This window comes from Lactuca saligna, chromosome 4 (assembly GCF_052625555.1).
Source record: "Lactuca saligna cultivar CGN05327 chromosome 4, ASM5262555v1, whole genome shotgun sequence".
Taxonomy (NCBI): Eukaryota; Viridiplantae; Streptophyta; class Magnoliopsida; order Asterales; family Asteraceae; genus Lactuca; species Lactuca saligna.
The window spans coordinates 79920632-80064810 of NC_136420.1; positions in this window are offsets into that span (position 1 = coordinate 79920632).

Below are 144179 nucleotides of genomic sequence, written 5' to 3' on the forward strand. Positions count from 1 at the left end.
GTTACAAATGTATTTCAAACAAAGGTTTTCTTTATGCTTAAACTGTTTATTCAAACAAAATACTTTCAAACCGTTTTATAAACTGACATCAAGTCGATCTTTTATTAGATATTAATCTTTTTCAAAGGTATACCTTCGTTGATACTTGTACATTTCTAGTAACTATTATAGATATAGTTAGCAGATACTACTTGCTATTCCTATTAAAAGGAAGTACACCAGATTCATTTCATACATGAGTCTATACTAAATGTTATATGAAGAGATACGTTTACTTGGATTAGTTACATGGATACACTTACTTGGATACACTTACAAGGATACACTTACTTGGATACACTTACTTGGATACACTTACATGGATACACTTACATGGATACATTTACATAGATACCTTGTTAAAAGCATGCATGTACATGTATAGTTATATAGGTAATGTTTAAAAGTCTTAGGAAGGCTAATCCGCTTTATTTCCTTTTCCTCATTGGGATGTGGTCTGGTAGGGTATCGGGTGTCCGTCCGAAGGTCATTTAAATCTTTAGTTATATATCATGTGTACATATACAGACATAATAATTCTGAATAGTCAGTACCTTTGGGTAGCAAAGGTATACGTTCATATATCCCTAGTAAACTATTATAGGTGTAGTTTGGGCTTATATATATATGATTTGGTAATTAATATGGATTTCGACCTAGCGATTCGTTACGGAAGTCACCTTTAGTTCCAAATGTAGAATATGGACTACCAGTCATATTATTACTTACTTACAGTGGGTCTCGTGAGAAGACTACTTACTTACTAAGACGGGACTAACCATTCTAGTACCCAACTATTAGCAACAGAGGCAATGAACATCTACGGATGCCTACGGTTAATACTTATATTAGGGTACCATTACGAGACTAACCATTCCTACAACCTGCTGTTAGCTACAGAGGACAATGATCATCTACGGACGGTCAAGGTTAATACTATTACGGTAGTCGCGATGTCGACTTGATCCTAATGTAAAAGGATAACACTTACATGGCTATATTTTCGTATTACTTTTATTTTGTGATACATTCACGTAAACGACGAAGTAGACTATATATATTGTTAATAGTAGTCATACAAGGGAAAAACCAGCTTTGTTACTTTCAAAACAGTCTAGTCTTGGTAGAAGACTACTCATTATACTAATAGAAATCATAATGATTTACTAGGGTATTCAAACACTTTCAACTACTTTCAAACAGTTCATACTTATACAGCCTTTTTTCCAAATGTTTACAAGTCTTTACGTTACAGTTTTAGAAATCAAAGAGACATTAATACTTATGAATTCACCAGCTTTATTGCTGATACTCGCTTTCAAAATACTTGTATTCTTAGGTCACACATAGACAGGTACGACGACCAGGTTTTGTGAAGACGGAGAAATCAACACTCCTATTTTATTTTGATTTTTCATTATGTTGTCTTATACTATGAATGAACACACTTGTAACTAAAATTATACTGTTAATGCAATGGATGATGTTGTTGCGTGTTTACTACTTTGCACTGTTATGATACACTACATGACGTCCTCCGCCCAATAATGTTTCCGCCGTTCTCTGTTTTTGGGTGTGACAATATCCTTGGTTGAAGTTGGGTATTTAAATCGATTATGGATTTTATCTGCTCTGAGCTAACTTTTATTCCCCTCTTAGTGACGATATACATGAGGAAGTTACTTGCCTTCATTCCAAAATGGCATGCATATGGATTCCACGTCATGTTGTATTCATCTAATATATCAAAGGATTTTTAAGATCCCTAAGGTGATCCTTCAACTATTTTTGATTTAACCACCATGTTATCGATGTATTCTTCCATAGTATCCTGCATCTTTTCTTTAAACATCCTATTTACCAATCTTCGGTATGTTTCCCCTTCATTTTTAGGCCAAATGGCATAAAAGTATATCAAAATTTACTTGTCAGGGTTATGAACCCAATATATTCTTGATCGGATGGTTCCATCTGTATTGGTTGGAACCAAGCCGATGCATCCATGAATGTTATTAACTCATGGCGAGTTATGGCATCTACCATATAGTCGATGTGTCACAAAGTGAATGGATCCTTAGGGAAAGCCTTAGTCCACATATACTCACTATTAACTGTTTTTCTTCTATACCACCACTACGTTGGTCAACCACCATGGGAATTTGACTTCTTTAATCATACTAGTCTTTAGAAATTTTTTTACTTCTTGGATGAGTTAGTTCTTTTCAGGTGCAAAATTTCTTCTTTTTTGATGTATAGGTCTGAAAGAAGGATATGTATTAATTTTGTGAGTTATAATTTCTTTTTTTATACCTGTCATATCTTTGTGTTTCGATGTGAAACTTTTTCTTCAATCCTTTAAGAACTTCATGAGGTCTTGCTTGATTTATTTAGATATTGAGGATCGCATAAGTACTTTGGCGTCAAGATCATCAATATTTAGGGCCACTTCTTTTATATCTTGTTTTTTTTTTTTGTTTTTGTTACATCTCTTGATATTTGCTTTATTTACTATGCTTTTCTTGGTATTTTTTAAGGATTGGTCAAAGTTTTATAACATTTGGATTGTTGTTGATCATCGATGATCTTCACATTGTAGGATAGAAAGGGAATCAATAATGCAAAAGTGTTTCATCAAATTTACTCATTCAATGTAGATATGTAGTTTAATTTCTCGAACTATGCGCTTTTTATTTCCGCTAAATCCTACCAACATTGCTGATCTTTTGATGATATCAGATTCTAGGATGTTCACAGGGTTTAAAGCATCTAAGAGTATGATGTTGACCGAGGATCCTCCATCTACCACAATCCTTCGAACAAAGTGACTGGTAATGTGAGAGTTGTCACAAGTCCGTCATGGTGAGGATCTTGGATGTTTTCTCTATCCTGTTCATCAAAGGTGATTTCTTTCTAGCTTGTAATCGATGTGTTCTTGTGTGGTCTTTCCTCTTTCTCTATGTTGGATATCTTAGCCTGTAGTTTTGTTGTAGAACAAGAAGTTACGCAAATGTTAGAAACCCTGGAAATAACAATAATTACCTTAGCATCTGGAGCAGGGACCTTGGTTTTTCCAAGATCTTTGCAGGATCTTGCTCATTTTCCCTCGATCTTTCTTTTCTTTTCCCAAGGATCTCTTTAACATATCGTTTGCTCAGTAGATATCTAATATCCTCTGTGAAGGCTATATAGTCTTTAGCGACATGGCTAAAATCTTCGTGTTACGCACACCATTTGGAGTTGTTCTTCCAGCCACTAGATTTTTCTCCTTTCCTCGGCCATATTGCTTTCTCACCAAGATCATGCATGACAATATATAAACCTAAATAATCCACAGAGAAACAATAGTTAGGGATCCTAAGGAATTCACCCCCCCCCCCCCCCCCCCCCATTGTCAAGGGCATTAAGCCTGTAATGGTCAGGATTGGAGTATGGATTTGCTTTATAGGATCTTTGGGCCGATGATTTGTCTTTCCTATTGGGATTGTTATATGAATTTGAGGTGCTGGTGATCTTTTGAATTTCTTTGTCTTATTCTATTCTGATGAATCTAACCGCTCTACTTTTCACTCCATTTATTCTCCTATAAGGGGACATCATAAAATCTTCATAGAATGGAGAATCCTTCTTCAGGTCCATTATAAAAGATTCTACTGTGGTGGCCATGTCAATGTTGGGTATGTTCAGTGTTTCCCTGCCAAACCTTTTTACAAATTCTGTAAGGGATTCCTTAGGATCCTGTACCAACCGATAAAGATCATTATTTATCCTTTGGAATATCCTACTGCCAGCTAACTAATTATCGAAAAAGTTAACTAAGTGAGGAAAAGAAGTAATCGAGTTTACAACTAGTAAATTTGGGTCAAGAAAAGTCTAAATTCTAACCATGTACAAGTAAATTTATAATACCACCCTATTACAATTGATTCTCGTAAATCAAAAAGGGTATTATTTATATGAGTATGCATCTAAGCATAAATTGAGAATCATGTTTGTAATAAATGTGTAAAAGTCAAGACAGGTCAAATAATTAAAGAATAAATCAAAAGTGGGACATTGCTTTAAGGTTTTCGGCCAGGAAAACCTCTTAACCGAAAATGCTTTTGATGGAAAATCCCTAAGATCGAAAACCACATGAATGAATAAAGTAGGACCGAAATCAAGCCTAGAAATCTCCCTAGACTGAAATCATATATAATTGTTGTCATACTAGGAGTTTCCGTAGGGGTATTCAGTGGATATTAAAGAGAAGTTGTAGGAGTTGACCTGGGTGATAAGATAATTCATCTTTACTTCTAATTACCCAACACATACCCAAGCAACACCTCCCTTTAACCTTAAAATACCCATGAAATAACTCATCTACTTATCCCATAAAAACCACATCCAGAGAGCATTTCTTCATCACTGTCCTTTACTATCTCTACCTCACTACATCCTCATACTTCCATAAGACTTCTCTCAAGAGCATGAGCTAAAACTCTTCAAGATCCTTCAATAGTTGATTTAGCTTCAAGAGGTCTTTAGAACTTTGTAAGATTTTTGTAATACGTTACTGTATTTAAGCATTATTATCTCAGATTCGTCATTTTTACACACATTATCATGTGAGAAACCCTTAGGAAAATCACACCTCCAAAGAATATTATCAACTTCACTCAAGAAGCTAGGCTCAAAATCTACATCTTCTCACTACAAACCATCCAAAAAATACATCCAAGGTGAGTTCATACCCCACATTTTTTAATATTTTCATGTTTTTGGTGGGGGGAGGGGGGAAATACAAGCAAAACTATATTATAGCAAGATGTTGTTATATGTGTTCGTCTATATGTTGTGTATCAAGTTTTATGTGTAAGCAATGTGATTCTACTAGTTATGTCAAGCTTTCATGCACAATATGGTTAAGTTATACTATATAACTATACGATAACAAGTTTAAAAATATTACATGAACAAATGGGAAAATTATGACTTTTATGATAAAATGAAATTTTCTATCAAGAATGACTTTTCATAAATATTCTAAGACAACATTCTCTTGGGTTTTAACCAAATTATGAATATTCTAAACCTATTATTTTGTATTAATGGGTTTACAATTCACTAACTCTATAACTTTTTCTGTTAAACTATAATAGGTAGAGTTTGTGGTTCATTTAAACTAGTTATTAGTTTTCGGGCCTATAACAGATAATTAGTTAAAACTATAATTGCGTCACTCTATAAAACTACTATAGAAGGAAAATGCTATTACATAGAAATAGGATTTTCACTATATTAAACTTAAACCGTTAGTACAGTTTGTGAGACAGACTCTCTTCACATACTTTACATAAAGTACACCTTAAGTCCTGCATTATAACCAGAGTCTCCTGGAGGGGGAGCGAGACCGTTGTGTACAGATCTATAGGGTATTGACAACCCCACACCTAAGTTGGTCATTACAGTTACACCAGAAGTCTAGGATGATAAATGTCTACCAACTTCAATGCCTGAAGAACGTCATACAAGCCACTAGTCGTAGTAAGTATGTTTATAATAATTCACATAGGATATTAACAATCATTTGGTTTACAAGGATAATGCATCTTCATTTAGTTTTATAAAATATATAAAGCTATATGATATTACTTTACAATACAACAATACTTACATTTTCGGTCTTAGGGTTTTAAGACCACAGTTAAATTTAAGAAAATATTTGATTTTCTGGTGAGTTTTACACTATCATTTACAAGGAAACATTACATATTTTATTCATACAAAAACTCTTATGAAATCACCGACTTTAATGTTGACACTTTTCAAAATTACTTGTATTCCTAGGAAACTAGTGAACAGGTATTACGAAAACATTTTGAGGATGAGCATCACAACACCATGATTTCTACTTTTAAATTATTTTTTACTTAACTTTTGAGCAAACGAAGTATGTAAACAAGGTAAACTTGTATTCTGAATGTATGAATGTTTGTGATGATATGATTCATTCATATACAACTATTATGATACTATACATGAAGTCACTCCATCCGCCCCCAGATGTTTCCATTGTTCTGGTCTGGGGGTGTGACAAAGATGAACATTGGGAAACCATTTCAACGTTGATCTTGTAATAGTCGAACAAACTCTTGCATAAACAAGCATATTTTAAGTGTGGTGGAATGGGAAGGATTTCCTTTCTTTCTCAATATTGTGTTATGTTTTCCTTAGGATCTGTGGATTGATCATAAGATTTCATGCTTGGAGTTCGAGAGAATTTTGGAACTTCAATGTTAGCTATAGAAGGAATAAATATTGAGATCCTGTGGCTAGTGGGGGCTACTTCCGGTATAGTTTGAACTACTCCTGGCAAGCTTGAGATTAATTACCGTAGTTGCTAAAGTTCCTTAGCCATGATTGGACTTATTCTTGCATCAAGATTCATAGAGTTAATATTAACGACATTATTTTCGAAGAAGTTACCATTGTGTTTGTTCTTAGGAGTAATGAAGGTTCCATCCAGATCCTGGATCACAGGAGCTTGATTTGTTGGAGCTAGACCTCAAGTTGAAATAGTGGCAAATGTTAGGGCTGTAGTCTCTGGACGTTTCCATAACGATCCTATGCTATGAAAATTTTAGATCTTGGGATGCAAGATCGAGGGTGCCACATATTAATGATTACGGATCACTGGTCTTATCCTTTGCACTTCCTTGAGGATGCCCTATTGTCCTCCAGTTGCTGAGTCACTTGTTGTTTAAACATCTGGATCATCGAGAAGAGTTAGTTGTTGGAGATCAGAACAAGAAGAACTTGGAATCCTAGGGATCCTAATCTCCCATGGCTAGTGATCATAGAGGTGCTCTTTTTAGAAGAATCATAAGTTTGCTTCACACCAGAGGTCCGCTTGGAGGTGGTTGAAGATTTCTTGAATATATTAGAGGAATAGTCTACGAAGAAAATGTTGATTGTGTAGAGATGATTTTTTTTGTTTATGAACACCACGGACCCACATTGGGTGCCAAATTGTTTTGGTCAAAAATCAATTTAGAAGATACCAGCCAACTTGTATGAGAGGCTATAGTGTTGTGGCTAATGTAGATATAACGTTGAGGTTTAAAATGACTTAAGCAATTTACAAGGAAAACCCTTAATTTTTGCTAGGATCTCCGACACAAAACCTTAGAATGTGATAATGATCATCTGTCTTGTTTAATTTTATTAATGTAAAATCAAGTTACAGAAATGACATTAAATGTATGAGTACAAGTGCTTTAGTGAGTCTAAGTTGTGTTGTAGCGTGAATTATACATGTGTATTTATAACCTAGGTCGAATAACTAAGAGTCCGAGATTCCCAGGAGCCTGTTGAACACGTATTTGCACATTGTTTTGACTTGGTATATACGGGTGTTAAGGTTGATTAAAATGATTCTTCAGAGTTGATGAGTCTTTTGTTGACTAATTATGCACACGTGAAGAATAAACAACAAATATATTTGTTAATTTCGTTTGGAAATAATAATGGGGCTAGTCAAGATCCTGATATATGTTTCTAAATCCTAAAACCCTTGTAAGATCCGAGATCCTAAAATATGGCGGTTGATAGAAGTGGCCAAGATGGACTTGTACACAGGGCCCAAAATTTCCAGAGACCCAAAATTTTTGTTTTTATTATATTTAGTTAAACAATTTTAGCACAAAACAAAGATAATCCATTCCCACCTGTTAAGTAGTCCACACGAAGAAGAAAACATTAATTAAACGCAACAAAAAAGATCGATCATCGAGATCGATCGTTGATGCTTTTGCCATCAGCGACAAAACCGACTAGCGAGGGCATTCCGGAATCTATTATTCTGGTATTTTGCTAAGTGCTAATCAGGTAACTAATTTATTAGTTGATCAACGTAATTGAATTCATCAACTCTTACGTAACTATGTTGGAACAATTTTTAATCGATAAGCTTGTAATTAAATGTCTATGCCATTAATTGATTAATTGATAATGCCATTAATTAATCAGTTCGTAATCTACTACCAATGTATATGTCATTAATTGATTAATTGATCAATGTCAAGAAAATATGATACAAAATACTCAATATACAATGAGTGATTGTAATCGAATGTCTAATCGTCTATTATTATTTATAAATTTATAGTTTGTAATTAAATGTTGATTATCTATTTGCTATCAAGAATGCTCAGAGAGTTTGACACATAGTCGGTTAGTTGTTAAAAAAAATAGTTTATGTAGTTTAATTTCTTACATGTTATGACCTAAGAGTCTTTTTTTTCCTAGTTGTTGAATGATCATGACCCTAACAATATATTTACAAGCAATAAAGGATTGGTGAAAAAAATTAAAAAGAAAAAAAACAAAACTTTTTTGGAGATGCTCAATTTGCATACTTTGAATCACAACAAATATAAAAGTTAGACATTGTTTTATGAGTTTAGGTTATTTTTGGTCACTTAACTTTTCGTTTTATGTTAATTTGGTCAATAAGTCGTTTTATGTTTAAGAAGGTTATCGAACTTTTGGTTATATGTTCATTTGGTCACTTAACTTTTGTTTTTGTCACATTTAGTCACCTAATTTTTAAAATTATGTTCATTTAGTTATTAAACTTTAAATATTTTTTTAATATTAATAACTAAATGAGCACAATTTTAAAAGTTAGGGGGCTAAATGTACACAAATCTAAAAATTAGGTGATTAAATGTGACCAAATTAAAAGTTAAGTGACTAAATGAGTATAAAATCAAAAGTTTGATAAGCTTTAAAAAATTAAAAATAATTAAGTGACCATACGAGTAAAAAACTAAAAGTTAAATAATCAAAAATGAACTAAACCCAATTTTATTAGTATAAATATATAACTATGTTTTTCTTATTTATGGAGCCTATGTGTGCATATCGAATGGTGTAAAAGTTGTTAACTAGAAACCGAAAATATTAGCAATAACTGTTTATAACACAAAACTAAAATTTTTTCAAAATATATTTCTTTAGATATGCTACTGTATATTAAAAAATAACAATCGATTATCATCCACTCTAGAGAAGCATTCTCTCGCTAGAACCACAAAAAAGAAAAAAAAAAACATAAGCTACATTGTTACAACTCAGACAATGAAGCATGACTCAATAAGGGTTAGAATTTTGCGAAAAAAACAATATCATAACTAAATAACAAACTATAATCTATCACAAAGATGTAAGAGAAAGAATGCTCTTAAGATATCCTACCTGCAAAATAATAGAAAAAAAAACCTTTCAGACTAATATGAAAAGTATCGATCAGTGTTGAATTCCAGTTTTATGTATACGATAATTGGTAATATATTTCTACTTCATAAATAAACATATATCCTGCATTAAAAAATAATAATTCATTTATTTAATCTTTTTACTTTTCATACGAAATAAGACCTAATAATTCTACGTTTCTTGACAATTACAACTCGAACAGTGTTGCAAAAAAAGAAAAAAAAACTCTAAAGGTTTCTGTTACTAATCGTGTGAAACATGTTTGCAACAATTAAATTCATACACTTGATTAAACACCACCATAAGCATTGCAAATGCCCTTTCATTTTGCTAAGTATGCCTCTTAATTTGCCACATATACATCATCATGAGTTTAATCTTTTATATTTAAATATAAAAGACTTGCAGTGTTTTTAATGGTGTCGACCACTATCCCACTTTTAGTCTCTTTATCTTAAAACATTTGCTTTATAACGGTAGCTAGCTAGAAGTTAATAAACAAAATGATATAAAAATATAAGATTTGATTGGATTTTGAAGCCACACAATCTAATCCCTAGAAGCCTTAGGTGTCTAATACATAACCAATTATACGAATAAAGCATAATGGAATCCACAATCATCTCCTTTCTAAAAATTTGAATTCTAAGCACTACGTGTTTCGATACGTCTACATAACCCACAACAACATCTTGCAAACGGACTCCAAAATGAGACATCTCAACCTTAAGGACGGAAAACCAGCAATCCCGTTGAACATATTAATGATTGAATCGAAGGGACGACTTTGAATATCCATCCACCTAGAAATCGCACTCCAAACACCAACAAAAATGTCACACCCTGAAAAAAATATATGAAAATCATTTTATGTCTTTTTCTCATAGCAAAGACAAAGTAAAAGATTCCGTTAAAATGTCTTTCAAATCCAGATTAAATCTTGCTGGGACACTGTCCGATGTAATACTCCACACCAAGACATTAACCTTAACAGGGATAAACCAATTCCAACGGGTATGAGTTGTAATTGAAGGAAGGGCCGGAGTAGTGATCCAAGTAAGCACTCAATGAGCTAACCATGAAATAACTAGCTTGGTCCAAATCCCGACACCAATACTCTGGGTTATCTTAACATGCCACCCCATGTCATGGTTGATCGATTAAAAGAGGACATCAAGAAGGAGTAGGTGTTGGTGAAGCAGCGGGTTCACTTGGTAGAGGATAATCGAGGACTTCAGACCTTTCAGGGGAGACTTTCGGTCCCTAAGGTGGGTGGTGTCTGTGACACATTGTTGCAATACACACATAGATCAATGTACTTGATTCATGGGGGCACAACAAAGGTCGGTCGAGTGTGTGACTAGCTATCAAGTCAAGTCTAATCATCAAAAACCTGATGAAGAGTTACAACAACCGGGGTTGACTAAAAAGACATCCTATCTTACCATTTAGATAACCTAATTAATGTTTGAAATATTTTTATTGGTTGAAATTGCATTGTTTTCCGAAAAATATGATTACAAAAAATTGATTATAGGTTGACTTTTTATAAAAATGATTATAGGGTGTCTAAGGGGTGTCTTATTAGCAGCACCCCAACAACCAAGGATTCCCATACGGAATTGAGATAGGATAATGATGGACTTTGTCACTAAATTACCTAATACTTAGCTTGGTAATGATATTGGTGATAGTGAATCAGTTGACAAAATGTGCTCACTTTTTGGAAAGTACGGATAATGAGAAATTGGAAAATTTTGCAAAGTTGCATGCAAAGGAGGTTCTCACGAAACATGGGGTACCATTGTCTATCATTTGGGATCATGACAATCAGTTTACTTCGAGGTTTTGAGACAAGCTTCAGGACAAGTTAGGGACAATGATACAATTGAGTACAACCTATTTATAAGATCCATGTTTATCTCTAGACATAGTTAATAATCTCTAGGTATATCATTCGACGATTGAGATCGTCTATGAATAAATAAAACTAAGTTATTCAAATAAATGTATGCGTTTATGTGAATTTTATAGATATTAGCTATATATGATATCCGTTATGATATCTGTGTGAAACCTTACGTCGAAACATAGTAAATAAGGCAAAAATATAAAGTACAATAAAAGATTATTTAGGGTAACTAATTTAAACAAAAGTTATAGTAATCGTAAAAGTGAACTCATGTATATAAATAATGCCTAAATTGACTTCAGAGAGGACGTTATGATTTTTCAAAGTTTAGTGTAGTAGTATATGACTCAGAAACCGAAATTGAAATGGGTCGATTTTTAGGAAAGGTAATCTAAACGATAGTTGAAGATATAGTTAATACATTTCTGTTGATACAAAGACAATCAAGAACAAATATAGTATGACAAAGTTATGATATTTATACAGATTCTAACATTCTAAGACTGTTAAATAAATAGCTACAAAAAGAAAGTGAAAACTTGTCGATGGACTCTAAACGAAAGTTGTAGTACTTGTCAAAAGCTATGCGTTGATATATAGAATGTATAAAACTGAGCTCATATTAAGAAGTTATGAATTTCTGGAAACAACTAAGTTTCCACGCGCGTAAACAGGGTGTGCGGCATGCACGATACCTCGATGCGGCCCACCATATTTTTGCCACATGGCATCCACCTGTAGAAGCCACGTCATCCTTACGCGACCAAGTGTGTGGAAAACATTCTTCACCAGACAATATAAATATGTGTTTGATAGCTCATTTCTCACAAACTTTCATCCAGACACTCTCAAAAACCTATTCCACCCCATAGCCACTATACTCTCTAATTCCTAACCCCTTTAGCGAGGCATGCGACATCAGAGAGCTAAGGAAAATAAGCAGTCGGATCACAGTTATGTCTGCACAGTTATCGATTCTTACTATAAAACTCGGTAAGTTAGGCCACACTTATTTTAATTCAAGTCTAACTTATATTTATAATCATCATCGTTGTTATTAACCAGTAATAATATTTATTAGTGATCTAGGTCATTATACTCGTTGATCTACTTACGAGAGTGATGTCTAAGCTGCATTTAGTAAAGTGTTTAAAGTGAGATTTCAAACAGTATACTTTGTATACCAAACTTACTCTACATTCGATATGACCCTACCTGGTTATTCCTTATTTGACAGATCTAGATGTAGGCAATGGGATTATTGATGACTCTAAACTATCATCATTATAGTCACAAAGAATACGAAAATATATCAAGACTTAATGCCATATACTTCTTGGTTTTTTGAAAGGATAGAGTGTTAAGAAAAAGCGTTGCCCTAACCTCAAATCGCCTACTTTTATAAGGTGAGTGCCTAGTTACATTCAAGAGGATAATTTACTAAAAGTAATTATTAAATGCTAATAGTATTAATTATAGTTTGTGCTATTTGTATACTTTAATAATAATACTTATTAAGAAGTTTGTTGGGATTAGATTGCCATTACTTATAGTTTGAATTAGTATAGACCTATGAAAGTTGCTTAGATCCAAATAAGCTAAAAATTTTATAGGTCTCATTTTGGGATAGAGTTTGAGATTAGAGCAGAGTGTAGTGGTTCTCCTCTTTTTGGATGACCAAAAATGGTGGGTCCAAATCAGAAAATTAGCAAGTATGTCTGGGTCCATCATCCATAGTAGATCACAAACACTTTACTATTCTAAGCGGTCTGGTGAATTACGTTGCCAGTGTGGAGTTACAACCCAAAGAATTAGATAAAATGGGATACCATATGTATTGAATACTCTATACATTAGTTTCCTTGATATCAGCTACACTAGCCAAGGACTCCATAGTTGTGTAGTCAAACAGTTGGATACATAGTTCATCAAGTAAGGTGATTCTTCTAGATAACCCTCGTATTAGTATTTGTTAGAATCGATTGGGCAGGGTAGGTGGACTTACATTAGATTACATAAACATATAATCTTTGTTTGTAGGCATGTTACTATGATCTAGTTATCATTAAATACTTATGGTCTTGAAAACCCTAAGCATCTCATCAGGTTTCCCAAACCTGGCCTACTCAATTTATATGCATCATTGGTAGCGGAACTAAGCTTATTGGAATCTTGTTAGGATGATGACTGCAGCCTATGTTTGAATATTAATGGTGATATCTATTGTATTTTAATAAAATAAAAAAACATATGTTCTCTCATTTTTTTAAACTGTGATTTTCGGCAACACAACAACTTAAAGTGTAAAGAAAAATTTTTAATTGATTATAGAATTGGTCTTTGGTATTTTCCCCAAACTTATGGGTAGAGTGCGAGCACTACTCAGACTCATGAGGATATGCTACGGGTATGCGTCATTTAGTACAACTGTTGTTGGGATACCCACTTTCCATCATTGGAGTTTCCCTACAACAAAATGTACCATGCTAGTATAGATATGGTACCTTATGAGGTGTTGTTGTAAGAACCCAAAATTTAGAGAGATTTGAATTTTAGTTAATGTCACACCCCCAAACCAGAACGGTGGAAACGTTCGGGGGCGGAGGACGTCATATTCAGTATCATAACAGTTCATAGAAAGGAAAGTACACACCACCATATATATATATATATATATATATATATATATATATATATATATATATATATATATATATAAGTTTCCAAGATGTTTACATAATTGTATTCATTACATGTTCAAAAGATAAATACATAAACATCATTCAAAAGAAGTAATTAACGCCAGCGCGTTAATCCCACAAGTTGATTCCCAAACCTGCTTAGTGGTTCCCTGAGAATACCAGTTATTTCAAAGAAAAGTTTCAACAATTAAGTTGGTGAGTTCATAAGTAGTTTAGAAAAATTGGACGCCATTCCAAAATGGGTGTATGTTATCCAGAAAACGCAGCATTTCAAATGTAAAGAGTTGTGATTTGTTGTGTTGAAAGTGAATGTATTAGATCCAGAAAATCTCATATTTTCCCTAATGGTTGAGACACGAATTGTTGTGTTTACCAAGAAAAACCCTTATTTTCTTATAAAAGTATGAAATGCATATGAATGTTCGTGTTATAAGTTGTAAATAATTGCACCAGGAAAACCCCTTATTTTCCCTACATAAATGGCAGTCTCTAAGACCGAAAATCGCATGAAACTGACGTTCAAAAGTTGTGTCATAGTTTTATATAATAAAGCTATACGAAGATCGCATTTGTTAGATGAAGAATAGTTTTAATAGCTACTCGTTCATAAAAGCATAATACCATAATAATTGTATATCCGATGAGTTTTATAACCATACTAAACATAATATGCCTGTAACGACGTTCTTCAGGCGTCGCAGCGTTATGACAACTGTCACTCCAAAAGACAGACTGTAGCTAACAGTCAGGGCGCGGGATCATGACTTCCCGTATAGATCTATACACATTTGACACGTTCTCCGAACGGGAGACTCTGGTTATAGACAGGACTTGCAGCATTACTTTCTAATAAAGAAAAGTAACGTTTGAAGATATACACGTCTCATGGATTCTCAACTAAGCCTGTATTAAAGTGATAGTTTTGTATGCAAAGTTTATCCTTTTTCACAATGTTTGACAAAGCAAAATCATAAGTTTTTAGAATGTATAAACCGACTTAACAATGAAAAGTACTTTGAAATCATTATATACTTTGTATAAGTCTAATGCACGCAAAGTATGAGAAGAGTTTTCCCTAGTAGTAATGAGTTCCAAGTGATTTATTCGATAAAATAAGCGAAGTGAAACTTTATAAAATACACGATAATAACCGTATGTTTACTTGTATTCCCCCCCTAAAAGAGTATAAAAGCATTTAAAATGTATTTAAAGTGTGTTTGAAAGGGGTATGAACTCACCTGAAAGTTTGAAGATAGCAAGATGGAAAACCGGGCAGAGTTTCGTCTCGGGAAATGGATTTTCCTCGGAAATCTCAGGATTCCTCGGGAGTAAAATCGACCTTTGGGATTTGCACAAAATGACCAGGGCTTCGGGTTAGTGCGAGCACGGAAAATGAGGTAAAACGCAAGAAAAAGGAGAGAGAATGGGCCGTTTTCTCGGGAACCCTCGCATGCTATTTATAGGGGGGCCTGAGAGGCCTCGTACGCGGGGCGTACGCTCGTACGCAGCGCGTACGAGTACGTCATGCGTGACCGAAGCCTCGACTGCCTCGGCCTCGGATGGGATGGCTCAGGCTGTCGGGTCGGATGGGACGGCGGGTCGGACGGGCGCGTCGGATGCCTCGCATATGGCGACGTGGACGGTTTGGGGCTAAGTTCCTCGGGTACGCGGGGCGTACAGGGGTACGCAGCGCGTACCTCGGATGAGGACGCTGACTCCTCTTCGGATAATACCACCGAAGTTTTAATAAAAATTATATATAAATTATTTATCAAACTTCGAAAATTCATATCTCCTTCATACGAACTCAGTTTTTGACGTTCTTTATATCCCCGCGAAGGTGAGACTACGATATACAACTATCATTTAGATTCCGTTGGCAAATTCCGGAATTATTTTTATTATTTATTTATTAAAATGACGTGATTAAGGAATTTCTTTAAAAATTCATAACTTATTCATACGATGTCCGATTTGAGCGTTCTTTTTATGCATGTTTGTAGTTTAACGATATCTACGACTTTCATTTAGACACCTAAGGTCGGAAAGTGTTTTATTGAAACTTTGCGTTTTTACGCAACTTCGTATTGCCGGTTTTTGTCGGAAAACTTAGAATGATCATAACTTCTTCGTTATAACTCGGATTTTTGTGTTATTTATATGTTTGGAAACCTTAAGACGATACCTACCACATAGTGTACTCCAAATAGAGTTTTTGAATACTTCATTTTTCGATGATATGCTAATTCCTTTCTCAAAGAGGTTACAGCACTCGATTTTTACTGACTTGAAATAACGGGTTGTTACATCATCCCCCCGTTAGAGGGAATTTCGTCCCGAAATTTTAATACAAAAGAAGAGTCTTAGGGGGTGGGGAAGAGATGTGGATACTTCTGTTGCATTTGATCTTCTCGTTCCCACGTGAACTCAGGTCCCCTCTTAGCATTCCATCGGACCTTTACTATTGGAATGCGACTCTGTTTAGTTCGTTTAACTTCCCTATCCATGATCTCGACGGGTTCTTCCACAAAGTTAAGATTTTCATTTAGTTCGATCTCATCGAGTGGAATTACAAGTGTTTCGTCGGACAAACACTTCTTCAGGTTTGATACATGGAATACTGGATGTACTTTGTTAAGCTCTATTGGAAGTCGGAGTTTGTAGGCTACTGGACCAACCCTTGAAATGATTTCGAAGGGTCCAATGTACCTAGGATTTAGCTTCCCACGCTTTCCAAAGCGTATCATGCCTTTCCAGGGTGAGACCTTCAGTAGTACCCGATCGCCAATCCGAAATTCCAAGGGTTTACATCTTTTGTCGGCATAGCTCTTTTGCCTATCCCTCGAAGATTTCAGTCGTTCTCATATTTGCATGATCTTTTCAGTAGTTTCTCTGATGATCTCTGGACCAGTGAGGGTGCTATCAGGGACTAGACCTTTTGCTAGTTGTGTGTCGCCCACTTCCGTCCAGCATAGAGGTGATCTGCACTTACGGCCGTAAAGGGCTTCAAATGGAGCAGTATTGATACTAGTATGATAATTATTGTTATAAGAGAACTCAACCAAAGGTAAGTGAACATCCTATGCTTTACCAAAGTCGATCACACATGCTCGCAACATGTCTTCCAAGGTTTGGATCGTTCTTTCGCTCTATCCGTTAGTTTGGGGGTGATAGCCTGTACTCATGTCCAATCTTGTTCCCATGGATTTTTGCAATGATTGCCAGAATCTAGACGTGAATCTGCTATCTCTATCCGAGATCATAGACATTGGCACTCCATGGAGTCGTACGATCTCTCGGATGTAGATTCTCGATAGCTTTTCCATTTTATCAGTTTCATTGATCGGTAGGAAATGAGCGGACTTGGTTAATCTATCGACGATTACCCAAATAGTATCTTGGCCACCCTGAGTTTTGGGCAGTTTCGTTATGAAGTCCATGGAAATCTGCTCCCATTTCCACTCAGGAATTTTAGGTTGTTGGAGTAGTCCTGAGGGTTTCTGGTGTTCTATTTTGATCTTGGCGCAAGTCAAACACTTGCTCACATATGTAGCGATCTCTGCTTTCATGTTTGGCCACCAATAGAGTTGTTTGAGATCTTGATACATCTTGTCTGACCCGGGGTCTACAGAGTATGGAGTCTTGTGTGCCTCGCTCATAACTACCTCTCTAAGTCCACCAAACTTGGGCGTCCATATTCGGTTCATGAGGTAGCGTGCTCCGTCACTCTTGATTTCTAAATTCTTGTCCATTCCCCTAAGGGTCTCACCTGTCACATTTTCGGGTTTCAGGGCCTCTATTTGAGCTTCCTTGACCTGTGTCGACAGGTGCGAATGGATTGACATGGCTAATGACTTCACTCTTCGGCCATAGTACTCCTTACGACTAAGGGCATCTGCCACGACGTTAGGCTTTCATGGATGATAGCGAATCTGACATTCGTAGTCATTGAGCAATTCAACCCAACATTGTTGTCTGATGTTCAACTCCTTCTGGTCGAAGATGTGTTGTAGGCTCTTGTGGTTTGTAAAGATAGTGCATTTGGTACCATATAGGTAGTGTCTCCAGATTTTAAGAGCGAAGACCACCGCCCCAAGTTCTAAATCATGAGTGGTGTAATTGACCTCATGCGTTTTCAGTTGTCTTGAGGCATATGCAATAACCTTTCCCCTCTGCATTAGTACACAGCCCAGCCCTTGCTTCGAAGCGTCGCAATACACCACAAAATCTTCGGTCCCTTCTGGGAGAGAAAGGATGGGCGCACTGCAAAGGGCCTGTTTCAAAGTCTGAAATGCAACATCTTGCTTTTCTCCCCAATTGTAGGTCACACCTTTCTGGGTTAAGGCGGTAAGAGGCTTTGCGATGCTAGAGAAATTCTGGATGAACCTTCGGTAATAACCAGCAAGACCTAGAAATTGGTGAATTTCTGTTGGTGTAGTTGGCGCAGACCAGTTTTTGATAGCCTTGATTTTTGATGGATCCACGTGGATTCCTTCCTTGCTGACCACGTGACCGAGGAAGTCCATCTTTCTAATCCAAAATTTACATTTTGAGAATTTTGCACACAGTCTCTCAGTCCGTAACGTCTCTAAAACTTGCCTCAGATGTTGACCATGCTCTTCTTTATTCTTTGAATAAATGAGTATGTCGTCTATGAATACTATCACGAATTTATCCAAGAATGGACGACTTACCCGATTCATTAGATCCATGAATACGGCCGGGGCATTGGTTAGTCCAAACGGCATCACTACGAACTCGTAATGTCCGTATCGTGTTCGGAAGGCCATCTTGGGAATATCACTCTCCAGGACTCGCAGCTGGTGATATCCCGACCTCGGATCGATCTTGGAGAAGTAATTGGCTCCTTGGAGTTGGTCGAATAAGTCATTGATTTGGGGTAGGGGTATCGGTTCTTGATGGTAAGTTTGTTGAGTTCTCGGTAGTCGATGCACATTCTGAATGATCCATCCTTCTTTTTCACGAACAGTACGGGTGCTCCCCATGGCGAGAAGCTCGGCCTGATGAATCCTTTTCCAAGTAGTTCATTCAGTTGGCTGGATAGCTCTTGCATCTCTGCCGGGGCTAATCGATAGGGTTCTTTGGCTACTGGGGTAGCTCCGGGAACCAGATCGATTCTGAACTCAACTTGTCTCACAGGTGGTATTCCCGGAAGATCCTCGGGAAAAACGTCGGGAAAATCGCGTACGTCGGGCACACTCTTGATGTCTTGGATTTCGCGTTTCACATCTACAACATGTGCCAAGAACGCGTGACACTCCTTGCATAGGCATTTCCGAGCTTGGATACTTGAGATGATACGAAGAGTGGTACTTGGTTTGTCGCCCAAGACAATGAAAGTTTCGCCGGTTGGCAGATTAAGGCGAACGGCCTTATCGTAACATAGAATGTCCGCATGATGAGAACTCAGCCAATCCATGCCAACGATGACATCGAAACTCTTAATCGAGACTGGCATGAGGTTGATTGAGAAGGGATTATCGTTTAAAGTTAGGGTGCAGTTTAAGTATATCTCCTTAGTGCCTTCGTTTTTCCCGTTGGCCATTTCTACTATGAATGATTCACTTAATGATTGTGGTATTGATTTTAGCAGGCCTTTAAAGTCGTGACTCACAAAACTCCTTTCCGCTCCACTATCAAACAAAATGCATGCATACGAGTTATCAAGAAGAAACGTACCCGTAACAACAGTAGGGTCCGCAATGACTTCATCTTGTCCCATTGCGAAAACTCGGCCCCTTCCGCCGGTATTCCGGTGGTTTGCCTTTGGGCAGTTCCTGCGGTAGTGCCCCATGTCTCTGCACTCAAAGCAGGCGCGGATTACCCCGGTATTAGTAGTGGGGACGGATGGTTGGGTTGGCTCTTTGCAATAGCGGGCTGTATGTCCCTTCTTATTACACTTGGTGCATTGAAGATTATGGCAAGGACCGTGGTGGTGGAAGCTGCATCGGTTGCACTTAGGAAGTTTCCCATTATATGAGCTTGTGGGGGCAGGGTTCACAGGTACAGTCATAGTGTGGGTCGCTATTACTTGTTGTTTCTTGGGGTTTTACTGGAGAGTTTGTCCCCTCCTTTTGTTCCAAGGCCTACTCTGGCCCTGAGCCTCCCTAGGTGGGTTTGCGGTTGTTGAAATGATACTAGGTTTTACTCCGTGATCGATGAGTCGCTGAGCCAGGCGTTTAGCGCTGTTGTAAGTAACAGGGCCGAAAGCTAGGACATGCCCTTGAATCTGGGGTGACAACCCCCAAATGTACCTTTCAACCTTCTTTGATTCTGGGTTGACCATGGTAGGGCACAGTGCATCGAGGTCGTTGAACCTAGCTGTGTAGGTGACTAGGTCAGACCCAGTCATTTTCAGATTCCAGAGCTCCTGCTCAAGCTTTTGCACTTCGCCCCTTGGGCAGTATGATTCCAGTAGTAGAACCTTTAGATCGTCCCAACTCATGGCATTGGCGACAGTGAGCGTCACTGAATTCACATGGCTTTTCCACCAAGTGAGGGCTCGATCTACAAAAGTGCAAGCAGCGAACTTGACTTTGCTTGCTTCTAGGCATGAGCAGATCTCGAAGACCGTTTCGGTCTTCTCGAACCATTGCATTAGTACAATGACTCCCCCAGTTCCATTAAAAGTTTTTGGCTTAGCGTTAGAGAACTCCTTGTAAGTACATTCTCTTCCTTGGCCATGACCAGTGCCATGATTTGGATGATTCGTGCTGCTTCCCGCCCCTCCATTTCCGTGAGAGTTTATTTGCGAGAGGGCTGCAGTTACTGCTGCTGTGATAGCAGCCTGGACCATGGCTGGATCATAAGCTGGTGGTAGAGGTGGTGGTGGTGCCATGCCCGGCCTAGGCCTTAGGTTTGGACGAGGAGGCATCGTGCTGCCAAAAAAAATGGAAAAATTTATAAGTTTTGGCAGTTCAGAGTTGAATGATATTGAGTTAACTTCTAATAGTTATAAGAAGTTGGGTTTGACCGACACAATGTTTTGAGCTTGAAAGTAAAGTTTGAATAGATGTACCAATGAATTGAACGAATTGCGCATGATTAACAACAACAAGAAAACGGGTATACCCTTATATATATTAAACATATAGTTGTGTTACAGCGGTGTCTAGACAAAAGTTCTTGGCCTTTCTAAAGGCCTCCGATTACAGAACAATTTAAAGAAAATAATACTTTTATCCGAAGTCCTAATTTATAACAAAATTTGAGAGTCGGGCAAGTACTACTTGCGGTGCGCTTTGCGTTTGGAGCTCGACTCCGTGTCGGACTGCTTCGACTCCATGAGGCGTCTATCAAACGCAGCTTGTTGTTCTCTTATTTCTGCGAAGGCCGCATTTGCTTGTGCTTGAAATGCTTTGGCGCGAATGTGGATGCCGTTCTGCAGCAAATCTAGGCGGTTGATATCGGCCGTGTGGATTTGTACTTCCACATTGACCTCTCGGATTCGGTTGGCTTGCACTCCGGATTGATAGCACTGGTTGGCGAGTTTGCCAACCATGACCGGAAGTGCTCGGTCGGCTGATCCCCCACCTCTCACATCATAGAAGTCTCGGCACATGCCGTAGGGAGGGCATAAGATTTGTTGTTGGCTCCAATGATGGAGGTGACTTCCCCACACTGGAGTGGGTCCTTGGAAATTCCTCACGTGGACGGGAGATTGTGGGATTGGTGGATTTATAATTTCTGGTTCCGAATCCATGCCAGAGTCATCCCCTCCCTCCAACTCTATAGGCTCTTCGTCTTCTTCAGGATCTTCTTCAATCCACCCTCCATTACCTTGGTTGGGGTAGTAGGGGTCATTGGGGTGATGGAATCCCGCCATTTAGACTGTACGAGAATAGAGTTAAAAGTTTACTATAAACTACAGCACATGAAACTTACCCTTAAGTTTAATGGTTGACGGCACTCGAATACTCCCTCAGTATTCTTTAGCGATATGCTTTTGGTAAGTTTTAAATTTGTTGTCCATTGCAGACACTCCTTGGCATACGTTAGTCGGCTCTTGGACAAATATAGTTGACCAGGCTATATTCTTCCCAGTTCCGATTACATGTCCCAAGGCGTACCTGTACTGCACAACTTATTTATAATACCTCTAAAGTTATTTACTATGAAACTGTTATTAGTATAAAATGAGTGCATGCTTACCTTAAAACTAATTACATTTACTTTCAAAAGTATGAATTTTTCTCAGAGTGTTTTTGCCCAGTTGAGTTTATAGTTGTATATCAAAAAGGAATGGTTTTGATATACTTAATTCCCTATAAACAATGCTCTGATACCAATCTGTCACACCCCCAAACCAGAACGGCGGAAACGTTCGGGGGCGGAGGACGTCATATTCAGTATCATAACAGTTCATAGAAAGGAAAGTACACACCACCATATATATATATATATAAGTTTCCAAGATGTTTACATAATTGTATTCATTACATGTTCAAAAGATAAATACATAAACATCATTCAAAAGAAGTAATTAACGCCAGCGCGTTAATCCCACAAGTTGATTCCCAAACCTACTTAGCGGTTCCTTGAGAATACAAGTTATTTCAAAGAAAAGTTTCAACAATTAAGTTGGTGAGTTCATAAGTAGTTTAGAAAAATCGGACGCCATTCCAAAATGGGTGTATGTTTTCCAGAAAACGCAGCATTTCAAATGTAAAGAGTTGTGACTTGCTGTGTTGAAAGTGAATGTATTAGATCCAGAAAATCCCATATTTTCCCTAATGATTGAGACACGAATTGTTGTGTTTACCAAGAAAAACCCTTATTTTCTTATAAAAGTATGAAATGCATATGAATGTTCGTGTTATAAGTTGTAAATAATTGCACCAGGAAAACCCCTTATTTTCCCTACATAAATGGCAGTCTCTAAGACCGAAAATCGCATGAAACCGACGTTCAAAAGTTGTGTCATAGTTTTATATAATAAAGCTATACGAAGATCGCATTTGTTAGATGAAGAATAGTTTTAATAGCTACTCGTTCATAAAAGCATAATACCATAATAATTGTATATCTGATGAGTTTTATAACCATACTAAACATAATATGCCTGTAACGACGTTCTTCAGGCGTCGCAGCGTTATGACAACTGTCACCCCAAAAGATGGACTGTAGCTAATAGTCAGGGCGCGGGATCATGACTTCCCGTATAGATCTATACACATTTGACACGTTCTCCGAACGGGAGACTCTGGTTATAGACAGGACTTGCAGCATTACTTTCTAATAAAGAAAAGTAACGTTTGAAGATATACACGTCTCATGGATTCTCAACTAAGCCTGTATTAAAGTTATAGTTTTGTATGCAAAGTTTATCCTTTTTCACAATGTTTGACAAAGCAAAATCATAAGTTTTTAGAATGTATAAACCGACTTAACAATGAAAAGTACTTTGAAATCATTATATACTTTGTATAAGTCTAATGCACGCAAAGTATGAGAAGAGTTTTCCCTAGTAGTAATGAGTTCCAAGTGATTTATTCGATAAAACAAGCGAAGTGAAACTTTATAAAATACACGATAATAACCGTATGTTTACTTGTATTCCCCCCCTAAAAGAGTATAAAAGCATTTAAAATGTATTTAAAGTGTGTTTGAAAGGGGTATGAACTCACCTGAAAGTTTGAAGATAGCAAGATGGAAAACCGGGCAGAGTTTCGTCTCGGGAAATGGATTTTCCTCGGAAATCTCAGGATTCCTCGGGAGTAAAATCGACCTTCGGGATTTGCACAAAATGACCAGGGCTTCGGGTTAGTGCGAGCACGGAAAACGAGGTAAAACGAAAGAAAAAGGAGAGAGAATGGGCCATTTTCTCGGGAACCCTCGCATGCTATTTATAGGGGGCCTGAGAGGCCTCGTACGCGGGGCGTACGCTCGTACGCAGCGGGTACGCGTACGTCATGCGTGACCGAAGCCTCGACTGCCTCGGCCTCGGATGGGACGGCTCAGGCTGTCGGGTCGGATGGGACGGCGGGTCGGATGGGCGCGTCGGATGCCTCGCATAGGGCGACGTGGACGGTTTGAGGCCATGTTCCTCGGGTACGCGGGGCGTACAGGGGTACGCAGCGCGTACCTCGGATGAGGACGCTGACTCCTCTTCGGATAATACCGAAGTTTTAATAAAAATTATATATAAATTATTTATCAAACTTCGAAAATTCATATCTCCTTCATACGAACTCCGTTTTTGACGTTCTTTATATCCCCGCGAAGGTGAGACTATGATCTACAACTTTCATTTAGATTCCGTTGGCAAATTCCGGAATTATTTTTATTATTTATTTATTAAAATGACGTGATTAAGGAATTTCTTTAAAAATTCATAACTTATTCATACGATGTCCGATTTGAGCGTTCTTTTTATGCATGTTTGTAGTTTAACGATATCTATGACTTTCATTTAGACACCTAAGGTCGGAAAGTGTTTTATTGAAACTTTGCGTTTTTACACAATTTCGTATTGCCGGTTTTTGTCGGAAAACTTAGAATGATCATAACTTCTTCGTTATAACTCGGATTTTTGTGTTATTTATATGTTTGGAAACCTTAAGATGATACCTACCACATAGTGTACTCCAAATAGAGTTTTTGAATACTTCATTTTTCGATGATATGCTAATTCCTTTCTCAAAGAGGTTACAGGACTCGATTTTTACTGATTTGAAATAACGGGTTGTTACAGTTAAATATTGACAAAAATTGAAAAATGGTAATTTGTGAGACTTTAGTAAGTTTATGAAGTCATGACTTCATGAAAATGTCTAAGATGATTTTTATTCTTTCAGATGAGATTAGATTGGTGAGTTTAAGAGAAAAAATGCATGAGAAGATGTATTTTGGTGAAAAGGGTAAAGTGGAAAACTTTGTGCTTTTTTGGCTAACTTTGTGACTTCATAGATTATAATTCATGTTAAGTCAGTGAGAAGCGACTTAATAGAGTTATAGAGTATATTCCTACTTTCATGTGGATATAAAGATCATAAAAAACGGGTTAACGACGAAGGAGATATGCACGTTAGAAGTTGTCAGAAAAACCATTTGAAGCTGGAATTGAATTAGCCATGAAGGAAAATGATCTATAACCACCACGATGTTGTAAGATGCTCACTATGAAATGGTGATACTAAATGGTGATTTAGACGAAGTCCTTCATTGTAACTTGTAGGCAACATACTTTTCACTAAGGGATGGTGTATGGGTACCAGTGTGTAGTGGGAAAATATGTTGCTAGGGGAATGGTCGCCAAGATGTGTAGAAGAGATGATTACGGGGTAGTATTTGGTGTTTATGAATTAATAGATAAAAGGTGTTTATTCTCATCATAAGCAACCCCAAAACCCCTATCAACAAGCTCCGATGAGTTGGAGAATAAAGACATATTAAGTGGTAGTATTTGGTGTTTATGAATTAGATTCAACATCAAAACCTCATGTGGTAATCATCTTTTCCAATATCACATTATTTAGGCCTTCAGGATATTTTGATTAAATGAGCTAACTATGTAAGATGATCTTAAGAAAGCTTGATAGTAATTATTAATAAAGTGTTTAGAAGCTTTAAACAAGCCTTATGTGGGATTTCCAATGTGAAATCCATATTTGTGAAGATAGGGTGTAAAACCCTAACTAACGAGAGTGGTAATTACTATATTGGATTATATTATAACGAATTACGTAATATAATATGCTTAAATTTGTTGGAGTAAACTAAGAGGTAGAAATAAAGAAGTTAGAATATTGATCCGTTAACACTCATTAATCTCTTAATAGGCTAAGGCATTTTTTAAGAACTTGATTATTTTGTATAAATAGGCCTCAGAGAAAATAAGATGGATCAATATTTATCAATGTAAGAATTGAAGGAAAGGGATAGTTAGTCTTCACTAACTAACAAGGAGAGTTATATCACTCTCACTCTCTAAATTATGATTATATGTTTACATATATATATATATATATATATATATATATATATATATATATATATATATAAGATAATAACATATAACTATAATTTAGAGAGTGAGAGTGATATAAATCACAATTGTTAGATGAAGATAGAGTATGAATATATGTTCTAAATCTTGTAACAGAGCATGTATTTATATATAGCGTATGCATGATGTATACATTTAGAAACACATATCATAGCATGTATGTATACCTAGAGTATGTATGGTTGTAGAGACCCATTTTTATAACGAACGGTTGATGTGCAAGAAAGATATCTGGAGATTAATCATGTTTTTGTAAGTATGAACACGAAAAACATATTATGAGTTCATGAAAAAGACTAAGAACAAGAGAGAATAATAATATTAATGAAACATGAAGAACATGGTGGGAGAGAAACTCTCCCTAGGTGGGAGAAACCACCACTTTCCCTCTCTCGATTACATTGTGTGAAGTAAAGTGATATCTAAGAAAAGTAAAGTGACCTAGCTTAAAGAAGAAATTACCAACTCTCCCTTTATATAGAAGGGATAGTATTTATACCATAAATACAATAAAGGGAAAATACAACCTAATACACACTCATTATTTGTGGAGCATTTCCAAGCACCAACATTCTCTCCCTAAATGCTTACAATTGATGAGAGATCCAATAAGTGATTTAAGGCTATAATAGAGTAATCCGACTAGCAAGTGTGGTAATAAAATGAAATCAAGTGCTGAAATATCTCTGAAACTCTGAAGTGTCTGTGAAGTCTAAAATTGGCCATGAATCTCTAACAATGAATGTCTTCGGCTTCAAAGCACAACCAATGAAGCAGAAAAAATAAGATCCAAATCTTCAAACCAGTCATAATCACCCCAAGAAGGAGGTCACCATGAGCAAGTAGAAGATCCAATAAAAGAAACACTTTGGCTTCAAAAGTCTGAAAAAACATCTCAAGTTCTCGAATCATAATACACCAAAATTCTTCAAAGAATAACCTGCTAAAAATGTAAAGCATACATAAAATGAAGTTTGGATAAAAATAATGTGAGTCCAAAAACATGGTCCAGCAATGCCGAAAATTTGATCCAGGGACCAAAAATAAGTGCCACGTCACACTGACAAAATAATATTCGTCTTCAACATATCACAAATCCAAACTCGTGAAACCTTAAGATCTAAACCGGATGCGAACACAAAATCATCCTGTGGTAGAGTCCGAATAATTGTGCTAGAGTCCGAATAATGAATAATCTGAATTGGAAAACATCGAGTAATGCCAAAAATTTGATCCATGAAGACAAAAAATAAGTGCCACATCTCATCACTAAATAAATAATGGTCTTCAAAAATCCAAACTCAAAAAATCATAATAACCAAATCCGGATGATATTCTTTCCCTATTTTTGATAACTGATGACCGGATATAAAAAATCAACAAATTATCGGATGGAGAGCGTCAGATACCAAGACCTAAGAGAAGCTCTCCCTAGATGTATAAAAAATCAACAAATTATCGGATGGAGAATGTCGATAAAAAATGAGAAAGAGTAAAATAAATACTCTTGCGGTCATGAGAAGGAGGGTGACATAGTTGCTGAAGCTATGCTAAGAAAATCATTTGTTGTGCCAAAAATAATAACCAAATATCGAAACTGTGGTGCCGGAACACTTAAAGTGCTCTTCGATCGAGAATAAAGTCCACATGCTCAAGATACATGATTCGTCAACCAAAAATCAAGAGCGACAAGTCATAAAATCTCATAATGCGATGAATGTGAAACAACTTTGTTGATCAATCGCTATTGTGGTGCAAGCGTCACAAAAATAATATGAAGTTCGACTGCGGTAGGAATATTCTTCCGATAATAACCGGCATGAAATGAACCAATGTGACAATCCAAGGTTCGGTTGTGGCAAAACTTGGTGTTAAAAATAATAATTGGTTTTAATAAAAAAAATTGTTATAATAAAAAAATAATTGGCTAAATAAAGAAATTTGTGTTAAGAAAAATTGGCTAAAAAAATTAATTAATTAAAAAAATAATGTAGAAAAAAAATGAATTAAAAAAAAATAAAGTTCTAAAAAAAGGGTTTTTGAATGAAAAAGAAGGGAAAAAGGAAGGGAGGGGAGGAAAAAAGAAGAAAGAAAGGAGGGGGAGGAGGAAGAAGGGAGGGCCGAAGGAAGAAGGAGAAGAAGGAGGGGGAGAGAAGGCTAGTCGAAGGAAGTTGGAAGGGAAATGAGGTGGAGGTTGCTGATGGCTGAAGATCCGAAGTTTGTTGGGTGGGTTGCGGATCAGAATGATTGAGGGTCTAGGAGTTGGCTTCAGATGGATGGCGGGTGCGGATGAAGGCTAGGCTGACTGTGGATGCGAGTTGCAGTGCAAAGGAGCAAAGCCATTGCGGTGCGAGGAAGCTGAGCAACTGCGGTGCGAGATTTTGGTCCACGGCTGCTGTCTGAGGGGAGTCCGCAACAGGTAGACTTCGGTCAGCAGGAATGCAAGGCTTCAGTGGGGTCTTGGCTGCGGATAGGGGCTGAGAAGACTTCGGATCAACGACAAAGAGGGGTTGCGGGGAGGCTTCTTAGGAGACTCCAGTAGGCAGTTTTTGGCTGTGGTTCTGTACTCCGAGAAGGGCTGAATGGGTGATGAAAAGTGCTATTTTTCCATGAAAAATGGTACCGTAAAGGCCATTTATTCATATTTTAATGAGAGAATCCTTTATAACGCATTCTAAGTCAAAATTAGGTATTGGGAAGGCAACAAGAAGAGTGTGCATGTGGGTTTTAGGGACAAAAGGTGATGGGATTGGACAATGTCACATGGTGTTTTGTCTGTTTGAGGGAGTAAATAGTGGAGTACTCTTACCCAAAAGAGTAACAAGGACAATATGCTTTTGCGAACAATTTATCACGTCCAAGCAATTCAATTTTTAGATCTACAACTACTAACACATGAGAATCAAAAGTTTCATACCTCAAGATAATGAAAGTTGTTGGGAAAGAAAAATCTTCAAAAAGAAATGGTTTTCTCCACTATCTTCACGAAAAATAAGTCCATAATTTTTGTGTCTTCTCATCCAAGAAAAAGAGAACTCCTAGAGCAAATTCTTCAACAATTTGGAGACCACAAAATTAATTTCTTCTCCCATTTTTCTTCATTTCTTCAACAACAATCATAATAATCTTTTAAGAACATTTTATCAGCAATAAATAGAATGAGCAACAGCAGCAACAATTTATTTTACTAAGATAGAATCACCCCAGAAAATAGAACTAAGAATGAACTCATAAAAAAATTTCGGTTTGAAACCCGAATTTTTTTTTCGTGCAGAAACACGGAAAAATCACAAGATAATCACCGAACGGGAGTCGTTCCCTTGAACTAATCGTGAGATCTTCAAGGTATGGCTCTGATATCAATTGCAGAGACCCATTTTTATAACGAACAATGGATGCGGAAGAAAGATATCTCGAGATCAGTCGTGTTTTTGTAAGTATGAACATGAAGAACATATTATGAGTTCATGAAAAAGACTAAGAACAAGAGAGAATAATAATATTAATGAAACATGAAGAACATGGTCAGAGAGAATCTCTCCCTGGGTGGGAGAACCCACCACTTTCTCTCTCAAGATTACATTGTGAGAAGTAAAGTAATATCTAAGAAATGTAAAGTGGGATAGCTTAAAGAGTAAATGACCAACTCTCCCTTTATTAGGAGGGAGAGTATTTATACCATAAATACAATAAAGGGAAAATACAACCTAATAAACACTCATTATTTGTGGACCACTTCCATGCACCAACAATGATTAGATTATAAATGTGTCACAACTCCAAATTTTAGATCTAGCATGGTCTAAACCCTAACCAAGTACTAGTGTAAACCACATTGCAATCCTTGTTGCATGGTGTCCTCTATGTAGCCTTAGGGCTTGTTTATACAGCTAACAAAGAAGTAATAAAGAAACTTAAGCTAAGTTAGGAATGTATAATCCAACACTTGGCAAAAGATGAGGGCTTAAACAATAAAATAACACCTAATAGAAGTGTTTGCGGCGAAGAACTCATGAAGAAGGAGTTCATGGCCTAAAGTAAACAAGGGAATTCATGTTCACGGTCCAAAGAGCGAATCAAGAAAAGATTTCACGGCCATGGAAGTTTCCAAACATGTTTTTATGGCCAAGTAAAAAGGAAACATGTGTTCATGGCCAAGCTCAACCGTGAACACCTTCTTATTGGGCTAAAAATCCAAGAATAGTCCATCAATGAACCGTAAACCCAAGCCATGGACCAATTTCAATCGGTAAAGAACCCCTATATATGTTTTTAGACAATGAATTCATTGATTTCTCATTTCTCAACCGTAAACTACCCCCTCCCCCAAAACTCTCTATATCTTCAACAGTTTATGGGCATATTCCTTCAAAACTTCATAATTTCCAGCAAGAACATTCAACCTCATCTTCAAATCTTCAACTGGCCTTCAAATCTTCATAAGAATACATGATCTAACTATTAATTCCCAAAAATTTCCAACCGTAAACACCATTGTCAACCGTAAGCCCCATTTTCAACATTTTCCAATTAAACTCCAATTTAATTGGAAGTCTCCTTCTATAATTAAATTACTATTTAACACACTATTAAAATTAATAATCTTATTAACTTAAATACGACGTCGAATATAATTATTTTAGGGCAACATTATTAGCGTTTACGTTTATCCGGGGGATCATCTCTACAACTCGCTAATTCCGGTTAACGCACATACGAGGTGAGTTCATACCCCTATATTTTTCCAATCTTTTTAACGTTTTGGTGGTGGGGGGGATACAAGTAAAATATAAGTAATATTGTGTTTAAAAATTTAATTTTGTTTAATATATTTTCTTGTCATTAATATGCATTTGAACGTAAAACTTGCTAAACACGATAAACATTGTTGCTACTAGACTTACGAACAATTTACAAAACACGTTAAGACACAACTATTTTATAACCACATATGTTAACACGGAAACAAACTTATAAACCATTTTAAGTGTAGTTTATGGAACAAACGATCTACTTTTACAAGGTTACATGTTATTAACAAAAAGGGTTTTTCATTGTATTATTCAGGAATTCGTTGAGGGAACCAATTTGTGAGACACGTCTCCGAGTACTTATCTAAGTACCAAGGGAAGTCTATCCTTAGGAACCATAGTTTCCTAGAGGGAGAGCGTGAGTTTGTGTATAGATCCATACGGGACTTAAAATCCTGCATCCAGACTATTAGCTATAGTTGTTCTGGGTGACAAATGTCATTTGTGATACTCTACATGAAATCCTCCACCCCCGGACGTTTCCGCCATCCTTGGTTTGGGGGTGTGACATAAACAACTAATGAGATTGATCATGATCTGTACCTGATGTTCAACATCATGTCTATAGCAAAAGGATAACTGATAAACTTACCTTATACACCAATTGTAGCTTTGATCTTTTTGGGAATTGGTCGTTGATAGAATGGCACAAAGTCGTATGTTGATAGGGTAAGTCAATTATTGCTAGACGTTCACCACTGTCTATATCAGTCTAATGCGAATTTTGCACAAGTGGGAGATTGAAAGGTCTAGTATGCTCAAGAGTTATATTAACGTGATATTGCTAATTAACATATGATACTAATGGGCCACACTAACAACAACTTGATATAATTGATTATCTATTAGAAATTGATTTTAGTAAATATTCAATAAAACTATTATAATTAAATTGGAAATTATTTAATTCTTGGAAATACTAATTTTCATTAGCAAGTAACATAATATATTATATGGTATGTTTTATAAGTCATGTACATTATTTTGGACTAGAAAGACTTCTATCTTTTCGCCAAAATCAAAAATTTATAACTTATAAAAGGGCTTTTATATTTTGTAAAAGTTTGACTTCTTTATATATATATATATATATATATATATATATATATATATATATATATATATATATATATATATATTAAAACCGTGACATGCTTCTAGGAAGCATGTTATTGGCTTTTTTTATTTAACAAAAAGGAATTGCATGTCTTGAAAGCATGGAGAAACAAGTAGGCTTTAGGAAAACTTATTGTCTTAAAGTGTTACGGACTTAGGGTCCATAAAATCACTTTATGCATATAAAAGATGAGGATCGCACTCATTCTTTATACTTGATGTAAATGGCCAAAACATCTTCTCTCCCTCTCATTTTCTTTTAATTAGTTAAGAACATTTGCAGTTACTTGCATCTTCTTTCCCTCCTTAATTTCATATTGGTTATGAACTTAGAGCAAAAGTGTTTAAGAGTTTTGGAGTAGCATCTAAATCAGTTTCAGTTATTGTTGGTGTCTTAATGGTTCCACATTCTTCATCAACTTCCAAGCCTCCTAAGAGGTTCCAAACAACAAGAAAGGTTGTTATTTCTTTATCCTTTCTATGGTTGGTGTTTAATCTTTCTATAACTTGCAAGCAGATCCTTGGTGGGTATAAAATGTTGTGTTATGTTCAAAATTTTACATCATCCGGTTCAATATTTTTCTAGTTTATGAAACTATTTTTAAACTAAAACCCAATAGAGGCTAGATTGTAAGAACCTGAAATTTGGAGAGTTGATTTTTAGCTCACTATTGACCAAAAGGGAAAAATGGTCATTAATAAGAATTTATGAACTTTTCAATTCATGATAATGGACAACAAAAGTTTAATTCACTTATAGGAGATTAGATTAGTAATTTGAAGAGAAGAAACACATGAGATGACACATTTTGGCCAAAAGAGTAAAATTGGTATTATAATGATTTTGGGCCAAGTTTGTGACTTAATATATTATCATCCACATTAATTCAGTGAGAAATGATTTAAAAAAGTTTTATATTATGTTTCCATCTTCACGTGGATAAAGCAATAATAAAAATGGGTATAGAACGAAGAAGTTATGAAGGTTAGAAGTTAGAGGAAAAGTTGTCTTGAAAGCTGGAATGGAATCGTAAATGCACTTTGTTGATCTCTAGTTATCACAAAATAGAAAATAGACCACCACAGTGTAGTGATGGATGATGAGAATTCAAAAGAGTCTCTTCGTTGTAGGTAAGGAAATATACTTTGCCCTATGGCTTGCTGAATGGCACCACGACATGGTGGTGAAAGTAAACTTCTATTGTGGAATGTCACTGTGACTCTGTTAGATATTGACCATTGAGTCAAGAAAGATTAGAGGTTCTTAAGCCTTCATTCTCACCAAAACTACCCCCAAATCCCTTGGAGCTAAGCTCCAATGATTTTGCGAATAAAATAGATCAAGAGGGGATCATGGGTATTTATGGATTGGATTGAAGTTCAAAAGCGCTTAAGGTAAACATTTTCTCCATTATCAAGCTTGTTAGAGCTTTAATGGTGTTTTGATTATTTGAGATGGTTATGCAATATTTTGTTATGAAAGCTTGCTAGTAATGTATAATCAAATGTTTACAATCCTAGAACAATCTTTAAGAGGTAAAGATTTACAAGATATGGTAATGATCCATTAAGTGATTCTTTTGACCATAAGAGTCATTAACAAATTAATAGGGTAATACAAATATTAAGATACTTAGATATGTGTATGAGTGGACTAATATCAAAGAAGATGGATCAAGAATAAATTAACAAAAAAACAGTAGTTTGTCCTCACTAACTAACAAGGTGAGTTATAACTATCACTCTCCCTTTAGATATTGTAGGGATGTTTACATTCTTTATATATATATATATATATATATATATATATATGTGTGTGTGTGTGTGTGTGTATGTGTATGTTGACATAAGGTAGTAAGTAAATTCCCTCAAGTGATTAGATGGCGATAGATGATTTTTGTACTTTTAAGAACATGTATCAGGGCATGTACGTATACTTAAAGTATACATGAGGTATATATTTTGGAAACAGGTACTAGAGCATGTATGTATACCTAGAGTATGTATCTAAGCATACATGTTAATGGTATTACGAGTAATACATATCAAATATTGATGACAAAACAATGGGATTATATGTATTATAATCAGATGTGTCATACGTGTATGTATAGTTAGATGAGAATGTTATTGTGTAGAATAGCAAATATATATGAGAATAATAATAAGAGTAAGTACTCAATGAGTTATATATTACATGTGTAGTTCAAGATATCTTGATGAGATAAATAAATAGAATGTCCATGCGAGAAGTATTATATCATGAGTCACATAATAGAGGTGGAGATGCTTACAAAGATGATTCCTTTGGGAATGAGATAGAGAATCCTAGAAGAATAGAGAGTATGAATCATATAGGAATAAAGCGTATGATTTTTTTCGTCAATGAGATTTTCTCTTTGTTGGAAAAGAGATGATGGTCCCTTTAGGGATGTTGATAGATGATTGCCAATCGAATAAATTTTTTAGCATTGAGTAAATAAAAATAAGGTTCCACGAGTGGAAGAAGGAAAGATTTTTCTTTTAAGAACTACGAGGTACTCCATGATGGATTAAGAGTAAAGAATCTGTGAGAGAATAAAGATAAGAGTATGTTTGAATCAATGTACTCAATAATGATAATTATGATGTTTTTTCCTTAGAAAATAAATGATCTTAGAGTAACAGAGGTGACTGTTGGGTCTAGTTAAATGTAGAATGTTGAGGCGTGAGGATATAAGAATAGAGAGATGGGGAGTAAGAATAGTGTAAGTCAGGCATGGTAAAAGTAACAAATGTGTGAAGAGTAGAGTAAGAATATGAGAAGAGCATGCATAGACTATGAGAAAGAAAAGAGATATAGAAAGAAGTGAATGAGAGAGTGATAAAGGAAGAGAAGATTAAGTATGTGTCTATTATGAGATGAGACTAAGAAGAGGTTAAGAAATATAGAAAAAATTAATTGAATGATAAGACATGAGAATAGACAAAAGATACGAGAAAGAAAAGAGAATAAGAGATATACAAGATGAAAAATAAAGAGAATAGAAAGATAAATGTGAAAAGAGAACAAAAAGAGAGAGAATATATGAGAAATACATAAAGAATAGAAGAAGAGTATATAAGCATGAAAACAAATAAGAATATAACTCACCAGACTTGTGGTGAAATGTACTAGATAGTTTCAGGTTTGCAGGTCCACGTAGCAGCTTTGGTATGTGAGAGGACAGGAGCACAAGAACCTAGAATAGATTTCATTTCCTTTTAGTATTATATAGTATGTGGGAATTTATTGTAAACATGTCTTAAACCGTTGTCGTGCACGATTTAAGAAAATAATATTTTAACTTTTTGGTTGCACTAAAGGATAGCACAAGTAAGCAAGATCGAATCCTCGGGGACACAACCTAATGTTAATGCCTCTTTGTGTAAGGCACATTCTAGTTAAAAACATAAAATAAGAAAAAAGGGGGTTTTCATTTAAAACTAAAACTAAAAATTACAATGAAAAAAAACTAAATAAAACTCGGTATTAAAAATGAATTCAGTTCTCCTACAATTTTTCCTAATCATGCAATCAGCTCAGATCAGGTTATTTAGAATGCACTCTATCCAAGCTGGTACTAAGAAAAACTAACAAGCACTGGTATTATCTATTTTACCTAGTTAAATTAACCAAAACAAATTCTTCAGTTAACCATAACTTTTTAGTGTCTAATTAAACAAGCTCTTAATTAAGATCAGAAAAGATGCTTTAAAATATGTGTAAAATTCCTAGCAATACCCAATATTTTCACAAGATTGGAAGTGTAAAAGTATGAAATTTCAGTTTATATTAGAGTAAAATCCCTAACATGGAACCGATCAGATACTTGTTACCTATTAACAGTTGACAAGAACAATTATGGATTTTATTAAGTGATTAACTTGAATGATTAAAACCTAGCTAGGTAATCAGCCTAGCAAGAATTAAAAATCAAATATTCATTAAGTTCAAAAACAGAAACAACTATATAGAAGAACACAATGAAAACCAAATTTGATAACTGATCACATGAAAAGTACTACTCTTATGCAGAACTAAAAACTAGGGTTTTATGCTGACATGGCTAAAATATGATAAAAAAGTAGTACAGAGAAACATGAATTTTTATTAAATATTACTAAAATAATTGATAGACAAGATCCACATCCTTAAGATCTTTAGAAATCAATGAAATCATAGAGAAATCGCCGCAAAAATTATCTTTCTCATCCTGTTGAGCTTCAGAATCGTCCAACTTTAAATCTGATCAGAGAGGCTTCCGATATATACGAAACAGAGTCTTTAGGAGCAAGGAAACCAAATATTTTAATTTTTGGGGCACACAATCGAACTTTTTAGGTTTTGATCGAATTTTATATTTTTTTTATTTTCAGAACTTTCTGAATTGTGAAGTGTTTATTCGATCAAAATTCAAGGCAAAATTCGATCGCACATTTCGCATTTTCTAATTTTTCCTTAAAAAAAAGTCATCCATAATTTTGTCTAGTATCTAGAACATTTTGATCATCTTCAATAGGAGTTACAATTCAAGAGATATGGTCAAAATACTGAAGGGGGCCAAAGCTACCACAACATCCTTTTTGGCTTTAGAATGTAGCAATCTATCTTCATAAGATCAATTCGATCATACTTTTCATGACAAAAATATCTTACAAGAATTCCTCAAAATCCTTTGTAAATTCTATGCTCCATTTAACTCCAATTATCCATCAAACACATCTAAATCTACTCCTAAGTACTGCTCCATCGAATTATCTGAAAATCACATAAAAACACTAGCAGTACGAGAATTCTAAGTAATGACATAAGCTGAACATTATTTAAACTAATGACATTTAAAATTTTAAAATATGATGTTAAATTCTATTAAAAATGACCTAAACGATGCCTAAATTGGCATCTATCAACCTCTGATTAAACATAGGCTAAAAAATGTTTTGATTTTATTAGGATTCTGTAACTTGTAGATAAAATTATAAAAAATCCCTTAGTTAGTTATATGTAAAAACTTATGGGTTATTAAATCATGTCTATAGTGCTGGATTAGTGTCTAAGTCCATAACTATATTTGGTAGGTACTTGACCCGGTTGTGCATCGTCCTTTTAGGTTGCATTCACCAAAGCAACTTGACTGGATTAATAATGGAGAAAGAGGATGTTATTTTTTATTAATATATTATAAGAATAATATATTAGAAGAGAAATAATGTTTATTTTATTAAAATTGGTCAAGAATTAATTTTGTGACCAAAAGATGTTAATTCAATTAAGTGGACTAAGGGCCTTATGGTGGATGAATTCTAAGGATAAGGGCCTTAGGAATTCGTCTAAGGGGATTATAGAATAATCTTTGGGCTGCTTGGTGGCTAAGTAACCAGATAAGGATAACCACTAAAACCCTAATTTCCACACCCTATATAAAGACATCTTGGGCATGGGATTTCGGCTACACTTGAACAGTATGAGTCTTGGAGCCAATTTTTCCCTCTCCTCTCCTCTCTCTCTCCCTCTCTCTCTCTCTCTCTCTTGCCACATCCAATTTTTTTAATGTTTGTAAGTCATTAGAGGCACAACATTTGGGGTTCTAAAGTTCTCAAAGCTTCAAGATCTACAGTCGACAATCAAGGTATTCATCTAACTTGTTTATTTGATATTCAATTAGTTTTGTTGTATGATACACTAGAGTTCACATGCTTTGGATAAATTTGCATGTACAATAGAGAAACCTAGATCCAAAGCTTTAGGGTTTTGCATGTGCAAATGGGTTGTTCTTTTGCTCAAAACCCATCAGTGGTATCAAAGCCTTGCTTGGTTTCTATTGTATTTGATGCATGTTATATTTATTCATTGCATAAAATCGAATTTTATGTTATCTGCTTGACAGACTCGTCGAACCCTATGAGGTACTCGACGAGCAGGATGAACTCGGCGAGTCATGTAAGGGACTCGGCGAGTCGGGATGTCGGACAGGCTGATTTTTAGGATTTTATCTTATTTTGATTTGGCATAATTACCAAACATGTTTTTAATTAATAAAATTTGAATTTTATTGATTCTGTGTGACTATCTTAGTTAAAATAAAATATATTTATCATTTAATTAGGTAATTATTGCCTTATATGATAAATCGTAATTATTTGAATTATTTGATCAATTATCTTGCATATAATTGGACTATGTCAAAATTAGATAACCACCTGTTTAATTGTTTTATTTGAATTTTGATCTAGATTTTTTTGGAATGGTTCAAAACTCGCCCTCAAGTTTTGAAATTTAATTTTTTTTATTAAAAGTTTAATTTTGAAATAATTAAATTCCAAACCCTACAGTTTTACAAGTTTAAAATTCAACCCTATACTATTATAATATTATAAGAATAATTATTATATATTTATAAGATAAATGCTAGTCTTACCGTTAGTAGGCCTCATTCACGAAGGTGGTCTATAAGTGTCACACCCCAAAACCGATAACGGCGGAATACGTTTCGGGGTGGATGACGTAGTGTACGGTATCATCACAATTGCATAATAGTAAAAGCAAGAAACATACAACCATTTCATTTACATAGTAAGTGTATTTACAAGTGTGTTTTGTAATGTTAGACAAACACCAAAAGTAAACAAAAATAAGAGATGGGTCTTGCATGCTCCATCTTCTCCAAAAATGTTGCAGTTGTACCTGTCTATCTTTGACATGAAGATACAAGTTATTTTGAAAAGAATATCAGCATAAAGCTGGTGAGTTCATAAGAGTTTAGTGTGAGTTCTTATATAAAAAGCATTAGAATCATTAGTATGAAAGCTGAAGTTTATAGTCATAAGTAGTGGTAAAACCTAGAAAATCCTATATTTTCCAGAAATGTATAGTAAATGAAAACCTTTAAGAATTATGATATTTCCATCTTTGAAAACCATTTATCGTAGAAGTATAATAGTGACTCACCAATAAGTAAAACAGTATGGTAAGTTATACTTGAAGTAAATAATAGTGGTGCAGCTTCCTTTAGTATTAGATACTTATTTACTTCGGGATATTAACTTTATCTTTTGTTTAGTGTTTTAGTACGATTATAGTGTATTTCTTGTATGTTGCCAATAGAGTGAGTAATAGCGGACCCCCATGACCTTCCCGATCATGTATAGTGTAGTGGAGTAAAGGCATCCCTGGACCTATACGGCTCGGACTGAAATTATCAGTCGGGATGTAATAACGTCTGCCCCGTATAGATCTATACATATAGTGTCGTCTTCCTATCGGAAAACTTCGGGCGTAGTGTGTAGCGAATAGAGTATCTCATAGTGGGTAAATGAGTTATCTTATGATTTGTACTTTCTCTTGTGTTATAGTGGAGTAGTCTTTTGTATAACTTGTATTGTATTCTCTTATTAGTATATATTTTCATAATAGAGAGAATTATAGTAGTGTAGAGTAGTAGTTAAAAACAAGGGATAGAGAACTTAACTATACCTATTATAGTTAACTTAGTGTATGTGGTTCTAGTCAGGTTATTGATTAAGGCATCTAATGAAATAAGAAGTACTCATAATCCGTACTAATATACGAGATATATAACTAAGAAATCAACGACAGTCGGACGGATAACCACTACCCTAAGTCCACAATCAAACAAGAACAGGAAATAAGGCGAGCCATCGGTCCTAAGTCCTTCAAGTCTTACTTATATAATTATATCAGTGTGATTACGTTTTTATAAGGAGATTAAATAAAAGTATTGTACAAAAGAGACATTTAAAACTTATTTGTCTATTCAAAATAGTTTTGAAAACAAATGATTGATTTATATGGCATAGTGATAAATCACATGTGATTTGAACTACAGGTAGTGAATCACATGTGATTAATTCTGTAATATGAAAAATTGTCTTGTATAACTTTTCATAAACATGTATATTCAACTTGTATCTCCCCCCTAAATCATATAAAACATTTGAAAGGTTCATTAAAGGGGTATGAACTCACCTGAATTCGCGTAAATCGGGTGAATCGGGTAAATCGGGTAAAAGTGCCGGTTGAGCGTTTTGTTCCAAACAATGAATTGTACACCTTTTAGGACCCTAATGTCATATGAAAATATGTGTTTTACAAGAAATTAATCATTTTATGCTTCCCGTTTAAGTATTGAGGCATTCTAGCATCAATTCGGGGTTTTAGGGCCTAGAAGGGGTTCCCGGGAGTGGTTTAAGGCTAAGTAAGATTTACAGGAGGGTCCATGAGCTCACTCCCTTGGATTTTATGGCCCAAAGGCAACTCCTTGGGAGTTTACGGCCGTAAGCCCCGTACGCTTGGCCGTAAACTCATGTGGTCTTCCAAAATGCATGTTTAAGGCCTTATTTCACTTCCTTAATTTAATGGTATGTCTGTTAGACTAACATGGAGGGATTAAACCCTCATTTTGTGACATTTTGGGGAGTTTACGGCCAATAATTGTTCTTGGGCCATAAACTCCATTTAATCCCTCAAAATGGATGTTTAAATGGTACAACACACTCTCATTCACCTTAGATAAATTCTAGAAGGCCTTAGATGGAGTTTTGGGACATATTGAAATGAAAATTGGGGAGTTTACGGCCCAAGAATATTCTTCCCCGTAAACTCTTCTTTTGGCCGCAAAATGATAAGTTTAATGGTACAACACACATCCAAGGGCCTTAGCTAAATTCCTTACATGCCTTAGATAAGTTTTAGGACTTGTTTGACATAAAATTTTGGGTGCTTACGGCCCAAGCTTTGACTTGGTCGTAAACTCCTCTTTTTGTCCTAAAATGATGTTGTTTAATGCATATAAACATTCCCTAGTGTCAAAACTAAATTACCAAACACCCTAGATGAGTTTTTGGGTCTTTTAACAAGGGTTTTTGGGGTGTTTACGGCCTAAGCACATGCTTGGGCCGTAAACTCCTTTTTAAGCTTCAAATCCTTGTGTTTTAATGTCTAAACTCTCCTAGGTATATGTCTTAATTAGTCCATAAGCTTAAAGGAAGGAAAAATGAGGTTTTTGGCAAGCTTTTAGGTGTTTACGGCCTAAGGGGCTTCTTAGGCCGTAAACTCCTTTTTGGTCCTTGTTTTCTATGATTTTGGCCTCTAATTACAATGAAGTATGTTTAGACTAAGTTAGGGAATGAATCCTTACGTTTGGAAGCCGGAAATTCGCGGATTTGGGGTCGATTTCGGGTCTAGAGAGAGAAAGTAGTGAGAGAGAGGTGAAGGTGTGGTAAAAGAGTTCAACTGTAGTGCCCATTTGTTTATATATATCTCGGGTATTGCACCCGATACACGGCTACCCGATGCTAAAGTTTAACGGAGTTAAAACTTTTTACCTGGGTGAAGTGGTTGAAAAGTAATATAACCCTATTTAGTTAAATGGGGTTAACATTTACAAGTTATAATTACTTATGATAATATCGGGACATATGAATAACTAGATATTTGTTTATTGGCGACTCCAAACATTACCATAAGTAATATATATAGTGACGCATTCGGTTAGTGAAAGTAGGGTTTGTAACGGCAATATATTTGGGGTTGTCACAATAAGGGGGTATAAGGTTGCTGCCTATAAAATGACAGTTTAATGGGTCTCCACTCTCACCCACCGCTTCCTTGATTTGTGGAGGGTCGTTTGCCGAATGGGTAGGATATGGCAACTAATTTCTCATTAAAAGTATAATGATTAATAAAGTAACTAAATGTTTTTTAAAAATTTCCAATCTTAGTTACTTTAGGCAAAATGTGAAAATGATGCTATTCAATGAAATTACACTTTGTACCCTTGCCTACACGTCAGTGGAGCGTGTGTGGTTAACTGAAACATTAGTTTGGGTCTAAGCAAAGGTGGAAAAGGGGACTCAATGTTTCTCATAGATCAATGGAGCATATGTGGTTAACCAGTACATTGATTAGGTGACTGTAACATTGAGGGCACCATGTACATTTGCGTGGTTACTCACACACTGTTTTTGATCCACGATATCTTAGTCACAAACTTGAGGGGAATATTACGATTTAAACATGCAATTGAAAAGTTAAATGAATATTAAAGAATCTAGGAGTTTCAATACATTTAAAACTAAATTCCTTTTGTTTTTCATTGTGGAAATTAGTGAATCGTTATTCACTTACCTTTGAATTATTTGAAGTTTAGATTACGACATCCCACTTCTAATTTGCAAATAATGTTGTTGGGTCCTAGCCTTAATTTCTCATGTAGGTGTTTAATTAGGGATGCTTATCTAATCATCGTTGTCCCTTTTATTTTCAGATGTCTAACCCAAACAACAACGCTTCCAACTCAAGATCTTCTGGCTCATTCTCACTCATAAACTTGTGTAGGAGGGTGATCTTTAGCGGAAACAATTTTAACGATTGGATCCACAACAAAAGGATGGTCACCCGCTACGAGGACAAGGAGTATGTCCTAGACAAAGAGCTGAAAAAGGTGGATGTAAACACCGCTACTCCCGAGGACATCGTTGCCTTTGAGGCCCATGAGCGTGATGCAACGAAAGTCCATTCCATCATGCTAACTACCATGAATGCTGAACTCCAAAAGTACTATGATGACTTCTATCCTTATGAAATGCATCAGGATTTACTTAACAGATACCACCAGAGTGCCAGGCAGGAGAGGTACGAGATCATCACTTTGATGATCACGACCAAGATGAGGGATGGAGATTTTGTCACTACTCATCTGCAGAAGATGAAAAGGTATGTCGACCATCTACAGAAGTTAAATGTTATCTTTGATGAAGAGCTGGTGATTGATATCATTCTTCACTCCTTGCCTCCTTGCTACAACCAGTTCTACATGACCTACCACATGAACTAAGAGGAGTTCACGTTGAGCAAGATTCAAGGGCTGTTGAGGACTGTTAAGAGAAACCTCAAGGACAAACCCATTCTGGTCCTCGTTTGGCGGTCCACCGAACTTTCACAATTGGGATACGGCTTTGTTTTGTTCGTTTTACTTTCCAATCCATAATCTCCGCAAGCTCTTCCACGAAGTTGAGACTCTCATTGACTTCAATCTCGTCAAGGGGAATTACGAGTGTCTCGTCTGACAGGCATTTCTTCAAGTTCGAGACGTGGAAGGTAGGGTGTATGTTGCTTAGTTCGTGGGGTAAGTTGAGTTTATAAGCTACGGGGCCAATTCTGGCGAGAATCTCAAATGGCCCTATGTACCTTGGGTTCAGCTTTCCATGCTTTCCAAAGCGTATCGTACCCTTCTAGGGTGAGACCTTCAACAGGACTTGATCTCCCACCTGGAATTCCAAGGGTTTTCTTCGTTTGTCGGCGTAGCTTTTCTATCGATCCCTAGCGGCTTTCAGTCGTTCACGTATCTGTACAATTTTCTCGGTCGTCTCTCGAATGATCTCCAGGCCAGTGAGAGAGCTGCTAGGAACTCTTCCTTTAGCTAGCTGAGTGTCACCCACCTTAGTCCAGCACAGAGGGGATCTGCACTTACGGCCGTAGAGGGCTTCGAATGGAGTTGCCTTGATACTTGTATGATAACTATTATTGTAAGAAAACTCCACAAGAGGTAAGTGTGTGTCCCATGATTTGTCGAAGTCAATCACACAAGCTCGCAGCATATCTTCTAAGGTTTGAATCGTCCTCTCACTTTGTCCCTCTGTCTGTGGATGGTAGGCTGTACTCATGTCCAGCCTTGTCCCTAGTGCCTTTTGCAACGATTGCCAAAACCTAGAGGTGAATCTACTATCTCCGTCTGAGATAATAGATATAGGGACGCCGTGTAGTCGTACTATTTCTTTAATGTATGTTCTAGTGAGTTTCTCCATCTTGTCCGTTTCTTTGATGGGTAGGAAGTGTGCGAATTTGGTCAACCTGTCAACAATGACCCAAATGGTATCTAATCCACTCACTGTCTTGGGAAGCTTGGTTATAAAGTCCATTGTGATCCGCTCCCACTTCCAATCTGGTATCTCAGGTTGTTGTTGGAGTCCCGATGGCTTTTATATTCGACCTTGACCTTCGCGCAAGTAAGGCACTTACTCACAAAGGTGGTGATCTCCGCTTTCATATTCAGCCACCAGTATAGCTTTTTGAGATCCAGATACATCTTATATGAACCCGGGTGGATGGAATAACGAGTGTTGTGTGCTTCTCTCATAACCAAGTCTCTAAAGCCTACATGGCTTGGAGTCCAAATTCGATCCATGAAGTATTAGGCTCTGTCACCCTTAACCTCCAGATTTTTATCCATTCCGCGCAGGGATTCTCCCGTCACATTTTCGGGTTTTAAGGCTTCCAACTGAGCCTCTTTGATCTGTGTGGATAGATGTGAATGGATAGTCATCGTCAACGACTTGGTCTTTCGACCAGTATACTCCTTCCTACTCAGTGCGTCTGCTACTACGTTGGCTTTTCCAGGGTGATATCTAATTTCACAGTCGTAATCGTTAAGTAGCTCGACCCATCGATGCTGCCTCATGTTGAGTTCGTTTTGGTTCAGTATGTGTTGAAGACTTTTATGATCAGTGTACACCACACTCTTCGTCCCGTATAAGTAGTGTCTCCAGATTTTTAGTGCAAAGACAACCGCTCCTAATTCGTGGGTCTTTAGCTGTCTTGAGGCATATGCGATAACCTTACCCCGTTGCATCAAGACACAACCGAGCCCCTGATTGGATGCATCACAGTATACAACAAAATCTTCTGTCCCTTCGGGAAAGAATAATACTAGTGCGGTGCATAGGGCTCGCTTGAGGGTTTGGAATGCCTTCTCCTGTTTCTCTTCCCAGTCGAACAATACGCCTTTCTGTGTCAGCATAGTGAGAGGCTTCGCAATCCGAGATAAGTTTTGGATGAATCTACGGTAGTAGCCAGCGAGGCCTAGAAATTGACGAATTTCCGTAGGCGTCTTCGGTGCTGACCAGTTCTCAATAGCTTTAATTTTGGAGGGATCCACATGGATTACTTCTTCACTAACCACGTGACCTAAGAATTCAACTCTTCGGATCCAAAACTCGCACTTAGAGAACTTCGCATATAACTTTTTGGATCGCAACGTTTCCAAGACTCGTCGTAAGTGATCCTTGTGTTCTTCCTCGCTCCGAGAGTAAACGAGGATATCGTCAATGAAGACGATGACGAACTGATCCAGATATGGACGGCACACCCTATTAATCAAGTCCATGAATACTGCGGGGGCGTTAGTCAGTCCAAAGGGCATCACTACGAACTCAAAATGTCCATAGCGGGTTCGGAAAGCTGTCTTCGGAACATCTTCCTCAAGTACCCATAACTGATGATACCCAGACCTAAGATCAATCTTGGAGAAGTAACTTGCTCCTTGTAGTTGGTCGAATAGATCGTCGATACAAGGGAGGGGGTAGCGATTTTTAATCGTGAGTTTATTGAGTTCCCTATAATCGATGCACATCCGAAACGATTCGTCCTTCTTCTTCACAAACAAGACCAGAGCTCCCCAAGGTGAGAAGCTCGGTCTTATAAAGCCCTTGCTGAGCAGTTCGTTGAGTTGACCGGATAGTTCTTGCATTTCGGTGGGCGCTAGGCGGTAGGGCGACTTAGCTACGGGGGTAGCTCCTGGAACTAGGTCGATTCTGAACTCAACCTGACGTTTGGGAGGTAGGCCGGGAAGATCCTCTGGGAAGACATCAGGGAAATCGCATACTACGGGAATGTATTTTGGATCTTTCGATTTCTGGTTAGTGTCGACGACGTGAGCAAGAAAGGTGCGATATTCCTTGCGTAAGTATTTCTGAGCCTAAATACTGGAGATGATACGAAGACTCATACTTGGCTTATCTCCATATATCAATAGGGTTTCGTGATTCGGAAGGTTCAGGCGAATGGCATTGTCGGAACATAGGATATCTGCGCGATGGAGACTCAACCAATCCATACCAACAATGACATCGAAATTTTTGATTGAGACTGGTATAAGATTGATTGGAAATGAGAGATCGTCTAACGTGAGAGTGCAACATATGTAGATTTCGCTAGAGCTTTCTGTTTTTCCATTAGCCATTTCTACGACGAATGTTACTTTTAGTGGTTGAGGGGTTTGTTTGAGTAAATGTTTAAAGTTATGATTTACGAAGCTTCTTTCTGCACCACTATCAAATAAGACACAGGCATAGGAGTTGTTGAGAAGAAACGTACCCGTGACTACGGTGGGATCTGCTACCGCTTCATTGTGACCGATAGCGAGTAGCCTTCCAGTTCCCCCAGCATTTGTGGTCTTTGGACAGTTTCTCTTAAAATGACCCGCCTCTCCGCAGCCATAACAAGTTGGGGTTACTCCCGTACCAGGAACCTGCGTGATAGGTTTGGGAGGGGCCTTACAAAATCGGGCAGTATGGCCCTTTCGACCGCAGTTGGAACACTGCAGTTCTCGGCAGGGGCCGTTGTGGTGGAAAGGGCACTTGGGACACTTGGGCAAGTTTCCACTGTAAGCTTTCGGCGGGGCTGGAGCAGCTGGAGTGGCTGGGGTGGTGGCAGCATGGACCGCCACAATTTGCTGGTCCTTTGAGGAGGTTTGAGTTTTCTTGCCCTTCTTCTTATCCCATCGCTTCCTATTTCTGTCAGATGAAGCGGGTGGTGCAGTGGTTGTTGTGGTTGCTGTTGCTGGAGTGGAGGAGATTTCGTGGTTAATCAGACTCTGGGCCAATTCCTTGGCGCTATCAAAAGTGGTAGGGCATGAAGCTAGAACATTTCCTCGATACGGAGGCACTAAACCCCAGATGTATCGTTCAATCTTCTTGCTTTCAGAGGGGATCATATTGGGACACATAGCCACCAAATCGCAAAACCTGGCCGTATAAGCCGTTATGTCAGTCCCCTTCATCTTGAGGTTCCAGAGTTCTTCCTCAAGTTTCTGAACTTTGCCCCTAGGGCAGTACTCTCCTCTCATGAGGTTTTTCAGGGTGTCCCAGCCCATAGCATTGGCTGTGACCAAGGAGAGTGAACTGACATGGCCGTTCCACCATGTCAAGGCCCTGTTAGTAAGGGTAGCAGTGGCGAATTTGATTTTGCTCTCTTCGGGGCAAGAGCACATTTCAAATACAGCTTCGGTTCTTTCGAACCATTGAGATAATGCCAAAATTCCTCCGGTACCGTCGAAAAAGGTAGGTTTACAGTTCATGAAATCCTTATAAGTGCATCCCTGCACCCTATGATGGACTTCACCGAACCTGGAGTTACCACCGCTCGCGTCCCCAGAGTTCATTTGGGCCATGGCTGCTGTCACGGTCACGATCACCGCTGTTTGGAACAACACTGGGTCGATCTGCGGAGGAGGAGGTGGTGGAGTAGGGGTTTGAGTTGCGGGTCTTCCTCTGCTAGGATGCTTTCGTGGAGGCATCCTTCACTGGAAGATCATAGAAATGATTGCAATAGTAAGAGCCTATTGCGAATATGAATAGAGTGTTTCGTGGATTAAATCAACATGATCCAAGATCAGAATGAGAGTTATAGCAATAGAGAAATCCACTGCCAATATACTGGTGTTAATGATGCAACACAAGTTCATGAAAATTGACCTAGCAGTAGGTCTTACATCATACCATAGAGAAAATGTTGGTAGTTTAGAGTTTTAACTAGAGTACTTTCAAGCTAGGAATGTTTATAGATGATAGACCTACAGAACATAGAGAGAAAAGGCAAATCCTTAAACAAAAGATTGAGGTAACTAGACATTTCTACTGGCGACGGTTACTTGCTGGACGAATCCTCAGATCCGCTAGTTGGTGCATAACTTCTTGAAGGTGTCGATCATGAACTATTTGGCGTGCTCGGAGTTCCCTAACTTCGGCTCGGGATGCAGCCAGCTGATGCTGTAGAGCCTCGTTGGCCCTCCTTGTCCGATCCATGGCTTCTTCGAGTTGACGGATGCGAACCGTGTTGAGATTTGAGTTGACATCCACTTCTACAACTCGACCTATAGCAGCTTGACCCTGCTCGACGTTCCTGGCAATCCTTCGGATCATGATGGGTAGGACCCGATCTGCTGATCCTCCTTCGTTTATGTTGTAGAAGCTTCGATCTCCATTGTATGGCATGGGCTGACCCTGCTCCTCGCTCCATCTTTGCAAGGATATGGCCCATATAGGAGTGGGGTCCTGAAATGTCGGACGGGGGTTGGGGTTCGGAGCTCCGGGAGGTAGGTTATTAACTTCTGGCTCGGAGTCGGAGTTATCCGGAAAGCCTTCTGCTCGGTGGTCATCCAAAGGGATTGGGTGATCATCGTCCGACTCTTCGCTGAGCCATCCTCCATTACCCTGGTTTGGGTAGTACGGGTCGCCAGGAGGGTGGAAGCCAGCCATGATATCTATGCGAGAAAAGGGAAAAGATGATTAATAGGCACACTAACCTAAATTACTTATAAGATGATCATCACGAGTTAGACCAATACTTGCATAATGCATACTAATTACATGTGACTGGGGCAGGATAGTCCGTCGAATAAGTGACCCTAACTTTAAATCCACAACCAAACAAGGAACAGGAAGTAAAGCAAAGATCACAGATTCTAAGTCTATAATGCCCTAGCCACATGTAACCGGAAAGTATCCATTTAAGAACTATTGCTCCATCAGTAACGACCCTTTTTAGCTCTCACAGATGTATGTTCTTAAAGGTACAGAATACTCCTATAGTATTCTAATGTTAACGTTATTGTGGTAGTGTTGGTAAGTTTTAGACTTGTTGTAACACCACAACCAAGCTTAGGCACATGCTAGTCACTCCCAGGAAAACGTAGTTGATCAGGCTACATCCCCCTAAATGTGACTATATGTCTCTAAGCCCAATTGTGCTATCCAACAATCTTAATACTTTTGTTTTGTTCTAGGGCGATACCGACTTCGGTGTTTTATAGTGATGTGTGTATATACATACATATACTTAGTTAAATCCTTTAGATACTTAACAGTATATATTCTTGGTCAGAGTGTTTTAGTCCCGAAGTGTTTATAGTTCGTATATCTTTTATAGGTTGATATACTTGATTCACTATAAACAATGCTCTGATACCAATCTGTCACACCCCAAAACCGATAACGGCGGAATACGTTTCGGGGTGGATGACATAGTGTACGGTATCATCACAATTGCATAATAGTAAAAGCAAGAAACATACAACCATTTCATTTACATAGTAAGTGTATTTACAAGTGTGTTTTGTAATGTTAGACAAACACCAAAAGTAAACAAAAATAAGAGATGGGTCTTGCATGCTCCATCTTCTCCAAAAATGTTGCAGTTGTACCTGTCTATCTTTGACCTGAAGATACAAGTTATTTTGAAAAGAATATCAGCATAAAGCTGGTGAGTTCATAAGAGTTTAGTGTGAGTTCTTATATAAAAAGCATTAGAATCATTAGTATGAAAGTTGAAGTTTATAGTCATAAGTAGTGGTAAAACCTAGAAAATCCTATATTTTCCAGAAATGTATAGTAAATGAAAACCTTTAAGAATTATGATATTTCCATCTTTGAAAACCATTTATCGTAGAAGTATAATAGTGACTCACCAATAAGTAACACAGTATGGTAAGTTATACTTGAAGTAAATAATAGTGGTGCAGCTTCCTTTAGTATTAGATACTTATTTACTTTGGGATATTAACTTTATCTTTTGTTTAGTGTTTTAGTACGATTATAGTGTATTTCTTGTATGTTGCCAATAGAGTGAGTAATAGCGGACCCCCATGACCTTCCCGGTCATGTATAGTGTAGTGGAGTAAAGGCATCCCTGGACCTGTGCGGCTCGGACTGAAATTATCAGTTGGGATGTAATAGCGTCTGCCCCGTATAGATCTATACATATAGTATCGTCTTGCTATCGGAAAACTTCGGGCGTAGTGTGTAGCGAATAGAGTATCTCGTAGTGGGTAAATGAGTTATCTTATGATTTGTACTTTCTCTTGTGTTATAGTGGAGTAGTCTTTTGTATAACTTGTATTGGATTCTCTTATTAGTGTATATTTTCATAATTGAGAGAATTATAGTAGTGTAGAGTAGTGGTTAAAAACAAGGGATAGAGAACTTAACTATACCTATTATAGTTAACTTAGTGTATGTGGTTCTAGTCAAGTTAGTGATTTAGGCATCTAATGAAATAATAGGTACTCATAATCCATACTAATATACGAGATATATAACTAAGAAATCAACGACAGTCGGACGGATAACCACTACCCTAAGCCCACAATCAAACAAGAACAGGAAATAAGGCGATCCATCGGTCCTAAGTCCTTCAAGTCTTACTTATATAATTATATCAGTGTGATTACGTTTTTATAAGGAGATTAAATAAAAGTATTGTACAAAAGAGACATTTAAAACTTATTTGTCTATTCAAAATAGTTTTGAAAACAAATGATTGATTTATATGGCATAGTGATAAATCACATGTGATTTGAACTACAGGTAGTGAATCGCATGTGATTAATTCTGTAATATGAAAAATTGTCTTGTATAACTTTTCATAAACATGTATATTCAACTTGTATCTCCCCGCTAAAACATATAAAACATTTGAAAGGTTCATTAAAGGGGTATGAACTCACCTGAATTCGCGTAAATCGGGTGAATCGGGTAAATCGGGTAAAAGTGTCGGTTGAGCGTTTTGTTCCAAACAATGAAGTGTACACCTTTTAGGACCCTAATGTCATATGAAAATATGTGTTTTACAAGAAATTAATCATTTTATGCTTTCCGTTTAAGTATTGAGGCATTCTAGCATCAATTCGGGGTTTTAGGGCCTAGAAGGGGTTCCCGGGAGTGGTTTAAGGCTAAGTAAGATTTACGGGAGGGTCCACGAGCTCACTCCCTTGGATTTTACGGCCCAAAGGCCACTCCTTGGGAGTTTACGGTCGTAAGCCCCCTACGCTTGGCCGTAAACTCATGTGGTCTTCCAAAATGCATGTTTAAGGCCTTATTTCACTTCCTTAATTTAATGGTATGTGTCTTAGACTAACATGGAGGGATTAAACCCTCATTTTGTGACATTTTGGGGAGTTTACGGCCAAGACTTGTTCTTGGGCCGTAAACTCCATTTAATCCCTCAAAATGGATGTTTAAATGGTACAACACACTCTCATTCACTTTTGATAAATTCTAGAAGGCCTTAGATGGAGTTTTGGGATATATTGACAGTAAAAATTGGGGAGATTACGGCCCAAGAATATCCTTGGTCGTAAACTCTTCTTTTGGCCTCAAAATGATAAGTTTAATGGTACAACACACATCTAAGGGCCTTAGCTAAATTCCTTACATGCCTTAGATAAGTTTTGGGACTTGTTTGACATAAAATTTTGGGTGTTTACGGCCCAAGCTTTGACTTGGCTGTAAACTCCTCTTTTTGTCCTCAAATGATGTTGTTTAATGCATATATACATTCCCTAGTGTCAAGACTAAATTACCAAACACCCTAGATGAGTTTTTGGGGCTTTTAACAAGGGTTTTTGGGGTGTTTACGGCCTAAGCACATGCTTGGGCCGTAAACTCCTTTTTAAGCTTCAAATCCTTGTGTTTTAATGTCTAAACTCTCCTAGGTATATGTCTTAATTAGTCCATAAGCTTAAAGGAAGGAAAAATGAGGTTTTTGGCAAGCTTTTAGGTGTTTACGGCCTAAGGCGCTTCTTAGGCCGTAAACTCCTTTTTGGTCCTTGTTTTCTATGATTTTGGCCTCTAATTACAATGAAGTATGTTTAGACTAAGTTAGGGAATGACTCCTTACGTTTGGAAGCCGGAAATTCGCGGATTTGGGGTCGATTTCGGGTCTAGAGAGAGAAAGTAGTGAGAGAGAGGTGAAGGTGTGGTAAAAGAGTTCAATTGTAGTGCCCATTTGTTTATATATGTCTCGGGTATTGCACCCGATACACGGCTACCCGATGCTAAAGTTTAACGGAATTAAAACTTTTTACCCGGGTGAAGTGGTTGGAAAGTAATATAACCCTATTTAGTTAAACGGGGTTAACATTTACAAGTTATAATTACTTATGATAATATCAGGACATATGAATAACTAGATATTTGTTTATTGGCAACTCCAAACATTACCGAAAATAATATATATAGTGACGCATTCCGTTAGTGAAAGTAGGGTTTGTAACGGCAATATAGTTGGGGTTGTCACAATAAGGGGGTATAAGGTTGCTGCCTATAAAATGACAGTTTAATGGGTCTCCACTCTCACCCACCGCTTCCTTGATTTGTGGAGGGTCGTTTGCCGAATGGGTAGGATATGGCAACTAATTTCTCATTAAAAGTATAATGATTAATAAAGTAACTAAATGTTTTTTAAAAATTTCCAATCTTAGTTACTTTAGGCAAAATGTGAAAATGATGCTATTCAATGAAATTACACTTTGTACCCTTGCCTACACGTCAGTGGAGCGTGTGTGGTTAACTGAAACATTAGTTTGGGTCTAACCAAAGGTGGAAAAGGGTGGCTCAATGTTTCTCATAGATTAATGGAGCATATGTGGTTAACCAGTACATTGATTAGGTGACTGTAACATTGAGGGCACCATGTACATTTGCGTGGTTACTCACACACTGTTTTTGATCCACGATATCTTAGTCACAAACTTGAGGGAAATATTACGATTTAAACATGCAATTGAAAAGTTCATTGATTATTAAAGAATCTAGGAGTTTCAATACATTTAAAACTAAATTGCTTTTGTTTTTCATTGTGGAAATTAGTGAATCGTTATTCACTTACCTTTGAATTATTTGAAGTTTAGATTACGACATCCCACTTCTAATTTGCAAATAATGTTGTTGGGTCCTAGCCTTAATTTCTCATGTAGGTGTTTAATTAGGGATGCTTATCTAATCACCGTTGTCCCTTTTATTTTTCAGATGTCTAACCCAAACAACAACGCTTCCAACTCAAGATCTTCTGGCTCATTCTCACTCATAAACTTGTGTAGGAGGGTGATCTTTAGCGGAAACAATTTTAACGATTGGATCCACAACAAAAGGATGGTCACCCGCTACGAGGACAAGGAGTATGTCCTAGACAAAGAGCTGAAAAAGGTGGATGTAAACACCGCTACTCCCGAGGACATCGTTGCCTTTGAGGCCCATGAGCATGATGCAACGAAAGTCCATTCCATCATGCTAACTACCATGAATGCTGAACTCCAAAAGTACTATGATGACTTCTATCCCTATGAAATGCATCAGGATTTACTTAACAGATACCACCAGAGTGCCAGGAAGGAGAGGTACGAGATCATCACTTTGATGATCACGACCAAGATGAGGGATGGAGATTTTGTCACTACTCATCTGCAGAAGATGAAAAGGTATGTCGATCATCTACAGAAGTTAAATGTTATCTTTGATGAAGAGCTGGCGATTGATATCATTCTTCACTCCTTGCCTCCTTGCTACAACCAGTTCTACATGACCTACCACATGAACTAAGAGGAGTTCACGTTGAGCAAGCTTCAAGGGTTGTTGAGGACTGTTAAGAGAAACCTCAAGGACAAACCCATTACACAAATTCCTACTCCAGTTGTTGCCCCAGTCTTGGATATTGGGCAAGAAAAGGGTAAGAAGAGGAAGGCTCCCTCAAAGAGCCACCATAAGGGAAAGTCCCAAGATTACACCTCTTCTAGTGGAACCAAAGATGGGCCTGTTGCACACTCTTCAAACCCAAAGGATGCAGGGCACTATCACTGCCATGACAAAGGGCATTAGAAATGAAACTGCCCAAAATATATGCAGGATATCAAGGATGGGAAGATCAAGCCTTCCTACGCAGGTATTTATACTATTCAATCTAATGATTCATCACATGTGATTTCTTGGTTTCTCGATATAGGGTGTCGTTTTCACGTTTTTTATGATTTGCAGTTCCTAAGAAGAAATACGGATGTGGAGCATGGGAAGATAAACTTGATCATGGGGAATAGAAGAGCATCACCTGTTACTAAGATTGGAGTTTACTCTTTAGTGCTTAGTAATGGATTAGGACAAGATTTAAATAACTGTTGCTGTTCACCGGAAATGGCAAGAAATATCATTTATTTTCATGGTTTGTATAGACACTGATTTAGATATACATTTGATAATGAAAAGAGTTATATTAATGCTTATCTTAATGGTGTTTTGTATTTTGAAGCATTGCCTTGTAATGGAATATATGAGACTATGATGGTTGTACATAACTTACGAAATGATGTGTTGAATATCGATTCTTCGAATAGTTTGGATAAAGCATGCTTGTGGCATTTTCGTCTTAGACATGACAACAAGAAACGCATAGCCCCACTCCAAAAGGATGGAGTGTTAGAGTCATTCGACCTTAGGGACGATGACGTGTGAGAGTCTTGTTTACTTGGAAAGATGACCAACTAACCCTTCACTGGTTCTTGTGAAAGGGGTGAGGTTTATCGGATCTCATACATATCGATGTGTATGGGATCTTTAGATCCACAACAAGGGATGGAAGCCGCTTCTATGTGACTTTCACCGATGATTATAGAAGATATGGGTATATCTACTGAATAAAGCATAAGACAGAAACCATTGAATAGTTCAAAGAATTTAAGCAGGAAGTGGAGAATCATCTGGGCAGGAAAATCAAGATGCTTTGATCTGATCGAGGTGGAGAGTACCTTAGTCTTGAATTTCACAACTACCTCAAGGAATGCAAAATCGTTTCATAACTGACGCCACCTAGGACATCGTATTTGAATGGTGTGGCTGAGAGGCATAATCGATCCTTGCTATAAATGGTTCGTTCCATGATGAGTCGTGCTTCGCTAGCTATCTCATTCTGGGGGTATGCCTTAGAGACTGCCGCCCATATCCTTAACTTAGTCTCTATGAAGAAGGTTGCCAAAACACCTCACAAGATGTGGACAGGGAAAGCTCCCTCATTGGCACATATCAAGGTTTGGGGTTGCGAGGCTTTCATAAGATGAGAGATTCATGACAAGCTTAAACCTCTTAGTGAGTGGTGTATTTTCATCGGCTTCGCACAGGAGTAGTTTGGATATCTCTTATATAGACCAAGTGATAATGTTGTCTTTGTTACGAGGAGATGGGTTTTCCGAGAGCAGGAACTCATAAGCCAAGTGGACAGTGCTAGGCAAATCGATCTTAAAGAGATTCATTAATTGAACAATGAAGGAACCACTAACACTAGCGCTCAACCCAAGGAGGAAACTCTGGTTGAACCAATTGACGAGTCCTTACGTCGTAGACGTTCTAGTAGACTTAGTGTTCCACCTGTATTACATGTTTTTCATATAACAAGTGAAGGTGATACGTTTATTAGTGACAGTATACTGATAATTTTGGATGAACCTAACAGCTACATGGAAGCCATAACAAGCCCAGAGTCTGTGAAATGGAAGGAGGCTATGGACAGCGAGATTCAGTCCATGTATGACAACCAAGTTTGGAATTTAGTTTAGAATGTACCAGGTCGTAAGACGGTCGGGTGCAATTGGATCTTCAAGAAGAAGACCGACATGGATGGGAAATTGCACACTTATAAGGCGCGATTGCTTTCAAAGGGCTTTACTCAAACTCTCGGAGTTGACTATGATGAGACCGTCTCACCAGTTGCGAAGATAAAATCTAATAGGGTGATTATGAAATATGGCAGATGGACATCAAACTGCTTTCTTTAATGGGATGTTGGTTGAGGATGTTTACATCACTCATCCATAGGTTTTTGTCGATACGAAGCATCCTAATAGAGTGTGTAAGCTTGAGAAATTCATTTATGGATTAAAAAAAAAGCATCTCGCAGATGGAATCTTTGTTACAACAAGAAATTCAAAGCCTTTGGCTTCCTGCAAAGCGAGGATGACTCATGTGTATATGTCAAAGCCAGTGGGAGTATATTTAGCTTCCTCATATTTTATGTCGATGTCACACCCCAAAACCAAGAACGACGGAAACGTTCAGGGGTAGAGGACGTCATGTGAAGTATCATAACAGTGTAAAGTAGTAAACAAGCAACAACATCATCCATTGCATTAAAAGTAAATTTTAATACATGTGTGTTCTTTGATAGTAATAAGACACCAAAATATGTAATCAAAATAAAAGACGAGTCTTGTTTGTTCTCCATCTTCTCAAAACCTGGTCATCGCACCTATCTACTGGTGACCTGAGAATACAAGTTATTTTGAAAGTGTAGATCAGCATAAAGCTGGTGAATTCATAAGTAATTAAGTGTCATTACCCTATTTTGGAAAGTTGTTACGAATGCCATGTAAATCTTTGAATGGAACATTTGATATAAGTATGAAAACCGTAGAAAATTCCATATTTCCTACTAGTATAAAAGTAGTCTTCTACCAAGACCTGAATGTTTTGAAAGTAGTCTTCTACCAAGACTTGAATGTTTTGCTGTAACAAAGATGGTTTTTCCCTTGTATGACTACTATTAACAATATATAGTCTACTCATCGTTTATGTGAATGTATCACAAAATGAAAGTAATAGGGAAAATATAGCATATAAGTATTATCCTTTTGTATTAGGATAAACACGACATCGCGACTGCCGAAAAGTAATAACCTTGAACATCCGTAAATGTTCATTTTCCTCTATAGCTAACAGCAGGTTGAAGGAATGGTTAGTCCCATAAAGGTACCCCTAGTATAAGTATTAACTGTAGGCATCCATAGATCTTCATTACCTCTGTTGCTAACAGGTGGGTGCCGGAATGGTTAGTCCCGTATAGTATCCTTTTGTACTAGGATAGACAGAACCAATCTACACGTATGATATGTAATAGTATCTCATCATATAGTATCTAGGTACAAGTATCCATGTAAGTGTATCCATGTAAGTGTATCTCTTCATATAGCATTTAGTATAGACTGATGAATGAACTGAATCTGGTTTTAATTCCTTGTATTAGGAATAATGTTTTGTATCTCCTAACTATCCCTATAATAGTTTATTGGGAGGTAATTGATGTCCAAGAAGGTTTATACAGCCTTTCTACACAAGAGTGTCGGAACTGAACGAAGGATGAAAGTTATCATATCAATACATATATATAAGAACATAAGTGTATAGATATAGTTTTGATCAAGAAGATGAAAATGGTTTTGTAAGACATTTAAGAGTTTTGAACAATAAATAACAATGACTTGATGTCATTTTAATAAACATTTCAAAAGTAATACGTTTGATAACAAAGTATTTTTTAAGATAGAAAACCATTTCATGCATGACATTTTGAAGTATGTGAAATCAGCTGGATGAAAACACAGTTATAAATCACATGTAATTGATTCACTAACATGATGTTTTCTACCTGTATTCCCCCCCCCCCACCCCCACCCCCACCCCATTAAAGCATTTAAAATCATTTAAAACATTGATTAAGGGGTATGAAATCACCTGTAGATGGTGGTTTGGATGAACTGAATGATGTAGGACAGCTAGGTAACAAGTGAAGACTTGTTCACACCCAATGATCCTAGTTAACATATAATCACACATATTTGCATTCAATTGGACTTTAAACCACTAAATGACAAAGTTAAGGCATCCTAAGGTATGTAAAACACCTTATATAAGTGCTACGAGTCAAAAGGATTGCATCTAAGTGTTAAAGGACCTTGCTATTGTGTTTGGGGTTCAAGGGTAAACTCCTTTAGAGTTTACTGTTTTCAAGACTATTACCCGATGAGTTTACGGTCGTAAACTCATCACTCTTGGACCATATGTTGTTTTGAGGTTTTACAAGTCCTGTGAAGCATTTCCACTTGATGGTTAGGCCTTTGGAAGAGATTAGGGTATCATTACACTCCTTTGAGGAGTTTACGACCCTAAGACCATTTCCTTTTGGGATTACTACTGTAAACCCATATTGAAAGTGGTATTTTCATGTTTTCAAGTCCTATACACAATAAGGAGTGGATCTCGACTAGTTTCACAAGGAAGGAAGTGACTAAGGCACACTTTTGGCCGTTAAAGAAGGGTTTACGGTTCAAGGAGTTCTTGAACCATAAAAACCTTTTATCTTGGTGTTTCCTGGAGTTTCTTTGATGTATAGAAGTATAACAAGACTTACAATACACTAGGGTAGGAATAATTACTATTTGGAAGCTTGAAAGGTACCAAAAGACCAAAAACACTAGTGTGTGTTCTTGGTGTTCTTGGTGTAAATCGAAGAATCAACCTTTTGGAATAATTTCACAGCTTGAAGTGTGTTAAATCACTAGATTAAGTGATATACTAACTTGAAAGGGTTACAAACACTTACTAAAAGAAGATTTGGAAGAAATCTTTGGATGATACTTGAGAGAGTTTGGGATTTGGATCTTGAAAGTTGAAAGTTGGAAAAGTGATACCAATTCCTATTAGGGTTTACGACCGTAAAATCCTTGTTTCGGTCGTAAACTCTAAACTTTTGATGTTTTGAAAGTTTATTTATGCACACTAAACCCTAGGGCATCCTCTCTCCTGATATCTCCTAAAGTGTTAATCTTGAAATACTCAAACTTATTCCAAAAAGTATAAAAATTAACAGTAACTGTTCTGACTTCTATTGACTTGACATGTTGTACAGAATAGAAATTTCGGGTTGTCACATCATCCCTTCCTTAGAAGGAATTTCGTCCCGAAATTAGAATTTAAGCAAATAAGTAGTTACAAATAACTAAGCAAAAAGGTGAGGATATTTTAGTTTCATCTGATCCTCTCGCTCCCAAGTGAATTCTGGTCCTCGCTTAGCGTTCCAGCGATCATTCACTATCGGGATACAGCTTTGCTTCGTTTGCTTGACCTCTCGGTCCATGATCTCTATAGGTTCTTCCACGAAGTTGAGGCTCTCATTGATCTCGATCTTGTCGAGTGGGATAACGAGAGTCTCGTCAGACAGACACATTTTCAAGTTTGAGACGTGGAAGGTAGAATGTACGTTACTGAGTTTGCGCATTAGATTGAGTTTGTAAGCTACGGGGCCGATTCAGGCAAGAATCTTGAAAGGCACTATATATCTTGGATTGAGCTTCCCACGCTTCCCGAAGCGTATCAAGCCCTTCCAGGGTGATACCTTCAGTAGAACGCGGTCGCCCACCTGGAATTCCAATGCTTTCCTTTGCTTGTCAGCGTAGCTTTTCTGTCGGTCTCTAGAGGCTTTTAATCATTCACGAATTTGAATGATCTTCTCTGTCATTTACCGGATGATCTCCGAACCCGTCAGAGTGCTTTCAGGAGCTCGTCCCTTAGCTAACTGGGTATCACCCACCTCAGCCCAGCACAGAGGGGATCTGCACTTCCGGCCATAGAGGGCTTCGAAAGGAGCTGCCTTTATGCTCGTGTGATACCTGTTGTTTTAGGAAAATTCAACAACGGGTAAATGAGTATCCCAAGGTTTCCCAAATTCAATCACACAGGCTCACAACATATCTTCTAAGGTTTGGATAGTTCTCTTACTTTGTCTGTCAGTCTGTGGATGGTAGGCTGTACTCATATCCAGCCTAGTTCCTAGGGAACTTTGTAGCGAATTCCAGAACCTTGAAGTGAATCTACTATCTCTATCTGAGATAATGGATATAGGAACATCATGTAGTCGTACAATCTCCCTAATGTAGGTTCTCATAAGTTTCTCCATTTTGTCTGTTTCTTTGATGGGTAGGAAGTGTGCAGACTTGGTCAATCTGTCGATGATGACCCATATGGTATCAAGTCCACCCATTGTCTTGGGCAACTTGATTATGAAGTGCATAGTGATCCTCTCCCATTTCCATTCTGGTATCTCCGGTTGCTGCAGAAGACCGGAGGGTTTCTGGTATTCGACCTTTACCTTCGTGCAAGTAAGGCATTTACTTACGAAGGTAGCAATATCTGCTTACATGTTAGGCCACCAGTATAACGTTTTAAGATCCAGATACATCTTATCTGAACCTGGATGGACGGAATAACGAGTGTTGTATGCCTCGGTTATGACCAAGTCTCTGAAGCCAGTGTGTTTCGGTGTCCAGATCTGATCCATGAGGTATACGGCTCCGTCATCATTGACTTCTAAGTTCTTATCCATCCCTCTCATGGATTCACCTGCCACATTTTCAGGTTTCAAAGCGTCGATTTGAGCCTCCTTAATTTGCATGGACAAGTGTCAATGGATAGTTAGAGTCAAATATTTGACTCTACGACCAGAATATTCCTTCCGACTTAGGGCGTTAGCTACTACATTGGCTTTACCCGGATGATAATGAATTTCGCACTCGTAATCACTGTGTAGCTTGACCCATCGTCATTGTCTCACGTTGAGCTCTTTCTGGTCGAATAGATGTTGTAGACTCTTGTGGTCTGTAAAGATCGTGCTTTTTGTACCATGCAGGTAGTGTCTCCAGATCTTCAGAGCAAACACAGTTGCTCCTAGTTCAAGATCGTGGGTGGTGTAGTTAACCTCATGTCTCTTTAGCTGTCTCGAGGCATAGGCGATGACTTTACCTCGCTGCATCAGAACACATCTGAGTCCTTGATTTGATACGTCGCAATAGACAACGAAGTCTTCTATCCCTTCGGGGAGGGATAGTATTGGTGCGGTGCGCAAGGCTCGCTTGAGTGTTTCGAATGCTCTTTCTTGTTTCTCTTCCCAGTCAAAGGCCACGCCCTTCTGGGTCAATGTCGTAAAAGGTTACACTATGCGGGAGAAGTTCTGATTGAACCTGCGATAGTAGCCAGCGAGACCTAGAAATTAACAAATTTATGTAGGTGTCTTTGTTGCTGACCAGTTCTCAATGGCCTCGATTTTGCAAGGGTCCACGTGTGTTCCCTCTTCGCTAACAATGTGGCCCAAGAATTCGACTTGTCGGATCCAAAATTCGCACTTAGAGAACTTCACATAGAGCTTCTCAGATCGTATTGTTTTTAAGACTTTGCGGAGATGTTGACTATGCTCTTCCTTACTTCGATAGTAGATGAGTATGTCATCGATGAAGACGATGACGAACTGATCCATGTAAGGATAACACACCCTATTCATCAGATCCATTAATACTGCGGGCACATTAGTTAATCCGAATGGCATTAATACAAACTCGTAGTGTCTATAACGAGTTCGGAAGGTTGTCTTGGGAACATCTTCCTCTAACACTCGTAGTTCGTGATATCCAGATCGTAGATCTATCTTTGAGAAGTTGTTGGCTCCTTGAAGTTGATCAAATAAATCTTCAATGTGGGGTGAGGGATAACGATTTTTAATGGTAAGATTGTTGAGTTCCCTGTAGTTGATGCACATGCGAATCGATCCATCTTTCTTCTTGACAAACAAGACCAGTGCTCCCCATGGTGAGTAGCTTGGCCTAATAAATCCCTTCTTGAGAAGTTCATTAAGTTTATTGGAAAGTTTATGCATCTCTGCCGGTGCCAGACGATAAGGAGACCTGGCTACGGGAGTAGCCCCTGGCACTAAGTCGATTCTGAATTCGACTTGGTGTTGTGGTGGTAATCCTGGGAGTTCTTCTAGAAATATGTCGGGAAAGTCGCATACATCTGGGATGTTCTGAATGTCTTTTACTTCTTGACTCGTATCGAAGACGTGTGCGAGGAATGCATGATATTCCTTTCGTAAGAATTTCTGAGCTTGGATGCACGAGGTGATGCGAAGGCTCGTACTTGGTTTGTCACCGTAGATAATTAAGGTTTCGTTGTTAGGAAGGTTAAGACGAACTGCTTTCTCAAAGCACATGATGTCGGCGTGAAGAAGACTCAACCAGTCCAGGCTGATGATAACGTTGAAACATTTAATTGGGACCGGCATGAGGTCTATTATGAAAGTATGGCCATCTAAAGTTAGAGTACAACCTACGTATATACAGTTAGTACTTTCTGTTTTCCCATTTGCCATCTCTACAATGAATGATTTAGGTTTTTGTTTAAGTAGGTGTGCAAATTTTCGGCTTACAAAACTCTTCTCCGCTCCACTGTCGAAAAGTATGCAAGCATATGAGTTATCGAGGAGAAACGTACCAATAACTATTGTAGGATCGACTACTGCTTCCTCGTGGCCCATGGCCATAACTCTTTGTACCCGCCAGCCATCCCTGCCTTAGGGCAGTTCCTCTTGTAGTGGCCTACCTCACCACAACAGTAGCAAGCATGGCCCACACCGGCATTAGGAACTTGGGCAGTCGACCCTGCTGGAGTCTTGCAGAAACTGGTTGTATGCCCCTTCCTGTTGCAGTTAGAGCACTACATTTCCTTGCAAGGTCCGTGGTGGTGGAAGTTGCATTTGTTGCACTTCGGAAGATTTCCAGCATAAGTTTTTGCTGGTAAAGGATTTGCAGGGACAACGGGGGTTACCGTGGCAGCATTGATTGCGACAAGTTGTTGTCTCGTGGAGGATTCTTGTGAAGCCTCGCTTTTCCTCTTGTTCCACACCTTTTTCTTGCTTTTGTTGTTGTCCTTTTGTGTCTCGGGTGTAGGGATTGTTGGGTTGTGATGTTTCCCATGATCTATGAGAGATTGTGCTAGCTCCTTGGCACTGTCAAAAGTAGCAGGCCCGGATGCTAACACACTCGACTGGATCTGGGGCAATAGTCCCCAGATGTATCTCTCTATTCTTTTGCTCTCTAGATCAACCATGTCATGGCATAGGATTGCCAGATCATAGAACCTATTTGTGTAGGTTGATATTTCGGAACCAACCATTTCTAGACCCTAGAATTCCTGTTCGAGTTTTTGTATTTCCCCTCGAGGACAGTACTCTCTCATCAGCATGGCTTTCAAATTTTCCCAGCTGATGGAATTTTCCAACACTATAGTCAGAGACTTAACATGGCCATTCCACCAAGTTAGTGCTCTGTCATAGAAGGTACAAGTAGCAAACTTGACCTTGTTTCCCTCCGGGCAGGTGCAGATTTCAAAGACTGCTTCCGTCTTTTCAATCCATTGCCTTAAGACCATAACCCCACCAGATCCATTGAAGTTTCGGGGTTTAGCATTCGTAAAGTCCTTGTAGGTTCATTCACGGGGATGCCCATGTCTCTCACCATGGTTGGAGGGATATGCACCTGTTCCCGAACCACTAGGGACAGGAGTATTGATGGATGACACAGCAGCTGCTATGGCTACTGTGAAGGCTTCCTGGAACATAGTGGCATCAAAAGGAGGAGGTAGTTGGGCTGGTTGAAGAGGTGGAGGAGGTGGTTGTATCTGTGTTTCGTTATTTGGGTTATGCCTGGGATTTCTTGCGTCGCAACATCTTTTAACTATACGATTAAAAGATGAAAACATGGATAAGAATAAATGAATAATGAGAGTGACTCATGGACTAACTCTCCATAGTCCAACAACACAATGAATAGCATGATTGAATGAAGATGAAAGCATTTGGATAATAATTTGCATATGATTAGATATCTATCAATAATACTAGGATTACAGATGTAACAAGTTTGGGAAAAATAGCCTAGAAGTAGGCCTTACATCAACCAAGATAGGAAAATTTTGACAGAACTATGACTAGATCAAGACCTAACGGGTCTAAGATTTACAAAGATAGGAAATTAGACCAAAGTTTTTACATAAACTAGGTTATATCCAAAAGATGAGTCGATGAGATTCTATCGGCGACGAGAACTGCTAGCATGAGTTCTTGATCCCGACACTAAGCGTTATATGTCCCTCATACGCTTGTTAGCTCTCGCTTGCTGAGGTCGAAGTTCCCTGACCTCAGCTTGGGTTTCAGCAAGTTCTCTCTGCAGAGCTGCATTACGAACCAGAGTCCTTTCATGAGCAGACTCTAGTTGGCAAATGCGGACTGTGTTAACACCAGAGTTGGCGTCAATCTCCAAGACTCGATTGATAGTTGATTGACCCAGTATCGTTTTCCGAGAAATCCTATGAACCATGATGGGTAGGACCCTGTCAGTAGAACCTCCCTCAGTGAGCTTGTAGCAGCTTCTGTCTCCGTTGTAGGGGATAGGTTAGCCCTGTTCCTAACTCCATGTATTCAAGTTCGTGGTCTACAGAGGCGTGGGTCCTTGAAATGCGGGACGGGGGTTCAAGTTTGGGTTTTGAGCAGCTGGAAGTAGGTTGTTGACTTCAGGCTCTGAGTCAGAACTATCTGAAAAACCCTCAGCATGGTGATCATCCAAAGGGATTGGGTGATCATCTTCTAGTTCTTCCCCGAGCCATCCAGCGTTGCCTTGGTTTGGGAAGTACGGGTCGCCGTGGTGAAATCCAGCCATGATATCTACGCGAGAAAAGGGATATAAGAAATAACTAAATAGACGAACTAACTAAGATAATTATAAGATGATCTTTATTAGTTGCTTCAATACTTTTTTAGTGTATCCACTAAACAACTATTGACATATTATTAAAGATCTATTTAGTTCTCAAATAAGTAATTTCAGTAAGACCAAATACCCCTATGGTAATTCTTTGTGGTTGTGTTGGTAAGTTTTTAGACTTGTTGCCACATTACAACCATTCTTGGGCATATGCTAATCACTCCTCGGACCAAAATAGTTGACCAGGCTATGCCACTCCCAAGACTGACCAAATATCCCTAGGCTCACTTGTGATATTCAACAATCGTAATACTTTTGTTCTTGTCGTTGTAACACCGATTTTAGTATGAATGCAGGCACGTATACTTACTTAAATATTTTATTATTTAAAAGTATAAACTCTTAGTCAGAGTGTTTTAATCCTAATGTATTTATAGTAAGAATATCTTTTATGGGTTGATATACTATATTCACTATAAACAGTGCTCCGATACCAATCCTTCACACCTTAAAACCAACAATGGCGGAAACGTTTAGGGGTGGAGGACATCATGTGAAGTATCATAACAGTGTAAAGTAGTAAACAAGCAACAACATCATCCATTGCATTAAAAGTAAATTTTTAATACATGTGTGTTCTTTGATAGTAATAAGACACAAAAATATGTAATCAAAATAAAAGACGCGTCTTGTCTGTTCTCCATCTTCTCAAAACCTGGTCATCGCACCAGTCTACTGGTGACCTGAGAATACAAGTTATTTTGAAAGTGTAGATCAGCATAAAGCTGGTGAATTCATAAGTAATTAAGTGTCATTACCCTATTTTGGAAAGTTGTTACGAATGCCATGTAAATCTTTGAATGGAACATTTGATATAAGTATGAAAACCGTAGAAAATTCCATATTTCCTACTAGTATAAAAGTAGTCTTCTACCAAGACCTGAATGTTTTGAAAGTAGTCTTCTACCAAGACTTGAATGTTTTGCTGTAACAAAGATGGTTTTTCCCTTGTATGACTACTATTAACAATATATAGTCTACTCATCGTTTATGTGAATGTATCACAAAATGAAAGTAATAGGGAAAATATAGCATATAAGTATTATCCTTTTGTATTAGGATAAACACGACATCGCGACTGCCGAAAAGTAATAACCTTGAACATCCGTAAATGTTCATTTTCCTCTATAGCTAACAGCAGGTTGAAGGAATGGTTAGTCCCATAAAGGTACCCCTAGTATAAGTATTAACTGTAGGCATCCATAGATCTTCATTACCTCTGTTGCTAACAGGTGGGTGCCGGAATGGTTAGTCCCGTATAGTATCCTTTTGTACTAGGATAGACAGGACAAAACTACACGTATGATATGTAATAGTATCTCATCATATAGTATTTAGGTACAAGTAACCATCTAAGTGTATCCATGTAAGTGTTTCTCTTCATATAGCATTTAGTATAGACTCATGAATGAACTGAATTTGGTGTAATTCCTTGTAATAGGAATAATGTTTTGTATCTCCTAACTATCCCTATAATAGTTTATTGGGAGGTAATTGATGTCCAAGAAGGTTTATACACCCTTGCAACACAAGAGTTTCAGAACTGAACGAAGGATGAAAGTTATCATATCAATACATATATATAAGAACATAACTGTTAAGATATAGTTTTGATCAAGAAGATGAAAATGGTTTTGTAAGACATTCAAGAGTTTTGAACAATAAATAACAATGACTTGATGTCATTTTAATAAACATTTCAAAAGTAATACATTTGATAACAAAGTATTTTTAAGATAGAAAACCATTTCATGCATCACATTTTTGAAGTATGTGAAATCAGCTGGATGAAAACACAGTTATAAATCACATGTAATTGATTCATTAACATGCTGTTTTCTACTTGTATTCCCCCCCCCCCCTAATTAAAGCATTTAAAATCATTTAAGACAATGATTAAGGGGTATGAAATCACCTGTAGATGGTGGTTTGGATGAACTGAATGGTGTAGGATAGCTAGGTGACAAGTGAAGACTTGTTCACACCCAATGATCCTAGTTAACATATAATCACACATATATATATTCAATTAGACTTTAAACCACTAAATGAAAAAGTTAAGGCATCCTAAGGTATGTAAAACACCTTATATAAGTGTTACGAGTCAAAAGGTTTTCATCTAAGTGCTAAAGGACCTTGCTATTGTGTTTGGGGTTCAAGGGTAAACTCCTTTGGAGTTTACGGTTTTCAAGACTATTACCCGATGAGTTTACGGTCGTAAACTCATCACTCTTGAACCATATGTTGTTTTGAGGTTTTACAAGTCCTGTGAAGCATTTCCACTTGATGGTTAGGCCGTTGGAAGAGATTAGGGCATCATTACACTCCTTTGAGGAGTTTACGGCCCCAAGACCATTTCCTTTTGGGTTTACTACCGTAAACCCATATGGAAAGTGGTATTTTCATGTTTTCAAGTCCTATACACAATAAGGAGTGGATCTAGACTAGTTTCACAAGGAAGGAAGTGACTAAGGCACACTTTTGGCCCTTAAAGAAGGGTTTACGGTTCAAGGAGTTCTTGAACCATAAACACCTTTTATCTTGGTGTTTCCTAGAGTTTCTTTGACGTATAGAAGTATAACAAGACTTACAATACACTAGGGTAGGAATAATTACTAGTTGGAAGCTTGAAAGGTACCATAAGGCCAAGAACACTAGTGTGTGTTCTTGGTGTTCTTGGTGTAAATCGAAGAATCAATCTTTTGGAATGAGTTCACAGCTAGAAGTGTGTTAAATCACTAGATTAAGTGATATACTAACTTGAAAGGGTTAGAAACACTTACTAGAAGAAGATTTGGAAGAAATCTTTGGATGATACTTGAGAGAGTCTGGGATTTGGATCTTGAAAGTTGGAAAAGTGATAAAAATAACTAAGTGTCACTTTTATACCACTTCCCATTAGGGTTTACGACCGTAAACTCCTTTGTTGAAAAATGTTTTTGTATGTGACCATCACTGAAATAAGAGGAACTATTTTTGTATTAGCTAACAAATATTATTAGTTATTTCACGTTGCATGAATGCGTGATCAAAACGGAAAATACGAAAACACGCGAATGACAGAAAACGCATAGACGAGAAAATATAGTTGTGCGACTAAACAGTTTTAACAATATATATATATATATATATATATATATATATATATATATATATATATATATATATATATATATATATATTATGTATGTATTATATATATGTTGTATGTTGAAAAGTCAAACAAATGGAAAAGTCTACAAAGAAAGGTCAACAAGTCAAAGATGAAGAAGCAAAACCCCATCACACGTTTTTTTTTTCTCTTAGACCTCTACTACAACTTGGACTTCCTAGCTCGTACTACAAGTTGCATGATCAGCCCTTCCTTTCAAAAAAAACTCAAGTGCTTAAGATATTTATTCATTCAAGTATATGTATACATGAGTTTTGTAGTGTTAAAAATGAGTGTGAGTGTTCATTTTTCTTTGTAATTCCCTGGAACATAAAACTCTCTCAATCACCAAACAACAAACATCAAGAACATCAAGATCAACAAGTTAAATGAAGAACCCTATCAACCATCTTCATCATCTTCATCAAAGGTTTTTCATCAAACTTTAAGATCATCATCTTCACCGCCATCACCACCTTATATCAACCTCCTTCCAACCTCCAAACAACCTCAAAATACTCTCCAAACACCCTCCAAAAACCCTCCTTAAACCTCCTCCAAAAACCCTTTCAAATAACCACAACCATCACCACCTTGCTGTTTTTCGACATCAAAATCTTCAAGTCAAAAATGAAGAAAACTGGGCTCGTTACAAGCACAAAAAGACTAGAGAGATTTTCACCATCAATTCTTCAGGACCTTACCTACATCTAGAAATTTTCGTGGACGATTTTGACCACGGGAAACCCCAAAGAGACGCGAGAGAGAATTGGCTATCCAGAGAGATTTCTGTTTTCAAGTTCAGAATCTGCATGTTAGAAAACAAAAAACCGAGCACAACACAACCAAAATAAGACTATAGAGATTTTCACCACAAATTCTTTAGAACCTTACCTACATCTAGGAATTTTCGTGGACGATTTTGACCACGGGATACCCCAGAGAGACGCGAGAGAGAAATGGCTATCCAGAGAGATTTTCTGAAAACCGAAGGTTTTTAATCTGTGTATGCAAGGATCTGCGCAAACACGACCCGTGTTGTTTTTGCCTAAATCAACACGACCCGTGTTCAGGATTTTGACCTTTAAAACCTTCTAAAAACCTCCTACACGACCCGTGTCACTTGTGCCTTATTCTACACGACCCGTGTTCAGAAGCTTCATCAAGAAAACCCTCCAAAACCCGCCTACACGACCCGTGTCACTTGTGCCTTATCTTACACGACTCGTGTGCATGTTTTTACCCAAAAATACCTCAACTACAAATACATAAACCCATGTATTTTGTACCCTTTTGTAAACACTTGTTTTACATAAAATCGAGCTTTAAATGAACTTTTTGTTACTTATCCAATGCCGGATTGATCTTTGAACAAATATTGACCAGTCGCTCCAAGAGTCCCAATATCGACCAGTCCATTCAAAGAACAAATATCGACCAGTCGCTCCAAGAGTCCCAATATCGACCAGTCCATTCAAAGAACAAATATCGACCAGTCGCTCCATAAGTCCAGTTCAGTCAATTTATTGACGAACCTACTTGATATATATTTATATATTTATATACTTTATTATAGCTTTATGTCATTTAAACATAGTCATTTATATTATTTATAGCTTTATGTCAATTAAAATCAGCCATTTATATTATTTATAGCTTTACGTCATTTAAATACAGTCATTTATATTATTATAGCTTTCAGTCATTTACAGCTTTCATATTTATACTTATTCCGCAATTATTATTCTTATATATATATATATATATATATATATATATATATATATATATATATATATATATATATATATATATCTTATATCTTAAACTGATATATCTGTCACACAGTAACTGGTAACCGAGCCTTTTGTTGTGGTGATCAGATTGTTATATTTCCAACAAATCGGTATCTGAGCTGATATATAAAAGGAATAATATCCAACAATTGGTATCAGAGCTTGTGTGGTTTACCTTGAAATTTTTGTCGAAAAACTTTTGGTTATAGCGTTTATAAACCTTCCATAAGCTTTTCTTTAAAAATTTGATTTTAATATCACTTGTTCAAAATCCTTTCAAAAAAAAAGTCTTTGGCAAATTACTCCAACATGAACTCTGTCTCCATTGCAAATAGCTTAGGATCTGGTTCACGGGCACCCATACTTATTCCTGAAGAGTATAATTCGTGGGTTGGCCGTATGAATCTTCATCTTAATGCTATAAATGAAGATGTATGGAAGTGTGTAGAAGGAACATATGTTACTCCAGAAAATATGGCTACTCTTGCTACAAATCAAGCCACTCAAGTTGAAATTACAAAAAAGTTGGAACTCCAAGCCAAAAAGGAACTTGTTTCTAGAATACCTCACAGTATTCTAAGTCAAATGGATGACATTATACTGTTAACCGCAAATCAAATTTGGGAGAATTTGAAAAATCGTTTTTGTGGAAATAAAAGAATTATCGGAAACAAAAGAACATCTATTTTGAATGAATTCGATAATTTCAAAATGCTTTCATCAGAAACCATCCATGATGCTCATGATAGGTTCAATTTGATTATGGTTAAAATGAACAATTTGGGTATCAAAAAGACACAACACGAGATAAATCTCAAGTTTTTAAAAAATCTTTTCGAAAGCTGGAAAATGGTTAAACTCATTATTCAGGGAAATCCAGCTATTCATACTGAAACTTTGTACAACTTGTATGGAGAACTTCAATCGTATGAATCCTCGATTGACCCACCAACCACTGCAGCTTTTGGAGGACCACTTGCACTTGTGTCCACAACTTTTCAAAACCAAGCATTCCAGTCTGATTCAAATGATGAAGCAGATTATCAACAACTGTGTGCGTTGGTTGCAAACACAAATCTCCAGAGATTTATCCCAAATCATGGTCAATCAAATTTTAGACCAAATTTTCAACCAAGACCATCTTTTGGACAAAATAACTCAAGTTTTCAACCAAGACCATCTTTTGGTCAAAACAACTCAGGTTTTCAACCTAGACCTTACTTTGGACAAAATTCTCAAAGACCTTCTTTCCAAAATAACTCAAACCAAGGTTTTCAAAACCAGGGATTTCATAACGATCCCAACTCAGGTCATAATCACAATCCAAACAACAGTTTTCAAAATCAAAACAGAGGTTTCCAAAATCAAGGTTACAACAATCAAAACAATGGTTTTCAAAACAACCAAAATTTTGGATTCTAACAAAACTATTCTCAACCATCCCAACAAACTATTCTCAGCATACTATGCTCAAAGAGCCGATGAATTGAAGAAACTGGAAAACCAAGAAAAGCAAAGAGCATTGATGGCAATCCATGAACCAAGTGTGGAATACTGGCCAACTTCTGATGACGAAGCTGAACACGAACCAACACAATCAAACTTCTACTTTGTAGTTGGTGTTGAAATACCTTCAAGAGCTCCAAACATCATAGAACAGGTATGGTCTATGATCTCTGAACTTGTTTTTTCCAAAACAATTTTTGAGTCCCACATAACCAAAATTGAGACTAGTCTGGAAGTTGATCTCAAAACATATCATGACACAATGGTCAATTATGATATTTTCAAATCTGAGTTACAAACCTTGCAACTCAGATTTGGAGAATCAACAAGAACGAAAAGAAAATTGGAAAGACACGTTGAAAGAAAATCAGAAGATTATAATCACGTCTTGGAACAATTAAATCAGACCCTAATTCAGAAAAGGGATTTGGAACTAAAAAATCAGTCAGTCATTTCTTCTGAAATAAAAGATGTTTTACAAATGGAAATCCTTCAGTTGAAACAAGACTTTCAAGAATCAACTGACAAATACAATGTTTTAAATGAAAAGTTGACTGATTCTTTAAAACAAATCAATTCTCTTGAAACCGAGAATAAAAGACTGATACGGAATATGGATTCTATCAAAGTTGCCAGAAAGCTAAGTGATGATATTTTCACCAAGGCAAACACCTTAGGAACTGGCAAAATTGATACGAATTATAGACCAGGAATTGGAAGAGAATCCTTTGAAATTGAACAAGCAAAACAGGAAAACATGACGAATTGTGAAAACTCTAAATCTACTCTACCTAATCTTTTCACATCTATTAATGAGGAAGATTCAGATGACGAAACAGTTATCAACTGTAGTCCAGATGATACTGCTTTCAGTGTTTCCAAAAAGTCTTTCAAAAGAGTTGTAAATTCTGAAACAGACTCTGCAAGTTCGTTAACTCACCAAATCAAACATACCGATGGAACCACTAAACTCAAAAACCTTTTGAATGGAGAAAATTCCTCTTATGAGGATGGTAGTACTTCTATACCAACTGCTTTTCCTACAATGACTTCATCAATTGTTGGAAAAACTAGTTTGGGACAAAAATACTCCAAGAAACAACAAACAAGCAAAAAATCCATTCAAGTCACCAAAACCCCACTAATCAAGCCAAACATTTTTGAAAACCAACCAAAGAAACCAGTTAAACCCTACATCATACCTCATAAACAGGTTTCCAAACAAAAACCAAAACCTTTTCCAAAACCTTTTGAAAATCGCTTTCAAGATATCACTTTTAATCATTCAAGGAACTTTCAAAAACCATCACATCAGAAAGTTTCAAACCATCATCATCAAAAAGCTTTTCAAAACCGCCCATCACATCCCAGATATGAAGAAAACTTTTCAAACAAACCTTCACATCTAGGATATCTTTCACCAAATCACAGATCTTATCAACCCACAGGCTTTCAAAAACAAATCACATTTTGGGTAAAATTGATAGATCAAATCAAACCTCAACCATTCCATCGTTATAAACCAAACCATTACAATAATGTGAAGTCAAATGATAAAAGAAATTCATTAAGAAAAGCACCCAAAATAACAACTGACAAACCAGGACCCATTCAGATTTGGGTACCTAAACTTTTTGTCTGATTGCAGGTACTTAATGTTGGAGAACCCAATGATGATACATGGTATATTGATAGTGGTTGCTCCAAGCATATGACAGGAAACCGGAACTACTTACGTGACTTCAAACCTATACAAACCAATCAAGATGTTACCTTCGGAAACAACATGAAAGCAAAAATCAAAGGTTATGGAAACATAAAAAATGGTAATTTTACCATAAAGAAAGTTGCCTTCGTTGATGACCTGAAACACAACCTCATCAGTGTTTCTCAACTGTGTGATAATAATCTTGAAGTTCTTTTCACCAAACAACGAAGCTTGATCATGGATGCCAAAACCAAAGATGTTATAGTTGATTCTGACCGTGCTGGAAATATGTATCCACTTGACATGGATCTTATCTATGGTAAACCCGATATTTGTTTGTTATCTAAAGCCCCAGCAAATATTAGTTGGTTATGGCACCGCCGCCTTTCCCATCTAAACTTTGGGTACATCAACAAATTAATCAGCGATGATCTCGTTCGAGGGCTACCACTTCTGAAGCTTGATAACGAAACTCTTTGTGCTGCATGTGAAAAAGGAAAACTTTCCAAATCCACTCACAAAAGCATCTCAGAATCTAGTGTATCCGAACCACTAGAGTTGTTGCACATAGACCTTTGTGGCCCTGCCAAAACCCAAACCATACAAGGGAAGAAGTACATTCTTGTTTTCGTTGATGGTTTCTCGCGCTTTACTTGGGTCTTTTTCTTAAAACTAAAATCAGAAGCACCTGAAGAGATGATCAACTTCATCAAACAAATCGAGCTGAAGCTGAAACGACCTGTTCGAAGAATCCGAAGTGATAATGGTTTAGAGTTCAAAAACAATACTCTAGATTCATTTCTCAAAGACAAAGGAATTGAACACAACTTCTCAGCCCCATACACTCCACAACAGAACGGTGTTGTCGAAAGAAGGAACCGAACTCTATGTGAAGCTGCAAGATCAATGCTTATCTTCGCTGATCTGCCACAATACTTCTGGGCAGAAGCAATAGCCACAACTTTCTATACTCAAAATCGTTCCTTAATCCATAAACATCTTCATAAAACACCATATGAAGTCATTAACAACCGAAAACCAAACATCAATTTTTTCCATATTTTCGGTTGTCGATGCTTTGTAAAGAATAATAAAGATCACCTTTCAAAATTTGAATCAAGGTCGGACAAAGGAATTTTCCTTGGTTACTCTTTTTCTTCAGCTGCTTATCGAGTACTGAATAAACGTACTAGAGTAATTGAAGAAAGTACCGATGTTCATTTCGATGAATTTTATGTTAGGAAATTGGATCGTGAACATTTTGGTTCAAAAATGATTGAAAATATTTTTCAAAATCCAATTCAACAAACACCTTCTCCTGACATAGACATTGACATCGATCTTGATTTGCTTTTTGAACAACCAAAAACCGCTTACAATTCTAAACTTCTAACTACTTTAATTGACCCTACAGGAACACCCAGTGAAGTAATTCCACAAACAAACCAAAATGATGCAAATCAATTCGAGGGGGAACCACCAACACATACTTCCTCTTTGGAACAAACACCAAATCCTCCTTTAAACACCCCATCCCTAAATAGCCAAAACAATCCCGATGCATCATTTATGGGGGAACCTTCAAACCTATTCCAAGATGAAACGCCCGGAGAAGAACAATGGGATACTGAAACTCCAATTATTATAGCGGAAGAGAATCGCTTAATAAAGTGGACCAGAAATCATCCAACGGACCAAATCATCGGATATCCCAACTTAGGCATTCAGACTAGAGGCGCATCCACAAATGAATGTTTATTTGGAGCCTTCTTATCCACGACTGAACCCAAAACCATACATTCTGCTATAAAAGATCCAGATTGGGTAAAAGCTATGCAAGAAGAGCTAGCAGAATTTGAAAGAAACGACGTATGGAATCTTGTTCCTACTCCACCCGATATTACTGTTATAGGTTCAAGATGGGTATACAGAAACAAGACTGACGATCAAGGAATCATTTGTCGAAACAAGGCACGTCTTGTAGTCAAAGGATATTCACAACAAGAGGGAATCGACTACGATGAAACATATGCTCCAGTTGCCCAAATTGAAGCAATTCGCATCTTTCTTGCATACGCTGCACATAAGAATTTCAAAGTATTCCAAATGGATGTTAAATGCGCATTCCTACATGGAGAGATAGATCGCGAAGTATACATCCAACAACCACCAGGTTTCGAAGATCCCAAATTTCCAGATCACAGCTTTAAATTGCAGAAAGCTGTCTACGGCTTGAAACAAGCAACTCGAGCTTGGTATGCCATGTTGTCAGCCTTTCTCGAAGAATCAGGTTTTAAAAGAGGTTCAATTGATCAAACCCTCTTTCGTAAAATCTTTAATAAACATCTGTTAATCATACAAATGTATGTTGATGACATTATTTTCGGTTCTACTGATGAATCTTTAAGTGTTAAGTTTGCAGATCTAATGAAGATCAAATTTGAAATGAGCATGATTGGGGAGATGACTACTTTTCTCGGACTTCAAATTAAACAGTCAACTGATGGCATTTTCATCAACCAAGAGAATTATGTCAAAAACCTACTCACTCGTTTTTCAATGGAAAAATCCAATACCGCAAAAACCCCAATGGCTTTTGGATACAAAATTGATACAGACTTAAATGGCAAATCCGTTTACCAGAAAAGATATCGTGGAATGATCGGATCACTCTTGTACCTTATTGCCAGCAGACCTGACATCATGTTTTCTACATGTGTTTGTGCTAGATACCAAGCAAATCCTATGGAATCCCATGTAGTTGCTGTGAAACGCATCTTCAAATACCTTAAAGGTACTCCCAAACTTGGCCTTTGGTATCCAGCTAAATCTGATTTTCAGCTGAACGCTTTCACCGACTCAGACTACGGAGGATGCAAGCTAGATAGGAAGAGTACATCTGGTAGCTGTCAATTCCTAGGAGGTAGACTAGTGAGTTGGACTTCAAAGAAACAGACTTGTGTATCCACATCAACAGCAGAAGCTGAATATGGCGCTACCGCCAGCTATTGTTCACAAGTCATATGGATGCAAACTCAATTGCGTGACTATGGCTTCAAAATCTCACAAATTCCCATATTTTGTGACTCAACCAGTGCAATTGCCATTTCTCACAATCCCGTTCACCATTCCATGACAAAGCACATCGATATTCGATATGACTTTATCAAAGACAACATTCAAAAGGGTCATATCGAACTACACTTCATCAACTCCGAAGATCAAATTGCTGATGTCTTCACTAAGGCTCTCGATGAAACGAAGTTTCAATACTTCCTAGGCCGTCTAGGAATGTTAAATCCAGATAACATCCATCCTTAAACTTTTACTTTTTGTTTGTACAAAAGTGTGTTTACTTTCACTCAAAAAGAAAATTCAAAAACATTTGAAAACTACATTCTTTTCAAAAAAACCAAAAACATTGAAATAACCAATATTTCCAAAAACATTCAGAAAAACAAATCTTCAAAAATATAATAAAAGATTTGCCGTAATAAGCTTTTATAGAACCTTGTGATTAATCGTCTTTTGACTTAATTTTCAGATGCTTATGCTCGATGAAGATTTTAAGTCGTATTGATTCTCAATTGGAGTGAAGGTTCAAATCTCCTACTTTTCATAATGTACATAACTTTATTTCCTTCAATTTTATTTCATTATTGATGATTTTAAAAAGGGACATAAGGTTAGGAGGTTCAGATGAAAACAAAAATCCATGTGAGAATTTGTGCCTCATCAATCTGAATCATTGTGGAATTCATTTCTTGTGAGCTTAGGTGTGTCACTATTGCTTATAAGGTATATCCGATTATACCTTGTCACAATCTCATTTTTGCTTAGATATCAAAATGACCAGGGACGATACACTCATTTCTTACATACTAGACAAACTGTCTTTTATGCCACTAATCCCTACCTAGATATAAGCCAACCAAAAATGATGTCTTGAGATCCCGTGATCCATCAACAAGAAAAGACGAAACAAGATAAAGAAGAATCAACAAGAAAGCCAAATCATTCACCAAAGAAATACCAAACAAAACAAAAAAAACTCTACATTTGGTATTTTCAAACAAAGTTCAACCAAATGGTTATTTCAAAGCAAACATCAAAAGATCTCGTGATCTGTTTTTAACCATTTTTCACAAAAAGGGATATCTTAATCCCGCAAGATAGATACTCTCAAAAATCCCAATTTTCTCAAATGTAGCAAATTCTCGATGCTAAAACAAAATATCCTTTTACAACAAATAGATATTGATCAAACAAAAATGATACCATCAAAGAAAAAGCTGCAACAACAATGGATTTCCCGGGATACTGTAGCCTTCATCAATGAAAGTTCTTAGTTGCAAACCGCACTATGAAAATTGCTAAACCCCTCTACATGTATTTCCCGACGGAGAGAGAGTGAAAGTTAATGGCATGAATGAAGAAACCCGCTGAGTAATGCCGAAACCAGTCTTATGTGATTGATTATCTAATAATGATACTAAGTGACTTTCAGGAAAAGCATAGTTGAACACCTCCAATATGAGTGTTAGTCGTCAGAGAGATGTATCACTCATTTTTAGTGATCATTAACCTGTTCTGCTGCCAGAACAACCAGACACTCAAGTGAAGTGTGAGCTATACCTATGAGCGTTCATCTGAATCGACCTGTTAGACCACTTGTCGTCATTAATAATGCTATAAAATCTTAGGAAATTTCTTTAGATACATATATGGCTACCCTTTGATAACCGAACCCGAGACTTTAATTCAGAAACAAATTTCTGAAAATCTTTTACATAAGATATGTTAAACAAAGTCACAAACTTTCAAAACAATCACTATGTTTTATATATCTTATCTATTGACAAATCTTTTATCTCGAATCTTCAAAAGTTCAAAACTGTCAATATGATTATATCATACTTGTCCTTATTTCAGCAATGATCACATAGGGGGAAATTGTTGAAAAATGTTTTTGTATGTGACCATCACTGAAATAAGAGGAACTATTTTTGTATTATCTTACAAATATTATTAGTTATTTTAGGTTGCATGAATGCGTGATCAAAACGGAAAATACGAAAACACGCGAATGACAGAAAACGCATAGACGAGAAAATTTAGTTGTGCGACTAAACAGATTTAACTATATATATATATATATATATATATATATATATATATATATATATATATATATATATTATGTATGTATTATATATATGTTGTATGTTGAAAAGTCCAACAAATGGAAAAGTCTACAAAGAAAGGTCAACAAGTCAAAGATGAAGAAGCAAAACCCCATCACACATTTTTTATTCTCTTAGACCTCTACTACAACTTGGACTTCCTAGCTCCTACTACAAGTTGCCTGATCAGCACTTCCTTTCAAAAAAAAACTCAAGTGCTTAAGATATTTATTCATTCAAGTATATGTATACATGAGTTTTGTAGTGTTAAAAATGAGTGTGAGTGTTCATTTTTCTTTGTAATTCCCTGGAACATAAAACTCTCTCAATCACCAAACAACAAACATCAAGAACATCAAGATCAACAAGTTAAATGAAGAACCCTATCAACCATCTTCACCATCTTCATCAAAGGTTCTTCATCAAACTTTAAGATCATCATCTTCACCGCCATCACCACCTTATATCAACCTCCTTCCAACCTCCAAACAACCTCAAAATACTCTCCAAACACCCTCCAAAACCCCTCCTTAAACCTCCTCCAAAAACCCTTTCAAATAACCACAACCATCACCACCTTGCTGTTTTTCGACATCAGAATCTTCAAGTCAAAACCGAAGAAAACTGGGCTCGTTACAAGCACAAAAAGACTAGGGAGATTTTAACCATCCATTCTTCAGGACCTTACCTACATCTAGAAATTTTCGTGGACGATTTTGACCACGGGAAACCCCAAAGAGACGCGAGAGAGAATTGGCTATCCAGAGAGATTTCTGTTTTCAAGTTCAGAATCTGCATGTTAGAAAACAAAAAACCGAGCACAACACAGCCAAAATAAGACTAGGGAGATTTTCACCACAAATTCTTTAGAACCTTAACTACATCTAGGAATTTTCGTGGACGATTTTGACCACGGGATACCCCAGAGAGACGCGAGAGAGAAATGGCTATCCAGAGAGATTTTCTGAAAACTGAAGGTTTTTAATCTGTGTATGCAAGGATCTGCGCAAACACGACCCGTGTTGTTTTTGCCTAAATCAACACGACCAGTGTTCAGGATTTTGACCTTTAAAACCTTCTAAAAACCTCCTACACGACCCGTGTCACTTGTGCCTTCTTCTACACGACCCGTGTTCAGAAGCTTCATCAAGAAAACCCTCCAAAACCCGCCTACACGACCCGTGTCACTTGTGCCTTATCTTACACGACCCGTGTGCATGTTTTTACCCAAAAATACCTCAACTACAAATACATAAACCCATGTATTTTGTACCCTTTTGTAAACACTTGTTTTACATAAAATCGAGCTTTAAATGAACTTTTTGTTACTTATCCAATGCCGGATTGATCTTTGAACAAATATCGACCAGTCGCTCTAAGAGTCCCAATATCGACCAGTCCATTCAAAGAACAAATATCGACCAGTCGCTCCAAGAGTCCCAATATCGACCAGTCCATTCAAAGAACAAATATCGACCAGTCGCTCCATAAGTCCAGTTCAGTCAATTTATTGACGAACCTACTTGATATATATTTATATAAGGACGGCAACACACATTTCATAAAGTCTTTCTAAGTGAAGTTCACAATCATGCATGTTATAATCATTAAACTTAATCATAAGTTTTACCTATTCGACAATGTTGGGGGTCCGTTCCTTTTCCATGTACCAGTATTTCCTCTGCAAGTTGGTAGATCCATCTTCGTCACTTGCTGCTACCATGCATATCTTTCATGTCTTCCTTTTTTTGTTAGACTACTTGTCTTCATCACCCGAAGACAAAACCTGATGATACCTTTGAACTTGTGCTACACACGCCCTTGCTTTTCTTTCTCCGTATCCTCCATTTCCTAAGCCATTATGAGATACAATGCTTTGTCTTTCACCATATTTTGTTTATAGTCCTGTGAAAAGTGGTTTTCATTATGGCACTTGTGACAGACAAGAACTCCATCCTTGTTTTCTTCGGTAGTAGTACTGGAGTCTTGTGATTTGTTAGTTTGTGTATTATCTTTTTCTGAGGAGCACTCTTTGGTTGAGGATTATGATTAGGGTTTTTGGGATATTGTTGGTGGTTACTCTATGGGTTGAAGTTTCGGTTGAATGGTGGTTTAGTGAATCATTAATTTTTGTGAAATATGGGTGTTGGGAGTCTTTTGAACTGGTGACTGACGAGGGCTATGGCATTTTGGAATTCTTCCTCATCATATAACTCAACATCTTCTTCATATGACTGTAGAGAGTTGTCAAATGACGATTAGTATGATTACTCTATGGGATAGGGATGTTGAGGAGCGTTGATGGCATAGTAAGGAGTTTGAGCCATTAAAGCAAGTGATCTATCAAAGTTTGCACATTCTTTTAACACAATTGATTCATGAGCCTGAAGTTCACCATAGAGTTTAAAAAGTGAAAGAGTCTGGATCTTCTTGTCTCCTTCAACTATCATTTTTGCAGTCTTCCAATGCCTTCCAAGACCTTTCAGGAACTACAGGTTGGTTTCATGGTTGCTGCTAACGGTAGCAACATTTGATAGTTTTGTGATTATGATGTTGAACCTTATGAATGAATCATCAAGACTATCACCGGGAATAGATTTGAAGTTGATGAATTTGTTGAGAGTAGAAATGAGTTTCTTATCTTGAGCTTATTTAGACCCCTGATAGAGATTTTTAGTACATCCCAAATCTCTTTGGAAGATTCATAGTTAATGACGATGTCAAAGTTGTCTGAAGCAACACCACAAGAAATTCCGTAGAAAAAATTGCATCTTTCTCCATCCTTTCTAGATCATCGTTGGAAAGTATGTTCATGGTCGCTAGACCACCTCCATGTCTTGCCTGAGTACCATTAGCTATAGTGGGAGTGAGAATAGGGACATGAGGTCCTTCATCTACGTATCTCCAAATATCTCTTCTAAGTCTCTTTATATATCTTTCCATTTTTTGGGACCAATGATGATATTCACTTGTAACAAGTATTGAAGCTCTGTTAGAACCTCCAACACTGTTTGAAACATTTAATGAATAAGCTTGTGCTATCTCTTTTTTTAATAAGCTTTAATGGTGAAGAATTCCTTTTAAATCAGAGTTTGTGGAATAGAATTTTGATTTTCTGAAAGAAATTAAAAGGCTACCACTTTGGCTCTTGTACTAATTGTTGAGAGAAAAACTTGATAATAGTTAGTGACATGATAATAAGTTGCGGAATAATAAGTTAATCTCAATGGATATTGTTAGCTCAAAAATAAAAGTTAGATAAGTTAGATTGCAGAAACGTAAGGAAAGTAAATAGCAGCAAGTTTGTATCAATAAGCATTAAACAAGTAGACACTTAGTTGAATCGTAACATGGTTAGCATGAAAACCCAAGTTTGCATAAGATGAGCAACATAAGTGAAGAGGGACTCGATTTAAGTATCAGTAAGATAACTTGAGATATAGAGATGACAGATCTTATATTAATAAGATCTAAACTGGTAAGTAAGCATGAATTGGGAAACTCTATTTATAGTGTCCCAAAAGTTACAAGAAAATATAAACTAACATAAAGTAGCTGAATTTGGTGACCACAAATTCATAAACTTCAAATCTCTTCCTGGTGAGAGTCTTGATGTTAAGTTCATCTGCAGGTGACAAAAAGAAGACCCGCAGATGACAAGCAAATTCAGTAAGAGGTAACTTATGACAGTCTTCATGTTAAGTTCATCTGCAGGTCTTCTTTACATCTACAGGTTGATATGATTACAAAAACAATCTCCGGGTAAGTATTCTTCTGTTCACAAGGCATTGAGGTCTTCGGGTCCATCTTAGCTGAAGAGGGACACTTTCTTGTTTCAATAATAAGGATGGTCGACACCCAACCTAGGTGGAGATTTCTCTCCAGTCTTAAAGTCATTTGACCAACCCGATTATAATTGTTATCTACGGATCCATTATTAACAAGATTTTTGGTTACATCACTTTTAGTGAGTAGCTTCTCAATTAAAAGATTTAACCGTACATTCTTGGCTCAATCTAAATCCAGTTTATTGAAAGCAACATCAAACTTAGTTTTATTAAGCAATCTAACATCTTTGTCTAACAACAAATCTCTTTCTAATAATGTGGCCTTAAGTTTCTTGTCTTCTTCTCATCCTCTTAAGTGATACAGCTCTTGTGTCGATATCTTCTATTAAACTATGACTATCTTCTAATTTAAAAGGACTTCTGTAGCACCCAGTTCCTAGTATGTATTTTATTTAATGTATTTTGCATTTTAGCCTGGGACTCGGCGAGTTGAACGCCCAACTCGTCGAGTAGGAGCGGGTTTGGATGGGACTTATGTGACAGACTCGTTGAGTCGGCGGCCAAACTCGACGACTAGGCTCTGAGTGGACAAAAACCCTAATCTGAGGATTTGCACCCTATTTAATTATCGCTTTAAGCCATCACTCGTCCCTATTGCTCCCAAAGACCGTCCATAGAAAACCCTAAGTGTTTTGGTGCAAGAACTAAGGCTTTTGAGTATTTTTGTAGGTTATGACCTCAAGGTAGAAGGAAGAGCATAGAAGGATCAAGAGGAGACTGAAGGATTCGAGTTTGGTTCATCACTTGTAGTCTTTAAAAGTTATAAAGTATGTACCTTGCTTGCTTGTTTGTTAGATCCCTTTTTGGGAAATATTTAGGGCCTTTAAGTCAAATGAGGTGACCAACCATGATTTGCAAACACGGTTGGGGGTCAAGACTTTAGATCTAGCACTTGGGAAGAGTCACAAGGTACATTTTGGTTGCTTTTGCACCCAAGGAAGGTCCCATTCAACAAAAGGGCCATTTTAGAGCCTTTTTCGCTCAAAAGTACCATGTATGCACGTAAAGTTCGTAACTTTACGTGCTAGATCGAGCTTAGGGCCTTGGATCTATCATTTGGACAAGTGTTGTACATTACAAATCAAGGATTTAGGGTGTGGACGTTATCGACTCATCGAGTCCGTTCTTGGGGCTCGACGAGCCCAAGGCATTTAGTTCCATATCTATTAAGGGTCAAAAGAACTTAGTTGGGTGTTAGAAGGGTTGTAGCAGGTCAGAAGGAGTGACCCAATGCATTGGACTTAGTTTTAGACCTGGAGATTCTGGGACTCGATGAGTGCTAGAACAGACTCGGCGAGTCCAAGGCAATCTCTTTATGTTTAAAGATTAACTCGACGAGTTATTCATAGAACTCGGCGAATCAAGGTTAGGACTTGTTCATAAGATGAAGGTGAACTCGACGACTTGTTCATACAACTCGGCGAGTCAGATGAAGATTAATTGATGTTCGTAAAGAAGGGTAACTCGTCGAGTCGTTTCCAAACTCGATGAGTTGAGTCATGGATAAGGATGAGTAAAGGGTACGGACTCGACGAGTTGACGTCCCGACTCGGTGAGTCGGGTCAACCGAAAGTTGACTTTAACTTGGACTTGGTTAGGGGAAAAATACTCATTTTACCCTAAGACTGGATGTCAGTTTTGATTGAGTGTTTTGTGGGGATTATAGCCGGAGGATTTCCGGAGCAGTAGCAGATAGAGGTTTCCCACGCAGATTATCAGCAGCTACTCGTACGAGATGAGTTACCTTCCAGTAAGGGTGGGTATAAGGCCACAATGTCGGTCCACCAAAGAGGGGTATTTAGAAGATGATTATCTTTGTGATAATTATCTTGGTCTGGTTATGTGCTTTGGTCATGAGATTTATCTGTATGATATGTTATGTGTATAGTAGGGGTCAGTTTCTCTGACAGTGGTCCTTAGGACTGAAGGGTAGGTCAGTACCCGAATATGCCTGACTGTATGTTTATATCTTGTTGTTGTATGCTAGTGGTAGGGGGTAGAATAGTCCCCAGTTACCGGTTGAAAGATACCGATGACAATTACCGGTTAAAAGATACCGACGATGATTACCGGTTGAAAGATACCGATGATGATTACCGGTTGAAAGATACCGACGATGATTACCGGTTGAAAGATACCAACGATGATTATCGGTTGAAAGATACCGATGAGGATTACTGGTTGAAAGATAGCGATGGAAGTTATCGGTTGAAAGATACCGACTATATTGTATGGTATGTGGTATGATGGTGGAACTCACTAAGCTTTGTGCTTACGGTTTCTATTCTGGTTTTAGGTACCTCTTTGTCTAAGGGGAAGGAGTCGGCGGCGTAGCATTGCATCACAGACACACACATGATTCCACATCGGACTTTCTGGGATTGTACTCTGATTTCATTATTTTTGGTGTCATGGTTTGTGACACAACATTATGACTTTGTAATGTGTTGCTTTATTGACAGTGTTATGGTAAAATGTTTTAAAACTTATTAATTCAAAAATGAAATTGTCGTGCTTGAATTTTGGGATGTTACAAGTTGGTATCAGAGCCCTGGTTTGAGGGATTCGGACACAACCTCGGGGGTGTCTGGACTCAAACCGAGGGACTAAAAGATTTTTACAAGGAAAATGGTTTTCTAAAATCTAAATGTAGGGATTTTAAGAAAGACGAAGTGTGTGATGCATGCGACCGGATGGGCTCAAGTATGTTTTCCCCAAGATACCCGTACCTGCTATGTTATGTTATATGGTTTTGATTTAGAAAACTGCATGCTAGAATAGGACTAAGGATCTAGGAGGATGCCTTGTGTGCTTGATATATGATTCTGAGAATTGCATGCTAGTTAGGGCTAAGGGTCTAGGGAGGATGCCTTATATGCCTATTGTATGAGTTGTAAGCTAGGACCGTTTAGTTAGAAATAGGATGGCCTATGTAGGTTATACCTAGTTTGGTTATCCAATGCACGAATGCTGCTTGCTTTGTGCTATGGGGGTCCTAGCCATCCTCAACTAGCTAAGGAACAGATATGTAATAGTATCCGCAAGCTACTTAGGGGGAGGTGGTGGGGACTCCTAGTGCAACTGATGGCGGAGGCTAGGTCGATGAGTGCCCTAGGGAAGCCTAGGACGAGGTCAGTGGAAGGGGTATCGGTAAAAGGGACTTGGTTTAGTTGAAGCAATCCTTGAGGAAAGTGCGGGTAGATGTGAAAGGTAGTATGGGCCCGTACTACTGAAAGCAGATGATCTGTACTCGAATCAAGGAGGGCGTAGATGGAACCTGGCAACTTGGAAAGTGTGTGACACCTCTAGAAAGTATAAATGACCCTGATATTTGTATGTTTATTTTCAGAATGGTGTTCACGCGGCATGGAGCGGGAGGTTCAGGATCAGGCTCGGGTGCAGGATCAAAGTATGTGGATGATGGGTTAGGTGAGTTCATCGCGTCCGAGATCACGATAGGTATCCTTGATGCGATGCCGGTTATCTTCGGGTCGATCAAGGAAGGGATCATTGAGCTGATGGAGGATCGCCTCAGGGCGTTCAGGAGCGACTTCGTGACCATCCAGTCAGGATCACGCACACTGTCCTTTAAGTACTTCATAGGGAGTGGTGCTACTGATTTCCATGGGGTGAAAGACCCCATTGCTGCTAGGAGATGGATCACAGACATCGAGTCTGCGCAGCTGACGAGCTTCTGCCTAGAAGGATCGAAGGTCCATTTCACTGCAGGGTGTTTGAGAGACAGGGTCAGAGATTGGTGGGAGTCGGTTGGTGACTCTCTGGGAGCCTCGGCTGTTGAGGCTATGACCTGGTCAAAATTTGTAACCAGATTCAGAGTGGAGTTTTCGCCAGCTATGGAGCTTCAGTAGTTGGCCAAGGAGTTCTTGCACATGAGACAGACTACGGAGACTGTGGCGGAGATCACCGCCAAGTTCGGGGAGAGGGAATTACTGGTGCCCCAGTATGCGGGTGATGAGGACATGAAAAGGACCCGCAACCATGACATGCTACGAGCTGATATCCGAGAGCATGTCAGTTTTTCAGCTTGCCCTACCCTGAATTCCATGATTTCCAGGGCTAGGGAGAGGGAGATTGATCTGGAGCACATCTGGAAGAGGAAGGAAGTGGAAGGGATGAAGACGGGGGCTTCGGGGAAGAAGCCGAAGGGATCCGATGGTAGGCCAAAAGGCCAGTTAGGATGAGACCGTTGTGGTAATTGTGGTCGGTCACACGAAGGAGCTTGTTGCACAGGGTCGGGTTTAGGATGTTATAAGTGTAGCAAGGTTGGGCATTTTGGCAGAGATTGTACTGCCCCTACTCCGATGATTCAGACATCAGACCTGATTTTCTTTCATTGCAATCAGAGGGGCCATAAAAAGGCCAATTGCCCTAGATTGACAGCAGCGGCAGCGCCGATAGTGGTGGCGACTCCAGTGATAGCACGGGATGTGGATGACCGGAAGGCCAAGTTCAAGGCTCCATTGGTTCGAAGCCGAGCATTTCATCTGACAACCAAGGAGGCACGCACTGAACCTGATGTGGTGATGGGTATGATTTCTTATTTTATGCTTTTATGTTATGTCTCTGTGATTTTGATATATTATGTGCCTTGCTTAGGATCGTTCCATGTGAACGGTATCCCAGTTCAAGTGTTGTTTGATTTGGGTGCCACTCGATCATTTTTCTCTCTTGCGCTTAGCAAGAAGTTTCCGGAGTCTTCGGGCATGTTGGATTGCCCTCTAGAGGTCGAGATTGCGGATGACCGTTTCGTACGAGCATCAGAGGTCTACCAGGATTGTGTTTTGAGGCTGTTCGAGGAACGTTACCTGGTGGACTTGGTTCCCATACCTTTGCAGGGGAACAATATTATTATTGGCATGGATTGGTTGAGCCCCAATGGGGCAGTGATCGACTGCGTGCAACAGTCACTACGGATTAGGACCCCTAGTGAGGGAGAGCTGGTGGTTCAGGGCGAAAGGCCACAGCGAGGACCAGCTTTATGTTCGGCAGCGAGGACTAGGCGCTACCTCCAGCAGGGTTGCGCAAGTTATGTCGCATATGTTATGGATACCCGGGAGGCGGGTAGGGCGACGGTGGGTGATGTGCTCGCAGTACGGGAGTTTGAGGATGTATTCCCCAAGGAGTTGCCCAGGGTACCTCCGGAGACACAGGTGGAATTCAGAATTGACCTAGTCCTTGGTGCGACTCTGATAGCCAAGGCACCATATCGATTGGCTCCTCCTGAGATGCAGGAGTTGTCTACACAGCTGTAGGAGCTGTTAGACAAGGGGTTCATTAGACCGAGCAGTTCACCTTGGGGAGCCCCAATTCTATTTGTGAAGAAGAAGGGCGGGTCACATCGGATGCGTATAGATTACCAGGAGCTGAATAATGTGACGGTGAAGAACCGTTACCCACTCCCGAGGATCGATGATCTCATTGACCAGCTACAGGGAGCATCTTGGTTCTCCAAGATTGATTTGTGTTCAGGGTATCATCAGATGAGGGTTAGAGAGGAAGATGTGTAGAATACTGCCTTTTGGACACGTTATGGTCAGTATGAGTTTGTGGTGATGCCTTTCGGGCTCACCAATGCTCTTGCCGTGTTCATGGATCTCATGAACCGTGTGTGCAGACTGATGTTGGATCGGTCTATGATAGTTTTCATCGATGACATCTTGGTCTATTCCAAGACACACGAAGAGCACGAGGAGCATCTGCGAGAGGTTCTGGAGATTTTGAAAAGGGAGAACTTGTATGCTAAGTTCTCCAAGTGTGAGTTCTGGTTGCGTGAGGTGCAGTTTCTTAGGCACCTTGTCAACCATAACGGGATTTCGGTAGATCCAGCCAAAGTGGAGGCCTTAATGAGATAGAAGGTTCCGAGGTCTCCATCTGAGATTTGGAGTTTCCTAGGATTAACTGGCTACTATCGGAGATTCATTCGGGATTTCTCCAAGATAGTTGTACCCCTGACTAGGCTAACGAGGAAGGTCGTGGTCTTTCGTTGGGGACCTGAGCAGCAGGCTGCATTCGAGGCATTGAGACAGAGATTGTGCGAGACGCCAATCTTAACGCTGCTAGAGGGCATGGAGGATTTTTTCGTGTACTGCGATGTGTCCATCTCGGGTTTGGGTGCAGTATTGATGCAGAGAGGGCATGTCATTGCTTACACTTCGAGGCAGTTGAAGCCTCACGAGGAAAACTACCCAACACATGATTTGGAGCTAGGGGATGTTGTGTTCTCCCTCAAGATTTGGTGTATTACCTTTATGAGGTTCGTTGTACGATTTACACGGACCACAAAAGCCTTAGGTATCTTATGGACCAGCCAAATCTGAATATGAGGCAACATCGGTGGCTTGATGTGGTAAAGGATTATGACTGTGAGATCCTCTACCATCTAGGAAAGGCCAATGTGGTGGCCGACACGCTTAGCCGCAAGGCAGCACCGATCAGGGATATATATCTGAGGACGACAGTGGTGACTCCACTATTGGAGCAGATTCGGGAGGTCCAACACGAGGCCATAAAGGAGGAACATCGGAAGAGCGAGCGGATCGTGGGGCAGGTTTCCTCCTTCGACTATGACAGCCGATGCTTATTGAAACTACACCGTAGGGTGTGGGTGCTGTACCACGGGGGTGTGCACCAGGATTTGATGCGGGCATGTGTCTTAGACTTCGGGGTAGTTGGGATACTTACCTTCCATTGGCTGAATTCTCGTACAACAATAGTTATCACGCGAGTATCGATCGTCCTCCCTTCGAGATGTTGTACGAGAGGAAATGCAGGACCCCGATATGTTGGGGCAAGGTTGGCCAGAGGGTAATGGGAAGCACCAATGTAGTGCCGATAAGTGCCGATCAGACCTTGAGTTCCAGGTCAGATATATTGTTCTCCTGAAGGTGTCGCCATGGAAGGGCATCATCCGATTCAGGAAATGGGGCAACTTGGGCCCCACGTACATTGGACCATTCAGGGTCTTAGCCAGAGTGGGCAACGTGGTGTATAGGCTGGATCTGCTAGCCGAACCCAGCCAGATCCACAACACTTTCCACGTCTCCTAACTACGGAAGTGCCTAGTGGACGACTCAGCAGTGGTACCCTTAGAGGATATTCTGGTTGATGACAGCGTGGATTATATTGAGGGGCCAGTGGCGATCCTCGACCGGAAATTGAAGGATCTGAGGAACAAGAGGGTGGAGCTAGTGAAGGTGCAATGGCAGCACCGGAAGGGCTTGGAGTAGACTTGGCAACTGTTAGATGAGATGACGGAGCATTACCCATAACTTTTACAGGAACGAGCAGCAGACTTCGAGGACGAAGTCTGAAATAAGGGGGGAGATTTGTAGCACCCGGTTCCTGGTATGTATTTTATTTAATGTATTTTGCATTTTTAGCCTAGGACTCGGTGAGTTGAAGGCCCAACTCATCGAGTAGGAGCGAGTTTGGACGGGACTTAAGTGGCGCACTGGTCGAGTCGGCGGTCAGACTCGATGAGTAGGCTCTAACTGGACAAAAACCCTAATATGAGGTTTTGTACCCTATTTAATCATCTCTTTCAGCCACCACTCGTCCCTATTGCTCCCAAAGACCCTTCATAGCAAACCCTAAGTGTTTTAGTGCAAGATTTAATGCTTTTGAGTGATTTTTGTGGGTTTTAACCTCAAGGAAGAAGGAAGAGCATAGAAGGATCAAGAGGAGACTAAAGGATTCGAGTTAGGTTCATCATTTGCAGTCTTTGAAAGCTATAAAGTTTGTACCTTGCTTGCTTGTTTGTTAGATCCCTTTTTAGCGAAGATTTAGGGCTTTTCAGCGATATGAGGTGACCAACCATGATTTGCAAACATGGTTGGGGGTCCAGACTTCGGATCTAGCAATTGGGAAGAGTCACAAGGCAGATTTGGGTTGCTTTTGCACCCAAGGAAGGTACCAAGCAACAAAAGAGACATTTTAGAGACTTTTTGGCTCAAAAGTCCCATGCATGCACATAAAGTTTGTAACTTACATGCTAGATCGAGCTTAGGGGCTTGGATCTATCATTTAGACAAGTGTTGTACATCAGAAATCGAGGATTTAGGGTGTGGACGTAATCGACTCGGCGAGTCCGTTCTTGGGGCTCGATGAGCCCAAGGCATTTAGTCCCATATCTATTGAGGGTCAAAAGAACTTAGTTGGGTGTTAGAAGGGTTGTAGAAGCTCAGAAGGAGTGACCCAACGCATTGGACTTAGGTTTAGACCTGGAGTTCATGGGACAAGACAAGTGCTAGAACAGACTCGGCGAGTCCAAGGCAATCTCCTTATGTTTGAAGATGAACTCGACGAGTTGTTCATACAACTCGGCGAGTCAAGGTTAGGACTTGTTCATCAGATGTAGGTGAACTCGGCGAGTTGGATGAAGATTCATTGATGTTCGTAAAGAAAGGGAACTCGTTGAGTCGTTGCCAAACTTGACAAGTCGAGTCATGGGTAAGGACAAGTAAAGGGTAGGGACTTGACGAGTTGACGTCCCAATTCGTTGATTCGGGTCAACTAGAAGTTGACTTTGACTTGGACTTGGTTAGGGGTAAAATAGTTATTTTACCCTAAGAGTAGATATCAAATTCTGACTGAGTGTTCTGTGGGGATTATAGCCGGAGGATTTCCGGAGTAGCAGCTGACAGAGATTTCCTTCGTAGATTATCAGTAGCTACTCGTACGAGGTGAGTTACCTTCCAATAGGGGTGGGTCTAAGGCTATAATGTCGGCCCACCAAAGTGGGGTATTTAGAAAATGATTGTCTTTGTGATAATTATCTTGGTTTGGTTATGTGCTTTGGTCATGAGATTTATCTGTATGATATGTTATGTGTATAGTAGGGTTCATTTTCCTTGACAGCGGTCCTTAGGACCGAAGGGTAGGTCAGTACTCGAATACGCCTAACTGTATATTTATATCTTGTTGTTGTATGCTAGTGGTAGGGGTGGAATAGTACATACTTACCGGTTGAAAGATACTGATGACAGTTATCGGTTGAAAGATACAGACGATGATTACCGGTTGAAAGATACCGATGATGATTACCGGTTGAAAGATACCGATGAGGATTACCGGTTGAAAAATATTGATGGAAGTTACCGGTTGAAAGATACCGACGATATTGTATGGTATGTGATATGATGGGGGAACTCACTAAGCTTTGTGCTTACGGTTTCTGTTTTGGTTTCAGGTACCTCTTCGTCTAAGGGGAAGGAGCCGACGACATAGCATCGTATCACACACACAGACATGATTATGTATCGGACTTTCTGGGATTGTACCCTGATTTTCATTATTTTTGATGTCATGGTTTGGCACACAACATTATGATTTTGTAATGTGTTGCTTTATTGACAATGTTATGGTAAAATGTTTTAAAAATTATTAATTCAAAAATGAAATTTTCGGGCTTGAATTTTGGAATGTTACAACGTCAACACAAGTTTGTGTAATATTAGCTATGTGAGGTTGACACTTTTTCAAATTATAATTATTAGAAGAGGTCATAAATTTTACCTATTTGACGATGCTTATACTTCCTTCATGTACCATAAAGCAGTAGTTCTTCTTCAACTTTGATGACCCTTCTCCAGTTTCTACTTCCTTCATCACAACCAAGCATGGCTTTCCTCTCTTTCTATTGTTGTCGTATTCTTGCTGTTCATAACTTATCTATACACTCTTAATAATCTTCGTTATGTTTACCACACATAACTCCAACTATCTTTACTACTTAATACTTCAAGAAAATAATGTCTAAAATGGCCCTTTTCAACTACTATTTCACCAACATGTTACTTTCATCTAAAAATATATAAAACAATTAAGCACATTTTGCCTTATTTTAGTCCTAAAAATAAATCTAAAAATATATGAAATGTATCTTAAAATATGTACAATTTAGGACACATTAGCTACACTATTTTATGATCAGGTACATTACATGGTGTTGATAGTCTCAGTTTGGTTGGTTTGGATTTATAAATTTAAAATTATATTTTTATTTAATGTTTATTTTATATACTATCTCATATATATATATATATATATATATATATATATATATATATATATATATGTATATATTTCGTCCAACATGTTATTGCTTTGAAAATCTCCAATTATAATACTAGCAAATTATTCCAAAACACTTTATTTCTCTATAAATCTTGTCAAAATGGCGCAACTTCTCCTACATGGCAAGGCAAGATGACTACAAGATAGTGTAACATGATCTTCATAGTGCAACATCTTCTTATTTGGTGCAATGTGTACCCAAATGACGCAACTCATTTCTTTATGGCACAACATCCCAAAGGATGGCACAAATTCCCTCTACATGATGCAACATGATGCTCCATGTTGCTCTAAGTTCCTCTAAGTTGCTCCAGCCCATTTCAAGTTGCTCTAAATCACTCTAAGTTGCTCTAAACCACTCCAAGTTACTCCAAACCCAGTTTTGGAAGATCTAGTGTTTTGTCACTTGATCCGTTCCTTTTTCAGATGATCCAAAGTCATCTCAGATGATCCATTCCGTTGTTACATGCTCCGAGAACCTCGAGTTCTCCTTTGGGTTCTAAGTGCTCCAAATGCTTGAGCCACATTTAACAAATGGAAGTTATTGTCATGTATTTTGGTATTTTTAGAGTTTTTAGAAAGAAGGAAACAATTGTAAACTACTTGAGTGACCTGTTCAAAGGAAGATCAACACCCATATCGGTTGATATTTTGGTTCTTGGATTGATAGTAGGGAAACATGCATCATAGATCTAATAGAGCTTTCCACTGACGCGGACTTGAGGAATGTGATTTCAATATTAGACATATTGCTTTAAAATATGTCTCATGCAATATGAGAAAATGTGAGAAAGCATATGATGATAATCACATGTATTTATACCATTTACGCTTGATATTTACGGTTTTATTGCACCAGAAGATGTGAAGTTCCTTAATAGAGTCCAATAAGTCAATGCATATTATTGTTATGGACACAAGATTTATTTGTTTAATTTTTAATATAATTGGGAGTTTGCGAACTTTTGCCTTCCATCTTAATCTAAATGTTATTTCAATATCCACTAGGTGTGAGACCTATATACTACATGGGTTAATTTAAAAAATATAAATATAAGAGGTAAACATTAAGTGTTTATATAGTAAAATTTTAAAATAAATACAATTGAAATGATGAATAAGTAAGTAATTCAATATATATTAATAAAAATAAAAAACTGTTGACTTGTTTGGAATAATTTTGTTGAATATCAAGGTGTAGAAAGTAAACATTTTTTTAAAATAAATTTCCAAAATAAATACAATAAAAACTTGAATAAGTGATTAATAGAATCTATAATAGTAAAATAAGTATTGACATATTGTAAATAATTGTTATGAATCATAAATTAAAAAAATAAATAAATAAAAAATAAAAAATAAAAAATCTTTAAGTATAACATTAGATGACATATTGTTAAAGGAGAAGTTGATGGCATTGAATGATACCTACATATCTATAAAAATACATACGTAAAAAATAATTTTTTAACGGAGGCAAGTTATTATTGAAAATCAAATTAGATATACCACAAATGATAAAGATGAAAGTTTAGGAAATAAACCGTGAAAATAATATTTTAAAGAGTTTAAAATTGAAGGGTCAAAATCAGGTTTTAAAAAATAAAAAGTGTAAAACCCACAAACTCATACATATAAAATATAGTCAAAATTACATAAACTATCGCAATTGTTTAATAAGACCAAAAGAAATGATGCCAGCAAAAAGGATCATTCACCCAAGTTTTTGGAGACCATAAAGACCATATTCAGCAAAAAAAAAAGAATAGCATAGATTTGACTTTGTGATATTTGATAAACCAGAATGGTCATATATATATATATATATATATATATATATATATATATATATATATATATATATATATAGGGAAGGGTTATATGGAAAATAAACAATTAGGACAACACATGTTGGAACCAATGATAGTATGATAATACATCATTTTGGAATAACTAAATAAATAACTTCCATAGAAGATTGTTTATGAATAAATAAATGGATACTTGTCACTTGATCATTAGTTCCAGCATATCTTGCCCTAATTGTTTATTTTCCATGGAACCTACTTCTATATATATATATATATATATATATATATATATATATATATATATATATATTCTTAATTCATATATGGAAATAAGAATTCACAAATGGAAAAGATTATTAATTACATTAATACATATTAATTATTACATTAATAAAATTAATTAATATGAAATGAAATTATAGATGGAATTGGAAATTGAATAAAAAATAAAAAAAATAACAAGAATAACAAGTGAAAAACAATAATCCGAAAATTTCTAAATAAATAACATGTGTAAAATTAAATAAGAAGTTAACATTTTACAAAAATAATTATTACGTATTACCGTACACCTCAAACAATCACAACCATTAATTTATAATAGCACCATAAATTCTCGAGAGATCTTGCTTTTTTCAAGACTACAAAAGTCGTCTTTTGAATGGGCAACTGTTTCTATAATGTGTCAAAACTAAAATCAAACACGCTAATGAGTCATGGTTTTCGATTCTTGACAAATTTTAGTGGTTATATAGAGACTCCGATTTTTGTTAAAAAGATGATATGGTGTTTCACATCCAAAAAAAAACGTGAGCGATTACGAAAATGGAATTAAAGAAGCAACCATCGAGGTTCTTACACTAGTTAGTTCAAGATAAGGAGCAATGAAAGCAACCGAATGATTATGGAGAATTTATGACGGAGATAAGTTCAAAATTTTCTTTTAACAAATGCCAAGATATTGTGAAAGAGAAAGGACAAGAAAGCCCTACCTCAGCTTCGTTGATTTTTTTGAACGGCAAATCTACTCTATTTTACTTCTATACTTCTCCTAAATCTCCACCTATGTTCCTCACGGGACTTGAATCCTCGACCTCAAGGAAGGAGGGCAACACCGGATACCGCTGGGCTAGAAGCCCTTTGATCAGCTTCGTTGATATCTTGAACAATTGTTGTATTGTTTTTATTATAACTTTAATATATATATATATATATATATATATATATATATATATATATATATATATATATATATATATATATATATATATATATATATATATATAGAGAGAGAGAGAGAGAGAGAGAGAGAGAGATAAATTCAATTGAGAAAATAAAAAAGGTTGAGAATGGGTGAATAATTCTCAGCCAATCATTTAATTAGCATATTAGCATAAAATACACGGTGACAAATTTGTAAATATGATATATTAACCTTCAATCACAGATAGCATTTCTTATGGATCGTTTATCTATTTTTCATCAACATCATCTGTTATTCATTCATCTCGATTGTTCATCTGTGTTCTTCATCAACATCATACAACATCATATGTTATTCATCAACATCATACGTTCTACTACTTGTTCGCTATCAAAATCATATGTTCTTCATAAAAAAGACATTGACGCTTCATAAAACATCAATTCTTCATCAAAAATCTTCGTTTATTCATCAAAATGTTGTGATTCGTCATTAAAAGCATTTATTTGTACTATTAAGTGTAACTCGTGATTCAATCTTGTCCAGTTTCATTGACATCAAGCAAAATTGTTAAAATAATCCATATTTATCGATGTAACATCATTTAGTGATCACAATTCATCGAAACTCCATCAAAGGAACCTTCGCCAATATCAAACAACAGGTAGCAATCGAAAATTCATCAACATAACCATATATTTGAAGATTTTTTTAAAAATCGTTTTTCAAGTTTGAAAAATCGTTTTTCATACATTTTTTTTCATAATTTTTGATATAAACCTATTGGTTATTAATCGATTTTGATAGGATTTGATTTGTTTTGTAATTATTGGCTTCAATTGTGAATTTTTTAGCATAGTTATATAAATTAATTTATTTGCACGCCAACTGTTCGATGAAATGCATAAACTAAATATATCACGTAATATTCACAAGTGAATATGTCTTTATACGAGAATCAGTGTATATCTTTTAAAAACACAGAGCAAGTATGTAATTGATATGTGAATAATATATAAAAAATATATTCACATGCGAATACATGTAATATTCACAAATGAATATAGATAATATTCATAAATAAATACATGTAATACGTCATTTTAAGGTCCTAAGTAAATTTGTAATTCATATGTGAATAACATATAAGAATTATATCCGCATATAAACATACGTAATATTCACAAATGAATAATATGTAATAATTAAATGTGAATATATATGTATTATTTACAAATAAATAAAACTGTCAATAAAACCGAGGACTATAAAATATATAAAATTAAACATAAAAAACATATTTGATAATAATATATATTTATTAACATACAACTAATCTTTTTAGGTTAATAACATAATTATATAAGAATGTATATTTTTATTAATGTTATATTCATTTGTGAATAAATGATAACTTTTTTTTTTCAGAAAATTATAAAAATAGAAAAACGTCATTTTGAGGGCATAAATAGCTCCGAATGACCGAAAAACACCGTACGTCACGGAGAAGCTGTGAGTTTTGTAAATCGCACCATTTTACATCAAATATGTGAATTTCGTCTAATTCCGAGACTAAACTTCATTGCGGCAAATTGTTTTTGATGATGTCACTAAATTTTCATTCCTACTAGTGATGACATCATCATTATTCATAAATGAATAAAGTTTAGAAATCATGACGACATATTTACTGATGATGTTACTAACTTCAATCCTACTAGTAAAAACATCATTATTGTAATCTTTTATTTTTATTTATGCGAATAAACTATATATGTTGATTTATTTATTTTATGAATACAACCTTTATATATAAAAACAAATAATACACTATAAGAATTGGTTTGTGCATAGTTTTTTTTTTTTCTTTTTTTTTTTTTTTTTTTTTTGTATAATGTAACAATATTATTTTACACGTAAAATCAATATTATACTAAGACAAACAACATTGTATTGGTTAATGAATATCATTTGCATTTGAATTTAATACGATCAAAATGAAGAATATATTAAATTGTATAACATTTACACGTGAATATAAAAATATATTGTCTTCGTCAATGATATCTTCTCAATTACGTCAACCAATCGTCAACCATCGAGATATGAACCAACCGTTGATTGAAATGTTATTCTTTTATTGAGTTATAACGATGCCTGAAAAACATGTGAATACACATAAAAAATGTTAAAAATATACTTTTAGTTCATAATAATAGCGATTTATCACATTCTAATTATAACATGGTATATTCACATATGAATGTATAATCATATGTGAATATTATATGATATATGTTGTTTATATTGTATATTTACATGTGATATTACATGGTATATTTACAAATGAATATTATATAGTATATTCACATATGAATATTATATAGTAGATTCATATGTGGATATTATATGGTATATTTACTTGTGAATATTACACATTCTAGTCACATCTAAATATTGCATGATATATATTCATTCATGAATATTATACAGTATATTCATATATGAATAATATATAATATACACACTTGTGAATATGATACAGGATATTCATATCTAAATATTAAACGATGCATTCACTTGTGAATATTACATAATATTTTCACTTGTAGATATTAGATGCTATATTCACTTATGAATATTAGATGATATATTCATATGTGAATATTACACAGTTTATTCACAAATATATATAATTTTTATACGTTATTCACATATGAATAACATATAAAATTGTGTGTGTATATATATATATATATATATGTATATATATATATATATATATATATATATATATATATATATATATATTGTGTTTTAATAATCGTATATTGATTAAGGTGCGAAAACATATTCATACGTGAATATAACGTGGTCATTTAGTTTATGCATTTTATCAAACAGTTGGAGTGCATACAAGTAAGCTTTCTTAAAAATGCTAAAAACACGATACTTTGACTATTTAAAACTTACAAAATAGTAGATTGATAGAGAATTATATGAAAAAAAAAAATTTTAAATGATTTGATGTTTTTCTAACCTTAATTTCGAAGTTTTGTTTGATGATCGATGTTAAACGAATGATATGAAGTGAAACTGCTGTTGATTATCGATGATATTGATCTATTGACACCGGGAGTAAAATTAATCGCAGGTGTTTAAGATATTCTCGTATTCAAGCATAGTTGAAGATTGGATTGAAAGAACCAAAAACGATTTTTTTTTATCTACTGTTGAATGATGTTGATGAACATGTTTTTGACGAAGATGGATGATTTATTAATACTAGATGATGTTGATCGATGATTTAATTGAAGAAATATGGATGATCGTTGAACGTTGGAGAAGAAATTTGGATGATGAATGATCGAGTATAATGAATTTGAATTGTTATCAAATTATCCACAGTTACATATCTGTGTTTGAAGGATATCATATCATATTTACAAGTTTGCCACCGTATATTTTAAGTTAAGATGCTAATTAAATGATTGATTGAGAATGATTCCCTCATTCTCAACCTTTGTTTTCTCAATTGAACCATTCTCTTTCTCTCTCTCTCTCTCTATATATATATATATATATGTGTGTGTGTGTGTGTGTGTGTGTGTGTGGAAAAAAGAATATACCCTTAAGGGTATATAAGCTTAGTTACCCAAACTCACCATACTACATCGTTTTGTATCATATGTATACATTGTAATTGTCCAATGTTCTTATATTTCAACTTCTAAATTGAATTACTTCAAAGATTTTTATCAATTTCATATTTATCTTCCTCTTACATAATTATCATTTTCAACAATAATATATATAGCCTAGTAAGTATTCGACAAAAAGATGTGATTTAAAAGCAGATAATAGTGAAAATTTAATAATATTGAGTATAAATCAAGTTAAGGATTGATGTTTAACAATATTATAATGAATATATCAAACAAAACGACGTGTTATTATGAGTTTAGGTACCTAAGCTTATATACCCTTAAGGGTATATTCACTTTATATATATATATATATATATATATATATATATATATATATATATATATATATATATATATATAGTAAAATTTCAGTGTAGCACAATGAACTTTTGTGTTTTATCGACTTGACATGTTATGTTTTTTTTTATGCAATAGGTCGTCCAATTGTTACCGTACATGTCACTTTAACCATTATCGTTAGTTTTTGATCAATCCTCTGTTAACCAATTTTCTAATTATAAGAATGACCCCTATGTTTTAATTTTTTTTTCGTATTTGCTCATTACCAGTTATGGTTTAAATTACACGAGCAAAACTACCACATTTTAGAAACTCTGGGGACCAAAGTGTAGGTTTCTTATCTCCGGCACTATTAAATATTCTTCTGGATTGCTCGAATAAAATTTCATTTTCTCATCATTTATCAACAGGATTGAATGGAAGGAAATTAATACCATCGATCCCTACACGTACTTCCTTCTAAGCATGTTTACAATATAAGCATCTATTACATCTTGATTATCGACTCTTGAAGCTTTTGCACCAATTGGAATCATTGTATCCTTGTCATAATACTTTGCAAAGATATCTTAGGATCTTATGCACTGTGAGTTTATTCAAAGTGTAAGTTCCGATTTTGTCACTACAAAGAACATCCATCCATACCATTTCTTCAAAGGCAGTCATTCTCTAGGTGACAGCACCTTGCTCTGATTACTTGTTCGATCCGATGGCCATGGAAACTAACAATATAATTTACATCATAATTAGGATTCCACTAACAAGAAGGACCAACAAGCTGTTGATTTTATTTCCTTAAGTTCGTTTCTATAGTTCGTATTAATCGAGTGAAGGAAATGAAATCAAAGTATGAATTAAATCTAGAACACAAGTTGTAAATATAATCTGTTTGGTTCTATTGATACTTTCGAAAGGATAGAAGATAATACGAGAGTAAAGTCCCCTTCGTAACCAAAAGTTACTCTAACCCTTATACATATCCCTATATATAGGAACATCATAAGTAAACAAAAAGTACATAAGGGCTAAGACATGTATGCTTCAACATCTAAGAGTCCCTTTATGAAATACATACAACATTTATATCATAACAGACTTCAACTATATACATGACCTAAGACACTTCGACATCTCATAATATATTTCGAAACCTACATTTTCCAGGATTGGGTACATAACTACTTTTTGAATTACGAGCACAATCGTAATTCATCAGTTGCAGAAGTGACCAATGGCAGTCAAAATCTGATAACTGATCCCAAAAAAGTGTTTAGAAAACATATGTTGCTTGAGAAAATGATGATTTAAGTAAAAATTAGGGTTCAGAAGTTTTACCTTTTAGAAATGACCGACTTGATTTGACTTATCGACCGAGTGAGGGGACTTTCCGAAGAACATGTTGACTATGGTGGCAATAACAACGACTTCAATCTCAACCTATTTGTAGGTTGAACCGAATGAGACGCTATCACATGGATTCTTGTTGACTGGTACTGATTCACCGATTTTGGGGAAGAAGATAAGAATTTTACACTTTGGTCCTAAGAGTTTCTAAAATGTGGCAGTTTTGGCTATGTACTTTAAACCAAAGCTGGTAAGGAGTAATTGCAAACGAAATTTAATACATATGGGTTATCCATGTAATTTAGAAAACTGGTGAACGGATGATTTGTTAAAAACCAACAAAATTGACTTAATTAACATATACAATAACAGTTAGATGACCTATTGCTCAAAAAATTTATAATTGGTCAAGTCGGATAAAACACATAATTTCATTGTGTTATAGTGACATTTTCCGTATATATATATATATATATATATATATATATATATATATATATATATATATATATATATATATATATAGTTAGTTAGTTAGTTAGTTAGTTAGTTAGTTTCAATTGACACCACTATATTTTGTGAGACGTGGGGAAGCAATCTTAACCACTCATCCTGTAGATAAAAATATTAACGCAAAATATTCGAATTTTTTTTAAAAAATTATTTTCGTAATTTATATTCTCCAAAAAAAAATTAAATAAAAAGTTCTCATTTTTTAAAATGTCTATGAAATATTCTGATAGAATATTGTAGTATAACAATTACAATAAAATTGTTAGAATATTCACATTATGTATTAGAATATTAGATTACAAATATTCAAACAATTTTAATAGAAAATTAGAATATTCTATAAATTCTAACAGTTTTAGTAGAACATTAGAATATTTTAATATATCTAACAATTCTAGTAGAATACTAGAATATACTAATATTCTAAAGTTTTCATTCAAATATTTACAGTATAATATAGTATTAGAATATTTCACGTATATTGCAAATATATATATATATATATATATATATATATATATATATATATATATATATATGTATATATAACTTTATTTATTTATTTATTTATTTTTGGGTAAACAAAATGATGAAAATAATAATTAAAATAAGAATTTGATTACTGATAAGAAGGCTCCAAGGGAATACCTAATACAAAAATTTATGAATTAAATTCATATGATTTTATAATAATTAATGTTGATATGATTGGATTGACACTATTAATCTAAACATTAAATAACTCAAATTTAAGCATTCATAATGTGAAGTCTAAGTTACTATTTCAACTCTTTAATCATTCATAAACTAATTTAGTGAAATCGATATATCAATCAAGGTGTGCTTCCTTGTATTTTTATAATATTTGAATGCTTAATTACTCATAAATTACTTTTATAAAATTCACAAGTGGATTTATTTACATCGTGAATCTGAATTGTATATCATTTAATTTTCAGAATTCAAAATGTAAATCTAACTTACTATTATCCACATTTTAAATATGAATAAAATATAATTCAATTTTCAGGATTCATAATGTGATTTTTAGTTAAAATTCTAAGACTTTTTTTATACATCAATATAAAGTTCTATTTAAAGAGTACAAAAAATTATGATTTTTAATACAATTGTTTTAATTTTTTGATAAAAAGTAAACCAAAATATTAAAAAAAACAAAGAAACGAAGTTAACTTTTTTATTATTTAATTTTTATTTATTTTTAAATTTTAGTTTTCTAAAATTTGGTAGTGAATTATATTATAGTGATTAGTGACAGATGGTGATTGTGGTGGAGGAGGTAGAGATGGAGGTAGTAGAGGTGGCGAAGGTGGTGGTTGTTGAAAGCAAATGTAACCGTGGTGGTGGTAGCGACCCTATCGACCTTATTCTCTTTCAAATGAGAATACCTCTTTCTGTATGTTATATATATATATATATATATATATATATATATATATATATATATATATATATATATATATATATATATATATATATATATATATATATATATATATATATATATAAAAGTTAATTTGAAACCATGTTAATTTTGTAAGACATGAAGAAGTGATCATCGCCACTCATCTTGGAGATCAAAAAATGAAAAAAAATAAATCTAAAATGTGAAAAAAGGAAAATTAGGAAAATTCTTATTTTAATTATTATTTACATCATTTTATTTACCCAATAAAAAATAAATAAATAAATAAATAAAGTTTATATATATATATATATATATATATATATATATATATATATATATATATATATATATATATATATATATATATATATATATATATATATATATATATATATATGTAGCTTTCAACACCACCACCTTCGCCACCTCTACTACCTCCATCTCTACCACATCCACCACAATCACCACCACCTCTGGTACATCTGTCACTAATCACTATAATATAATTGACTACCAAATTTTAGAAAACAAAAATTTTAAAATAAATAAAAATTAAATAATAAAAAAGTTAACTTCGTTTCTTTGTTTTTTTTAATATTTTGGGTTACTTTTTATCAAAAAATTAAAATAATTGTATTAAAAATCATAATTTTTTGTACTCTTTAAATAGAACTTTATATTGATGTATAAAAAAGGTCTTCGAATTTTAACTAAAAATCACATTATGAATCCTGAAAACTGAATTATATTTTATTCATATTTAAAATGTGGATAATAGTAAGTCAGATTTACATTTTGAATACTGAAAACTAAATGATATACAGTTTAGATTCACAATGTAAATAAATCCACTTGTGAATTTTATAAAACCAATTTATGAGTAATTAAACATTCGAATATTATAAAAATACAAGGAAGCACACCTTTATTGATATATAGATTTCACTAAATTAGTTTATGAATGATTAAAGAGTTGAAATAGTAATTTAGATTTCACATTGTGAATGCTAAAAATTGAGTTATTTAATGTTTAGATTAATAGTGTCAATCCAATCATATCAACATTAATTATTATAAAATCATATGCATTTAATTCATAAATTTTTGTATTTGATGATAGGTGTTCCCTTGGAGCCTTGTTATCAGTAATCAATAGTTTCAATGAAATTGAAAAAGATTGTGTTATAGGTAAGGGATTTGGTGGTTGTTTAAGATGAAGATGATAGATTTGCTATGGGCACTAAGTTTCTCTGTTCTTGATAAGTTTTATCTAACAACAAATGAAGACTATTCTTCAAAGAGGGAAAATTAATGTGACAAGGGAATCAGTCAATCAAATTCTTGGATTTCCATTGGGAAGGAAAAAGTTTTCAAAACTTCCATTTAGAATAGAAGACGATAATACCTTTGATGAATAGGTATAACAGTTTGAAAATAAGAGTATGATCAAAGGTCATGAAATAAAAATGAAGATTGTATCCTCAAACAAAGCGGACATGAACTTTAGAATGGATTTCCTGGCTCTGTTGATAAACACTTTGATTGAATCAAGCTTATCTGGAAAAGAGAACACATCCCCATTAATCTACGAAATGAAGAACACAAAACTAAGCAACAAATGCTAGTGCTCCTATCTGATAGACTATTTTGTTAAAACCAAACAATCTTATAATCCATCAAGTTCAACAAGTAACTTCGTTGGACTATGTGCTTATTTAGTGGTACATTGAATGACTTCTCCTCTATTTTATTATCTTTATAGTCACACATGATTTTTAAGGTTTTATACAGTTACATTAAATATGAAAATGCTATAATCACATGTGATTTATAAATAAATTTCTTTCTTTACATATGATTGTAATTACAAATACTTTAATCAGATGTGAATCTTATTAATTTTATAATCACATGCGAATATCATTATTTTTATAGTCATATGTGATTTTTACTGTTTTTACAAATGTTAATATTTAAATAGCTATAATCACATTTGATTTAAAAACTAAATTTGTTTAATCATGTGTGATATTCAATGAATTTTATCTTCAAACACATTTGATTTTTAGGCTTTTTTGTAGTCATGTTAAATTTTGAATAACAATAATAACATGTGATTTAAAAATTAAATTTCTTTAATCACATCTAAACCTTACTATAATTATAATCATATATGATTGATAATTTAAAGTTATATTAAAATCTCAATTGCTATAATCACAGAGTTAAAAGTAATTTATGTGATAACATTTTTTTTGTAATGCATTTATTTCTTCTTTTGTAGTTTCCTGATGCATATAGTGTATATTCTAAGTTAATAGAAGTTGAAAGACGCGTCTAGTGGTCTGTCAATGGTTGTTAGAGAAGATAAAGAAAAGAGAATCTTACGAAAAAGAAGACTTGGGAGATTTAGCTATAGGAGATTTAAATGATGAGTTTGTAAAGGAAGATTTAAATGTGGATATGAATTTAATTATAGCATCTATATAAAAAACAAAAAGAAAAAAAGAAAAAATTCTCATTATTTAATTATCTTCAACTTTAAACATATATGCTAATGTAAAATTTTAATTATTTTTTGTTTTATGCATATCAATAAGTGATTTTGATGAAGTATAATAAGTTACATATGTTGATTGAAAATGGAATTAATAAATTCCCAATAAATTTAACATTGAATCATTTGAAAGATAGTTTGGAAGAAATTTTTGATGATGAGAATAAAGATGATGATGATGATGAAGATGAATATAATGATGGTTTTGAAAGAGGAAACAATCTTGAAGTTGGTGAGGAAGATGATGAAGGTTTGTGAGAATGTTAAATGTGGAGATAAAGATGTAGCAACCCATTATTTTCAAGTCTGTAAAAGTCAATAAAAGTCAACCAAAGTTAACAAAAGTCAAACATATCAAATAAAAGTCAAATTTGTTGAAATGCTAATTCATTAAAGTTAAATTAATAATTTTGATATGTATAAACCATTTACTAGAGTGTTGTACAAAATTTAGAAGTGAAATCACCCAAATCTGAGAAGTTTTGCATGAACCAAAAACCCTTCGGAAATTACATATTAACCTCGAACCGAAAATATTTCTAGGCCACAAGCATGTTAGACCGAGAACCCACTTACTCAGTGATCAGTCTTTAGCCACAAATATTTTGGACCGTAAAGCTTCGCATTCTCGATCGAAAACGTACGAAGTCGACATTGAGTTCACGGCCAAGAACCTTCGAAATCATTATCCTTTTATGGCCAAAGAAACCTTTCTCGGTTTGAGTTCCTGACCGAAAACACTCACCTCGGAAACAGTTCTTGACCGAGAACCACTAAACCGCCACATGTTTTCGTATATCAATACATATGACCGAAAACATAAGCTCATTCTTACATCTTTCAAATGAAATTATCCCAAATCCTCTTAAGAACATAACCAAAAACTAATCTTTTTATGACAACCCGAAATTTTTTATTTTATGAGCTCAGTCAGTCAAATCAACTGAGTGTCAAAATCATTAGTACAGAGTTCTAGCCTTGTTACAGGTCATTTCTAAGGAGTTTTGAGCCTAATACACTTAAGGAATAAGTGTTAGAAAGTACCCGCTAGAACCACAGTGTAGCAAAACGAACCCTAACCCCATCTAAGTGAGTTCACGGCCACAAGACCATGAGTTTACGACCGTAAACTCATGGGGGCCGTAAACTCAAGAGTATATATAAGGCAAATGGCCATTTTAAGTCATTTCTCTCATTTCCTGGCCAATCCTCCTTGGTTCTCTCTCAACTATCATAACAACAATCACCCTAGATCTTCAAAAGAGTGAGTATTCTATCTCTTGATTAGTTAATACATCTTATTAACTAGCTTCTTACATTGATTTCATCCATGAAAATGATGTTTAATTAGATACTCAAGAAAAACCAAGAACACCAAGAATACACACTAGTGTTCTTGGCCAAATCGACTAGTTTAAGCTCCTATATCGGAAGCACTCTTCTTCTAACTTGTTGTACACTAGATTACACATGTTTAGACCTTAGAAACTTTAAGAAACAAAAGTTAGAAGAGAGTTCACAGCCAAGGGTGTTCTTGGGCTGTGAACTCCCTTTTATGGTGCCAAAATTCCCCAAATGTCTTCCTTAAGCCAAGAGACTAGCCTAGCAATTTACCTTGATGTTTTTAGGACTTAAAAAAATCAAAATACCATCACCCATAGGTGATTACGGCCGCAAACACAAACCAAAATGGTCCAAGGGCCGAAAAGTCAAGTTAGGGGTGTTTTGATGCCACAAACACTTCCTAAGGCTTAGACTTGAATTTAGGATGCTTCATTATGACCTTTAGGACCCTAAACAACCCTCCTAAACATGAATGTCCATGAGTTTATGGTTGTAAACTCATTAGGGCCGTGAACACCTCAAAAACTCCAAAGAAAGTGGTCTTCCTCATTCTAGGGTAGAGCTAAGGTCCCTAAATCATCCCCTAGCCTTCAAACTTGCACTTACACATGAGTAACCATGAGTTTATGACCGTAAACCCATGGTAGTAAACTCATGTGAGAGCCATTTTACCTTCCTTTGTTGAATCACATGTGATTCTAACACTTGGTCAAGGTCTTTCCTAGTCCCAGAAGGTGTTTCCTTTCATATAGTTGTTATAAACACTATATTCATGCCAATATGTGTCATTATATATCATTTAGGACTTATTGTATCTCGGGATTCATTCGTGGAACTTCTCATCCGTACGCGCATACCCGTTTGAATCTCCCACATTAGGGGAGTTCATATCTCGTAATGAATCTTTTAACTATTTTAATTGTGTTAAGGAGGGGGGGGGGGGGAATACAGGTTGAGCACAATGATAATTGTGTAAATGTTTATTGTTAAACATCTTTCAAAATGTTACTTATGTTATTTATAAGTTGTCAAAACATTTCAAAACTCTTTTAAAAGTTATGTTAACTTTATAGTTATACAAAACTTTGTTTTTAAAGTACAAGCATAACTTAGTAGACAAATGAGTCTTTTTAGTAACAGTCCAGGTACAACATTAGTAAACTATTATAGGTATAGTTTTGGAGAATGCTATTCATTACTTCGAGTACAATGAAGCACATAAAGAAACAGTACCATAACAGAACAAACAGTGAAGAGAATCAAACAATACCATAACAGAACAAATAGTGAAGAGAATCAAACAGTACCAGAACTAAACATAACAAATAGGTTAATTTTCTATATCATGAGAACACACAAAAAGGATCTAACACATTAGTGATAGTTATATTGGGTATACATGATCATATAACTTTAATGTGAATTACACTACTTGCAAGGAATTGATGGGGTCGTGTTTGGTTCCCTAAATCTCTTTACATTAAGAGCGTTTAGTAGGGGTTCTAGCTTTCACATTATGACCATAATAAAACAAATATGTTTTCAGGTTATTAGTACATCCACATGTCATTATAAACTGTCGCACCCCAAAACCAAGAACGGCGGAAACGTTCTGGGGTGGAGGACGTCATGTATAATATCACAACAATGTAAAGTAGTAAACAAGCAACAATATCATCCATTGCATTAATAATATAATTATTATACAAATGTGTTCGGTCAAAGTTTGATAAACACTAAAGCAGAAATCAAAATGAAAGATAAGTCTTGAATAAGCTCCATCTTCCTTTCTCCTTGCATCGGTACCTGTCTATGATGACCTGAGGATACAAGTAATTTTGAAAGCAAGTATCAGCTTTAAAGCTGGTGAGATCATAAGTATTTAGTGTCTTAATTTGTACGCAAGTATTTGTATGTAAGAATTTGTATATGAACTGTAAGTATGAAGATGTTTGTAAAACAACTGTAAACGTTTGAAAAACCCTAGAAATCCCTATGATTCCTACTAGTAACAAAAGGAGTCTTCTACCAAGACTTAACTGTTCTGAATTTAGTCTTCTACCAAGACCTATCTGTTCTGAATGTAGTCTTCTACCAAGACCTAACTGTTCTGAATGTATTCTTCTACCAAGACCTATCTATTCTGAATGTAGTCTTCTACCAAGACCTAACTGTAATGGTATTTCCCGTTGGTACTCAGGCAAATAACAATGTTAACTGAAGTCATCCGTGGATGTACATTTACCTATGTTGCTAACAACTGGGTATAGGAATAGTCAGTCCCCAAAAGTATACCTGTAATGGTATCAACCGTTGACATCCGTCGATGTGCTTTTACCTCTGTAGCTAACAAAGATTCTAGGAATGGTCAGTCCCGCAATGTATCCTTGGGTACTAGGATATTAATCCCAATCTATCTCGTCGATTCTGTGATTGAATCACAAGGTAAAGATAAGAATGAGGATTATATAACATAATATATACATATAAAATGTACTAGTAATTCTTGTAAGTGTACTCATGTACATGTGATCATGTAAACATATCTATGTAATAGTATAGTAATGTACTGTAATGTTCCACGTGTGCTAGCTGTAAAGTGTGATCTCTCTCTATTTAGCATGTATAGTAATGTACTCGTTCTAGTATCGTTGTATATGTTCTTCTCTAGTATAGTTGTATATGTTCTTCTCTAGTATAGTTGTATATGTTCTTCTCTAGTATAGTTGTATATGTTCTTCTTTAGTATAGTTGTATATGTTCTTCTCTAGCATAAATGTATATGTTCTCATAGTAGTAAGTATTGACTGATGAATGATCTGACTCATAGTATGATATTGTGTTCTAGTAATAGTTCTAGTATCTTCCTAAACTACCCATATGGTAGCTAACTAGTAATATAACTGGTACGTATGAACATGGATGTATACCCTTGCTACCCAAGGGTATTGATTGAACTGGAAGAACCTTTATGACTACATATGTACACATGATATATAACTAATATTTAAATGACCTTCGGACGGGTACCCGATATCCCACCAGATCACATCTCAAGCGCGAAAAGGAAATAGGGTGGATAGCCTTCCTAAGTCTTTTAAACATTGCTCATATAAATATACATATATAGGCATCCAATTTATAATATAAAAGCATAAAGTAAGTTTATTAAAACCTTTGAACATAATTTTTATCTTAAGAAAAGATTGACTTGATGTCAATCAATAAAACAGTTTGAAGTAAAAACAGTTTGAAGTAAAAACGTTTTGATAACAGCTTGGAGTAAAACAGATCGGAGTAACATGGTTTGAAATAGGATCATACAGTGTGTAATGAACCGTTTAATAAGGATTTTTAAACATATAAAACATTTAAGAAAATCATTTCAGGAACCTGTTTGGTAAGAATGGTTAAAGTGAAGTGAATCATTTGAATGCTGCATATTAATCACATGTGATTGGTATAATAACTAGCATAATTGTACTTATTAATCACATGTGATTGATACAATAATTAGCATGATTCTACTTGTATCCCCCCCATAAAACATTTAAAAACATTTAAAACATTAGTTAAGGGGTATGAACTCACTTGTGGTGAGTGGATTGGATTGAAGTGTCAGATACCGTGCTAGGTGGCAAACGGAGACTTGTTCACACGCACGAGCCTAGTTATCATATAATGAGCATATATATAACTAATTAGCCAAATAATAACTTAATGAAATAAGTTGGGACACTCAGGAACATATAAACACTTTGTATAAGTGTTATAGGTCCTAATGGTTGCAACTAAGTTGCTATGGGACAAGGCTAAAGGGGTTTAATGTACTAGAGGGCTTTATATAAGAGTTTACTACCCAATAAACCCTACACAAGGAGTTTACGGTGGTAAACCCTTGTGTTTATGGCTGTGAAGTCCAATCTTGGTGGTAATGTGTGTTTTGAAGTGCTAAATGATTTCTAGAATAAGCCTAGCTTGGTGGTTTAATCCTTTGGGTAGTTTAGGGCATAGATAATACTCCTTTGAGGAGTTTATGGCCAAAAGACCATATCCCTTAGAGTTTATGGCCGTAAAATCTCATGGGATGGGTGTTTTAATCCTTTTAAGTCCCAAACACAAGTAGGATAATTTCTAGGCATTTGTTTAAGGCTATGGAGGACCCTAGGCACACTTTGGTGCCCTTCTTTGGAGTTTACGACCCAAGAGTATTCCTTGTCCATAAACTCCCCTTAAGGGGTGTTTTTGATATGTTAATGTCTCCAAATTAGCTAGAAGTAATTGAGGATTAAAGTCTAAGGCCTTTAGGAGTGATTAGGGAACATTTAAGCCCTTGAATTTGGAGTTTACGGCCTAAGACTTTCTTGGGCCGTGAACTCCCTAAGCTATGTGTTTTTTATTGTTTTCTAGTCTCTAATGTACATACATATTATCCTAAGCTAGTTACCTAACAAGGAAATGGGACTAGATGGCCTTTAAGCTTCGTTTTGGAGTTTACTCCTCAAGAACGTTCTTGGGCGGTAAACTCCCGAATCTCACATATTTGACATGTAATCTATGTTATTAAGCATATAACAAGAATTAATTAACAACTAGAGAAGTGTACTCACGATTTGGGATGAAAACCCGAAGATCCGTGAGAGAGAAAATGGCTTTTCTCTAGTTGGAAATATGAATAATGAATGAATTTAGCTCAGAAATCTATTTATAGTCCTGAGATATTTTCAACAGAAAATATTTTTATTCCTGAAATGATTTCTAATATATCAGGGTGTTGGAATAACAGTGTTGCACAAAACCATAGTGCATCCACTCTCCTCATATTTACTGAAGTGTAAACCCTAAATTACTCCAACTTATACGAAAAGTCTAAAAATCGACTATAACTATTATAACTTCTATTGAAGTGATACTGTTCGTATAGAATAGAAATTTCGGGTTGTCACATCATCCCCCCGTTAGAAGGAATTTCGTTCCGAAATTAGAGTTTAAGCAAATAAGAAGTTACAAATAACTAAGCAAAAAGATGAGGGTATTTCAGTTTCATCTGATCCTCGCGTTCCCAAGTGAATTCCGGTCCTCGCTTGGCGTTCCAGCGAACCTTCACGATCGGGATACGGCTTTGCTTCGTCTGCTTGACCTCATGGTTCATGATCTCTACAGGTTCTTCCATGATGTTGAGGCTCTCGTTGATCTCGATCTCATCGAGTGGGATTACAAGAGTCTCGTCGGACAGACACTTTTTCAAGTTAGATATGTGGAATGTAGAATGTACGTTGCGAAGTGTGTCAGGTAGGTCGAGTTTGTAAGCTACGGAGCCGACTCTTGCGAGAATCTCGAAAGGTCCTATGTACCTCTGATTAAGCTTCCCACGCTTACCGAAGCATATCAAGCCTTTCCAGGGTGAGACTTTGAGAAGGACTCGGTCTCCCACCTGAAATTCTAAAGGTTTTCTTCGCTTATCAGCGTAGCTCTTCTGTCGGTCTCTAGAGGCTTTCAATCGTTCACGGATCTGAACGATTATCTCTGTCGTTTCCCGAATGATCTCCGGACCGGTGAGAGTACTGTCAGAAGCCTGCCCTTGGCTAATTAGGTATCACCCACCTCAGCCCAACACAGAGGGGATCTGCACTTTCGGCCGTAGAGGGCTTCAAATGGAGCAGCCTTGATGCTCGTGTGATAACTATTATTATAGGAAAACTCGACCAGGGGTAAATGAGTATCCCATGCCTTTCCAAAGTCAATCACACAGGCTCGCAACATATCTTCCAGTGTTTGGATGGTCCACTCACTCTGTCCGTCGGTCTGTGGATGGTAGGCGGTGCTCATGTCCAGCCTTGTTCCTAGGAAATGTTGTAGTGACTGCCAGAATCTTGAGGTGAACCTACTATCTCTATTGGAGATAATGGACATAGGTACACCATGTAGCCGTACGATTTCCCTAATGTATGTTCTCGTAGGTTTCTCCATCTTGTCGGTTTCTTTGATAGGCAGGAAGTGTGCAGACTTGGTCAGTCTATCGACAATGACCCATATGGTATCATGTCCACCCGTTGTCTTGGGAAACTTGGTTATGAAATCCATAGTGATCCGCTCCCAATTCCATTCTGGAATCTCTAGTTGTTGCAGTAAACCGGAGGGCTTCTAGTACTCGACCTTAACCTTTGCGCAAGTAAGGCATTTACTTACGAAGGTAGCAATTTCTGCTTTCATATTAGGCCACCAGTATAGCTTTTTAAGATCCAGATACATCTTATCTGAACCTGGGTGGACAGAATACCGAGTGTTGTGCGCCTCGGTCATGACCAAGTCTCGAAAACCACTGTGTTTCGGTGTCCAGATCCGGTCCATGAAATATAAGGCTTCGTCATCCTTGGCTTCTAAATTGTTGTCCATTCCTCTGAGGGATTCACTCGACACATTTTCAGGTTTCATGGCTTCAATTTGGGCCGCCTGAATTTGTTTAGACAAGTGTGAATGGATGGTTATTGACAATGACTTGACCCTGCGACCAGAATATTCCTTCCGACTTAGGGCGTCTGCTACTACGTTGGCTTTACCCGGATGATAACGAATATCGCATTCATAGTCACTAAGTAGCTCGAACCACCGTCGTCGTCTCATGTTGAGCTCCTTCTGATCGAATATGTGTTGTAAACTCTTGTGTTCTGATGCAGCGAGGTAAGGTCATTGCCTACGCCTCCAGACAGTTGAAGACACACGAAGTTAACTACACGACCCACGATCTTGAACTAGGAGCAGTGGTGTTTGCTCTGAAGATCTGGAGACATTACTTGTACGGGACGAAAACAGTGTGTAATGAACCGTTTAATAAGGACTTTTAAACATATAAAACATTTAAGAAAATCATTTTCGGAACCTGTTTGGTAAGAATGGTTAAAGTGAAGTGAATTATTTGAATGCTGCATATTAAGCACATGTGATTAGTATAATAACTAGCATAATTCTACTTATTAATCACATGTGATTGATACAATAATTAGCATGATTCTACTTGTATCCCCCCCATAAAACATTTAAAAACATTTAAAACATTAGTTAAGGGGTATGAACTCACTTGTGGTGAGTGGATTGGATTGAAGTGTCGGATACCGTGTTAGGTGGCAAACGGAGACTTGTTCACACGCACGAGCCTAGTTATCATATAATGAGCATATATATAACTAATTAGCCAAATAATAACTTAATGAAATAAGTTGGGACACTCAGGAACATGTAAACACTTTGTATAAGTGTTATAGGTCCTAATGGTTGCATCTAAGTTGCTATGGGACAAGGGTAAAGGGTAAAGGGGTTTAATGTACCAAAGGGCTTTATATAAGAGTTTACTACCCAATAAACACTACACAAGGAGTTTAAGGTCGTAAAACCTTGAGTTTACGACCGTGAACTCCAATCTTGGTGGTAATGTGTGTTTTGAAGTGCTAAATGATTTCTAGAATAAGCCTAGCTTGGTGGTTTAATCCTTTGGGTAGTTTAGGGCATAGATAATACTCCTTTGAGGAGTTTACGGCCAAAAGACCATATCCCTTAGAGTTTACGGCCATCAAATCTCATGGGATGGGTGTTTTAATCCTTTCAAGTCCCAAACACAAGTAGGATAATTTCTAGGCATTTGTTTAAGGCTAAGGAGGACCCTATGCACACTTTGGTGCCCTTATGTGGAGTTTACGGCCCAAGAGTATTCCTTGGCCGTAAACTCCCTTTAAGGGGTGTTTTTGATGTGTTAATGTCTCCAAATTATCTAAAAGTAATTGAGGATTAAAGTCTAAGGCCTTTAGGAGTGGTTAGGGCACATTTAAGCCCTTGAATTTGGAGTTTACGGCCTAAGACTTTCTTGGGCCGTGAACTCCCTAAGCTATGTGTTTTTGATTTTTTTCTAGTCTTTAATGTACATACATATTATCCTAAGCTAGTTACCTAACAAGGAAATGGGACTAGATAGCCTTTAAGCTTCATTTTGGAGTTTACTCCTCAAGAACGTTCTTGGGCGGTAAACTCCCGAATCTCACATATTTGACATGTAATCTATGTTATTAAGCATATAACAAGCATTAATTAACAACTAGAGAAGTGTACTCACGATTTGGGATGAAAACCTGAAGATCCGTGAGAGAGAAAATGGCTTTTCTCTAGTTGGAAATGTGAATAATGAATGAATTTAGCTCAGAAATCTATTTATAGTCCTGAGATATTTTCAACAGAAAATATTTTTATTCCTGAAATGATTTCTAGTATATCAGGGTGTTGAAATAACAGTGTTGCACAAAACCATAGTGCATCCACTCTCCTGATATTTACTGAAGTGTAAACCCTAAATTACTCCAACTTATACGAAAAGTGTGAAAATCGACTATGACTATTATAACTTCTATTGAAGTGATACTGTTTGTATGGAATGAAAATTTCGGGTTGTCACATAAACGACGTATGTGTACTTACTTTTCTTATTACTTTCATAAAGTGCCAGTACCACTTGGAAGTTGATCTATTTTCTAGTCAAGATAGATATTAACTAGGGAGAATATACTTTTACATTTGACAAAGGAACAGTCGGGTTTAACATAGATCAGAAGATGCCTTGGTAGAAGGCTACGATTAAAGGTTAGGATCATAATTCTAGCTTTATGATTCCTTAATGTATACACTATAGGATACATATATACTAATAGATTCCGACAACTAATAGGATGTGTGCTCTTCGCTTCACTTCCTGTTCCCATTGGATGTGGTCTTGGAAGGAGGTCACTCAATCTATTATCTACCCAAATTTATATACATTTATGCTTAGTATCCATTAGGTCATCATAAGGGTACCAGGTATGGATCAGGTTATAGGACACAAAGTCAACGCACAACTTTTCTAGTACAAAACTTACTTTTCAAAGTCAGTACTTTTGGTATATAAAACTAGAGATTTCCCAGATAAGGGCTTAATCCATTTTATTAAGCCAGTACGGTTTTAGAGACTTTAGGTGAGTAACTCTATAACACCTTAGTTTATACACCATGTTTATATATAAAACTAATACCCAATAGATAGTTAACGGTGTGTTTTCCGCCTCATTTCCTGTTCCCGTTGGATTGTGGGCGTAGGGCTGATTCACTCAATTAACTTTCTACCCGGTATTAGATTATATATAGTAGTATAAACAAAGCTATTATAAAAGTAGTCACCGTAGTCATTATTTTACTATAAGAAATATAGGTTTTCTTAAAGAACTTTTCATCAGATATAAAGGAAACATTACAAATAACTCCATGAGTAACAAGTGAATACACCAGGGTTATATATGACAACGATCTAACAACGAATGGAATGTGTGCTATCTGCCTTACTTTCTGGTCCCTGTTGGGTTGTGAGCTTGGGGTAGACGCGCACAATCGATTTTTTGTTTACTCTCAGTATATATAACTTGTACCCACTTAGTACGCATAGAAAGGCTTGTAGTGTCATTTTACGTAACTTTCATTCAAGTAGGAAATATAGGATTTTCTAGAGGAACAGGCGAACTTTTCAAAACAGAACTTACAACTTACATCACTTTTACATATACATTTTCCACAATGCTTTACAGCTTACTCACATCACTAAAATTTTATGAACTCACCAGCTTAATTGCTGATAAACTCTTTCAAATAACTTGTATTCTCAGGAGACTATTAGACAGGTGCTCGTGCTGGGGATTCAGAAGATGGAGCATTGCAGCTTCAAGTCTTGTTTTTGTTATTGTTTATGACTTCTATGTTTTGTGAACACACATATTATAAACACTTTCTTTCTAAATGAAATGGTTGTTCGTTAGTTTCTTACCATATACATATCTCGTGATACTTGACATGACGTCCTCCACCCCTGAACGTTACCGCCGTTCCGGTTTTGGGGTGTGACACTTTTTCTCTTGATTATCATGCAAAAATCCTTTGAATCTTCTTAGGATCTTACAAAAAACATCTATTGTTCTTAATATCATCCGAAAACACCCTCCAATCTTCATATATTGGACTGAAAACACCCAATATCACTAATTATCACAAAGAACGCCAAGAACACCTAGAAACTATTCTAAGTATTATTACAATAATTAAATGTTGTTTTACACTGGAAACTTTACTAGATTATCTAATTTATACTTAATATGATGTTAATATAAATTAGAATTCGGTTTTGTCATGGGTTCTAACTTGTGGAATTAACTCTACTACACCGCATATTCAATAGGACACTCACAAATGGTGAGTTCATACCATACATTTTCATAATTTTTAACTGTTTTAGGGGGGGGGGGGGAGAGGGAATACAAGTGTACCCTATGTTTTCATAAATTTTAATTGTTTTAGGGGGGAGGGGGAGAGGGAATACAAGTGTAACACAATAAAAAATTGTGTTAATGTCTAAATATTTTTAATGTTTATAAGTTGTTGTCGTTATATATATATATATATATATATATATATATATATATATATATATATATATATATATATATATATATATATATTATAATTAGGATTCCACAGGCTTAGAATTGGTAGTTTAACTCCATTTCCTCTTCGTTGTTTGGTTGTGGGATTGGGGTAGAATTATTTATTCGAATGTCTATTTAATCACAATTATATAAATATTATATTTATATAAGTACAAAATTATTCTCAAACTAGTTAAACAAAAACATAATTTTTGCAAACTGTTTTAGTACCATTTGAATATAAACATTGGGTTTCAAGGAACAACCGTACTACATATTTTACAAATTTGACAAAGGTTTTCATGACAGTAAAACATGAAAATATAAAATATAATATATATAGTTTATGAAACTTACACATTGCTTTCAAGATTTAGATTACAAAACAGACAACAAACATATAACCTGTAATGGTTATAGTTTGTGAACCATATACATTACTTTATATATTCAGAATAGATTACAAAAAAATCAAACATATAAACTAGATTAAGTATAGTTTATGAGATATACTTATAGTTTATTCATTATAAGGTAACTTTTCATTACTCTACACGTAATCATCAATATTGAATTTGTGAGATACACTTCAAGTACTTATCTAAGTATCAACCAAGTCCTAAAATTATAATAGAGTCTCCTGGAGGGAGAGTGTGACACTTGTGTATAGATCAATACGAGACTAACAAGCCCGCATCAAAGTTTCTTGCAACACCTAGGCCGACAGACCTGTAGTGACAAATGTTGTACCGATTGCGACGCCTGAAGAACGTCGTGTTCAAGCCATCTTAGGTCATCAAGCATGGTTATAATAACTCACAATTTGGTATTGAACAAAATGATTAGTGTATGAATAAGTAAGCAACTTCACAAAGTTTTATTTAATAATAATACTATATTATAGTATTTAACAAGTACAATTAGTAAAACTAAATGATTAAAAATACATGGTTTTCATAACAAGAACAAATACAAATTTCTACTTCAGGATAGAAAAAACATACTTTTCATGGTTTTAAGTGAAGTAAACTATATTATACAACTTCAGAGTACAATAACATTCTCACGTTTTGCTTACAGCATACTATAACAGAAAATATAGGATTTTCTGGGAAAACTTATTTACATTATCAAGAAATAGAAAACAAATTTCAGTTAGAAACATGCTTATAAACTCACAAACTTATTTGTTGACACCTTTTCAAAACTACTTGTATTCTCAGGAAACCAGAAAACAGGTATCCACACGTTTTTGAGAAGACGGAGCTTCATAGACTCATGTCTTTTTCTTTTGTATTAAATTTTTGGTGTCAAGATACAATAATTTGAACACATGTGTAAAAACTTATACATTTTCAATGCATGTTTTTTATACTTTGATTACTATTATGCAATTGTTGTGATATTGTATACAACATCATCTGTCTCCGAACATTTCCATCGTTCCGATTTTGGGGTGTGACAGATTGGTATCAGAGTATTGTTTATAGTGAGTTAAGTATATCAAAACATAAAACGTATACAACTATAAATGCAATGGTGCTGAAGCAATCTGACTAAAAGTATACTTTTAAAATCTATGTATTTTATAAGAAGTATACTAACATACATACATACATAAAAGAAACAGGATCACAGTGAGAAATACACAAAAGTATTTAGATGTTTGACACTACAGTTAAACCTAGACAGTTATGTAATCATTTATGGGATAAATATAGTCTGATCAACTATATTTATTTGAGATACGACCAACATTTCTTTGGGTGTGATAGTGGTATTGCAAGAAGTCTAAAACTTACCAATATACTAGAAGAATTCTAGAACCAAACATAAAGTTAAATTACTATAGAAGTATTTTATGACACTATAGCACTGAAAAAACAAAAGTCAAGAAAGACATTCTTACTAGGAACAAACATGTGAAAACAAAAGATCATTACTGGTAAAGCTATAATTACTAAATGTATACATAAGAGTTATATATAATTAAGGTTTTATAGACTAAGAATTTGTGATTTAGCTTTATTTCCTATTCCTTGTTTGGTTGTGGACTTAGAGTAGAATCATTTATTCGAAGGTCTATTTAGTCTTAATTATATTTTATTCATATACACTGAGGGATTTTAGAAAGACCTAGTAGTGATTACATTATACATATTAATTTGAAGTGATATCATAAATTGCATAAACTGAAATTGACGATTCTTTACTTATATTAGTAAACTCCAACTGTAGATCGCAGAATACTATGAAAGTCATGATATGATGTGTTTAGAACTAATATATATATATATTTGTTCAATATCACCTGACTCGTAACAACTATATGGGACTTATCATCATTTTTCTCTTAAATTATTTTAGAGAAAGATGCCTCCAAGAAAGTCAAATAAAAAGAACATTAATCCACCAAATCCGCCACCACCACCACCTCCACAGTATGAGGCTACTGCTTTTCAAGCGGAAGTAACTGCCACCGTGGCTACTGCCATGACGCAAATTAATGTCAGTGGTACTAGTGGAGCTGATAGTGGTGCCCATAACTCAAATAATGGGGAAAATCTTGGACACCCTTAGGAGTGTTCATATAAAAACTTTACAAATTGAAAACCGAAAACTTTTGATCGCACCGAAGGTGTCATTACTTTGACACGCTGGTTCGAAAAAACCGAATTAGTGTTTCAAATCTATGCTTTTCCTGAAGCAAGCAAAGTAAAGTTTGTAGCATGCACCTTCTTAGACAAAGCTTTTTCCTAGTTGAATGGCTATGTCAAATCGTTATCTTTCCCGGCCGCCAATGTTATGGGCTAGGAAGACTTAAAAGTTCTGATTCTGGTAGAATATTGCCCACGAGGCGAAATACAAAAACTAAAGCAGGAGATCTGCATTCGGAAGATAAAGGACTATGATATAGCCACTTTCACTGCTAGGTTCAGTGACCTGGCTCTTCTGTGTCCCGGATTGTCACCCCGGATAGCAAGAAGGTGGAGAGGTATATATGGTGATTAATTCCTCTGACTCAAGGAAATGTTCTACCTGCCAATCCCCTTACCTTTGATAGTTCCAAACGTCTAGAACATACATTGATAGATCACGAAGATCGCCAAGAGTCTGTGACAGTTATTCCCGAACAGTCTAAGGAGAGTGGCAGTAAAAAGAAGTTCTATAATAAGCGAAAGGGGAAATCGTCTCAGGAGTCCTCCAAGAAACAACAAATAGTGGCAGTCCATGCTGTTACCATTCCTGTTGTTGTTCCAGCCCCTATTCCTACTACTATTTCTACTACCCCAACAAACCCAAGTCGATACGCTGGAACTTTACCAAAGTGCAATAAATGCAACTTCCATCATACAGGAGTTTGTAGAGAAATGCACTATCGAAACTACTACACAAAGGCGCATACTGCCCGTTTCTGTAAAGCACCCGCACAAACCATCTCTCAAGTCCCTTCCATAGGAGTAAGTTAAGCTTGCTATGAATATGGGGAAGTAGAAAATTTCAAGAGAAACTGTCTTAAGACAAAGAATGTCAGCGGTATAGGAAGGGCTTTGGCAATTGGCTATCAAGAAACAGTAGCGGAATCTATTGTGGTTATTGCTATGTTTCTTCTCAACAATTCTTATGCATGCATTCTTTTCGACAGCGGTGCAGAGAAAAGCTTTGTAAGTCATAAATTCAAATACCTATTAAAACAAAACCCTAATTCACTAAAAGATACATTCACCATTGAAACGGCCAACAGAAAAACCAAGCATACTAATGATATATACATAGGATGCATACTTACTCTAAATAATTAATCATTCCAAATTAACCTTATGTCGGTCTTAATTAAAAGTCTTGACATTAGAATCAACATGGATTGGTTAACTCTTCATCGTGATGATATCCTATGTTACGAGAAAGCCATGTGTCTTAATTTGCAAAGTAACAAATCTCTCGTTATATATGGCGAAAAATCTGGTGCGAATCTTCAAATCTTTTCTTGCGTCAAGGCCCAAAAGTATCTTCGCAAGGATTACTATGCCTTCTTAGCTCATGTTTTCGATAAGATACAAGAAGTAAAAAAGTATCAAGGATATCCCTGAAGTCTGTGATTTCCTGGATGTATTCCCTGACGATCTCTTAGGAGTTCCTCCTGAACGGAAAGTCGAATTCTAAATCCACTTCATTTCCAAAGTGACCCTCGTAGCTAAATCCCCATATCGTTTTGCACCATTAGAAATGCAAGAACTATCTAGCCAATTGAACGAACTTCTCAGGAAAGGCTTCATTAGACCAAGCTTCTCACCCTAGGGAGCACTGATATTGTTTGTGAAGAAGAAGGATGGATTGTTTAGCATATGTATACACTATCGAGAATTAAATAAACTCAATATTGAAAACCGATACCCTTTACCTCGAATCAACGACCTTTTTGATCAACTTCAAGGATCCAGCTTCTTCTCCAAGATTGATATAAGATCAGGATACCATCAGCTACGAGTCCAAGAGGCTGATATTCCAAAGACTACTTTTAGAATTTTCTATAGTCACCACAAATTCGTAGTGATGTGCTTTGGTCTAACGAATGTACCTACAGTATTCATGGACCTGATGAATTGTGTGTGTCGAACATAATTAGACAACTTCATTATAGTTTTCATTGATGATATACTAGTCTATTCTTAAAGTAAGGAAGAGCACAACCAACACTTACGACAAGTCTTGGATACCTTAAGGGCAATGAAATTGTATGCAAAGTTCTCAAAATGTGAATTCTGGATTCGAAGGGTGGAATTCCTAGGGCATGTACTCAACAAGGAAGGGATACATGGTGACCCCTACAAGATCAAAGCTATCGAAAGCTGGGCGACCCCACGAACCCCAACATAAATTTGTCAGTTTCTTAGGTCTCGCTGGCTACTACATGAAATTCATTCAAAACTTTTCAACGGTTGCGAAGCCACTCACCACCTTGACTCAGAAAAGGTGTGACTTTCAACTAGGAGAAGAAACAAGAAACTACTTTCTAGACACTAAACAAGCCCTTTGTAGCGCACCGATCGTATCCCTCCCAGAAGGGACAAAAGATTTTGAAGTTTACTGTGATGCGTCCAAGTAAGGGTTAGGTTGTGCTCTTATGCAATAAGGAAAGGTGATATCCTATGCCTCGAGACAACTTAAGAACCACGAAGTCAATTATACCACTCACGACCTCGAATTGGGAATAGTAGTTTTCACTTTGAGGATCTGGGGGCATTACCTGTACGATACAAAATGCACAGTCTTTACTGATCACAAAAGCCTCCAACATATCTTTGATCAGAAGGAACTTAACGTGAGACAACGACGATGGGTAAAGCTAATTAATGATTACGAATGTGAGATTCGCTATCATCCCATCAAGGCCAACGTAGTAGCAGATGCCATTCCCACCTATCCACACAGATCGAGGAGGCTCATCTATTAGCATTGGAACCTGAGAACGTGACAGATGAAGCCTTAAGAGGAATGGAAAAGAACTTAGAAATCAAGGGTGATGAAGTTGGTTATCTCATGAATCGAATTTGTACAACAAAGTTTGGTAGCTACATAGATATTGTCATGAATGAAGCCCATAAAACTAGATACTCCATTCACCCTAGTTCATACAAGATGTATCTAGACATTAAGAAACTCTATAGGTGGCCAAACATGAAAGTTGAGATTGCTACTTATGTGGGAAAGTGTCTAACTTGCACCAAATACAAAGTAGAATATCAAAATCCCTCAGGTTTACTTCAGTAGCCAAAAATACCTGAGTGGATTACAATGGAATTCATTTCCATGTTACCCAAGACAACGGGTGGTCATGATACTATTTGGGTGATCGTTGACATATTAACCAAATCCGCATACTTCCTGCCATTAAAATAAACTGATAAAATGGAGAATTTAACAAGTACGCACATTAAAGAGATAGTATGGTTGCATGGTATGCCAATATCTATTATCTCTGACCGATATAGTAGATTTACCTCGTGGTTTTACTAATCACTTCAAAAGTCATTGGGAACTAATCTTGACTTGAGTACAGTGTACCATCCTCAAACTGATGGGCAAAGCGAAAGAACAATAGAAACATTGAATACACGTTAAGGGCTTTTGTGATAGATTTTGGTAAAGCTTAGGATACCCATTTATCACTAGTTGAATTCTCCTACAACAATAACTATCACACTAGCATCAAAGTTGCACTCTTTAAAGCTCTTTATAGCTGTAAGTGCATATATCCTCTGTGCTGGGTTGAACTGGGAGATATGTAACTAGCCAAGAACCAGGTACCCAACAGTACACTAACCGGTCCTAAAATCATTCGAGAAAGCATAGAAAAGATTGTCTAAATCTGGGAACGATTGAAAGCTTATTGAGACAGCAAGAAGAGTTATGTAGATAAATGACAAAAACCCTTGGACTTCTAAGTTGGTGACCATGTCTTGTTAAAGGTCTCACCTTGGAAAGGAGTGATACATTTCGGCAAATGTGTGAAACTAAAATCCAAGGTACATCGGACCATTCGAGATTCTTGCTAGAATTTGTCCGGTTTCTTATAAAGTCAATCTAGCGTAGTTGGCCTTTTTATGGCCCCTCTGATTACAATGAAAGCAAATAAGGTCTGATGTCTGAATAGTTGGGGAAGGGGCAGTATAATGCCTGCCAAAGTGCTCCATCTTGCCGCACTTATAGCAGCCTGATCCTGACCTAGTACGATAAACTCCCTCGTGTGACCTACCACATTTCCCACAGTGACTCCGGCCCTGCTGGCCCTTCGACCTAGAGTCGAATCCCTTGGATTTCTTCTCAGAAACCCATGTCACCTGTCTCTCCTTTACCTTCATCTTTCGGCTGTGCTCCAAGTCAATCTCCTTCTCCCTCGCCCTGGAAATCATAGACTCCAGAGTCGGGCAAGCTGAGTAGCTGAGATGCTCTCGAATATCAGCCCTCAACATGTCATGATAGCGAGTTTTCCGCATTTCATCGTCCCCCACATACTTGGGCACCAATAATGCCTTCTCCCGAAACTTGGTGGTGATCTCTGCTACTGTCTCAGTTGTCACCCTCATATCAAGGAACTCCCTGGTCAGCTGCTAAAGCTCCACAGCTGGCACAAACTCAGCCCTGAACCTAGTCACAAAGTCTGTCCAACTCTAACCTCGATAGTTGGGGCTCCCAGTGAGTAGCCAACCGACTCCCACCAATCCCTAACTCCGTCTCTCAAAAAACCCATAGCAAATCGAACCTTCGACCCTTCCGGGCAGAAGCTCGTCAACTGCGCAAACTCGATGTCTGAGATCCATCTCGTGGCAGCAAAGGGGTCCTTCACCTAAGCAAGGTCTGGCACACCACTTCCCCTGAAGTTCTTGAAGGACAGTTTGCACGTACCAGACTGGCTGGATGCCAAGTCACTCCTGAATTTCCAGAGGTGATCCTCCATCATCTCAATAACGCCCTCCTTGATCGACTCGAAAATAACTGGGGTCACCTCAAGGATACCTCTTGTGATCTCAGACGCGATGAACTCGCGTAGCCTATGATCATCCTGCTCAGATCCCGCGCCCGAGCTTGATCCCGATCCTGATCTAGACCCTAAAACTCCTGCGCCATGTCGCGTAATAGCCATACTGAAATAAAGCACATAAACGCCAAGGTCATACATACTCTCGAGAGGTCTCACGCACTCTCCAAGTTTCCTAGTTCTATCTTAGCCTCCTTGATTAGAGTGCAAATCCTATGCTTCCAGTAGTACGGGCCCATACTGTTGGATTAATGTCTGAGTCCATAACTATAATTGGTATGTACTTGACCCGACTTGGCATGGGCCATTTGGGTTGCACTTCACCGAAACAATTTATATGGATAATCCTTTTAGAATAGCATGCTTATGATTTATATTAATATATTATAAGTTCTAATATATTAATATATAATCATATTATTTAACTAGTATTGATCAAGAATTAATTTATAATTAATTAAGTGATGAAAAGAACTAATTAAATATGGACTCTTAGATATATATGTGTAGTGGGCCAAGTTCATTTAGGTTGGGCTAAGTCTTCATGGATAGTCCATGGATCCTTAACCCATGGATCCTAGGAAATAAAAGGTCATGGGTATTAGGGTTTAACCCTGATCCTCCAAACTATATAAAGGGTCTTATGGTTCATGAAATTATGCTAGTGGCTAGTGTGGATACACTAAAGAGGGCAATAACCGATTTCATAAGTGTGAGCCAAGTATCCATATTCTCGAAAGGTTTTTCCAAGGTGTGTTGGTGATTTGTGATTCCACTTGAGGCTTCCACACTATTGGGGCTAAGCTCTTAAAGTTCAAGACTTCAAGCTTCATTAAAAGGTATGTATTCTAACTTGTTATATTACCCAAGTAGCAATGATTGTATGCTAGATAGGGTAATACCGTAGAATATTGATATTTGCATGTATAATATAGAAAACATAGATCCAAGGTATTTAGAGTTGCATATACACTTAGGAGTGTTAGAATGCTAAAAACCCAACAGTGGTATCAGAGCCATGGGTTGTTTTCTGTTATACTGATGCAAAGGTTTTATTTTCAAAGTTGAAAGAAAAGGAAAAAAAGAACATGACGTTTGTCAAGTTTTAAGATAATTACTTGTTTTTGTGAAAAACTAATTATTTGTAAAATTTGAATCATTTCCTATATGAGTTGAATTAGGTCAAATTTAGTAAAAGATAAAATGATATGATTATTTTATTAGTTTTAAAAGTTTGATCTAAAGAGTGTTTTTTTAAACCTCCATAAGTTATGGATATGAAAAGGTTTTTAAAAAAATTGATTCAAAGTTTTTATGGAGTGTGACAACCCGATAGTTCGAGTCTATGTAATGACCTAAAAAGTCAATTATTGTAACCACTTTTGAAATAATGAAATTAACTTCGAAAATAAAATGTACAAAAGTCTCTATTGGTTTACCTACTATGCTAGATATTGTGTCAAGGTTTACAGAAATACTAAGAACACTAAAATCCGAGTTATAACGAAGAAGTTATGATTATTCTAAGATTTCCGACAAAACCGGCAACACCGATTAAACGAAAAACGCAAAGTTTCAATACAATAGTTTTTAGCCTTAAGCATCTAAATGAAAGTTGTAGATAACATTAAACCGTAAACGTACGTAAAAAGAACGTCCAAATTTGATTTCGTATGAGGAAGTTATGGATTTTTAACGGACTTTTCCAGTCTCGACCTGTTAAAAACAAATAAGTAAAAATAAAATCAAAATCTAGGCGGTTATAGCGGTCCAAAATCAAATATCGGTCGAGGGCCGATATTTGGCATATAGGTTATCATGGTGGGATATCGATGAGATATCAGTATTTTTATATCATGAATAATTAATATATATATATATATATATATATATATATATATATATATATATATATATATATATATATATATATATATACACATAAAAAATATATAAAAGTAATATAAAAAGTCAAATTCAATACTGTCAATGTTTGAAACATAATCTTACGTAGGTCGTGGAATCTTCCTCCACGTCCACGTCAACGAAGGCATCCAATTATTTTAGCTAGATCATCCACATCAACTCTAATATCATCATCATCATTTAAGAATTATGTACTTAACACATCCACATGATCAAACCTATAGAAACTAGCAAGTTAACACTTAATTATGTAACAATTAACATAACAATAAGATCGGTTAATATTTAAGACATGAGTGTATGACCTAAAACTAACAATTAAATACTTAACATAATAGCAGGTTCAGTTAAGTTAAGTTCATAAAACTTAAGACCACAACTTAACACTAAAAAAATCAAGTAAATTTACTTAACCGATATCCCACCTGGAAATCGCCTGGACATATCGGTAAATATCATCGATATTTGCGGTCGGATATTTTAGACCGATATTTGACACCGCTATTTTGAAAAGTACCGATTACCGATATCCCACCTGGAAATCGGCAATATTAACTACTTAGCTCAAAATTAGCCGACGAATTCTAAACGAGAGTTGTAGAGTATATTCTCACCTACACGTGCATATAAAGAACGTAGAAAATGGAGCTCGTATGCGAAAGTTAGGGATTTTACAAGTTCGAGACCCGAAATCTGAGGCTGTCGGGCTGGCCGTGATGTGGCACAGTTCGTCGCGACCCAGCAAGTGACTGAGGGCGTCCAATCAATGCAAGAGGATAAGATTGACTCACCACGATGTGGCACACCCTTTTCCACGATGTGGCACACAAAAGATGCCCCTATAAATAGAAGCTTAAAGGTGTCGGGTTTAGTGCTCATCTCTTTCCATCTAAGTGTTGTTACTCTGCATAATTACCTCTATAAGCCATCCCGAAGCCCCGGTTTTCACACTCCTGTCCTGAAGGAAGTTCTACACTCCTGAGAGTCTCGAGAATTCCAAGATTTTCCTGCGTTTTCAACTTTTCCTGTCGAAGTTCTGCTCGATTCTTCTCTCGACTACTTTAAACCAACCACTTAATTCAAGTGAGTTCATACCCCCTTTATACACCTTCAAATACTTTATAATGTACTTTTAATACATTTCAGGGGAGAATAATGTAAACACACGGTTAAACCCGAGTGAAAACGTGAAAACTCTCTTTATATCTGGCATGCACTAGGTTTATACAAAATGCATGGTATTCAGGGTAGCCATCCTTGTTAAACCATTTTATGCATTCAATGTACTTAAGATTTATTCTTAGTCAAACGTTCTAAGAGAGAATAAACATTGTATACAAAACTATCACCTTAATACAGACTTAGTTGATAACCCGTGAGACATTTACATCTTCAACGCTACCTTTTTGCGAAAAGGTACAAGTTAAAGTCCTATCTATTGTAAGCAGAGTCTCCCGTTTGGGAGAGCGTGTCAAATGTGTATAGATATATATGAGAAGTCATGATCCCGCGCCCTGACTGGTAGCTACAGTCCTTTGGGTGACAGTTTGTCATAAACGTTTGGACGCCTGAAGACCGTCGCCATAGGCATATTATGTTTAGTATGGTTATAAAACTCACCGGATAGACAATTTGTATGGTATTCTGATTTTATGAACCAGTAGCTATTAAATCTATTCTTCATCTAACAAGTGCGAACTTCTTATAGCTTTATTATATAAAACTATGCCTCAACCTTTAAGCATGTCAGTTGCTTGCGATTTTCGGTCTTAGAGACTGCCTGTTACTCTAGGAAAATACGGGATTTTCCTGTACCTAAAACAATCAACTAATAGGCAAATAATGGATTTTCCTAGTGCAACTATTTACAATTCACAACACGAACATTCATATGCATTTCATACTGTTATAAGAAAATAAGGGATTTTCTTGGAAAATGAACGAACGTTCGAATGGCATACATTTCACAAAACCGCTTATGAACTCACCAACTTAATTGTTGACACTTTTTCTTTGAAATAACTTGTATTCTCAGGGAACCGCTAAGTAGGTTTGGAAACCGACTTTTGGGGATTAACGCTCTGACGTTAATTACTTCTTTTGAAATATGTTTATGTATTTATCTTTTGAACATGTAACAAATACAATTATGTAAACATTTTGAAAGTTTTATATATATATGGTGGTGTGTACTTTCCTTACTATGAACTGTTATGATACTGAATATGACGTCCTCTGCGCTCGAACGTTTTCGCCGTTCTCGTTTGGGGTGTGACAGATTGGTATCAGAGCATTGTTTACAGTGAATTAAGTATATCAAAACCATTTTTGGTATACAAGTATAAACACAATTGTGCAAAAAAACTTTGAGTAAGAGTTATACTTTTAAAAATTAAATTTATTTAATTTTTGTAAAGTAGGCTTGCATTCATTTCATATTAATAGCAGTTTCATAAATAGATCAATATAGCAGTATTATAAATAAATTGTGCAGTGTAGGTGTGCCTTGGGGTATGTAATCAGAACTGGGATGAATATATCTTGATCAACTATATTTGTTCGAGAGCCGACTAACGTATGCCAAGGAGTGTCTGCAGTGGACAACAAATTTAAAACTTACCAAGAGCATATCATTAAGAATGCTATGAGAGTATTTGGGTATCTTCAACTGTCAAACTTAAGGGTAAATTTTACGTTCTTTAGCTTATAGTCAATTCTTAACGTTGTTCACGTATAGACTCGATGGATGGATTTCATCACCCCGGCGACCCCTACTACCCCAACCAAGGTAATGAAGGATGGATTGTAGAAGACCCTGAGGAGGAACCCATGGAAGACGAGGAAGAGGAAGATTCAGATAGCTTAACTTTAGAGCCCGAGGTAATCAATCCGCCAGCCGTCGGACCTCCATCTGTTCGATCTCCTTTCAGGATGGGATTTCAAGGACCAACTCCCATCTGGGGAGACACATCCATCATTGGAGCGAGCAGCAAGGACTGCACCTTCCTTATGGTATGTGTCGGGACTTCTACGATGTTAGCGGTGGAAGTTCAGCTGATCGAGCACTCCCAGTTATAGTAGGCAAACTTGCCAACCAGGCTTATCAATCTGGAGTCCAAGCAAACCAAATTCACGAGGTTGACATAAGGATGGAAGAGAACGCAACTGATATCCGTCGCCTAGACATGCTACAAGGGAATTGTCAACTCCATACCAACTCCCTCCAGGAGCAAATGACTGCAGCTCTCTCCAAAATGGGGATTTAAGGGAGCAACAAGCTGCCTTTGACAGACGTCTAATCGAAGCCAAGCACTCGGATGTAGAGTCAAGCTCCAAGCGTAATCCGCACAGCAAGTAGTGCTCGCCTAACTCCCAAATTTTGATATAGAATAGGACCATCGGCTAAAAGTCTTACCTTATTTAACTTTCTGTAATCAGAGACCTTTAGAAAGGTCAAAAATTTCTAACTTCAGATGTAACGCAACCATATGTTTAATATATGTATATAGGGCATACCTCTTTTGTGTGTTATTTCTGTGCATTTCATTCGAGTTCATGAGTTTGTTAATTGTTATTCAAACTCCATTTGTGAATCAAACTCAAAGCCATGTGTTGGTCAAGCCAAATTCTTGAACTATTAAAGATAGTTAACTCATTATCATTCAATTCTCAACTACCAAAACTTATAATCTTTTATTTTTATTTCTTGGCAACGCGATGCCTCCTCGTCCAAACCTAAGACCCAGGTCGGGCACGATACCAACACCACCTCCACCACCAACTTATGATTCGGCCATGGTCCAGGCTGCTATCACAGCAGCAGTAATCACCGCTTTCTCTCAAATAAACTCCAACGAAAATGGAGGGGCGGGAAGCAGCACTGATCTCCCAACCATGGCACTGGTCATGATCAAGTAAGGGAATGTACTTACAAGGAGTTCTCCAACGCAAAGCCAAAAAATTTTAATGGCACAGAGGGAGTCATTGCACTAATGCAATGGTTCGAAAAGACCGAAATGGTATTCGAGATCGCCTCTTGCCAAGAAGCGAGCAAAGCCAAGTTCGCCGCTTGCACCCTCACTGATCGTGCCCTCGCCTGGTGGAAAAGCCATGTGAAGTCTGTGACTCTCACTGTCGCCAACGCCTTAAGTTCGGAGGACTTAAAGATCCTACTACTGGAAGAATACTGCCCAAGGGGCGAGGGACAAAAGCCAAGGCAATAACTCTGGAATCTGAAGATGACTGGGTCTGACCTAGTAGCCTACACGGCCAGGTTCAACGACCTTTCCGCCTCGTGCCCTGCCATGGTCAACCCAAAACCGAAAAGGTTGAATGGTACAGTTGGGGGTTGTCACCCCAGATTCAAGGTCACGTCTTGGCCTCCAACCCTATCACTTTCAAAAGCGCTAAGCGTTTAGCTCAGTGAATCATCGATCATGGGATCAAACAGGGTACTGTTGCAACTACTGCCGATCCATCAAAGGAGGTACAAGGCCAGGGAAGGACTTGGAACAAGAGAAGGGGGTAGAACCTACAAGGGAACCCCAAGAAACAACAAGTGGTAGCGGCTCTCGCTGTTACTTTCCCTGCCACTATTGCACCCACAAGTTCTTACACTTGGAGATTTTCGAAGTGCAACTAGTGCAACTTCCACCACCACGGTCTTTGCAGTGACTTCAAATGAACAAGGTACAATAAGAAGGGGCATACGGCCCTCTTCTTCAAGGAGCCAGCCAAACAAGCCGCCCCCACTGCTAATGTCGGTGTAAGTCACGCCTGTTTTGAGTGTGAAGCCATGGGACACTACTGCAGGGACTGCCCGAAGGCAAACAACATGGATACCAGCGGAAGGGGCCGAGTGTTCGCAATAGGACAGAATGAAGTTATTACAGACCCCACTGTTGTTACGGGTACGTTTCTTCTCGATAACTCGTATGCATGCATTTTGTTTGACAGTAGAGCGGAGAGGAGTTTTGTGAGTCATAACTTTAAAGGCCTGTTGAAACAAACACCCCAATCATTAAGTGAACCGTTTATAGTAGAAATGGCCAACAGTAAAACAGAAGGCAATAGGGAGATATATTTAAACTGTACCCTAACTCTAAAGGATAGTCCATTTCCAATCAGCCTCATGCCAGTCTCAATTAAGAGTTTCGATGTCATCATTGGCATGGACTGGCTGAGTTCTCATCAAGCGGACATTTTATGTTACGATAAGGTCGTACGCCTTAATCTACCAACCGGCAAAACCCTCATAATCTATGGAGACAACCCGGTACCACTCTTCGTATTATCTCGTGTATCCAAGCTTAGAAGTGCCTACGCAAGGAATGTCACACATTTTTGGCACATGTCGTGGATGTGAAACGCGAACTCCAGGACATCAAGAGCGTGCCATATGTATGCAAATTTCCCGTTGTTTTTCACGAAGATCTTCCAGGAATACCGTCAGCAAGACAAGTTGGATTCAAAATTGATATGACTCCTAGAGCTACCCCAGTAGCCAAAGCGCCCTATTGATTAGCCCCAACAAAGATGCAAGAGCTATCCAGCCAACTAAATGAGCTACTCAACAAAGGATTCATCAGGCCGAGCTTCTCGCCTTGGGGAGCACCGGTGTTGTTTGCGAAAAAGAAGGATGGATCATTTAGGATGTGCATCGACTACCGAGAGCTCAACAAACTTACCATCAAGAACCGATATCCTCTACCTCGAATCGACGACTTATTCGACCAACTCCAAGGAGCCAACTACTTCTCCAAGATCGGTCTGAGATCGGGATATCACCAGCTGCGAGTCCTGGAGAGTGATATTCCCAAGACGGCCTTCCGAACAAGATACGGGCATTACAAGTTTGTAGTGATTCCGTTCGGACTAACCAATTCCCCTGTCGTATTCATGGACTTAATGAATCGAGTGTGTCGTCCATTCTTGGATAAATTTGTGATATTATTCATAGACGACATACTCATTTATTCAAAGAGTAAAGAAGAGAATGGTGAACATTTGAGGCAAGGCTTAGAGAGATTACGAGTTAAGAGACTTTATGTGAAGTTCTCAAAATGCGATTTTTGGATTAGGAAGGTAGACTTCCTAGGTCACGTGATCAGCGAAGAAGGAATCCACGTGGACCCATCTAAGATCAAGGCTATCGAAAATTGGTCTGCACCAACTACACCAACGGAGATTCGCCAATTTCTAGGCCTTGCTGGTTATTATTGAAGGTTCATTCAGAACTTCTCCAGCATCGCAAAGCCTCTTACCTCCTGAACTCAGAAAGGTGTGACCTACAACTGGGGAGAAAAGCAAGATGTTACATTTCAAACCCTGAAACATGCCCTATGCAGTGCACCCATTCTTTCTCTTCCAGAGGGGATCGAGGATTTTGAGGTGTTACGATGCTTCGAACCAAGGGTTGGGATGTGTGCTAATGCAGCGAGGAAACGTTATTGCGTATGCCTCATGACATCTAAAAACACACAAAGTCAACTACACCACACATGACTTAGAACTTGGAGCTATGGTCTTTGCTTTAAAATTTTTGAGGTACTACCTTTACGGTACCAAGTGCACCATATTTACGGACCACAAGAGCCTCCAACACATACTCGACCAGAAGGAGTTGAACATGAGACAACGATGTTGGGTCGAATTGCTCAACGACTACGAATGTGAGATTCGATACCATCCAGGAAAGGCGAATGCAGTAGCTGATGCCCTTAGTCGTAAGGAGTACTCTGGTCAAAGAGTGAAGTCATTAACCCTATCGATCCATTCCCTTAGTCGTAAGGAGTACTCTACTGGTGGCCAAACATGAAAACAGAAATTGCTATTTTTGTGAGCAAGTGTTTGACTTGCGCCAAGATAAAAGTAGAACACCAGAAGCACTCAGGCCTACTCCATCAACCTGAAATACCTGAGTGGAAATGATAACAAATTTCCATTGACTTCATAACAAAACTACCCAAGACTCAAGGTGGTCACGACACCATTTGGGTGATCGTCGACAGACTAACCAAGTCTGCTCATTTCTTACCGATCAAGGAAACTGATAAGATGGAAAAGCTAACGAGAACCAACATCCGAGAGATCGTGCGACTACATGGAGTGCCGATGTCTATCATCCCGGACATAGATAGTAGATTCACTTCTTGATTCTGGCAATTGTTGCAAAAATTCATGGGAACAAGGTTGGATATGAGTACAGCCTATTACCCGCAAACTGATGGACAGAGTGAGAGAACAATCCAAACCCCAGAAGACATGTTGCGAGCATGTGTAATCGACTTTTGTAAAGCGTGGGATGTTCACTTAGCATTAGTCTAGTTCTCTTATAACAACAGTTATCATACTAGTATCAATACTGCTCCCTTTGAAGCGCTTTACGGCCATAAGTGCAGATCACCTCTGTGCTGGGTGGAAGTAAGCGACATGCAGTTGGCAAAAGGTCTAGTCCCTGATAGAACTCTCACTGGTCCGGAGATCATTAGAGAAACAACTGAAAAGATCGTTCAAATTCAAGAACGTCTGAAAGCCTCGAGGGATAGGAAAAAGAGCTATGCCGACAAAAGACGAAAACCCCTGGAATTTCAGGTTGGTGACCGCTTTCTACTAAAGGTCTCACCCTAGAAGGGCATGATTCTTTGGGAAGCGTGGAAAACTAAATCCAAGGTACATTGGACCCTTCCAAATTACTTCAAGGATTGGTCCAGTGGCTTATAGACTTCAACTTCTGATCGAGCTTAACAAAGTACATCCAATGTTTCACATATCTTAGGTATCTAAATGAAACTTGTAGATATCATTAAACCGTAAACGTACGTAAAAAGAACGTCCAAATCTGACTTTGTATGAGGAAGTTATGGATTTTTAATGGGCTTTTCTAATCCCGGCCTGTTAAAAATAAATAATTAAAAATAAAATCAAAAATAGCAGAGAAAGTCTAAACAAGAGTTGTTGAGTATATTCTCACCTACGCGTGCATATAAAGAACGTCAAAAACAAAGCTCGTACGCGAAAGTTACAAATTTTACAAGTTTGAGACCCGAAATCCGAGGCTGTCAGGTTGGCCGTGACGTGGCACAGTTGGCCGCGACCCGGCAAGTGACTGAGGGCATCCAATCAATGTAAGAGGATAAGATTGACTCACCACAACGTAGCACACCCTTTGCCAAGACGTGGTCCACAAAATATGCCCTATAAATAGAAGCTTAAGGGTGTCGGGTTTGGTGCTCATCTCTTTCCATCTAAGTGTTGTTACTCCGCATAATTACCTATATAAGCCTTCCTGAAGCCCCTGTTTTCACACTCATGTCCCGAAGGAAGTTCTACACTCCCGAGAGTCCCAATAATCTCGAGATTTTCCCACGTTTTCAGCTTTTCTAGTCGAAGTTCTGCTCGATTCTTCTCTCGACTACTTCAAAGCAACCACTTCAATCAAGTGAGCTCATACCCCCTTTATACACCTTCAAATACTTTATAATATAATTTTAATAAATTTCGGGGTAGAATACAAGTAAACACCCATTTAAACCCGAGTGAAAACGTGAAAAATGTTGTTATATCTTGCATGCACTAGGTTTATACAAAATGCATGGTATTCAGGGTAGCCATCCTTGTTAAACCATTTTATGCACTCAAAGTACTTAAGATTTATTCTTAGTCAAACATTCTAAGAGAGAATAAACATTGTATACAAAACTATCACCTTAATACAGACTTAGTTGAGAACCTGTGAGACATTTACATCTTCAACGCTACCTTTTTGCGAAAAGGTACAATTTAAAGTCCTGTCTATTGTAAGCAGAGTCTCCTATTTGGGAGAGCGTGTCAAATGTGTATAGATCTATATGAGAAGTCATGATCCCACGTCATGACTGTTAGCTACAGTCCTTTGGGTGACAGTTTGTCATAAACGTTTCGACGCCTGAAGACCGTCGCCACAGGCATATTATGTTTAGTATGGTTATAAAACTCACCGGATAGACAATTATTATGGTATTCTGATTTTATGAACGAGTAGCTATTAAAACTATTCTTCATCTAACAAGTGCGAACTTCTTATAGATTTATTATATAAAACTATGCCTCAACCTTTAATCATGTCAGTTGCTTGTGATTTTCGGTCTTAGAGACTGCCTGTTACTCTAGGAAAATAAGGGATTTTCCTGTACCTAAAACAATCAACTAATAGGCAAATAAGGGATTTTCCTAGTGCAACTATTTACAATTCACAACACGAACATTCATATGCATTTCATACTTTTTATAAGAAAATAAGGGATTTTCTTGGAAAACGCACGAACTTTGGAATGACATACATTTCACAAAACCACTTATGAACTCACCAACTTAATTGTTGACACTTTTTCTTTGAAATAACTTGTATTCTCAGGGAACCGCTAAGCAGGTTTGGAAACCAACTTTTGGGGATTAACGCTCTGATGTTAATTACTTCTTTTGAAAGATGTTTATGCCTTTATCTTTTGAACATGTAACAAATACAATTATATAAACATTTTGAAAGTTTTATATATATGGTGGTGTGTACTTTCCTTACTATGAACTATTATGATACTGAATATGACATCCTCCACCGTTGAACGTTTCGGCCGTTCTGGTTTGGGGGTGTGACATGGAGTTACAAAATTTGGTGTTTATGTTTTAAAGAATTCCATAACTTATTCTTAAGTTATGGAACATGCAATGTTTCATCATAAAACAAGCATTTAACTCCATAAGTTATGGATTACCACAAGTTTTATGTTTCCTTGATTTATGAGTTAGTTTAGATTAATGAAAACAAATTGTGTTTTAGTTGTTTTCAATCCTAATTAATCTAGACGTAGTTCATAAAATGTGTTTTTGTAACTTGTCCTCAAGTTACATAAAAGGTCACATTTCTGAATCTTAAAACTCATAAAAGTGTCATAAGTTACATAAAAAATGAAGACTCTTTTTCATTAAATAGTATTATGACTCTATAACTTGTACTCAAGTTATGGATGTTTAAGAGTCACTTCTTTAAAAGTGTAATTAAAGAATAAGAGGTTACATAAAAAATGAAGAGTCTGAACCATTAAACTCATGAGTTATGAAATGAAAAGTTTTGAATAGTTTCAAAACTTTCCCTCAATTTTTGGAATTTGAATAGTTTTCTTTCATGAATACTTTAATTCCAAGTTAAGCCCTTAGAATTTGAAATGTTAAAATTCAACTCTCATACGTTATAATATTATAAGTTAATATATATATATATATATATATATATATATATATATATATATATATATATATATATATATATATATGTATGTATGTATGTATAAGAGCAAGTCGTCTTACCATTAGTAGGCCTTATTCACAAAGCCGGGTTATAAGGGGGTATAAGGTTACTGCCTATAAAATGGAAGTTTAATCAGTGTCCACTCTCACCCACTGCTCCCTTGACTGGTGGAGGGTCGGTTGCCGAACAGGTAGGACAAGGACTATAATTCTCCCTTCATTAAAAGTATTAATGATAAATATAAAGTAACAAAAATGTTTTCATAATTCCCAAAATGTGAATAAGGTGCTAATCCATGAAATTACACTTTGCACTTTGTTTAAATCGGTTAGTGGAGCGTGTGTGGTTAATCGGCACACTAACTTGTAACATCTGGATTTCCAAGTATTATATTTTATCATTATTTTTGGAGTTAAGAGAGGGACTCGACGAGTTGACGCCTAGACTTGTCGAGTAGGATCGCGTATTGTTACTGATAAATGAGGGGACTCGACGATTCCATAAGGGTGGACTCGATGAGTCTGTGCTGACGACTGAAACCCTAAATCCCTGGGCATGTGCCCTATTTAAAGGACCTTATAGCCCTCATGTGTGGCTACCTGTCCAGAGAGAGTGCCCCTTGAGAGCTTTAGCGAGTTGAGAGAGAGAGAGAGATAAGGCTATATTAATCACTTTTGGTGTGATTTAGCAAAGGAGAAGTTGATTCCAGCAAGAAGAGGTCAAAGGAGCGGTGGATCCAAGGTTTTCAAGTTCAGATCTACACTTTTGAGGTACCAAATCGAACTTCCTTTCTATTTTGGGTCAACATCCATGATCTAGGGTTTTCTATGGCCTTTTTAGTGTGTGATAAGTGGAGCTTATGGTCCTTTTCTATGTTAGACCTCAGATTTGGACCCATAGAGGTCCAGAGAGCCTTCCCCATTCTGCTTTATGTTTGTTTATAGAGGAAAGGAGGCTAGGTTGCCATGATAGAAGGAATTTCAACAAAATAAGGCTTGGGTTCAATGCATATATAGCAAGATTCGACATTTACATGGTTATTGGCTATGGGGAACTCAGATCTATAGATTAGGGAAATAGATCTGACCTCAAAAGGTCATTTGAGTGTTGTCATGGGAGCAACTCGCCGAGTTCATAAGTGGACTCGACGAGTCGAGTCGGGGTTGCCCCATGATTCGTTGCTGAGTAACCCAACGAGTCGAGAGGGAACACGTCATGCCAAGTGGGGATTGGAAGGATCTAGAGCACTAGTGTGGACTCGCCGAGTCGCCTGAGTGCACTCGACGAGTCTGGTCAAAGTTTGACCGTTGACTTTGTTAACTTTTAGGTTTTAGTCAATGTTTGGACTTATGAGCCATTAGAGGGGTAGAATAGCCTTTTACCCTTCTTAGAAGAATTAGAGATAGGGGTTAGCCTAGCCTTTAGAAGTTGTATTAATTAGAGTAATTATTATGTGATTAGGTGGAGGCTAATATAGGGTTTCAGAGTTTGAGGTTTACCGAGTTATCCGAGGTGAGTCTTCTCACTATACTCTACCTTGTGTGGTAATTAGAGTTATGTGATAGACTATCTTGTACGCTATTCATGTGATGTGTTGCATAACATTATTTCTATGTAATTTATGTAAATAAGAGTTTACAGAGTTAGGACCGGAAGGTCCATAGAGTTAGGACCAGAGGGTCCACAGGGTTAGAGCTAGAGGGCTCACAGAGTTATAGCCTTGGGTGGCTATTATGTGATGAATGTGGTAATTTGGGGAACTCACTAAGCATTTATGCTTACAGTGTTTGTGTTATGTGTTTCAGGTACCAATGAGCATCATGGGAAGGCATCGACATGATCAGTACACACTATTGGAGATTTTATACATGTTGATCTTGGGATGTGTTTTTTATGGATTTGATGTGTGATAAAATGAGATATGAGAATGTTTATGAATTAAAATTAACAATTTTAAAAATGAAAATTGTTTTGAAATTTACGTTGTTACATAACTCGCATTTGTCAAGGTAGGCAAAGGGTAACTTAACGTTTATCATAGTATCAATGGAGTGTGTGTGGTTAACCGGCACATCGATTGAGGGGTAAAGACTTAAGGGTGCCAAGTAATTTGCATGGTTACTTTACACCTTGTTTTGTGATCCTCGGCATCCCAGATACAAAACCTGAAGGGCATACTCAAGATGGAAACATGCCATTTAAAAGTTTAATGATTCTCAAACGAATCTAGGAGTTTCAAAACCAATTAAAACCTAATAATACATTTCGTTTATCTTGGAGGAAATTGGTGAATCGTTATTCACCTACATTCAAATATCTTATAGCTTGGATTACGACATCCATCTTTTAAGTTATAAAATACTTTGTTGGGTCCTAGCCTTAATATTTCATATTGGGTGTTATATTAAGGACTTTAAATCAATTATCTTGGAAATCTCCCAAAAGATGTCTAATTCAGACATCTATGATCTTCCGAAATCTCTTGGAACTTCACTTCCTCCATCTCCTCCAATTATTCTCCGTAACCCACAAGTTCAAGGTCACTCAAGCCTTATTGGCAAGCAAAGTTTATGTTTTATCACACGTTGGAGAGAAAGTCACATATTGACAAGCCGGGAAAGTTGGGTGTCAAATTCTTGAGAAATTTGGATGTTCAATCACTTTATATGTCACACAGTGAGTTCCTTTGGGACTAATATGGAACAGACTATAACATGACCCTTAATGATCTTATCTATTTGCTTGGTGCTTCTAAATCAACAATGATTAGGAGGACTAGTGAAGCAAATTTGATTAGAATATCAACTTCCCAAACTTCCATGGACATTGAAAAAGGTACATGGTAAGGGGCATTGGTTATAACGCTGCCAAATTTACCTGAAAGATCTTTAGGTAAAGTCCACTATCAAACTGTGTTAAGTTTCTATTTTGGGATTCTTATTACATGATGTGACTGGGTTACATATTGATGTTTTAAGAATTAAAGAAAAAGTGAAGAAAGAAGTGTATGCTGATTCTGATCGCGAAGATGGATTTTGATCACATGGTTCGGTGATCAGAATTTAGAGCTGTTACTTTGGAGTTATGTAATACTGCTTAGGAATAGATAACAACAAGTGTTTCATATGCTTTTGCATTGTAAGGATAAGTTTTCCGCAAAATTTTAAAATAAAATTTTTTTGTTTTGTTTATTCTAAGTATCCTTACAATGGCATTTGTGAAAAATTGTTGTTTATATGATTTCATTGATAGCAATATTGGAAAGTGGATTTGATTCTTTCATTTGTGGTAGTGTCTAAATTTACCAAACAAGTAAAGATTCTCATCACCTAAGTTTCAGTTGGATAGAAACTTGGAATCATGCAAGTTGTATGATGCATGATAATTTTCAGCTTTGGAAAATTAGGACTAATTCCTTGTTCACATGTTTAAGTGAATCAAGTGAAGGACTAAGGGATCGAGTACACATTCTTGTGCACTGGTCAGGTCAACCACAAAAGATCGATAAGACTATTCGTCATGATTTACTAAAGCTTTGTAAATATGGTTGTACTTACAAGTTTAAAGTATAATTATGAAACATTGGAAAAGTTTCGATGTATGGCAGAACAAATGAGAAGAAGCAACTTAGGCAGGAAGATAAAAGGTTCTCAAATCTGAAAAGATGGGAGTATACTTTAGCATCATGTTTTGTGATCATTTTAATGATTTAGAAATCATGTCACAATTAGTCCTCTAAAGTCATCTTAGTGTATTCTTATGACTAAGAAGAGGAATCTTGAATTGTTGAAATGATGAAATCAAGAAGATGAGTCATGCTTCGTTCCAAAAATGATTCTCAGAGTCATACTCCAAGATTGTAACTTGAGTGGCACACCTTATAGGAAGGTTTCTTAACACTAGTCAAATGTAAGAGTAGAAGTATCCTACTCTTGTACATTTGTAATTGGTAAGTTGTGATGTTTTGGATAAAAAAAATACCAACTAAGACCAATTGTGTGAAGTGATTGTCATGATAAAGAATCTACACTATCTATTGAATATTTGGTAAGATAGTCTTATATGTCAAGAGGACAGTGGGAGTCTTAATGATCCTGAAAAAAATTTCAAGATCTAATCAAGAATAAAAAATTGTAGTTTAATACTAGCACACGACGTGAGGTTTATAACCTATCGTGTTGACATATTTCTATTTTTGTGCCCATTCTAGTTAAAGTTGGCTTTGCATATGAGTTCTTAGAGTTCTCAATTGGTTGCATAACAACTTGGAAGCAATGGCAGACCCTTAAGCTGCCAGGTGGCAAGAAATTAAGATTGAGTTCAGTCTATATGAGTTTGGATTTGTCATTATCCTTGTCTTATGATTATGGTTTTGACAAATTCATGTGGATAAGAACACATACACCATAAAATCTAAGGGTTCATAAGGTTTTCTCTCCGGTTCATGAAAATGATGGTGAGGAAAAACTTCCACCAAGTAGATTTTAAGTAGATAGCATTTGTGATATTTGCAATTCTCAATGTCATTAGTGGAGCATGCGTGGTTAACTGACACACTAACATGGACTTATGAGAATTGGAAAAGGTCTAAACAATTGAGATTATGATTACGACATCCCTTTTCATAGTTCTGAACTTGTTTAGACACACCTAAAAGCTATCTAAGAGAAGTGTATTTTTTTGATAAAGTCTTATCAAAGGAATCTAGTATCAAAAATCTGAACTTTGGTAAGAAAGTCAATAAAGTATTGATTTCAAGAAGTTCAGCTAATTTCTGGATACATGTCAATGCTAGCGGGAGCATAAGTGTTATGCTAATTATCATCATGTTAGTGGGAGCATGATAATTATGATAAGTATTGCAATTTAGCAATTTTAATAATAGAAAACAAAAGTTTCAATTCGTGAAGTTGCAGTGGTTGAAAAAGTTGTTTTGCTATAATTAAGGGAGAGGAAATTATACTTCATTTCAATTCTAAAAGGCTTAGATTGAGATTTTAATCATCTTAGTCAAGAATATATATATATATATATATATATATATATATATATATATATATATATATATATATATATATATATATGAATTTTATGTTGGTTTGGCTCAACTTAAGAAAATTCTATATATTGCGTTCTCAAAATTCGATTATGATTACGGCATCCCTCTTCATAGTCAAAATTTGAAAACATGGCGAATAAAAAATATTGTAGCAAAAGACTGGTCTAGAATCATGTCTTTATGTGAGACATCATGAATCGTGTCCCATTTGTTTTGGATACAGGATCAATTGCATGTGCTATAATATTTATCTTTTCTAAATTTTCCAAATACCTGGGGCATTAAGAGGGAAAAAGGTCTAGAATTGGATATGACTACAGTGATTAAGCAATTGTCAATGACAATCTAAGGTTTACCAAATATTAGTTGCTCAGGAACAGTTTGAAGTATACTGTTAATTTTTGGAAGGACCATGTTGAGATATTCTGGAAAGAGGCAACTCTTGTTCAGAAGTGATAATCAAAATGGGAATATGGAAATGATTCCATAGGTGGAAGTTATTCAATTTGTGTAAGATTAGAAAACTTAATGCAAGAAGGATGTTTCCCATGGAATTGATCTCCAATGGAATACTATGTAATGTCTTTTGACAAGTCTTTGTTACTTTGTAGAAAGTCATTACAAGAGGATCTATGCATATAAGTTTAAAATCTAATAGATTTTGATAAATGATAGGAAATTCATACATTTTCGATACGGATTTGGGAGTGTGAAATTAGAATCATTGAAATTATGTTCAACTCGTTTATTTCACAAAGTAAGGAGCATATACAAACATAGAGTGCATACATAGTGTATAGCAAAGCTATTGTTTAGAAAAACGTAGTGTACATAGTTGGGGCATGGGATAAAGTTGGTGATAAATAAAAGGTGTGGTGATAAATAAAAGGTGTTTTATTTATATTCATAAGTTTTGATACCATATTAGATTCAATTATTCTCGTGTTTCATTTCGCATGTTTTGACTTCGAGAATAAACTAGGTCATTCTTCCTGAACGACTAAGTTATTCAAACCATCCACAGTCAGTCGTATGTTGGAAGTAGATATGAATCAAAATTGTCATGGGTTGCCTTGTAGAGGTCTAAGATGTTGGACAAAGTGGTGCTATAACACTCATGAGTGCTCATAAGTTTTGAGTATCGGATTCAACCAGCGCTAATTTGAATCACTTCACGGATTTTATCACGAGTGATCATGAGATGATAATATCTTATATTCTTCAAACCTAGAGATATGAGTTGTTACTATGAGTTGGTTATACATTGATTGTACGAAAACACATTGGTAACTCGATGTTATAAAACATGCCTTTGTGTGTGATTCAACAAGTAGTAGAACAAGCCATATGAGTCGAAGTTTATCCATTCCTTTTACCTTCAGGATAAAAGTGATATCTGTGGGCCCCTCGATGATTTAATGATGACACATGTGAGTGCTTGGCCAAGCCAGGACTGATTTGATATGTTCAATCAGTCAGTTGTCATGAATCAGAAATCGGGAAACAACAAATGGATAGAGAGAATGATTTATAATCCACGTCTCAATCCATATGATATCTAGAATGGAGGAATATATGATCCCTTATCTTATGGATAAGTCATTGACAAAGGTTAGAGTTCATTGACAAGGTCAGAGTTCGACAACAACTTTAAGAGCTACGATTCCCAGTTAGGTTTTCAAGTGATACTCAATTATAGTTTTAGACTTATCCAAGTGGGAGACTGTTGGATTAATATCTAAGTCCATAACCATAATTGGTATGTACTTAATCCGAGTTGGCATGGTCCATTCGAGTTGCACTTCACCGAAACAATTTATATGGATAATCCTTTGAGAATAATATGCTTATGATTTATATTAATATATTATAAGTTCTAATATATTAATATATAATCATATTATTTAATTAGTATTGATCAAGAATTAATTTATAAATAATTAAGTGATCAAAATAAACTAATTAAATATGGACTCTTAGATATATATGTATAGTGGGCCAAGTTCATTTAGGTTGGGAGAAGTCTTCATGGATAGTTTGTGGAACTTTAACCCATGGATCCTAGGAAATGAAAGGTCATGCATATTAGAGTTTAACCCTAATCCTCCACACTATATAAAGGGTCTTATGGTTCATGAAATTAGGCTAGTGGCTAGTGCGGATACAGTAAAGACGGTAATAACCGATTTGATAAGTGTGAGCCAAGTATCCATATTCTCTAAAGGTTTTTCCAAGGTTTTTTGGTGATTTGTGATTCCACTTGAGGCTTCCACACTATTGGGGCTAAGCTCTTAAAGTTCATGACTTCAAGCTTCATTAAAAGGTATGTATTCTGACTTTCTATATTACCCAAGTATCGAGGATTGTATGCTAGATAGGGTAATACCTTCGAATATTCATATTTGCATGTATAATAGAGAAAACATAGCTACAAGGTATTTAGGGTTGCATGTACACTTAGGAGTGTTAGAATGCTCAAAACCCAGCACATACTACCTTCCACATCTATCTGTCCTTTCCTTAAGGATTGCTTCGACTTCACCAAGTCCCTTCTACTAATACTACTTACCAAACTAATCTCATCCTAGGCTTGTCCTATCGCACTCTCCGACCTACACCCCGCCATCAATTGCACAAGGAGTCCCTACTATCTTTCCCTAACAAGCTTGTGAATACTATTACATATTCGCTTACTAGTTAGTTAAAGCTAGTTGAAACCCCCATAAGCACAAAGCAAGCAACATTTGTGCATTGAGTAACCATTACCAAGCATAACCTAATTAAGCTACCATACAACTGAGTAACCAGCCCTAGCATATAGCTCAATAAACTCATACAATAGGCGTAAAAGGCATCCTTCCTAGGTTCTTAGCCCTAATCTAGCATAAAATTCTCATGATCAGATAACAGGCATACAAGGCATCCTCCATACATCCTTAGACCTAGTATAGCATGCAATTCTTAAAATCATATCATATAACATAACATATCATGTATGGGTATCTTGGGGAAAATTTGCTTGAGCACGGCCGGTCGCAAGCATCACACACCTTATTCTTTCCTAAAAACTCCTTGTTTTATATTTTAGAACACTGTTTTCTTGTAAAAATATTTCAAGCCCTCGATTTGAGTCGAGGCACCCCCGAAGGTGTGCCCGAATCCCTCAAACCAAGGCTCTGAT